The sequence below is a fragment of the Pongo pygmaeus genome, chromosome 8, assembly GCF_028885625.2.
Source record: "Pongo pygmaeus isolate AG05252 chromosome 8, NHGRI_mPonPyg2-v2.0_pri, whole genome shotgun sequence".
In the NCBI taxonomy this organism is placed as follows: Eukaryota; Metazoa; Chordata; class Mammalia; order Primates; family Hominidae; genus Pongo; species Pongo pygmaeus.
The window spans coordinates 92,964,131-93,108,309 of NC_072381.2; the positions used below are offsets into that span (position 1 = coordinate 92,964,131).

Genomic DNA, 144,179 nt, shown 5'->3' on the forward strand with positions numbered 1-144,179 from the left:
TTTACCTTTACTCTGTGGGCTGCGAAGAGGTTGTAACAATGTCAGCCATAGAAGTCAAGTTTTCAATGCAGACTAAATTCCATGACAGTGAACACTATATGCCATAGTAGTCACTGCTCTGTCCATAGAGCTTAGAACAGTACTGCCACTTAATAGGCTCCCAAATATTTGTTGATTGAATCATTAAATAAATGGCGATAAGATCCCCTAACCTCAAGAGGAGGGACAAAAAAGATTCTTTAAATGGAATGTGGAGTCTTAATAGGGAAAAGAAGTAAAGAAAAAGCAGATAAGCTCTAAGTCTGCCTTTTTTCATGGTCCAGGGCTATTTGTCCCATGTATTTTCTCTTTGAAAAAGGTGCTGTTTTTTGTGATGCCTCAGAGGCCAGAAGGATGTTTTGAAGGGGAAAATTGTAGGAGTTAGGCAGAGCAGGGTTTTGGTTCCTTCTCAATGTCCCTCTACCTAGACAAATTCGGGCTATTCTGCAGAGGCTGCAGTGAGCCGTGATCACGTCACTGCACTCCAGCCTGAGGAACAGAGGGAGACTCCATCTCAAAAAAAAAAAAAAAAAAATTCGGGCTATTCTGTGAAGCACCTGGTAGGTGTCCCAATATTTTCTGGTATATGGGAATTACCTTTTTCTATTATTGGAAGGTCTAAAAAGCAAACTATGTGTTCCATATGGCTAGAGTTAGTATTACGGGGACCAAGTAGAATAATTGGTAGCTAGTGTTAGCTTGGAGACTAACATAGTCAAAGCTGTCTTGTCATGTTAGGTCTTTTTTATTTGTATTGCTCCACGGTCCAAGACAAAATTTCTGAATGCCACTTGGACACAGTGAGTACCTGGTCTGCTCTGTGGTTCTCAGGAGCAACCAACTCAACCCTTATTTCTCTGAGAATGATGATTTCATATAGCACATCTCTCTACCAAGATGTGAAAGATGACACCATGGCATCTGAAATAGCTTCAGGAGAGATTTGGGACATGGGAAGCTTGTATACAATAATGGAAAATTCTCTTTTAGAATATAGTTACTTGTATGACCCACAGTAGTGCCTTTTGGAGAATGTCTTAAAATTATCTTTATTGAAAGAACAATAATGTTTGCTATCAGGATAAATGAAATAAGGGGAAAATCTCAGACCCTTGGAACAATGGGTTTACATTCAATCCAATGATTATTATGTTTTTATATTCTGTATTATTTAGAAAACAGTAGTTAAACAGACAGAAATATAGAAGATTGTTTAAAAATTAAAGCTATTGAGTTAGATCCCTTTTTGAAAGGTCAGTGTATGGGAGATGAGAAAGGCACTATAGAGATCAGAGTGTTTACACAAAAGACATCTTAGCAGAGGACCTACAAAGAGCACATCAAGTATTTATATCATCCACATCAAGTTGCTGGTCATTTCGCTTATCAAAGAAAATAAGAAAGAAATTTTCTTTCGACATTATTTTGGTGTAGTAACAATAGAGTTTTGGAATCAGCTGTTAGAAATGATAATTAAAGCTGGTTTATCATGCTCACTAATCAATCTACATAGTCACCCTGAAGCTTTATATAATTCTCCCTTTGTTACAAGCTTCTACTTCTCCCTATGGTATTCTGGTTCTGAATCCAGACAGGTAAAGAACTAAGTACAGCCGGGCGCGGTGGCTCACGCCTGTAATCCCAGCACTTTGGGAGGCCATGGCGGGCGGATCACAAGGTCAGGAGATCGAGACCATCCTGACCAACATGGTGAAACCCTGTCTCTACTAAACTACAAAAAAATTAGCCCAGCATGGTGGTGTGCGCCTGTAGTCCCAGCTGCTCGGGAGGCTGAGGCAGGGGAATTGATTGAACCCGGGAGGCAGAGGTTGCAGTGAACCGAGATCATGCCACTGCACTCCAGCCTGTGAGACTCCATCTCAAAAAAAAAAAAAAAAAAAAAAAGAACTGAAGTGCTTGGAGACCAGTGTGTTGTAATATCTGTACAGCCAAGCAGGTATTTTCAATTGAACTTTAAAAAAGTACTATTTTTGAAACTTTCTTTAATTTAGATAGGGCCAGCAATTTGGGTAGAAAGGTAAAGAAAAACAAAAAGTTGGAAAAGGATGCATCAGTTTTTCTTTCAGAAACAACTTAACACTAGGAACAGAAGGAGGATTTTATTCAGCAACTTCTAATAACCACCTGATGTTGCTGTCGGGCTGGCCAAATATCTGCCAACATTGATGATCCTTTCATTCACCACTAGAGAGAAGTAGAGGGACCTGGTGTTTAGAGAAGCAGTAAAACCCATTTCCCATTTTCTTTCTTCAGCCACATGGAAGTACTTGGAGGCTGGTCTCATATTCTAGCACTTTAGTGCTGGTGATGCAGATTATCTCTGCTCCAGAGTAACTCTGTGCCATGGATTCCATGAGGATTCTGTCGCACCAGGGACAGGAATGCACCCTTGTTTCATTTGCTTCCATGAAAGCAGATTTCAGAGATTCTCAGATGCTGAGACTAATTGTCACTTAGGGTAGGCTCCAGGGGAGGGGCAGAGTAGGGCAGTGCTAATAACAGGGACTCTGGAGACAAGATCAGCAACATAAGAAACAAATGTGAGACATTTTACCCCTCCCTACTCTACTCCCCTTTTAAAAGTTCATCTTCATTTCCCCTTTTTCTACCACGCAGTAATTGACAATTAAACACAGCTCTGGTTTTTACCATGCAATCTAGTAGAACACCTAGACATCAGGAACTCCTTATCTTTGGTTATTTATAAAATAATGAAATCTGTAGTTCACCCTAGGCTGTGTGGACAGTATCTGCATCTCTGGAAATCAAATGGAGGCCTTTCTCTTATTCTTTTCCGGTTGCTTTCCATTTCCTTTTCCACTGTGATCCTTGCCTTTCCCAAGCTGACCAGAACTATGCACAAAACCAGCCTTCAATAAATATCAACACTGAAGCTTCAGCAGGTTGTTAACTCCTGCAGAGCTATCTTAAATGCTGTATATAAGTGCAAAGTTTTATGGAGCCTCGGAGATCTCTAAGAACACTGTAAATATCCCAGGTTTAATTAGTAGTCCCGGAGTTAGGTAATGGCCTGTGGCTTTCTGCGCTAGGTCTCTTGGGGTTTCTAGTCTTCAGAGGTTGCCTGCAACTATGATGTGCACATATACAGTACTCTTTCTCAAATACAGCATAAATCCTCTTTAGACTTTGCTAGGCACTTACAATTATTGAACACACATGCAGATTGATTCTCATTCTCTCAAAGTTTGAAAAAGAACTCAGTGCTTCAACCTAGGTCTCGTTAGATATTTTTTGACTCAAATTGTCGTCTGGAGTTCTACTTCCTAAGGGAAATGAAAAAACAATAAATTCCCAGACTGGTGTTGATGCTCATTCTCTTTAAGCGGGTCGACTACTTGCTTTGTAGATCCTTGACGTGTGGGGTGCGGGGCAGGAGTGCGATCCAACTCTCAGCATTTCTGAATCAGCTCTCTCACGGTGACAGGTCAGCCCAATCGGCGCTGTAAGCAGACTTGACAGGTTTGTTCTGGGCTGACGGCCATTGACTAGGTTCTCAGACCAGATAAGTCACTTGGCTGAGTCTACAGTAGGTGGGGCGCGCTCACCAGCTCAGGGGTAGTGACTGGACGTTTGTTGCAACATCGGAGAATGCACGCTCTGGGCTGCTGCAGGAGATACCCGCAAGCACAGAACCAAAAGGGCGGCAGGGCATCAGCGAGGGAGAGGCCCGAGACCCCTAGCGCCCAGCTCCTTTTCCCACTTTTGGGAAGGCGCAGAATAGGTCGATGTAGAGCAAGGAGTGAGTCTCAGGTCTCGGTCCTTTGGCTTGCTCTTAGGGTAGCAGGCGAGGAGTGGTACCAGCTTGGGGACTCTCTCCCCGCGTTCTGTAAGAATCGGCGGCAGCCAGCAGGCGGGGAGGCGGGGGCACGTGTTCGGATGTGGGTGCTTGTGTAACCAGCTCCCCAAGCGCCAGCCCCGACAGCGCTCCTTCGGGAGGCTGGTCCGAGCCCCTGTTTCCGCCACGGCGCGGGAAGGGTTGGGGTTCCGCTGCCTGCACCAGGCAAGAGCACCCCGAGCAAAGGAAGAAGACTTGCCTCCGGAGCTATCACTGGGGAGTGAGAATTTGGAAAGTTCCCCAACTAGGGACACACGTGACCTCCTTCGGGAAGTAGTTCCGACTGTGGCCCGTGTATCCTTCCACCTCCTTTTGAACCCTCCTAGGTCTCCTCGCCCCGCCCACTCGCTGGGCTGCAGCTTCCTACCGTTCCGTACTTTCCACTCAACCCGGTAACCCCAAACGTGCACGGTCCGGCCGGGGCGCGGAGCCTGGCCCCGGGCGATCCATCCTGCCGGGTTTTCACGGCGGCCAAGGGGGGGCGGGGCTAGGTGGTCTCTTAGAACCGAGCTTGACTCCGACGCCGCGAACCGACTTGGAGCTCGAGGGAGAAAGATGCTCGACTCTCTTCGGGGCACCGGAGCGGGCGCAGGAGAGGGCTGCGGGGTGCGTCCCACTCACAGGGATCCTCTTTCAGTTCATTTAGATAGGTGCCCTTTGGGCCCTTGAAATTCAACGGCTATGTGTTCACGTTCAGTACGCTCGGCTGTGAGCTTTCATTTTTAGGGCAAACGAGCCGAGTTACCGGGGAAGCGAAAGGTGGGGCGCTGCAAGGGAGCCGGATGAGGTGATACACGCTGGCGACACAATAGCAGGTTGCTCTTTGTGCTAAAACTGACACTATGAGGACACACATTTGGGGGATGGGGGAATCTCTAGGCAAAGGCTGCTACAGTCAAATCTCTGTGAACGATGGTGATCCGACAGCGGTGCAAAAGGAAAGAGTGAATGCAGTCCACGCCGCGGAAATCTAGGGATAGAGGCAAGGTGGGAGGGTATTCCCCTTGCAGGGACCGTTCCTGCATTTCCCTCTACACTGACCAGCGTGGTCACCTGATCCTTTTCACCTGCGCACAGGTAACCTCAGACTCGAGTCAGTGACACTGCTCAACGCACCCATCTCAGCTTTCATCATCAGTCCTCCACCCCCGCCCCGCAACAGCCTACCCTGCCTCCGGCTGGGTTTCTGGGCAGAGGCCGAGGCTTAGCTCGTTATCCTCGTCTCGCTTTGCTGCAAAAGCAGCCGCGGCAAGTGCAGCTGCAGGCGGGCGGCTGGGAACCGGCCCGAGCAAGCCCCAGGCAGCTACACTGGGCATGCTCAGTAGAGCCTGCGGCTTGGGGGCTCTGCGCTCGCACCCAGAGCTACCGCTCTGCCCCCTCCTACCTCCCCCTGCCCTGCCCTCCCCTCGCCCGGCGCGGTCCCGTCCGCCTCTCGCTCGCCTGCCGCCTCCCCTCGGTCTCCCGAGGCTCCCGGGCTCCCAGCGCGGCGGCGGAGGGGGCGGGCAGGCCGGCGGACGGTGATGTGGCGGGACTCTTTATGCGCTGCGGCAGGATACGCGCTCGGGCGCTGGGACGCGGCTGCGCTCAGTTCTCTCCTCTCGGAAGCTGCAGCCATGATGGAAGTTTGAGAGTTGAGCCGCTGTGAGGCGAGGCCGGGCTCAGGCGAGGGAGATGAGAGACGGCGGCGGCCGCGGCCCGGAGCCCCTCTCAGCGCCTGTGAGCAGCCGCGGGGGCAGCGCCCTCGGGGAGCCGGCCGGCCTGCGGTGGCGGCAGCGGCGGCGTTTCTCGCCTCCTCTTCGTCTTTTCTAACCGTGCAGCCTCTTCCTCGGCTTCTCCTGAAAGGGAAGGTGGAAGCCGTGGGCTCGGGCGGGAGCCGGCTGAGGCGCGGCGGCGGCGGCACCTCCCGCTCCTGGAGCGGGGGGGAGAAGCGGCGGCAGCGGCGGCGGCGGCGGCGGCGGCCGCGGCGGCTGCAGCTCCAGGGAGGGGGTCTGAGTCGCCTGTCACCATTTCCAGGGCTGGGAACGCCGGAGAGTTGGTCTCTCCCCTTCTACTGCCTCCAACACGGCGGCGGCGGCGGCGGCACATCCAGGGACCCGGGCCGGTTTTAAACCTCCCGTCCGCCGCCGCCGCACCCCCCGTAGCCCGGGCTCCGGAGGCCGCCGGAGGAGGCAGCCGTTCGGAGGATTATTCGTCTTCTCCCCATTCCGCTGCCGCCGCTGCCAGGCCTCTGGCTGCTGAGGAGAAGCAGGCCCAGTCGCTGCAACCATCCAGCAGCCGCCGCAGCAGCCATTACCCGGCTGCGGTCCAGAGCCAAGCGGCGGCAGAGCGAGGGGCATCAGCTACCGCGAAGTCCAGAGCCATTTCCATCCTGCAGAAGAAGCCCCGCCACCAGCAGCTTCTGCCATCTCTCTCCTCCTTTTTCTTCAGCCACAGGCTCCCAGACATGACAGCCATCATCAAAGAGATCGTTAGCAGAAACAAAAGGAGATATCAAGAGGATGGATTCGACTTAGACTTGACCTGTATCCATTTCTACGGCTGCTCCTCTTTACCTTTCTGTCACTCTCTTAGAACGTGGGAGTAGACGGATGCGAAAATGTCCGTAGTTTGCGTGACTATAACATTTAACCCTGGTCAGGTTGCTAGATCATATATTTTGTGTTTTCTTTCTGTGTATTCGACCTAGGGTGTGTTTGGCTAGACGGAACTCTTGCCTCGTTGCAAGTGTCAAGCCACCGATTGCTTTCTTAGGCTCTCTATATGGTCTCTTCCTGAGGGCTATTGTCCGTTAATACAGAATACAGTACACTGTTAGTGGATTAGCGAGCTCGGTAATCCGGTCTCCTAAATGAACAAAAAAGTAGACGCTTTTTGAGGTTGAGCATATTTCGATTAAATCTTGGCTTAGGCCCTAGATCAAGGGTTTAGATCAGAATAAAATGAAAATTAGTGTTGCACGTACGCATATTGCATCAGAATCTTGCAGTGATTGTTTTAGTTTCCTGAGTTGCATTGATAGATTTTTTTAAAATATGACTTATTTGCATAACTTTAGAAGCAGAATCATTTTCAGTATATATGGTGCACATTGAGGGCAAAAAGTAGTTTTGTTAATGTTTAAACTTAAGTTACTTACAACTTTGAACTGTATTTAGAAGTTTTGTAGTTTGAAATCAGTAGTGCCATAATATACCTTATAAGGCGTTCTTACTAGATCTTTGTTATATTTACCTTTTTCTCTCCCTATGGGGTGATGTAGGATAGTGCTTGAAATTTGCACTTCAGTAGCGTTTAATGTTCAGTGCTCTTGTCATAAACATAGAATGGATATTGAGTAGTTTTTGATCCCAGATGATAATGTGTAGGTTCAAGGGTATTGTGTGTAGCAAGTGAAGATTGCAGAGAGAAAACTTCAGTTCATGCTTGAAATTTAAGTATTGTTCTGATGCCAGAATTGCTGCTCACCGTTTTTAGGTTTCAGGTCCTCTGATACCTTTTGGTATCGCTAATTTTACTGGTTTGTGTAGAATGTCAGGTGTATTTTACCAGCTAATGTCTAGAAATGCTGGCAAGAGGGGTTTACTCCAGCTTTAGATTGTGGGTATGTTAGCTTTTCTCATACAGTGTATTAAATTTACTGAGTCAGCTTGCTGAATAAGACAGAAGCCCAAGAAATTTAACAGTGTGTAGCTTTAGTTGTCTAAAAGTTAGGCCTTCGAGCTTCAAAAGTTAGTGGTCATCGAAAAGCATTAATCTTTGCAGTTTAAGGTACAACACACTGGTTTTGATTAGGGATGGGGATGGGGCCCTCTTTTTGCAGAATGGAAAGTATTGACAGGAATTGAGAGCTATTGGTAGGCCAGTGTATAAGGTATGTGAAAACAGAATTAAGTTATTGGTATGAAGTGACTGAAGCATTTAGGCTCTATCAAGGCCTAAAATTTGGTAATATGAGTTTGGTAATGTGAATTGTGGCAGTGGACAGTATTTAGTTAAAATTATGTAATTGCATAAGTACTAGCACAGTATTTTTAATAAAAATTATATCTTAGCAAATGTCAGTTGCATTTTGTCTAAAGGTAGAGTGACACTACAGTGTCTATATGTCCTGCTAAAAATTGTGGGGAATATTTTTTTTTAAGACAACGTTTATATCAGGAGAGTTTTTATTCCCTTGGATTATGTTAGCTGCATATAAATGTGCACAGTTAATTTTGCCCAAGTTTTTGTTTTGAAATGAATATAAAACTTACTGAAGAAGTAGCTTCCCAAAATTTAGTTTTCTGTTAAGTCAAAAATATTATTTTAAGAGTATTTGCAAATTTTGAAGTTGCCATTAATTGAAAATGTTACTAAGGCTAAACTGGACCCGCTTGCCCAAAAGTAATTATGGAAAAATTCTTTTGTGACTTCCAAAGCAGTCTACTATTAGCATGAATTACTGACAGTCATCCAAATATATAGGAACAAAAAATTAAATGTTTATGTAACTTTGGAAAAGAAGCCTCTGAAGAAAATAATTGAATGCTGTCTGGGAGACAGATTTCTTTCCACACTTAAAGTACATACACACTACTTTTACTTTTCCCACTTGATTTAAAATTATCAGGGTTATTAAGACCTTAAAATTATTTTACCAGGTTTTTACATGTGAGCTGTGGCATGACTGGCATTTTCTTTGATTTCAGCGTATGTGGGTCTCTACACATGAAATTTATGTGACTTAAAACTTTCTCTAAAACTGTACTTTTAGTTGTGATATGCATAGAAAGCAGTATCAAATATTGCGTCAAATGACTAATAACACTTAATTTCTAGAGTTGTGGTTTTATTGAGCCAAAAGTTGATATGAAAAAAAGTCAGTAAGGGAAGTCTGTGAAGTGCTTGCTTTTTTGATAATTGCACTCCCAATAATTTTGATATTCCAGCGTACTTGGTTTGCTTGTTTTCACGTTAGTGTTTTCTGTTTATTGGGGTGGGAAGGCATTAAAATGGTCATTGAAGACTTTGTCTTTGGCATGTTGTAGTATTTATTTCAGCAACTAACCTGTGAAAAGTTAAATTCCTTTATGAAAGTAGTGATTGGAGTATTTTTTTCTGATAAAGAAAGATTAATAATGAAGGCATTTCTCCGAGGAAAATTGAGGACAATAATTCAGTTTTAAAATATTATCGCAAAATTAAATTATTCTAAAAATTTGTTAGTAGGGTTATATGCTTAATATTAGTCTGAAATATAGTGCTGAATTTGAGACTAGAAAAATTTAGTGTATTTAGGGTATGTGGAAACCTTAGGCTTCTGTTGTATTTTTAATGTTTGGTAGATTTGCCTCTTTTCAAATAAATCTTCACAGGGAATACTTTTAACTTGCAGAGAGTACAGTGACTATTGAAGTTACCTAAATTACCTCAAGGTAAGTGATTACTGAAATTAATCATGAGGGTTTTGAAAAATATTCTATTCACAGTATTTATTTTACATTGTTTTGTGTCTGCTAAGTTATATTTCCTGAAAAACATGACTGGACCACCTAATAGCTATATGATAACTTACAAACTTCATTTTTCATAGTGCTTATTCAAGTGTAAAGCACAACTGAAAGGAGTAATGTACAGTTTATATGAGGAAAAAGGAATTTTATTGCTGCCAGTGTAAAAGTTTGCACAGCAGTATAGTCATCAATGCAGATTTACATTGCTTATAATATACTAAGTAAATACTAAATGATTAAAGATAATAAAATATGGTGAGGTATAACCACCTTCATTTTAAACTTAGTTTTAGAAGATAGTAAAGAAAGGTTCCTTTATTGCCTTTTTAGAATTTTATTTTTAATAACATGGGAAAGGCAACTAGTGATATTTTAATTTTTGTATGGAACAGTGTATCTGCTTTCTCATAGCCACATAAAATACATAAACTTCTTAGTGTTATGAAATGGCTTACTTTTTGGAAGTGAAGAAGTCTTCAATTCTTATTTTCTAATGTTATTTTGAAATTTGCCTCCATTTGCTGTTTGTTCATTTGGTGATAGCGCAACACTTAAAAAAATATTTTAAGCCACTTCTGAAGTAATCACTTCAGTGACTTTTAATGGAGGAGTATTTGTTATGGGAAATTCACTTCACAAAGTTTTAACATTAATTCACTTGAAGTAAACGTGCTATTTTTAAATTTTCATCTCAATCTTTTTAGTAAGACGAAAGCTTAGGAAATCATTTTTATTATTGATATTGTGGGTGACTTCAGAGTTTGTAAAGAGAATTGTAGAAGTGTTGCATGCGTATGACAATTTTCTGCTTAATTGAAATGTGAGGCCTCTGCCATACTACAAGGATTTAGCTTCCAGAAAAGGTAATATTAACATAGCTTAAGAAATGTATTTTTTTTCTGTAGAAACCATTGGGTTAAACAAACAGTTCTGAAGTTTTATTACATAGAACCCATTAGTTCTTACTCTTGTTACCTTTTTCTTCATTTTTTTTGTTAAACTTGATTTTCACAGTCAGCATTGAAGAATTCATCTTGTGGCCCGAATTCATTAAGAAAAGATGTTAGGATTTGTTCTGAAGATAGTGACTTAGGAAATTTGTGAGACTGGGGTCAGTCAATTCTGTTTTACAATTGCTTTCTATCTGGTAGCTTTGAAATTAATGCAGTTGCTTATCAGAGAGAATAATGTTGAGGTTTGACTAACCTTAAATTGGTAAGGCTTTGCTGAGCAAACTGATAACTGTAAGTCTTTTACAGGGTGTATTACTGCCACATATACGTTCTTCCATAGGTGGTTAAAAGTATATTGGTCTGTGGTGATTCTCTTTGTACATATTGAATATATGCATTCACTAATGTAAAATACTTTAATTTGCCAAGAAAGGTGAAATTAGTATATTGTACTTGACTATTCACCTTTCCCCTAGTTTTTCGAATTTTTTTCATTGGTTGCAGAGGAAGTATTAGCAATTTCATTCTTTTAAAATAATTTGCACTGGAATAAATAAGTATTGGCAAATATTAATATAAGAAGAGTAACATAATTTAAGGGTGAATTAATTTTATTTGGGAAGTTTTAGTTCTGTATAGTTAAGGCAGATTCTTCATTTGCAACAGTTGACATTGGGACATGTGTGAACATCTTCAAGGTATTAGGACATCTTCAAGGCATTACTTTTTGGCAGTGTTGAGAATTTTTTTTTTTTTTTTTTGAGATGGAATCTCGCTCTATTGCCCAGGCTGGTGTGCAGTGGCGGGATCTCGGCTCACTGGAACCTCTGCCTCCCAGGTTCAGGCGATTCTCCTGCCTGAACCTCCCAAGCAGCTGGGATTACACGTGCATGCCACCACGCCCAGCTAGTTTTTGTACTTTTAGTAGAGATGGGGTTTCACCACCTTGGCCAGGCTGGTCTCAAACTCCAGACCTCAAGTGATCCGCCTGCCTCGGCCTCCCAAAATGCTGGGATTACAGGCGTGAGCCACTGTGCCCGGCCAGTGTTGAAAATATTGAGAGATGGATATTGTAGCTGTACCTGCCATCAAAAGAATTTTCTTGACCTCCACATAGTGTGAAAAAGAAGACTGTTTACGCATTATATTTTAAGTAATTATACACATAATTATTATCAGTACTCATCACTTCAAATATGAACAGTGAATCTAACCAGTGTTTGATTTCTCTGTGTGTATGTATATGTGTATACAAAGTTAGCAAACCTTTTATCTTAATATTTATTAAAAAATGAATTTTCATTTCTTTAAAGAAAAGACTACCTTAGAGGATATTGTTCTATAATTTTTAAATATGGTCAGATCTATTTTAAATTACGTTAACATTTTGAGTATTACGTTTATCTGTACTTTTAAGCGTATATACATTGTTTCATTTTAGATTTTAGGGAGGCAGTGTGGGCTCTGGAGCCAGACTGCTTGTTTTGTAATCCTGGATCTTCCATTTAGTAGCTAGATGACTTTGAGTAGGTTATTTAGATTTTCTCAATCTATTTTATCTGTAAAATGGGGATGATAATGGAACCTACCGCATATGTTTATCTTGAATAGTAAGTGAGATAATAATAAGTAATTCATTTAGCATAGTACCTGCCACATTGTAAATACTTAAATGGTAGCTACTGCTCTGAAAAACTGTAATTTCAGGTTATGTATGTAGGGAAATTATTTGTGTTTTCATTTATGGTATATGATTGTAACTGAATTTCCTCAGTTTGGGCCATGTTAGGATTTTAATTGTTTCAAGTTATAAGTGCTTTTAAAAATAAGGGTATTCCTTTAGGAAGTCTGGGTATGACATGTCTGTGATTTTGCTGTTTCATCACAAATGGGAAATAAATCTCTGCTAACTCAAACTGTTGAGCAAAGTAAAATTAATTATGCCAATCAAAAACTATTTGCTTTAAAATATAAAAGGCAAAAACTTCCTATTAGCATAATGAAGTAGAATTTTTAAACTTTGTTATAATCTTAAATTTTCTTTAGTGTTGAAGATAGGTCAACTTAACTATCATACATTTTTATTCACATAAAGTAAACTCTGCCTCAAATGTAATAAACTTAATATGAGCTATGTAAACTTTGGTCAATAGAAGTATATTTTTTAGCATTTCCTTTTGAAAATTTCAGCTTTTTGAGGGAGACTTGCAACTGAATGTCAAGTTACATTTATTACAATAAAATTTACACTTAATATAATCTGTAATGCATTAACATAATATGGGAACTTTTAAAGTATTCAATCTCTGTGTTATTGTGTCCTATTTCCACATTTGGCCAGGATTCTCAATATGATTTAGGCCCAAGATGTGGGAAGAAAGAACTAAAGAACTAAAGGATTTTTTTCTTCATGTTTTTTTATTGAATATGGGGAAAGATGGAATAAGCTTATCTGTCCAGTAAAGGCCATTATGTATACATAGGGATTATTATTATTTTTCCCCCCTTGGGCTGTACTGATATCCCAGATGTACCACAGCACTCTTAGTAGTGAAGCACTTGACTTCCAGTGAGTGGATTTTTTTTGTGTGTGTGTTTTATATTGCAGAGCGAATACACTCTGTCTGATACTATGTGACTGTCTGATTATGTGATTTTTATGCATTTTGTGTGTTTTGTAAACTAGCTGTATTTTTGGTCCATGTCTAGGTTGTAGAATTGAATTGTGCATTTTGGCATCTGAGCACAGCTGAGTTTTCTAAATCAATCTCTCTCCTTGCACCTAGTTTTTGCTTTGGATCACTACCTAAAACTTACTGTTGATTTAGTATTAGAGCACTTAAGCATAGCTTTGACTTTTATTTCCTTTGATTTTTGTAGATTTTCAGGCTGAAGTACAATAAGCTTCTCTGTTCTTTACTAGTAATTGCAAAGATTGTATTCTGTGAATTTTATTTGTTTAATACTTTTGATTTTTTGAAGAGGATGTAATTATTTAAGGTATTACGAAATCTATTGTGATTTGAATTAGATACTCTTTTGAGATGGAGTTTTGCTCTTGTTGCCCAGGCTGGAGTGCAATGGTGCGATCTCGGCTCACCGCAGCCTCTGCCTTCTGGGTTCAAGCGATTGTCTTGCTGCAGCCTCCCAACTAGCTGGAATTACAGGGATGTGCCACCACGCCTGGCTAATTTTATATTTTTTTTCAGTAGAGATGGGGTTTCTCCATGTTGGTCAGGCTGGCCTCGAACTCTTGACCTCGTGTAATCTGCCTGTCTCAGCCTGCTAAAGTGCTGGGATTACAGGCATGAGCCACCGCGCCCAGCCTCAGATACTCTTTTAATTAGATGCATTTAAAAATTTAACCCACCATTGCTGGCATGAATAGATATATTTTTAGAGTGATTAATAAATATCATATACATGTTTAAAGTTACAAACTTTTTGCTTATTTCAAAATGCAGGAGTCTTTTCCATTTAAAATTCCCTCTCTTTGTGAGACTTCTTTTTGAGTATTCTGGTTACTCTAAACTGATTGGAGATGAAATTAGATAGAATTGAGAACTGTACTTTTAAAATGAAATTTTGGGGATGTCATTAAGCTTGATTTTTTAGGTTTTTTTTTTTTAGTGTGTATTATAAATTATTTTACATTGATTGTCAGCGATAAAATGGAATGCCTGGGATTTTTTAAAATTTATTTTATTCATTTTTATAAGGTAAAAACAGTGTTTTGCTAGGCTTAATTTGACCATGTTGTAAAATTTATTGTATACCTTGAAAGAATCATTTATGAAAGATACTGAATTAGCTAATATATACTCTGTCTTATGTAGTTTTTGAATAACAATACACTTTTTAAATCATTAGCTCACTTGATTTTGCAAAGAAGAACAGGTAACCTAAGAGGCAGACGGAACAGGCATTACTTTTCTTTTTCTTTCTTTCTTATTTATTTATTTATTTATTTATTTATTTATTTATTTATTTATTGCAGCTTAGGAATTGTAGCTCCAGTGGAATCAGTAGCTTGTTAATGGCTAGCGAAAGATTGAGTCTGAAGAAGGATGCAGGACTTTTTTGGCACTTGGTGCAGTATTTTTCCCATTATGTTACATGAGTGGTTCTTAAACTTCAGTGTGTTAGAACAACCTGAAGGGCTTATTAAGCTATGGATTGCTTACTCCACCCTCAGAGTTTCTGATTCAGTAGATCTGGATTGGGACCTGAGAATTTTTATTTCTTAGAAGTTTTCAAGTGATACTGATGCTGGTGGTCTGGGGATCACACTTTGAGGACCACCAATGAACATTATCTCCCACCAAGCAAACCCTTAACATGTTATGCTCCTTTAGGTTATTAGAATTTATACATGCATTATTTCATTTGACCTGTAAACTCTTAAGTAGCTTTGCATGGAAAATGTTATCCTGATTTTATAGACGAGATAGTGAGTTTAGAAAGGCAGTATGGTGGAATGGAGCATAGATTTGGAGTTGGCTGGACCTAAAGTCCAGATTAAATCTCTGCTCAAGGCTGGGCGTGGTGGCTCATGCCTGTAATCCCAGTGCTTTGGGAGGCCAACGTTGGCATATTGCTTGAGTCCGGAAGTTCGAGACCAGTCTGGGCAACATAGGGAGACCCTGTCTCTACAAAAAAAAAATACAAAAATTAGTTGGGTGTTGTAGTGCGCACTGGTAGTCCCAGCTACTGAGGAGGCTGAGATGGGATCACCTGAGACTGGGACTTTGAGGCTGCATTGAGCTGTGATTGGGACACTGTACTCCAGCCTGGGTGACAGAGTGAGACCCTCTCTCAAAAATAAATAAGTAAATACATCCCTGCTCAGCCACTTATCAGTTATGTAGATACACTGCCTAACCTTAGTGAACCCCGTTTCGACAACTCCAAAATGGGAGTAAAAATCCTAAACTTGTACAGTGGTTTTTTAGGTTTGTTAAAAGTATAGGTGAGGTTTTTTTCAGAGTATTGATTGCCATCTGAGAGTGATCCCCTTTTACCTCCTCTAGGACTTTTAGCATTTTCTGGAGACATTTTGGTGGTCACAGCTGGGGTGGTAGAGTGTGCTATTGGCTAGGGGCTTGAAGCCAGTGATGCTGCTTAACATCCTGTATGGCATAAGACCCCTCCCCCTCAGCAAAGAATTATCTAGCCCAAAATGCTGTGTAAAATGTCTGGTATATAGTAAGTATAATATTTGATGAAAATCAGTACCTTTGCCTCCAGGTGTGATATTTAAGAAGGTCAACTTACTAAATCAGTGATGGAGTTAGTCCTAACATCTGGGTTTTCTGACTGCTGCTAGGCCAGTATTCTTTATATTATAATAAGAACTTTGTCCACAGAAGATATCCCTAATAACAAAAAAGGTTTATTTGAAGAGGGCTCATGTGTTCTTTGGCTGATTGTGAAAGTGTTGCTTTGAACTTCTGTTAGAAAAGGTTGAAGATGTTTTCCGTAAGCGTTTTTAATACTGTACGTAGTATTCAGAAGGATGTTTAATTTTTTTTTTAATTTTGCTAGTAGTTTTTAAAGTAATCCTTTTTCCTTTAATTATGTAGTTGTTGAACTGTTGGGAGTCACTTTTGTCTTACTATTTTGTTATTTAATGTATTCTTTGACCTTATGCTTTTTTATTCTAAAGCTGCTTTTATTATAGTCAGTTATGATGAAGTTAAATGTACAATGTAAAATTGCAAATTTCCAACGAGCTATACAAACTTAAATATTTCTAGGTAAAGAAAATAGGGCTGACTCTAAGGTTCTCTGATCCATGTGTTGCATTCTTTTGTAGGCCCTAAATTTGCTATGCCAGCCTGTTGAATTAAAGTGCTTTATTTATCTAAATTAGAAACTTGTATTAAAGTGAAGTTTTAGAAAAAAAGAAACAAAAACGGAATGGAGTTTTAAGTTAGCCCAGAGATGGGAAGATGCCAAGGGAGTAGCTTTAGTGGATTCTGAATTTTTTGGTTTTGTTTTGTTTTTAGGGCAGGCAAATATAATTACGAAAGTGTTCTAGGAATAGATTTCTGTGATTTTTTTTCTGTTTGCATGATTTTACAATTTGCTTTGCCTCTCACTTTTGAATGCAGAATAAAATGTCAAGGCCTTATTTTTTTTTTTTTAATTCTTAAGAAATTTAAGATTTGACTGTTAATTCTTTTTGAAATACAGGGGATATTTTGAGATACCAATTATTTAAGACAAATAGGACTCATTGTTACAATTCAGTTGAATAAGGCTTATGATGTTTATTTCAGTATATGAATGAAAACTCTATGTGCTTATTGTACTTAAGAAAATTTCTTTTATTAAAAACATGACTACAGAGAATTTTAAAAATCACCCATTGTCCTACTTCTCTAAAACTTAATGTTTCCATATTAGCTTCCAGTTTTGTTCATATGCATATACTTTAAAACCTAGTTCATGGTGAAATTAAGAGGGTGTTCTTTTTAAAAAACAATTTCCATTGCACTTTGTCGTTGCCTTAATTAAATGGTGAAATCATCAGAAATATTTATTTTCCTATACTTGTACATTTATTAAGCTTGTTTCCATTTTTTTTATTTTCTGATTTTTTAAGTGGATTTAGGATAACCTAAACATTAGAGAAGATTTTCGTGGTTTTGATTCATGAAATCATAATGTTATACAAACCTAACTGAAGTGTTAGAGCCTTGAAGCTTTTTCCCCCTGAATTACATATAGTAACTCTGCTTGTATTTTAATACTGAAAGCATATTTTACTTATTTAAGTGAGACAAAGTAAAATTTAGCTGAATACTTTAGATCTATCAATTTCCTTTTCCTGTTGTAAGAACATTACAGTGTGTTGAAATTAAAGTGGATATAGAAGGTAATTAGAATAAACTGCCACATCATTTTTATAGTAAAGTGGTAATAACACTATTGCTTTCTGTTTTTTTAATCAGAAGTAGTATGGGCCTGTAATGATGTTACTGTTCCCCGAAGCATATTTTGAATGATACGGTTTATATTTGCACAGTTGCCCAGGTAATCAGTGTGATATTAATTGATCAATTTGCTATTTATTTGCATTTTTAATCAGTACTAGTATTTGTGCTTAAAAATTTTGCATATGTTTTATCAGATTTAATTTTTAAGTGTCAGATACTAAAACAAATAATCTTAACTTTATTAAATTATAATTTTTTATCAGTGAGGTGGTATTCATTTATTCATATAGTTAGAACAAAAAATATTTAAAATATTGAGGTAGAAACAAATTAGTCTCTTTTTAATTAAAAGCCAGATTACTTGTTAGAGTAACATTTTCCCAAATGAGGTAAAATTGTTTCCACTGTTAAGGAAATTTTGATCTAGGTGTGGTATATACCTTCTTGTGGGGTGCTAATGAAAACAGGGATGGCAAAAATATTTTGTTTGTGAGTGTATGCATTTATGCTTTTTGACAACCTAAGAAACACTCTTACATCTGAATATCTTTCATGGACTAGCTGTAGGAAATCTATATAAAATAACTTAGTATACTGAAAGTGTGACACAGTTTTACATATCTAGATTGTGGTTGTGATTATATATAATACTATAAAATATGCTAACATGCTGGTTATTAATACTATTTGGATTTTTTTTAATACTGAAAAGGTCACACAGATTGTGATTATTGTGTAGTGTCCAAGAACTAAGGCCTACCATCTGTTACTCAAATGTATGAAAAAGTTAAGATAATTTAGTGATATAAGTGGTTTTGACACCACTGTTTTTGGAATAATCTAATTATGATTTTTATAAAGACTAATATCAAATTTTAAACGTTTGCAAAAATGAAACCTAATAGTTATACTGTTATTTATATTTTTCTATTAAAATACAGATACTGGCTGAGAACTAAAGATTGTGTAATAAACGCCTGGCCTTCAGTCATTTGGTTTTTTTTCCTCGATTGTTTGGATAGTTAACTGGACATCATGTTTTAACTTGAGAAATTAAGTTATACAAGATTTTGATATTTTAAACTAGTTTTCCTAACTGGTTGAGATATATAAGAATTCAGTATTACAGGACTCAATCAGGGAACTGATTTAATAAGAATTTCTTAAAAATTTGTTTAAATATTTTTCAAGTTCTTTGCTTCATCTTCTACAACTTAATTCTTGTCTGTGTGCAAATGAGCTTCCCCATTTAAAATTTTCCTGTTGCATTTTAGGCCACCATAGAAGTTGTTTCTTTAATTTTCACCCACAAGAATTTGGTCTTACCAAATTGTGTAAGTCTTTAAAATTGTGTATTTGGCTTAATATTATAGAATCTGATTGATTTTAATCTACTTTGTTTCATTTACTATGTTGACATTTTCTTGAGAAGTTTGTTATGCCAAATGATTAACATAATAATATTTTAAGTTTAGATATGATTCTGAATTTACATTTTCAAATGCAACTTTGTGTCTGTGGCCTATTTTTTTGTTTGTTTTTTTTTTACAAGAAACATCTTGCCAATTTTTAGATTAATCTGTGAGGAAAGTAGATTGGTTTACTTGACTCAGTTTGTAGACTTTGGTGAGAACTGAATTGTAGGCTATGAAAAAAATACCTTTTGGGCCTTTCTGAATAGACATATATACATAAATTATATCTCTTACATTAAGTGAGGCACATATGTAGGTGAGATTTTTACCTGAATATTAAAAGTTTGAAAGTCATTACCTATTCTGTTTACTTAATAGTATTTAAAGGGTGTGAGAAGTGTTATGTGTTTCTGTCCCTTGTTTTTATTCCTATCCCTCCCATCTAACTATTGGTACTTTTATCTTCCCAGGTATTAAACTTGTATGTTTTAAAAGCTTATTTACTGGTTGAAACGGTTAACTTAGTTTTTTCTTTGAAGTTTCAGCCTAAATATTTTCTTTTTTTATATGTCCTTTAAATATGAAAATTCTACACCTAATCATAATTAGTAATTATACTTTTTCCCCTATTACAATAACTGGTTTCATAATAAAATGGTATCCCTTCAATAACAAGCATTTATAGTAGTTTATTAAAACTAAGGGTGTCATCTATTCAAACCAAGCAATGCAGACTTACTCTTGGCTCTGTTAATATATTTTACAATTGCGTATTATTAAAATTTAAAATACGATTTTGACTAGTATTTTAGTGTATGTTATTCTAGATATTTTGATAATGCACTACTTAAGAATGAATTGTCAAGTATGATTATAAAGTTGATATAATAGTTAAAATAACCTTCAGTGGGAATAGGAATCATTTAATATTGTTAGATATTTATATTATTAGAACAATGTTCTATGATTCTTACTAATATAGTAATGAATGACAGACAATATGTTGGCTTTCGTATTTAAAAATTCACATGCATTTCTAGTTTATGTTTTTCTTCAGACTAAAATTCTGCAGCACTTAGGCAAAGCTATTTTTACCAGTTGGAAAAAAAGTAAGTCATTTCCAACCAATTTCCTGGCTTGCAGTATAGAATAAAGAGACTTGATTTTATTACATTAAAGCCAAATATAAAATGATGCAATCTAGCACACACTTGTTTGGAACTTTTCTCTTTTAAATATTCAAATTAAGAGGACGTCGAAAGGTAAATTTTGATTGTTACTAGCAACTATAAAAGTTTTGCAGTTGGCTTATTGGAAAAAGAAAACCTCCTTGCCGGAGACACATTTGTATTAGAACTTTGTTTTCTGAGTACCTTACCTATAGTAGGTTTCAAATATTGGTGAATTAGTTCATGGTTAGGTCTGCATAATTACTGCATATGGAAAGTCTGGAATCTTATTTTTTCAAAATGCAGCTAATGTTGAGAGAATATGCACTAAATGTTACTAGATCTTTGTTTTTCAAGATACTGATATCCCTTAACATCTTCTGCACTTTACCTGTTTGAATATCTTTTTTGCTGTAAAAATTAGTGGCCTTATGTCTTTCTGCATAATTATAGAGTAGCCAAAACCTGTTTTAGGGTAATCACCTCTGGCAAAATAAACGATAAAGGCATAGCTTTTGTAAGCAGAATGATATTACAGAAGTAACTTATAAATCTAAGAGTATTAAAGACACTCTTAGGAACTTTATGGTAATGTTGGGTCAGCATTACAGTTTTAACTTTTTACAGTTTTTCATATGCTTTTTTTGTGATTTTGCTGTAGAAAATTAACAGTTGGCATTTGGCTTAGTTCAAGTATATAATGCTGTTGACAAGCATGTCTGACACATGTCATTGAACTAATATTTTTGAAAGCTGATATGTAAGTTATATCTGTATTTTGTTTCATTCGTCATTAGTGATCAGTCTTAGATGTTTTTAGCGAGAGCAAAACTGTAGAGGAATGTGTGTCTGTGTGTATTTTAACAGCAGGAGAGTTCTGAAACAGGAAACCAGTCTTATCATATTCGTCCAGAGACCTAGGAAGAAGGTAATTGTTTGGTATACTCGTTAAAACCAGTTAGTTGGGGAGCTTAAATTTTTAGAGGATCACAGATGTAGGCTTGAGCAGTTGTAGATAGATTATTTCTTTTTTTTTTCTTTTTCTTTTCTTTTCTTTTTTTTTGAGATAGAGTCTCGCTCTGTCACCCAGGCTGGAGTGCGGTAGCGCGATCTCAGCTTACTGCAACCTGTGCCTCCCAGGTTCAGGCGTTTCTCCTGTCTCAGCCTCCCGAGTAGCTGGGATTACAGGCGCATGCTGCCATGCCTGGCTAATTTTTTGTATTTTAATAGAGATGGGGTTTCACCGTGTTCCCCAGGCTGGTCTCGAACTCCTGAGCTCAGGCAATCCACCCACCTCGGCCTCCCAAAGTGCTGGGATTACAGGCGTGAGCCACCGTGTCTGGTGATAGATTATTTCATAATTAACACCTGCTGTGAAGAAAAAATGATTAAAATAGTTGAGAAGTCTAGTACACTCTCAGCTAATACACTAAATTATACTTTGGATTTTAGAGTATTGCTGACATTATCAGTGACTTGATACCTTCCTGAGGTTCTAATTTGCTTAACTTTAAATAATTGGGGTTCAGAGCACCTTGATTGTTCCCTTAAAAATTAAATTTTGTAAAACTGTGTGTAATTTTCCTGTATCTGGTTTGGATAGCTTTAAAAATGGTTCTTAAGTTTAATGAGTTCAATTGGGAAAAAAAGTTAGTTCTGTTTTAGATGTGTGTCACTGGAAATTATCTTTCCCTGTTTGTTATATGCACATTATTACAAAGTTGTAATCAATGTTTTCATACTGTTCTCTGGTCTGTTTTTTTCACAAATACACTTTTTATTTGTCACCAGGTACTTATTTTTAAAGCTATAGAGGTAATATTTTTCATCAGGTGAGGGTAACTACCATGGTTTGTTTGCTATACTGTGTTAGGGTTATTTTCATTTTTTTCTTTTATAAACAGTATAGTTGTGAATATGTTTATATAGTTTACTTTTGGTTTATTAGAATATATTGCTAGAGTGGGATTACTGGATTAAAGAGTGTACAGTATTTTAGTTTTTTTTTTTTTTTACAAGTTGCAGATTTGTTTCCAAATGAACGAGTTTGTAGTATTGCTAACAAGGAGAAGAATTACTAGCAAGTCTTGATGTTACTTTTGAAGAGTGTGATGATTCCATTTAGGAAGATATCTGAACTTCTATTTCATAGCAAAAGTATGTGCAAATTTCTTACTCATGACAAATTCATACAATATAAAAACATGAAAGTTGTGAGGTCAGGTTGTTTGGAGAAGTAGAAAACTTCAATAGAGTTTATAGATAGGCAGTCTTCCTTTCTGGTTTGGCACTGACAGCAGATTAACTAGAAAGTGTTAGAAGGAACCTAAAATTTATGCTAAAGTCAATTTAAGTTAATTAATATACCAGAATTCCTTCTTTTACAATTTATTTGTAAAAATACCATATTGAGTTGCCTTGTAATGAGACATTTAAACTAAATTTAAATAACAGAATTCATGCACCATCTAATAACAACCCCTTATTTACGTTATAGAGTCCTTTGCAGTTTTATATATATTTTCATGTATCCCATTTAGTCCTTGAAACAATTAGTGAAGAAGTTACAGCAAGTGGTATTATCATTATTTTACAGAAGAACAAAACAGAAATATATGTGGCCCAGAGATTGAGTGATTTACCTGAGGTTATAGGCTTTAGATTGCATAGCTGGAAGTAGAACCTTGTTCTTCTATATTAAATGACAATATTCATTAAGTACTTAGCACAGGATTTGGTACCTAGTAAATATTTAAATGTTCCTGTGTTATTCCTGACTATTCCTTCTTTATTCTTAAAACCCCATTTTTTGAGCACTCTTAATATTTATAGTTCAAGCTTTGTACCTATGTACCTTTTTCTCTTTAGAAAATAAGATTTTAGGCTGCATTAATTTGATCTGTACAGGAATGATTATATGTTTTATATATTGGGACAAATTGCTCTTTTTTTATATACCTTAAATTCTAGGGTACATGTGCACAACATACAGGTTTGTTACGTATGTATACATATGCCATGTCCCCTCCCCCGACCCCACGACAGGCCCCGGTGTGTGATGTTCCCCACCCTGTGTCCAAGTGTTGTCCCTGTTCAGTTCCCACCTATGAGTGAGAATATGCAGTGTTTGGTTTTCTGTCCTTGGCGATAGTTTGCTCAGAATGATGGTTTCTAGCTTCATCCGTGTCCCTACAAAGGACATGAAGCTCATCCTTTTTTATGGCTGCATAGTATTCCATGGTGTATATGTGCCACATTTTCTTAATCCAGTCTATCATTGATGGACATTTGGGTTGGTTCCAAGTCTTTGCTATTGTGAATAGTGCCGCAGTAAACATACGTGTGCATGTGTCTTTATAGCAGCATGATTTTTAATCCTTTGGGTATATACCCAGTAATGGGATGGCTGGGTCAAACTACAAACTATTTGTAGTTCTAGATCCTTGAGGAATCGCCACACTGTCTTCCACAATGGTTGAACTAGTTTACAGTCCCACCAACAGTGTAAAAGCTGTTCTCCACATCCTCTCCAGCACCTGTTGTTTCCTGACTTTTTAATGATTGCCATTCTAACTGGTGTGAGATGGTATTTCATTGTGGTTTTGATTTGCATTTCTGTGATGGCCAGTGATAATGAGCATTTTTTCATGTGTCTGTTGGCTGCATAAATGTCTTCTTTTGAGTAGTGTCTGTTCATATCCTTTGCCCACTTTTTGATGGGGTTGTTTGATTTTTTCTTGTAAATTTGTTTAAGTTCTTTGTAGATTCTGGATATTAGCCCTTTGTCAGATGGGTAGATTGTAAAAATTTTCTCCCATTCTGTAGGTTGCCTGTGCACTCCCATGGTAGTTTCTTTTGCTGTGCAGAAGCTCTTTAGGACAAATTGTTCTTAAATAATGAACAGTTGGCACTTTTTCAACTGGAAAATTCAAGGAACTGCTCTTTCTGCTTTGTGCTCAATATGAATCTTCAATTTAGAAATGAGAGTCCATCATTAACAATTCAACATAGCTTATTAATAGGAAAAAAAAACCTAGTAAGAAATGTAAAATCTTTGATTAAATGAGAAAGTCATAGAAGTTTATGAGATTTGTATTTAAAGCATGATTTCATTAGAAAAGTTGATAATATGGATTTAACTGTGACATAATTGGAAAATACTTGTTTAAACTTAAAATTTTGAAAAGAAATGTAAATGTGATGTAACTTATGAATCAGTGGCTGAGTTTCTTTTTTGCTCACAAGAACCCTAACTGTGTGTTACTTGAAAGCACTGATGGAAATCAGGGAAAAAGCTCCAGAAGTTCCTAGGAAATAAAATTAAATGATAAAGTCCTGGTATCTGCTAACTTGCCTTCCATTCCTGTTATCTTCTCTTCTTAGTCTGACTTCATTAATTCTTTCACTCTGGCTACTGGTTTAGCTCAGTGTTTTATGAGCCAGGCAGCTTCAGACTTTGGTTTTGATGCTCTTTGTTCATTACCTCTAAAGCTGTATTATCACTTTCTATTTTATCATTAACGTTTCATGTATATGTTATAGTTTCATATTGTTACTGCAACTTTTACTTAGCTATAATTTAAAAAATATCTGATCTGTGGAAATAATTATTCTATGGCAGAAAAGTAGTTATTGCATTTTACTTTGTAAGTTGTTTAAGGATAAGCATACCTATATATTAAGCACTACAAAGAAACTTTTTACAATGGCTTTACTTTTAGCAAACCATCATCATAGTTAAAATAAGATTTAGTGTACATGTCAGGAACACAGTCTTATGAAATAAGATTTAGGGAGCTATTTTTAGTTACTATATCCTACTTGAAAATTGTAGTTAAATTTCTAGCATATACCCTATTAATTTAGATGCAAGTACAGGTTTGAGATAAGGCAGATACATTATTTGGATGTCAACTCAGAAGTTGTTCAAGAAAAGATATTTTGTTTTTTAGATGTAACTTGGAACATATTTCTAGTGTTTCAAGTCATGATTGGATGCCTAGAACAGGCAATAAAAATTTACTTAGCTGGTAAAATAGCCACATTATTTCAAATATAGTTTAGTTATATTATGGATTAAATTGATTTTTGTGGACAGACTTTAGAACTTAATTACTATTAATTACATTTTTTTCTTTGGGACGGTATTTGTTCTTTGGTGAGAAAGGATTCTTGTAACACCTAAATCAAGACTGTCCAAACATGGCATATGCAGTTTACCAGTCAAAACAAACTAATCACTTAAGATCTGTGTATTTTGTTTATTTGAATTATGCCTCAATTAAAACAAATTTAGCATGTTTACACAAAGGTGGGGGGAAACTGTCTAATATATCTGAGATCTGTTGGAGCTGTGGTGACCATCCAACTTAGGCAAGATAGCTAGTACCATGTATGCATTTCTTTTACCTTTCTTATTGTATATACAGTAATCACTGATATTATGAGAAAAAGAACTTTTTAATAATTCAGGAGATATTTTATCGCTAGTATATATTGAGTGCTTATTATGTGCTTTATATACATTGGACTTATTTAATCCTCAACACAACAACCCTATGTAGTTCGTACTAGAATTATTCCCATTTAAAGGTGGGGAAAGTGATGTTTAGAGAGGCTAAGTAACTTGCCCATGGCCAAAGTATTAGAACTGGGATTTGAACACAGGTAGCCTGATTCCTAAGTAAATGACCACTAACATTAAAAAGACAAACATAGAGGTGTTTGTTGCAATGTTAGTCATAATACCTAAAAATTGTGAACTACTTAAATGTCCAATAGTAGTAAAATGGTTCATTAACCATGGTACACCCATCAATATAATGTTATATTGTCATTTAAAATTGTATTCCCAAGTTTCGTATCAGGAAAATATAATAAATTTTTGAAAAATGTAATGGGCTATATTGTATTTATAATACAGTAATCACTATGTAACCAACATTTTTATTTCCATCAAAAATTAGTTATAAAGAAATAGAAATCTAAGAAAGTTTAATAGATATTACCATTGAACACTAGATTTGTATTAGTATCTTTTATATTTATCTCTCTCATTTCCTATATTGGCCATGTTTACTTTTAAAATAGTAAAAGTCATAAGCTCTATTTTAAAAATAAATGTTAGTTTATTAACCCAGGAATAATAGCTAACTATAAATTCATATTTGATAAAATAAAAAGATGACATTCATCATAAGGGATACATACCTATGCTAGCATATGGCATTTTTAAAATCACAAGAGTAATTTGTAATTATCATAGAAATATTAGAAAATACAAATAAGCAAACATACACACTGAAAATTTAGTGTTCCCAAATCTAAAACTCAGAGATACTGTTTTTTTCTTTTGGGATTGTATTTTAGATATGTTCTTAAGTTATAATAAAATAAATACTTAAAAGGCAAATTGATACATTAAGGATTTCAAAGAGTAAAACTTTTTGTTAAGCTCTGATGTTCTTTAGAAAGATTACATTATTCCACAAGTCACTGTCGTTGAAAGAAAAGTAGTTACAGTGGGGTCTTATGGGATAAGGCATTACCATTTGTTCAGTTGAGAGACAGCTGTCACTATGTTTTAAGCATTGTTCATATATTAGCTCATTTAATCCTCATAGCAACCTTATATGAGGTACCTTTATTAGCCCCATTCTACTTAGGAAGCAGGCACAGAAAGAGTATGTATTTTGCCTAAGGTTGCAGAATAAGTGAAGCTGGGGTTCAAGTTCCAGCAAGTTGGTTCTAGAGTGTGTGTTATTAACCATTATGCCATACTGCCTGCAAGTAAATCTCTAGATGTCAGACATACTCATCTTCCTCTGGTTACCTGGTTGTTATAAATCTTTATGCTTAATACTTATGTCATTATATGTAAATTTCATATTAAACACTCCACTTATTCAGAAGAATATCAGGTAAGTGTAGGTTAAGGCTGTTTTCTATCAGAAATCATTTTTTATATATATATATATATATTCCTCAGTTCTTATGTTGTTTTAGTTTTTCTAAAATGTCAAATTTTATAATATATGGAGAAGTATAAATGTATATTAGAAAGATTTTGTTTATTTGTGTAATTTGTGGCATAAGAAATATTTGCCTCAAGATTTGGTGCTTGTTTAGGTAGTTGCTGGTGTTACTTTTGGAAATGTCAGTAAATTTTCATACTGTCTTGGAATTTTTTCAATTTTAACATTTTATTAGTAAATGTAATTACAGGTTAGTAAATCACTTTTATTTGAACCTGTTTCCTTTGAAAGTTTTATATTTTTATTTGGAAATAGAAAAACCTTAATCTCCTCTTGTTGGGCAGTGTGGTGTAAAAAGCTTGGGCTTTGGAGCTTCGTATATAATCTGGGTTCAAATTATAACTTACTAGTCACTAACCTGGGCAAATTACCCAGTGTTTTTGACTCTCAATTTCTTTGTCTATGAAATGTAATACTATTTAGGATTGTTAGGATTAAATGAGAATATATTTGGCATACTGTGTGGTACATGATACTTAACAGGTACTAGTTGTCTATATCTTTCTAACTTATGATGGATGCCGATGTCTTGGGTAAAATCTCAAACTTTATGAGTAAGGAAGGTGAGAATCTGAAGAAAATGAAACCTTAAAAAGATTGAATTCCTAGACTCCATTTAAAGGAATAAATAGGTCATGAACAAGACTTGCTGCTCTGCAAAGTCTTCCATGTTGATCCTGGTCTTTGACTCCTTATCTGTCTGATTAAATTGAATTCGCTGCCATGGCATCCTTAAAGCTGGACCTTACCTTGTCAGTCCTGCCTTCTCCATGTTGCTTTGTGTGTAAGCTTCACTGGACTGTTTGCTTTTTGCTGAATATTTTATGTATTTCCATATGTCTATTTTAGCCTTTGCTTGGAATGTTCTAACTGCTCTTGTTTCTTCCTCTGTTTACTGGTTTCTGACTTAACTCTTAAGGATTATCTAATATATTACCTACTTGGTGAAGCTTTATCTGTGTCCCCACAGAATTAATCCTTCCCTCTTTAACTCTTAAGCTATCTTATTTTTTATCTAATCGGGCCTTTGGCACAATTATAGGTCTGTGTGTCTGTCTTCCCTAATAGAATAGGAAAGCCTTGAGGACAGTAGTCTTTGCTTACTTAGCCTTATATTCTCAGTGCCCGTTGTACAAAACGTTCAATATATGTTTGAATGATTATGTGAATGAAGGAGGGGGCCAGCTGAGTTTACTTTAATGATTATGTAACACCCATTTATGTATAGTTATAGACTTGTCTGAAATGAGTTAAATCCTTTGCAACCTTTGCTGCTATGCTTTGAATGTCTCTTATAAAACTCATGTTGAAATTTAATTGCCACTGTGATGGTATTAAGAGATGGAACTTTTAAGAGGTGATTAGGTAATGGTGTCTCTATCCTTATGAATGGATTAATGCTGTTTGCATGGTAGTGGATGAGTTATCTTGGGAGTTTGGCCTCCTCTGTCTCACATGCTTCCTTACCTTCTGCCATGTGGTAACTCAACACAAAGATCCTTGCCAGATGCTGAGGCCATGCTCTTGGACTTCCCAATCTCCAGAACCGTGAGCCAAATACATTTCTGTTCATTGTAAACTACCTGTTTTGTGGTATTCTAGTAAAGCAACATAAAATTTACTAAGAAAACTGGTACCAAGAGTGTGATTGTTGCCATAACAAATACCTGAAAATGTGCAAATGGCTTGGGTTCTGGCTAGAGAAGGATGGAAGAGTTTGGATAAACAGGCTAGAAAAAGCCTGTATTGCTGCGAATAGAGCATTAAGGACAATTCTGATTAGGATTCAGAAGAAGAGAGCTGTAGGGAAAATCTGGAACTTCTTAGAGATTATTTAAGTTGTCATCAGTTGGTAGAACTATAAGTGGTAAAGGTCATTCTGATGATATCTCAGAAATGAAGAACAAGGTACTGGACACTGGAGTAAAGGTCATCCTTGTTAAATAGTTGCAAAGACCTTGGCGAAATTGTATTCATATCCTAAGACTTTATGGAATGCAGAATTTAAGAGTGATGAACTAGGATATGCTGCAGAAGAAATAACTAAGCAGCAGAGCATTTAGGCTACTGGATGGCTACTTTTAACCACTTAAACTAAGCTGGGGGAAGGGAATGACTTGAAGACAGAATTTATAATTAAAAGAGAGGCAGAATGGAAATACTTGGAAAATTTGCAGCCTGGCCACAGTAAAGAATGCAAAAGGTATGTTTAGGAGAGCAAACCAAGGGTGTGGTCCAGGAACCATTTGCTAAAGAGATTAATATTCCTAGAAGAGACCCAGGGGCTATTTATCAAGACAGTGGAAAAAGACCCCAAAGGCATTTTGGAGATCTTTGAGGCTGCCTGCCCCATCACAGGCCCAGAGCTGTAGGAGGGCAGAATGGTTTGTGGCTCAGGTGGTCCTTCACAAGCTTGCTGCCCAGGGCTACCTCAGCTCCCCATATTTCAACCCAGTGGGCCTTGGCTGTCCTAGGTCTGGTTCAAAGGGGCCCAGGTGTGGCTTAGGCTACTGCTGAGTACTCAAATGGTAAACCTTGGCAGCGTCTATATGGTGCTAATTACACAGAATGAAAAAGCTATGGGAGACATGGCTACCACCACCAGGATTTCAAAGGATGATGGGGATAGTCTGGGAGAGACTTGCCACAGGCTTGGAGCCTCTGAATAGTGGAAATGTGGGTTGGAGTCACTACAGAGAGTCCCTATTAGGGTACTGCATAATGGAGCCATGGCAGCAGGCCCACCACCAAAGCTTCAGAACTGTAGAGCTACAAGTATGCAGTGCCAGCCTGGGAGAACTTTAGGCTTGAGACTCTAACCTGTGAAAGCTGCATGGGCTCAGTCCAGCAAAGCCATGGAGGTACGGCTTCCCAGCGTCTGTTGGGATGAAACGAATGTATTTTGTAGGTGAGAAGGACATGAGTTTTGAGGCCCAGGGGCAGAATGCTATGGTTTGGATGTTTCCTTCAAAACTCATGTTGAAACTTCATTGCCATGTGGCATTATTAAGAGGTGGAACCTTTCAGAAGTGATTACATTATAAGGGCTTTGCCTTCATTAATGGATTAATGCCATTATTGCAGGTGTGGGTTAGTTAGCTTGGAGTTTGGCCCCCTTTTTCTCTATCATGTGCTCATGCCCTCTCTTGCCATGTGATGCCTTCTACCATGTTATGATGCATCCAGAAGACTCACCACATGCAGCCCCTTGATCTTAGACTTCCCAGCTTCTAGAACTGTGAGTGAAATAAACTTCTTTTCTTTATAAATTACCCCGTCTGTGGTATTGTATAGCAGCAGAAAATAGACATCAGCCTGAAGTTCTCCCAGGCTGGCATTAAATACTAATTATTAATTAGTATTTATAGTGCAAGGATAAATTGAAGTTTAGCCCTGGTTAGAATGACCACATTTCAAGGGAGGGGCTTTGTACTTCTGTGCATATCTGTAAGGATAAAAATCTTAATACTATTCTCACTGAAATTAATGGTTTAGGTTAGGTAAGGTTGTTAGTGCTAATAATTATTTCTTTTAATAAAATATTCTTAGTTGCATTGTTCAAAAAACATAGATGATTTAAATTTATATTTTTTGACCAAAATATATTTATAATTTAGAGTAGGAATTCCAGAGTATTGGTAGCTGTAACCACTTTGGGTTCCCTGCCATTGCTTCTGGTGCCTCATTTTTTCTGACGTCTTCCATTTTCTTACATTTGTCTTCTAAGGTGGAGTTAACATTACTCAGTTAAGATTATTTCACTTTAGGCCTCTGCTGTCTTCTGCTTTTTTTTTTTTTTTTAAATGAATGGATATAATATCCCAGTACATTTTAATAATTGAACAACAGCTACATTTTTAAGTGAGGCTGCTTGCTTCTTATTTTTAAAATTTATTTTTCTTAGTTTTTTAAAAAAATGTCAGATTGGCTAAGAGTTGGGGCAGCTTTCTTATGTGAGAATAGTAGATGACAGCAAATATTTGTGATGTTAAAATGATAATCCTAATAGTTTTCTTTTAGAATCTTTATAATAAAAACCCTTTGAGGCTGAGGGTGAATTTGTATGTTCCTAAAGAGACAAAAAATGTTTTTGGGGCATAGTAATTTAAATCTTAGATGCTTTTATTAGTATAATTTTTGGTAGAAATTTGACATTAAAAAATGCATACAGAGCTTTTTCTAAGTCATACAGGGCAAGACAGCATTTTGTCATGGCAATTAGTAAATAGATAATTATAAAACATCTAATTTTAAACATTTGTTACAGAAACGATACAGGTACATTGTGGCAAAAATACAAAACAAGCAAATATGAGAAAAAATATACATGCCACCACCTACATATTACTTTTAGTACTTTATAATCTTTTGTCTATATATGTCTATATGGATATATATGTATTCTTTTTATCCAAATGGTATTACATTGTACATTCTGTTTTGAAACCTGCCTTTTTTAGTCATTTACATCTACTTTTCCATTTCAGTAACTTTTCATCTTATATAATGCCCAGATCACATTAAAGTGTTTCCAATTAGCTCAAAAATGTCCTTTACGGCTGGTTTGGCTAAAACAGTATCCAGGCCAGCATTGCACCTATGAAATTGGCTATTAGGAACCTTATATCTTTAAAAATCAAGGGCAGCAACCCATCCTCCCACTTCCCCCACCTCCCACCCCCCCCCCACCTTTTTTTTTTTCTTAAAGATACTGGCTTGTTGAAGAGAGAATGGGTCATGTCTTACAGACTTTCTGAATTTGTCCAGTTTACTGTCTCATAGTGTCATTTAGCTTGTTTTATCCTATGTATTTCCTACAAATTAAAATTTGTATCTGAATCCTTGGTGGATTTGAGTTGAAGATCCTTAACTATCATAGATGATGCTGTGTCCTTTATATTGCATGTCAGAAGTTACATGATCTTTACTTGATTCATGATGAGGAGATGGCCACTGAAATTGGACAATGACAGTCTTTTCAGCCCATTGTTCAATTATATTCATCTCTTTACATTAGAAAGTATTTTGGGTAGTAGTATTTTGGTGCTGTAAGAAAGTTCATTTTCTCATCAACCACTCACCTATTGGTTTAACACCATTTGTTGATCTTTGAATATATCAGTAATTTCATTAGGGTTTGCAAAATAAGGCTTTAAATTCTATTCTTTTACATTATTAATTGATGTTTTTTGGTAAGATAGAACTTGTGAAATGGGACTATTTGGTTGTCTTTAAATACAGTCTCTATAGGAAAGACAAAATAAATACTTAAATCTCACTCTTTACCATTTTTCAAAGTGAAGAACTATTCCATTAACCACCTCAAAAGATGATAAATAAGCAGGGTATTTTTAGTTGTTTTAACTTTTTTTTTTTTTTTTGAGGTGGGGTCTTACTCTGTTGCCCAGGCTGGCATGCTGTGGTGCAATCATGGTACACCGAAGCCTCAATCTCCCTGGGCTCAGGTGATCCTCCCGCCTCAGCCTGGGACTAAAGGTGTACACCACCATGGCCAGCCAATTTTTTTGTATTTTTTGTAGAGATGGGGTTTTGCCGTATTGCCCAGCCTGGTCTCAAACTCCTGGGCTGAAGGAATCCACCCACCTCAGCCTCCCAAAGTGCTAGGATTACAGACGTGACCAACAATATCCGGCCTTTTTTCTTTTGAGTGTCTTTATAGACTCAAGAACTTTATTTAATTCAGGGTGTTACTACCATTTAAATGTTTTCTTTGATGCTCAGATTATCACAGCTAGTCATTTGGACCTTTATACCACCTCCTATGTCCATTTGATATGGGCCATTAATCTCTATAAGCCTTCCTTCTTCTCTTGGAATGAAAAGGTATCCCAGGCTTACCTGTACCTTCCCTACTCTAAACCTGGCATTAAGTCTTTTTCCAAGGAGTTTGGTACCTTTTAGTTTATTATGATATTAGAGATGAAAATCTGTGTTCTAGGAATGTTTATTACTGCTAGAGTGATGTTTCTTTTAGGCCATTTCAGAGAAAAGACCTAGAAAACAGATTTTTACAAACATGAATTCGTACTGATATTTTTAGTTTTTTACATGGTTTCTTGATTTTACAATATTTTATCTCTTTTTGCTTATACTTAGAATTATGAACCTTAAAGTCATTAGCATAACTTCTTTGCTTATTTCTACAACATAAAGAAAATAGTCCTGGTGCGGTGGCTCACGCTGTAATCCCAGCACTTTGGAGGTTGAGGCAGGTGGATTGCTTGAGCTCAGGAGTTCAAGACCAACCTGGGCAACATGATGAAACCTTGTCTTTACAAAAAATTAGCTGGGCATGGTGGCATGTGCCTGTATTCCCAGCTACTCAGGAGGCTGAAGTGAGAGGATCACCTGAGCCCAGGAGGTCAAGGCTCTAGTGAGCCATGATCATGCCACCACACTCTAGCCTGGGTGACAAAGTGAGACCCTGTTTCGGGGCGGCGGGGGGGGGAAGATAAAATAGTTTGAGGAGGCTGGATGTAGTGGCTCATGCATGTAATCCTGGCACTTTGGGAGGTCAAGGTGGGAGGATGGCTTGAGCCCAGGAGTTTGAGACCAGCCTGTGCCACGTCATGAGACCTGGTCTCTATTTAAAAAAAAAAAAAAGAAAATAGTTTGAGGATATTAATAATGATATTACTAGAATCAGTAAAACTACCAAAAGAAGTTTAAAGTTTCTTCCTAGTATTTTTTTGTTCTTAGAATACTTCCTACCAAGAAGTGCAGTAAAAGTGCAGTGTCCAAATAGCCCTTGTAACAAAACCTTTCTCTTTCTCCTGGGTGCCAGTTTGACATTTAATCAGTTTTGTTTCTAGCAGTGTTCAGTTTATGAGATTATAAGTCTTTTTTTTCTTTATATTATTCTAAGATCAAAAATATATAAAGATATACACAGGAGTCCTGCTGCTACCTGTTCTTGCTGTGCTTTTCCCCTTTTCTTCCCTTTCTCTGTGAAGCAACCATTTTTATTACTTTCTCGTTTATCACTCATGCATGCGTATGTGTATTGAGGATGTTGACATTCAAGCAAATATATGTATTAACATTCTTTTTGTCATCCCTATACGAAAGATATACCCAGCATACTCTATTGGGTGGGTTTTTTTCCTTAAAATATTCAGGAGATCTCTCCAGTTAGCACATAGTTATCTTATAGATAGAACATATACATATAACCATTTCTTAAACTATATTATTAAAATAATAGCTTTCAGTAACTTGATAATTATTTTTGGATTGAAAATACTACTGAAATCAACTCAATCATATGAAAGCTGCAGAAAGAAAAAGACCTAGAAAAGGGCATTGGATTAGGTCAACTTTGAATTTTATTTGGAAGATAAATGAGTCCAGAAGTGAGTGGGCAGAGATTATTGGAGTTGGTCTTGAAAGGAGGCGTTAGGCAGATTGTCTGGGCTGGCGTGAAAGGTCTGTCAGAAAATCATGAGATTAGGTTGATGTACCTCAAAAAATGAGAGCTGGTATGATGAGTGGGTAAGAATCATAAAAGTGTAGAGTGTTGATGATTTTTATAGTTTATAAATGGTTCTTGAGTGTAGAGGTTTGTTTTTATGCTAGCTATAGTCTGTAACATAATTGACTATAATGGGCATGCTAAGTATCCATGACAGTTGACCCTTGAACAACACAGAGGGTAGGGGCGCCTACCCCTGTGCAGTTGAAAATTCACATGTAACTTTTGACTCCCCCAAAACTTAACTATTAATATTTAGCCTATAGTTGACTAGAAGTCTTACTGATAACATAATGTTCATTAATACATATTTTATATATGTGTTAGATAGCATATTTGTATAATAAAGTAAGCTGCAGAAAAAATATTAAAATCATAAAGAGAAAATATACTTACTATTCATTAAGTGGAAGTGGATCCTCATAAAGGTCTTCATCCTTATTGCCTTCACTTTGAGTAGGCCAAGGAGTAGGAGAGAGAGGAAAGGTCAGACTTGCTGTCTCATGGGTGGCAGAGGTAGAAGAAGGTCCACATACAAGTGGTCCCACACAGCTCAAACCGGTTTTGTTCATTGGCCAACTGTAGTTTGATTGAAAGTAAGAATAATAAATGAAGTTTCTACCTCAGTTCAGTATTACCAAGTCATAGATAGCAAGGGCTGGAAGAAACCTTAGTAGTAATCTCTTTGAGTCTAATTATCATGTAGAATAGGAAATTGCGGTCTAGAAAGGTTAAGTGACTTGTCCAAATTACACAACTAGTTAGAGACATAGCCAGCTCTTAAATCTGACTTCCAGATTTTCACTGTGTCTTCTTTTTTCTACAACGTGTTGCCTTTTTTAGCCATGAAAAATTAGAAGTTGAACTCTTGTCTTTTCAGGCAGGTGCCAATTTTGGGGTTTTGTTTTGATTTTTGGTTTTTGACATAAAGTGCTTTAGTTCTGTGATTTATAAACCACGAGTTTCTGTTTTTCTCATATACCTGAATACTGTCAATATGGAAGTTACCTTTTATCTTTACCAGTATTACACATAAATGGTTATACATAAATATACTGACCACCTTTTATTACTCCAGCTATAGTGGGGAAAGCTTTCTTTTCATAACTAGCTAATGTTTTAAAATGTATGCTTTTAGTTTGATTGCTGCATATTTCAGATATTTCTTTCCTTAACTAAAGTACTCAGATATTTATCCAAACATTATTGCTATGGGATTTCCTGCAGAAAGACTTGAAGGCGTATACAGGAACAATATTGATGATGTAGTAAGGTAAGAATGCTTTGATTTTCTATTTCAAATATTGATGTTTATATTCATGTTGTATTTTCATTTGGAAAAGATTTCCAAACCACAGAAAAAGATACTTTGTGATGTAAACTTTATTATTGTAGTGCTCTATGATCATTTTTTGGCTCACCGTACCTAATGGACTTCAGGGGTATACAGTTCATTTGATAAGAACTGACCTTATACATAATCAGGTACTTATCTGGTATCATTTCCTGGACTCCATAAAATGCCTGTCACCAGGTTTAATGCCTGGATTCCATTACAGTGTGATTTTTGTCTTATTTCATAATTGGAGATTAGGCTTAAAATCCTAGAGTGGATTTATTCAGTTAAATTTATTCACACTAAGATGTAGATAACTAATACTGTATATTTTTATGTAGACCAAATTTTAAGGTACCACTGTGCATATGTATACCAAGTACCTGAAGAAGTATTTGGTTGGTACAAGAGATACAGAAAGGAATCGCTGGGTGTACCAAGGCTAATCAGTTTTATAATTTTGCATAATTTTCTAACTGCGATTATCATTTAGTTTAGAACAGTTTATTTCTCAAGGCCCATGTAAATATTATTTTTAAAATATACAGTCTTAAGAATTCGTGGCATATTTTATGAAAGGACTTTGGAATTCATGTCTGATGTGCAAATAGTCTTAACATATTTTCTAATTTCAGAGCAAAAATATATATGTATGAATAAATTAACTGTAAATTGTCAGTAGGAACCTTAAGAATTCGTGGTGTATTTTATGAAAGGAATTCACATCTGATGTGCAAATAGTCTTAACATATTTTCTAATTTCAGAGCAAAAATATGTGTATTAATAAATCAACTGTAAATTGTCAGTAAGAACCTTAATGGCTTTAAAAGTTAAAATTTCAGGCCAAGCATTGTGGTGTGCTCCTGTAGTCCCAGCTACCTGGGAGGCTGAGGTGGGAGGATCACTTGGCTTGAACCCCCAGGTAGAGGGTAGAGGCCAGTCTGGGTAACACAGCGAGAACTCATCTCTAAAAAAAAAACGTGAAAGTTCTGGATTATTTCCTTTACACTCTTTTATTAGTATCTTTCCTGGAGACTTTCAATTTAAATACTTGGTGGTTATGACAATTAGATGTTAAAATGGATGGGAAAGTACTTTGTAACTTATAAAGCATTATGCAGATGTAGACTCCTTTTATAATAGTTGTGTAAGTATATAAGACAACCTACATTCTTTATGAGCTAGCCATAAGTTTTAGCAACTTGCTTTGAACCACAGTAGATTTACAATTTTTTGTAGTATTGTGTTCATTTAGAATTTTGTAATATTTATATTCAAAATCAAATTTTTGTACCTACAAAAACTACAAAAATCCCCCTAGTTTTTATAGTTTCTATTAAAATTATAGCTGGTACATAGGGATGCCAGAAGGACTGTTTAAGAAGCTGAAAATAGAGAAATGAATTTATCTTCTCATAGTTAGGCAGGGCATAGTAGAAGGATGCTTAACATTGCAAGCTGATGGGAACAGCAAGTTGATATAGCTTGTGATAACACTTCTAAAGAAAAAGCAATGAGCCATAGAAAAAAGAAAAAGATACATTTTGAATTAAGGAAGATGGTGAATCTGGGAAATGAGCAGTACAGTCACCAGACATGTATCCTCTTCTATGGTACAGAAGTGTTTATCGGTCCTCTTTATGGCCTGCATGATATATCCCACATGATGACCTACTTCACATTATTTTAATTCTGTATTCAACTAAGCACTAATTCGACCCAGCCAGATTAGTACTCATACCAAAAAAGAGTGAATACTTTGAATAGAGGGCAGGTTTTCTGATTATGGTGAGAATATCTTTGTGGTAAATTAATCTGGTGTGCTAGTTTCTACGTTGGTCTCTTCTCAGTGTCATTAGTCACTGAGGCTGATTGATCATCTTTTAGGTTACTGATAAAGTTCCTGTACAGCTGATTATCAGACCTTAGATTGCAATAACTTCACCAAGAAAATACTTCACTGGGAAGCATTTTGGTCCTTCCATTTGATTCATAACTCTTACCTTTATGCCTCTGCATGAAAAGATTCACACATGCAGCTTGTAATTAGTAATCAAGGCTGAGGTTTAGTCTATTTAGCTTCACGATCTATCTAGTTTGTTTTTTCTAGCCATATGATTTCTTCAAATATGCTATTTCTAAAAGTTTTATGTATCTGGATTAATGTTTAGCCAGTGGTTCTTTTAGCCAATGGATCTTGTCACCTCTTATGATACTATTAATAGCATGTCAACATGAAGAATTGTCTGCTGAATATAATAGCTATGCTGTCCTTGTTTCCTTTTGTCTCATTCTTTTTTGATTGGGGGATAATTGGCCAATAAAGCTTTGATAGCCTCTATTGCCCAGGCCCCTCCTCTTCTTTTATGAGAGAAAGGATGAACAGTTACCAGAAATAAAGGTATTGTTTTTTTCTATCAACTAAAATGGAAATAAATAATTCCTAAGTAATTTGCCTGTTAGGATTAAAGTCTCCAAGAGAATGGCTGTGCCTAGGACCTAAGTGATTAATTTCCTTGATTGGTTCACATTATATTGAGGATATTAGTAATCAGTAGTGATTCCTTTTTTGGTTCAAAGGTAATAGTGTCACAGTGAAAAATGTTTTTAAAATTTTTGTATACTTAATTTTTCTGTTAACGAAAGTATTTTCAGTTGGATTTTTGTTTGCCCTCTCTATTAGAATGCCCAAAGAATATTTAAAATTTTCCTTTTCTCTTATACTGCATATTTTTCCTGTGATTTTTCCCCAAACGGAAAATACTCTACAGAGATTAGACTTTGTTATTGTTGTACGACATCATTGCTTTGACTAAAATAAACTCAGATTGCAAATGCCTTCAGGCTTACATTGCTCAGCATTTTCTTTTTTTTTTTTTTTTTTGAGATGGAGTCTCACTCTTGTCGCCCAGGCTGGAGTGCAGTGGTGCCATCTCAGCTCGCTGCAACCTCTGCCCCCTGGGTTCAAGCGATTCTCCTGCCTCAGCCCGCGGAGCAGCTGGGATTATAGGTGCCTGCCCCCACGCCCAGCTAATTTTTGTATTTTTAGTAGAGATAGGGTTTTACCATGTCGGCCAGTCTGGTCTCGAACTCCTGGCCTCGGGTGACACACCTGTCTCGGCCTCTGGAATGACAGGCGTGAGCCACCACAGCTGGCTAAATTGATCAGTATTATTTAACTTGGAGGGATATGATTTGTTATGGAAATGTGAAATTTTATACTTGAGGTACTCAGAGTCCTTTTGAGACAAATATTTAACTTCTCCTTTTGAGGTTACCTCCTACGATTGGGAATTAATGTAAAAAATAAGCCAAGAGCAAGTGAGGGAAAAGTGAACCAAGCTGTAATTTTTTTACTCTTTTTTATTGTTGTCGTTATTGTTGCTGTTTTTTACTATCTTGATTGCAACAGTTTTGCTTATATATATAGCATTTGGAATTGACAGTAAGAAAGCCACATCTCATAGAAGCTAACTATTCCCAAATTGTTTTTTTCTTCTTTTCCTCTTACTACTACTGTTTTCTTCCTTTCTTGCTGCTAAGCTCTTGTCCTGACATGCTGGTAGTATGAAAGTGTTTTATTCAGATAATTGATTATTCTGTAATATGTATGTTAATCTTTTTTTATTATACTTTAAGTAATAGGGTACGTGTGCACAACTTACAGATTCGTTACGTGTGTATACATGTGCTGTGTTGGTTTGCTGCACCCATTAACTCGTCATTTACATTAGGTATTTCTCCTAATGTTATCCCTCTCCCAAACCCCCACCCCAGGACAGGCCCCGGTGTGTGATGTTCCCCGCCCTGTGTCCAGGTGTTCTCATTGTTCAGTTGCCACCTGTGAGTGAGAACGTGTGGTGTTTGGTTTTCTGTCCTTGTGATAGTTTGCTCAGAATGATGGTTTCCAGCTTCATCTATGTCCCTACAAAGGACATGAAGCTCATCCTTTTTTATGGCTGCATAGTACTCCATGGTGTATATGTGCCACATTTTCTTAATCCAGTCTATCATTGATGGACATTTGGGTTGGTTCCAAGTCTTTGCTATTGTGAGCAGTACCTCAATAAACATACGTCTCCATGTGTTTTTATAGTAGCATGATTTATAATCCTTTGGGTATATACCCAGTAATGGGATGGCTGGGTCAAATGGTATTTCTAGTTCTAGATCCTTGAGGAATCGCCACACTGTCTTCCACAATGGTTGAACTAGTTTACCGTCCCACCAACAGTGTAAAAGCTGTTCTCCACATCCTCTCCAGCGTCTGTTGTTTCCTGACTTTTTAATGATTGCCATTCCAACTGGTGTGAGATGGTATCTCATTGTGGTTTTGATTTGCATTTCTCTGATGACCAGCAATGATGAGCATTTTTTCCTGTGTCTGTTGGCTGCATAGATGTCTTCTTTTGAAAAGTGTCTGTTCATATCCTTTGCCCACTTTTTGATGGGGTTGCTTTATTTTTTCTTGTGAATTTGTTTAAGGTCTTTGTAGATTCTGGATATTAGCCCTTTGTCAGATGGGTAGATTGCAAAAATTTTCTTCCATTCTATAGGTTGCCTGTCCACTCTGATGGTAGTTTCTTTTGCTGTGCAGAAGCTCTTTAGTTTAATTGGATCCCATTTGTCTATTTTGGCTTTTGTTGCCATTAGTTTTGGTGTTTTAGTCATGAAGTCCTTGCCCATGCCTATGTCCTGAATGGTATTGCCTAGGTTTTCTTCTAGGGTTTTTATGGTTTTAGGTCTAACATTTAAGTCTTTAATCCATCTTGAAATAATTTTTGTATAAGGCGTAAGGAAAGGATCCAGTTTCAGCTTTCTACATATGGCTAGCCAGTTTTCCCAGCAGCATTTATTAAATAGGGAATCCTTTCCCCATTTATTGTTTTTGTCAGGTTTGTCAAAGATCAGATGGTTGTAGATGTGTTGTGTTATTTCTGAGGGCTCTGTTCTGTTCCATTGGTCTATATCTCTGTTTTGGTACCAGTACCATGCTGTTTTGGTTACTGTAGCCTTGTAGTACAGGTTGAAGTCAGGTAGTGTGATGCCTCCAGCTTTTTTCTTTTTGCTTAGGATTATCTTGGCAGTGCGGGCTCTTTTTTGGTTCCATATGAATTTTAAAGTAGTTTTTTCCAATTCTGTGAAGAAATTTATGGGTAGCTTGATGGGGATGGCGTTGTAACTAAAAATTACCTTGGGCAGTGTGGCCGTTTTCACGATATTGGTTCTTCCTATCCATGAGCATGGAATGTTCTTCCATTTGTTTGTGTCCTCTTTTATTTCGTTCAGCAGTGGTTTGTAGTTCTTGAAGAGGTCCTTCACATCCCTTGTAAGTTGGATTCCTAGGTATTTTATTCTCTTTGTAGCAGTTGTAATTGGGAGTTCACTCATGATTTGGCTCTCTGTCTGTTATTGGTGTATAAGAATGCTTGTGATTTTTGCACATTGATTTTGTATCCTGAGACTTTGCTGAAGTTGCTTATCAGCTGAAGGAGATTTTGGGCTGAGACAATGGGGTTTTCTAAATATACAATCATGTCATCTGCAAACAGGGACAATTTGACTTCCTCTTTTCCTAATTGAATACCCTTTATTTCCTTCTCTTGCCTGATTGCCCTGGCCAGAACTTCCAACACTGTTGAATAGGAGTGGTGAGAGAGGGCATCCCTCTCTTGTGCCAGTTTTCAAAGGGAATGCTTCCAGTTTTTCCCATTCAGTATGATACTGGCTGTGGGTTTGTCATAAATAGCTCTTATTATTTTGAGATACGTTCCATCAATACCTAATTTATTGAGCGTTTTTAGCATGAAGGGCTGTTGAATTTTGTCAAAGGCCTTTTCTGCATCTATTGAGATAATCATGTGGTTTTTGTCTTTGGTTCTGTTTATGTGATGGATTATGTTTATTGATTTGCGTATGTTGAACCAGCCTTGCATCCCAGGGATGAAGCCAACGTGATCTTGGTGGATAAGCTTTTTGATGTGGTGCTGGATTCGGTTTGCCAATATTTTATTGAGGATTTTTGCATCGATGTTCATCAGGGGTATTGGTCTAAAATTCTCTTTTTCTGTTGTGTCTCTGCCAGCCTTTGGTATTGGGATGATGCTGGCGTCCTAAAATAAGTTAGGGAGGATTCCCTCTTTTTCTATGAATTGGAATAGTTTCAGAAGGAATGGTACCAGCTTGTCTTTTTACCTCTGGTAGAATTAGGCTGTGAATCTGTCTGGTCCTGGACTTTTTTTGGTTGGTAGGCTATTATTGCCTCAATTTCACAGCCTGTTACTGGTCTGTTCAGGGATTCAACTTCTTCCTGGTTTAGTCTTGGGAGGGTGTATATGTCCAGGAATTTATCCATTTCTTCTAGATTTTCTAGTTTATTTGCGTAGAGGTGTTTATAGTATTCTCTGATGGTAGTTTGTATTTCTGTGGGATCAGTGGTGATATCCCCTTTATCATTTTTTATTGCGTCTATTTGATTCTTCTCTCTTTTCTTCTTTATTAGTCTTGCTAGCAGTCTATCAATTTTTTTTTTTTTAATTTTTGTTTTTAAAAAAAAACAGCTCCTGGGTTCATTGATTTTTTTGAAAGGTTTTTTGTGTCCTATCTCCTTGAATTCTGCTCTGATCTTAGTTATTTCTTGCCTTCTGCTAGCTTTTGAATTTGTTTGCTCCTTGCATCTCTAGTTCTTTTAACTGTGATATTAGGATGTTGATTTTAGATCTTTCCTGCTTTCTCTTGTGGGCATTTAGTGCTATAAATTTCCCTGTACACACTGCTTTAAATGTGTCCCAGAGATTTTAGTACGTTGTGTCTTTGTTCTCATTGGTTTCAAAGAACATCTTTATTTCTGCCTTCATTTTGTTATTTACCCAGTAGTCATTCAGGAGCAGGTTGATCAGTTTCCATGTATTTGTGCAGTTTTGAATGAGTTTCTTAATCCTGAGTTCTAATTTGATTGCACTGTGGTTGGATAGACAGTTTGTTGTGATTTCTGTTCTTTTACATTTGCTGGAGAGTGCTTTACTTCCAACTATGTGGTCAATTTTGGAATAAGTGTGATGCGGTGCTGATAAGAATGTATATTCTGTTGATTTGGGATGGAGGGTTCTGTAGATGTCTATTAGGTCTGCTTGGTGCAGAGCTGAGTTCAAGTCCTGGATATCCTTGTTAACCTTCTGTCTCGTTGATCTGTCTCATATTGACAGTGGGGTGTTAAAATCTCCCGATATTAACTGTGTGGGAGTCTAAGTCTGTTTGTAGGTCTCTGAGGACTTGCTTTATGAATCTGGGTGCTCCTGTATTGGGTGCATATATATTTAGGATAGTTAGCTCTTCCTGTTGAATTGATCCATTTACCATTATGTAATGCCCTTCTTTGTCTCTTTTGATCTTTGTTGGTTTACAGTTTGTTTTATCAGAGACTAGGATTGCAACCCCTGCTTTTTCTTGCTTTCCATTTGCTTGGTAGATCTTCCTCCATTCCTTTATTTTGAGCCTATGTGTGTCTCTGCACATGAGATGCATCTCCTGAATACAGCACACTGATGGGTCTTGACTGTTTATCCAATTTGCCAGTCTTTGTCTTTTAATTGGGGCATTTACGCCATTTACATTTAAGGTTAATATTGTTATGTGTGAATTTGATCCTGTCATTGTGATGTTAGCTGGTTATTTTGCCCATTAGTTGATGTAGTTTCTTCCTAGCATTGATGGTCTTTACAATTTGGCATGTTTTTGCAGTGGCTGGTACCAGTTGTTCCTTCCCATGTTTAGTGCTTCCTTCAGGAGCTGTTGTAGGGCAGGCCTGGTTGTGACAAAATCTCTCAGCATTTGCTTGTCTTTAAAGGTTTTTATTTCTCCTTCACTTATGAAGCTTAGTTTGGCTGGATATGAAATTCTTTTCGTTAAGAATGTTGAATATTGGCCCCCACTCTCTTCTGGCTTGTAGAGTTTCTGCCGAGAGATCCGCTGTTTAGTCTGATGGGCTTCCCTTTGAGGGTAACCCAACCTTTCTCTCTGGCTGCCCTTTACATTTTTTCCTTCATTTCCACCTTGGTGAATCTAACAATTTTGTGTCTTGGGGTTGCTCTTCTCTAGGAGTATCTTTGTGGTGGTCTCTCTATTTCCTGAATTTGAATGTTGGCCTGCCTTGCTATGTTGGGGAAGTTCTCCTGGATAATATCCTGAAGAGTGTTTTCCAGCTTGGTTCCATTCTCCCCATCACTGTCAAGTACACCAATCAAACGTAGATTTGGTCTTTTCACATAGTCCCATATTTCTTGGAGGCTTTGTTTGTTTCTTTTTGCTGTTTTTTCTCTAAACTTCTCTTCTTGCTTCATTTCATTCATTTGATCTTCAATCACTGATACCCTTTCTTCCAGTTGATCGAATCGGCTGCTGAAGCTTGTGCAGGCGTCATGTAGTTCTCGAGCCACGATTTTCAGCTCCATCAGGTCATTTACGGTCTTCTGTACACTGTTTATTCTAGTTAGCCATTTGTCTAATCTTTTTTCAAGGTTTGTAGCTTCCTTGCGATGGGTTTGAACATCCTCGCTTAGCTCGGAGAAGTTTGTTATTACTGACCTTCTGAAGCTTACTTCTGTCAACTTGTCAAAGTCGTTCTCCATCCAGCTTTGTTCCATTGCTGGTGAGGAGCTGTTATCCTTTGGAGGCGAAGAGGCGCTCTGGTTTTTAGAATTTTCAGCTTTTCTGCTCTGTTTTCTCCCCATCTTTGTGGTTTTATCTACCTTTGGTCTTTGATTATGGTGACCTACAGATGGGGTTTTGGTGCAGATGTCCTTTTTGTTAATGTTGATGCTATTCCTTTCTGTTTGTTAGTGTTCCTTCTAACAGTCAGGTCCCTCAGCTGTAGGTCTGTTGGAGTTTGCTGGAGGTCCACTCCAGACCCTGTTTGCCTGGGTATCACCAGCGGAGGCTGCAGAACAGCAAATATTGCTGCCTGATCCTTCCTCTGGAAGCTTCGTCTCAGGGGGCACCCAGCTGTATGAGGTGTCAGTCAGCCCCTACTGGGAGGTGTCTCCCAGTTAGGCTACAAGTGGGTCAGAGACCCACTTGAGGAGGCTGTCTGTCCGTTCTCAGAGCTCAAACACTGTGCTGGTAGAACTACTGCTCTCTTCAGAGCTGTCAGAGAGGGATGTTTAAGTCTGAGGAAGTTTCTGCTGCCTTTTGTTCAGCTATGCCCTGCTCCCAGAGCTGGAGTCTACAGAGGCAGGCAGGCCTCCTTGAGCTGCGGTGGGCTCCACCCAGTTCGAGCTTCCCAACCACTTTGTTTACCTACTCAAGCCTCAGCAATGGTGGACGCCCCTCCCCCAGCCAGGCTGCTGCCTCGCAGTTCAATTTGGAACTGCTGGCGCTAGCAGTGAGCAAGGCTCTGTGGGCGTAGGACCCGCTGAGCCAGGCGCGGGATATAATCTCCTGTTGTGCCATTTGCTAAGACCGTTGGAAAAGCGCAGTATTTGGGTGGCAGTGTCCCAATTTTCCCGGTATAGTGTGTCACGGCTTCCCTTGGCTAGGAAAGGGAAATCCCCCGACCCATTGCGCTTCCTGGGTGAGGCGATGCCCCGCCCTGCTTCGGCTCACCCTCCGTGGGCTGCACCCACTTTCCAACCAGTCCAAGTGAGATGAACCAGGTACCTCAGTTGGAAATGCAGAAATCACCAGTCTTCTGCGTGGATCACGCTGGGAGCTGCAGACAGGAGCTGTTCCTATTTGACCATCTTGGAACGCCACCTTTTTTTTTTTTTTTTTTTTTTTTTTTGGAGGCAGTTTCTTGCTCTGTCACCCAGACTGGGGTGCAGTGGCATGATCACGGTTCACTGCAGCCTCTGCCTTCTGGGCTCAAGTGATCCTCCAACCTCAGCCTCCCAAGTAGCTGGGACCACAGGCAAATGCATCACCAGACCTGGCTAATTTTTGTGTTTTTTGTAGAGATAGGGTTTCGCCGTGTTTCCCAGGGTGGTCTCAAACTCCTGAGCTCAAGTGATCCGCCTGCCTCAGCCTCCCAAAGTGCTGGGATTACAGGCATGAGCCACTGCACCTGGCCAATATGTATGTTAATCTCATCCCTCAAGCTAATACTGAAGTTTTCTAATTTATATTATTTGGTATAAATCTAGGCAGTCTTTAACAAAATTGGTGCTTCATGTGTTTAAGAGGCATAACTTAAGAATTGTTCTGTTTCTAATAAATCAGGAGAATGGAGGTTTAATAGAGGTGAACTGTCCTTCTCACTGCAGAACCTTTAATATGCCACTATGCATTGTAAATCTTCCAAGAGTGAGATTCTAGTATGATGCTTTTCTTTTCCTTTTCTGTTCCTTTCCCTTTCCCTCTACCTCCTTTTTCTTTTCTTTGTTGGTGGCATGAGTCCTATATTATAAGGAAATGCTTTTAGAGTAACTGTACTCTAACATATATATATATATATTTCATATATATAAATATATATACACATATATACATATATAAATATAAATATATACGTATATTCTGATATATAGTGATTTGTGAAAAAGATTTATTTATTGTCTTGTTTACTGTGAGCTTTTTTCCCCCATGTATAAGCAGCTGTGTAATAGATTCAAGAGCACCCCCCCCCCTTTTTTTTTGAGACAGAGTCTTGCTCGGTCACTCAGGCTGGAGTACGGTGGTGCTGTGAACATGGTTCACGGCAACCTCGACTTCTGGGCTCCAGCGATCCTCCCACCTCATCCTCTCAAGTAGCTGGGACCACAGGCGTGTGTCACCGTACATGGCTAATTTTTGTATTTTTAGTAGAGACAGAGTTTCGCCGTGTTTTCCAGGCTGGTCTCAAACTCCTGAACTCAAGCAGTCCACCTGTCTCAGCCTCCCAAAGTGCTGGGATTACAGGCATGAGCCTCCACTCCCAGTCTCAAATATTCTTTTGAAATATTTGAAATACGTTGATCTCTCCGTCTATCAACCTTAGTTGTATGTTGATTTTCAATAAACAGGAAGTATTTGTTGCCCTAACATCAGTATTGGCTATTCAGTTTAAAAAAGGAGTTAAAGAGATATTATTTATAGGCAGGCTTCAAAAGAGGAAAGAATGATCAGTTTCATTCTCCCTTTCTAGCATTTTCTGACTCCTTCTCTCATATTACCTCCTTTTTCCCAGATTTTTTCTTTAATGAGGTGAAATTCACGTAACAGCTAACCATTTTAAAGTGTACATTCTGTGGCCTTTATTACCTTCAGAATGTTACCTCTACCTTTATCAAGTTTCAAAACATTTTATCATCCCAAAAGAAAGCCTTGTTCTTATTGGGTGCCTCTTGCTTTTTTTTTTTTTTTTTCTTTTCTTGAGACGGGGTCTTGGTTTGTTTCCCAGGTTGTAGTGCAATGGGGCGATCTCATCTCATTGCAGCCTCTGCCTCCTAGGTTCAAGCAATTCTCCTGCCTCAGCCTCCCGTAGCTGGGACTACAGGCACGTGCCACATGCCCGGCTAATTTTTGTATTTTTAGTAGAGATGGAGTTTCACCATGTTGGCCAGGCTAGCCTTGAACTCCTGACTTTAGGTAATCCGCCTGCCTTGGCCTCCCAGAGTGCTGGGATTACAGGCGTGAGCCACAGTGCCGGCCACCTCCTACTTCTTTTGTTAGTCTTAATTCCTTAGTGGATTTGACAGTGTTTATATTATCTATACCAATGCATTTTTTTGTATGTTAATAATAGGTAACATTTATTGAGCATTTATTTACATACTTACTTGCATGTGTAACTGTTGTATAACCAGTTTATATATATAATCTTACTAAATCTCTACAGTAAGTCTATCCCCATTTCATAGATGGTTTAAAAGAAGTTAACTTCCCCAAGCATTACTTTTAGTAAGTAGTGAGACAGAAGGTTGAGTTCTGGTCTGTCAGATTCCGAAGTTGTTTCCTTAGGAACCATATTATCTTGTATACAACTCTTGGGCTGATCTTGTTAATATTCTTTATTTGACCTAACACTGTTGATTCATACCATGTTTAAAATTGAAATACATTACCTATATTTAAAAATTTAGACCTCACAAAAAAGCTATATTTCTAGCTGCTTTTGAAATTTCGAAGGATCTTCCAACACTTGGCTCACATTCCTGCGTGACAAAAATCAGCTGGAGTTGTGTAATGTCCGACCTGTCTCTGTCAATGAACAGATTATTCATTGCCATTTCTCATCTATTTTTGAGATTGTAACTTTGATTCTGTATAATTCATAGAATTAGTAGTTAGACCCATATATGTTAGTTATTACATTATTCGTATATATACAGACTGCTTTAGACAATATTGTAGAGTGTTGTATGTTAATTTTATCAGTTAAAATGTGCTATAGGATCATTGTAGAGATCTTGTCTCTAATTAACAGGATTCATAAAGAGAAAACAAAGGAGAGAAACATCCAGATTGAAAAGACCTACATAGTGCCAAGCACAATAAAAGAAATCCTATACTAGGCAAATTATTATGAAATTTGTTTTAGGACACCAGAAATAAAGAGAATATCTAAAAACTTTTTAGAATCACTTAGGAGGGATTAGGAATATGAATAGCATCTAACTTGTTGGCAGTAGAATTAAAGGTAGAAGGTGGTAAAACATCACCTTGAAAGTTCTGCATTCAGCCTAGAATTCTGTATCCAGTTAAACCATCAATCAAGTGTGAAAGTAGGGGGAAAAACTCAAGGACCAAAAAAATGTGCTCATGAAGAACTTTTTTTTTGGACATCACCAGAAGATGTGGTTCAACAAAACAAGGGGATAAACCAAGAAAGGAAATAAAAGAGCTTCAGTAAACAGAGAATCCCACTCAGAAGCAACAAAGAAGAAAGTCCCAGGATGACAGGTGTGACACAAGCTGAAAAGTTACCAGTTTTGCTTGGAGCAGGAGATTAGAACTTCCGGGAAAATAATCAAACTGATAGATGGATGTTGAAATATTTGGTGAAAAATGTAATGGATTCTTGCAAAACTGAACAAATTAGAAAAAGGAAACAATTATTAGCATTGGTTGAGTTAACCCGAAATTGTGATGTTGCTATTTTAGGGGAATTAAGATAAGTGAAACATGTATGGAATACTGCTAGTTTTGTAAGTCTCCTTTACAATGGCAAGAAATCTGTAGTTAATAAATCTGTAAGAAGCAGTATTAAGAATAATATTTTAAAATACCTAATTAAATAGGAGGAAAAAGAATCAGAGTAGTTGAGGGTGATTGCATCTGGGGAGAAGCAGGAATAAAGGTGTGAAGATAAATAGGGCCAGAGATGAGTAATTTTGTTACTGTGATAATATATTTTCTATATATGTGTGTGTGTGCGTGCATATATATATATATATATAAAAAACATACAGTTCAGTCGCATTAACATTTAGCATTCAGTACATTTACATTGTTGTGCAGTTGTTACCACTGTCCATCTCTAGAACTTTTTCATTATCCCACACTGACATACCAAACCCATTACATAATAACTCCTCATTGCTCCTCCTGTTAGTACCAACCATTGTTCTACTTTCATCTCTATGTATTTGACTATTCTAGGTGCCTCATATAAGCGGAATCATGCAATATCTTTTTGTAACTGGCTTATTTCACTAACTGTCTTCCAGGTTCATCCATGTTGTAGCACATGTTAGCATTTCCTTCCTTTTAAAAGGCTGAATAATATTCCATTGTATATATATACCACATTTTGTTTATCCATTTATTCATCAGTGGACACTTTCGGCTGTTGTGAATAATGCTGCTATGAATATGGGTATATAAATACCTGTTTGAGTATCTGCTTTCATTTCTTTTGGATATGTACCCGAAAGTGAGATTGCTGGATTGAATGGTAATTCTATATTTAAATTTTTGAGAAACCACCATACTGTTTGATATAGTGGCTGCCCAGTTTTACGTTACCACCAGCAATACACTAGGGTTCCGAATTTGCCACATCCTCACCATCATGTTGTCTTGTTTATGTTTTTTTTAAATAATAGCCGTCCTAATGGGTGTGAAGTCTCATTGTGGTTTTAATTTGCTTTTCCCTAATGATCAGCGATATTGAACATTTGCACGTGCTTATTTGGTCATTTGTATATCAGCTTTGGAGCAATGATGTCTCTTCAAGCCTTTTGCCCATTTATGAATTGAGTAGTTTGGGATTTTTAAATTGTGTTTTAGAAGTTCTTTGTATACTCTGGCTGGGTACGGTGGCTCGTGCCTTTGGGAGGCCGAGGCAGGTGGATCACTAGGTTAGGAGTTCGAGACCAGACTGGCTGGTATAGTGAAACCTCATCTCTACTAAAAATACAAAAATTAGCTGGCGTGGTCGGGCGTGATGGCGCACGCCTGTAGTCCCAGCTGTTGGGAAGGCTGAGGCAGGAGACTCGCTTGAACCTGGAAGGTGGGGGAGTTGCAATGAGCTGAGATTGTGCCACTGCACTCAGCCTGGGTGACAGAGCGAGACTCTGTCTCAAAAAAAAGAAAAAGTTCTTTGTATACTCTGAATATTAATCCCTTATTGGATATGTGATTTGCAAATATTTTCTCCCATAAAGAATGGGTTGCTTTTTCACTCTGTTGATTGTTTCCTTTGCTGTGCAGGAGCTATTTAGCTTGAAGAAATCCAACTTGTCTGTTTTCTTTTGTTGCCTGTACCTTTGGTGTCACATTCAAGAAATAATTGCCAAATTCATACCATGAAACTTTCCCCCATGTTTTCTCCTGGAGGTTTTTATAGTTTTAGCTCTCACATTTAGGTGTTTGATCCATTTTGAGTTAAGTTTTGTATATAATGTTACGTGAGAGTCCAGCTTCACACTTTTGGATGTGAATATCTAGTTTTCTCAGCATTATTTGTTGAAAAGAGTGTCTTTTTCCCCATTGAATAGTCTTGGCACTCTTGTTGAAAATTATTTGACAGTAGATGCAAGGGTTTATTTTTGGGCTCTCTCGACTATTCTGTTGGACTATATGTTTGTTTTTTTATGCCAGGACCACACTAATTTTAGTACTGTAGCTTTATAGTAAAATTTGAAACCAGGAAGTATATGTCTTGTTTATTTATTTATTTATTTATTTATTTATTTATTGAAATATCGTCTGGCTCTGTTGCCCAGGCTGGAGTGCAGTGGCACAATCTTAGCTCACTGCAACCTCCACATCTGAGGTTCAAGCCATCCTCCCACCTCAGCCTCCTGAGTAGCTGGGATTGTAGGCACGTACCACCATGCTCAGCTAATTTTTGTATTTCTTGTAGAGACAAGGTTTTGCCATAGGCAGGTCTTGAACTCCTGAGCCCAAGCAATCTGCCCTCCTCAGTGTCCCAAAGTGTTGCGATTACAGGTATGAGCCACCGTGCGTGGCCCCAACTTCTGATATTTCAAGATGGTTTTGGCCCTTCAGGGCCCTTTATGAGTTTTAGGATGGATTTTTTTTTTAACTTTTAAGTTGAGGGGTACATGTGCAGGTTTATTACATAGGTAAATTTGTGTCAGGGTGTTCTGTTGTATAGATTATTTCATCACCCAGGTATTAAGCCTAGTACCCATTAGTTATTTTTCCTGAGCTCGCCTCCTCCCACCTGGATTTTTTTTTTATTTCTACCAAAAACATTGTTGGGGTTTTGGTAGGGATTGTATTAATCTGTAGATTGCATTGAATAGTATTGACATCTTAACAATATTAAGTCTTTAAACCCATGAACACCAGATGTCTTTCCATTTATTTACGTATTCTTTCATTTCTTTCAGCAGTGTTTTGTAATTTTCAGTGTACAAGTATTTTACCTCCTTGGTTAAGTTAATTCCTAAGTATTTTATTCATTTTGATGATCTTATAAATCTGTTTTCTTAATTTCCTTTCCTAATTGTTCATTCTTAGGGTATAGAAACACAACTGATTCTTCGCACGTTAAATTTGTGCCCTGCTTCGCGGATTTGTTTATTCTTCTTTTGTGTTTGAAATCCTTGAGGTTTTCTACATATAAGATTATATCATCCGCAAATGAGATAATTTTACTTGTTCCTTTCCAATTTGAGATGATTTTTATTCTTTTTCTTAATGCTCTCTCGTACATTCAATACTATGTTGAATGGAAGTGGTGAAAGCAGGCATCCTGTCTTGTTTCTGACCTTACAGGAAAAGCTTTCAATTTTTTGCGATTGACTGTCATGTTAGCTATGGGATTTTTTTTTTTCCCCAGACGGAGTCTCGCTGTGTCGCCCAGGCTGGAGTGCAGTGGTGCGATCTCGGTTCACTGCACCCTCCTCCTCCCCCCCAGGTTCAAGTGATTCTCCTGCTTCTGCCTCCCAAGTAGCTGGAATTACAGGTGTCCGCCACTATGCCCAGCTAATTTTTGTATTTTTAGTAGAAACGGGGTTTCACCATGTTGGCCAAGCTGGTCTCGACCTCTTGACCTCAAGTGATTCATCTGCCTCGGCCTCCCATAGTGCTGGGATTTAGTGAGCCACGGTGCCTGGCCACTGTGGGATTTTTATATATGGCCTTCATTATGTTGTGGTAATTTCTTTTTATTCTTAGTTTATTGAGTGTCTTTATCATAAAATCTTGTTGAATTTTTTCAAATATTTTTTCTGTGCTGGTTGAGATGACCATGTGATTTGTTTTCTTCTATTAACATGATGTATTGTTTTTCATATATTGAGCCATTTTTGCATCCCAGGAATAAATTTTACTTGGTCTTCGTGTATAATCCATTTAATAAGCTGTGGAATTCAGTTTGTTGGCTCTGTGTTGAGGACTTTATATCAACGTTCCTAAAGGCTACTGGTCTATAGTTTTGTAGTTTCTTTGACTTTGCTATCAGGGCAATGCTGGTCTCATTGAATGTGTTAGGAAGTGTTTCCTCATCCATTTTTGGAAAAACTTTGGGAAAAAATGGTGTTCTTTAAATGTTTGATAGAATTCACAGATGAAAAAAATCACATCTAGGGCTTTTGTCTGGAATTTTTTTATTGTTATTATTGATTCAATCTTGTTACTAGTTATAGGTCTATTCAGATTTTCTTTTTTGTGTGTGATTCAGTATTAGTACATTTTGTGCTTCTCGGTATTTCTCCATTTAATCTAGATTATCTAATTTGTTGGCATACAATTGTTCATAGTACTGTCTTCTCTTTTTTTTAAACTTCTGTACAATCGATACTAATGTCCCTACTTTTATTTCAAATTTTAGTAATTTGAATCTTCTTTATCTTAATACAGGTAAAGCTGGGTCAATTGTTAAAATTTTTTCAAAGAACCAGTTTTTGGTTTCATTGATTTTTCTCTGTTATTTTTCTATTATTTATATCCTCTATAAGCTTTGTTATTTCCTTCATCCTGCTAGCTTTGGATTTATTAATTTGTTCTTTTTCTAGTTCCTTAAGATTTGAAGTTAGATTATTGATTTGAGATCTTTTTCAATGTAAATGTGTACAGCTACAAATTTCCCTCTTAGGACTGCTTTTGCTGTTCTGTAATTTTTGGCATGTTGTGTTTTTTTGTTTTCATTTATTTCTAAGTATTTTCTGAGTTCCCTTGTGATTTCTTCTGCGTTTAACAGTGTATTTTTTGATTTCCACAGTTGGTGAATTTTCTACTTTTTCTTCAGTTATTGATTGTATTGATTTTCACTGACATACTGTTGTGATAGGAGAAGACACTTTATTTGGTTCCCCCCCCCCCCTTTTTTTTTTTTTTTTAAAAGACAGCGTCTTGCTCTGTCACCCAGGCTGGAGTGCAGTGGTGCGATCTTGGCTCACTGCAACATCCACCTCCTGGGTTCGAGCGATTCTCCTGGTCTCAGCCTCCCCAGTAGCTGGGATTACAGGCACACACCAGCACGCCCAGCTAATTTTTGTATTTTTAGTAGAGACAGGGTTTCGCCATGTTGGCCAGGCTGATCTCGAACTCCTGACTTCAAGTGATCCACCTGCCTTGGCCCCACGAAGTGCTAGGATTATAGGTGTTAGCCACCTTGTCTGGCCTAGATCCTCTATTTTCTTACCTATATTCTGACTGGGTGTTTTTGTCCATTATTGAGAGTAGGGTATTGAAGTGTCCAGCTGTTATTTCAGAACTGTTTACCTTCAATTCTGTCAATTTTTTGCTTCATGTAATTGGGTGGTCTCTTATTAGGCATGTAAATGTTTTTGATTATTATATCTTCTTGCTATATTGACACTTATTGATGTGTAATATCTTTTTTGTCTCAACCTTTTTTTGATTTAGTTTGTCTAATGTTAATGTAGCTACCTGCACTCTCATTTGGTTATTGCTTGTAGAGAATGTCTTTTTACATCCCGTATTTGTGTCTTTCGATCTGAAATGAGTCTCTTGTATACAGCATATACAATCTCTTGTAGATTGTTTTTTTCTTATACATTGTGTCAAACTCTGCCTTTTGATTGAAGAGTTTTATCATTTACAATTAAAGTAATTATTGATAAGGATTTAACTGCTGCCATTTTGCTATTTATTTTCTATATGCCTTACAGCTTTTTTGTCCCTCATTTCCTGCCTTACTGGCACTTGTGTTTAGTTGATATTTTGTGGTGAAGTGTTTTAATTTCCTTGTTATTTCCTTTTGTTTATGTTCTGCTATTTTCTGTGTGTGTGTGTGGTTGCCATTGGGGGTCACATTTAATGCCCTAAAGTTGTAACACTGCAATTTCAATTTATACCAATTTACTTTCAATAGCATACAAAAATTCAGCTCATAAGATTCAGTCCCTGCTCCCTTCCAGTTATTGATGTCGTAAAATTACATTTTTATGTATTGTGTGTCTAAAAGCGTAAACTAATAATTGTTTTTTAATGCAGTAGTGTCTTAATTATGTGGAAAACAAAAAGTGGAGTTCTAAACCAATGTTACAATAATGCTAGCTTTGGTAATTGCTCATGTGTTTATCATTTCTCAGGATCTTTATTTCTTAATACAGCTTCAAGTTACTGTCTAGTCTCCTTTTATTTCAGCCTGAAAGACTCACTTCAGCATTTCTTGCAGGACAGGTCTGGTGATAATGAACTCTCTCGGCTTTTGTTAATCTGGTAATGTCTTAATTTCTTCATTTTTAAGGACATTTTTGCTGGATATAGTATTCTCAGTTGACAGGTATTTGTGTTTGTTTGTTTCTTTTCAGGATTTTATATATATCATCCCACTGCCTTCTGTCCTTCAAGAGTTCTGATGAGAAATCTGCTGATATTGAGGATCCCTTTGAATGTAACAAGTTGCTTCTCTCATTCCATGTTCAGGATTCTCTTTGTTCATAGTTTGATTATAATCTGTCTCAGTTTTTCCTACTTGGATCTCTGAGTTTTTCCTACTTGGAGTTAATTGAGCTTCTTGAATATTTATATTCATGTCTCATCAAATTTGGGAAGTTTTTGATTAATATTTCTTCACATAATCTTTCTTCCCCTTTTCTCTCTTTTAATGCTGGGATTCCCAGAGTGTGTGTGTGTTGGTCCACTTGATGACGGTGTTCCACAGGTCTCTTAGGCTCTCGTCTTCAATTTTCCTTCAGTTTTTTTTTTTTTCTGTTCCTCAGACACGTGGTATTTTCAGTTGTTCTGCCTTCCAAGTTTACTGATTCTTCTGCCTGCCCAAATTGGCTTTTGAATTCCTCTAGTAAATTTTTATTTCAGTTTTTGTACTTTTCAGCTCCAGCATTTATTTTTTGATTTTTTTATGTTTTCTCTTTATTGATATTTCAATTTTGTTTTTTGACATTATCCATATCTTCCTTTAGCTTTTTGAGCTCGTTTCAACATTTGTTCTAAAGTCTATGTCTAGTAAGTGTCTGCCATCTGATCTTCTCAGGGACAGTTTCTGTTATTTTTTTCCTTTTGGCCTATACTTAATGTTTTGTTTGGGGTGGTTTTTTTTTTTGTATGCCTTGTGATTTTTGTTGTTGTTATCAAAAACTGGAATTTGAGTCTTAAAGAGTGGTAACTTTGGAAATTAGATTTTTCTCTTTTCTCTAAGATTTGCTATTTTGTTTGTTTTTTTTATTTGTTGTAGAGTATTTCTGTGCTGGGTGTAATCTTAAGATCTTCTCGGCCTGTGTTTTTCCCTGGGCATGTGTAGTGACTTTCTAAATTGCCCTATGTATGCAGTTCTTTTGCAGTAGTATCCTCCTTAAATGTTTGGCTCCTAAAAGGCAAAATAAATAAATAAATAAAAATAAAAAATAAAAAATAAAGGAGTGAAATAGCTCTGGATCTTTAAATCCCCGGAGAAATTTTTTCAGCCAATGGCAGTTTAACAATGATAGTCTGCCTCTGTGTCACATTTTGATCAGAAGCAGCAATTAGCAATCAGAACACAGATTCCTGATATTTGGAGGGCAAGGTCTTTATTGCCAACCTTGACTCTTACAAACTGTGTGCAGGGTGCTCTGGGAACATGTGCATGGTTGCCTGCTGTGAGAGTGGGTGATGGGTAGCCGCAACAGAACAAAGAGCTGAAATTGACTCAAACTAACTGTGATTTACCATTCAAGTCTTTCCTTAGAAACTGAAAACCTGAATAGACTCCAGAGTTCCAGAATCACAGATTCTGCTTACAATCGTCTAGGTGGGGAGATGGGTTCCTGGTACTTCTTATTCTGCCATCTTTCTTTGACTAATTTTTTTTTTGTTCTTGAGATGGAGTCTTACTCTGTTGCCCGTCCAGACTGGAGTACAGTGGCATGACCTCGGCTCACTGCAACCTCTGCCTCCCGGGTTCAGGCAATTCTCCTGCCTCAGCTTCCCAAGTAGCTGGAATTACAGGCATGCACCACCATGCCTGGCTAATTTTTTGTATTTTTAGTAGAGACAGGGTTTCACCATGTTGGCCAGGCTAGTCTCAAACTCCTGACCTCAGGTGATCCACCCGCCTCAGCCTCCCAAAGTGCTAGGATTACAGGTGTGAGCCACTGTACTCAGCTCTTGGACTAATTTTTTATTCCAAACTTTTTTTATTTTATCATTTGAAAGGTGTATCTTTATTATTTTGTCAAAAATAATTTTAAAATGTATTCTTGAAGCTTATTTAGATCTGTTTCATAGGAACTGTGAAGAAAGTAAAGAATTTTAAAAATGAAGACAGATTTTCTCACCCTGCTTATGGGTGCATCCCATGCTAGCCTTTTGCAAGTGTCGGGAAGTGTAACCTGCAGGAGGCATCAGGGCTTTGGGCCTGCATGGTCTGAGTGCTACCCTGTGAGTTTCGGAAGGTGCAGCAACCTGTATACCTGAAAGCCATCTCTGCTGGGGCAGGTACCTAGTGTCCCCGCCTACCTAGGTCATAGTCAGGCCCAGGGCAAGCCTGCTATGCTGTTCCTTCCCTAATCCCTCAGGGGTGGGATAGAGAGCACAGTGGCCTCCCAGGGAGGTAGAAGCTGCTCCAGACTAACAATCAGACCTGCCAGTTCTTAATCGCCAAGACCGCCAGTCTTCACAAGGACATACCGATGTCTGTGCTGTCAATGCCCCACTACTACACTCCCTTAAGTAGCCCCACATTCTTGTGCTTGTTTCTTTTTTCTGCTCTCTTTCCTTGCCCAGGTAAGAGGTCTGCCCATAAGGGATATTTTGCAGCATGTGAAGCTTTTTAAAAAGTTAGGCTTATTGAAGTATAATTTACACACAAAGTACAAAAAAAAAAAAAAAAGACTATGTTCTCAAATCTGTGAGTCATTAATGGGTTTAGATGTTTATATATTGAAATTATTTGAAGTAAGGTATGTTTATATTAGAAAGATTTGTAGTCTAGATTATCCAAGTTTTGGGAGTATTACCTCTCTGCTTTTGTTTATCTACTTTTTTAGTCTCTACTTTCCAAGTATCTATAGGCAAATTTTCCCATTTCCCTTTGGAAAGTGCTGTTTTCTTGCTTTTTTTTCCGCCTTTCCATTGTGTCAGACTTATAAGGCAATCAGCCAACTGTGGGCATGAAATCCTTGGGAGGAAAGAGAAGGAAGTGGGAGGGGCAGCCATGGTGAATGTTTCCCTAAGTAATATTCAATTTCTTTGAGAGAACATAACCTCATCCCAATTTTAAACTGTTGTAATACTTTCTTTTAAATAGATTGTTTATTCTCCTGCAAGTCTCACAGTTGCTTACAGTGGTAGATAAGAAATCATAAAGTTCAAATATTAAAGGGAGCTCACAAAAGAGCATGGTTTCACCAACCCTCATTCAAAACAAAATTATGGGAAAATGCTGTAAAAGAAACCAGAATTCTTGGTTGCAAATGATAGAAAGTGACTCTGATTTACCTAATCAGAAAGGAATTTTTAAAAAAGTATTAGGTAGGTCATAGTTTGAGAACAAGACTTGGAAGACAGGTGGAAGCTAAAGGAAGCAAGGCATGGCCACAAGGTTTCAACAGGAGCAATCTGCTTAGGACTTTGCTGCTTGGACACTTGGTGTAATAGGTGCTGCCACTATGCCTCGAAACTGGTGACTCTGCTCATTAACTCACCTCCTCTGGTGATCTCTAGGAATAATCTCTGACTCTCCTGTACCTTGTCCTCACTAGGATTCGGTATCCACAGCAAAAAGATCTATTAATAGTTGGTATCAGGCCTGTACATGTGTTAAGAGAAAGATGAGGAAAGAAGTATCTGCTTCTAATCTCTTGAAATTATCTCCAAATTGGAATGGTATTTTGGTTGCCTAACAGCCTGAAGATGACAAATATCCCCTACAAATTTCTCCTATTATACCCTCTTCCTAACTATATCTATAATTTAAAGTTTCACATATTCTTTTGAAAATTGTTTTCATTGTTTACCCACTTTTTAAGAAAAGCAAGTGGGAACATACTACCACTGTTCTGCCCCTTTCAAAAATTTTATATCTGAGGAATCTTCCATATTATTGTGGACATCTACCTACCTGATTCTTTTATTAACTACCTTTTATTTCATTTTATGATCATGCTATCATTAATAGGCCCCTATGATGAATATATAAGTTGTTTCCAGTTCTTTTTGTCATTGAGAACAGTTCACATATGTATCTTGTTGTCTTTTCCAAGTATATCTTTAAGGCAAATTCTTAGCAATGGAGTTGCTAGATCCATTGCGTCTATGGTTTAAACTTGTGCCTTCAAAAATGGTATTTTATACACTCACTGTTTAAGAGTGCTTCTTCCTTCTATCCCCGCTAACTTTGGCAAACTGAATAGTTTCAAACTTTAACTTTTTATAGCTTGTTGGCAAAAAATTGTATCTTGTTATTTGACTGTGTTTTTTTAATTGTGAGGTTTCGCAACTTTTTGATGTATTGGTCTTATGTACTTTTTGGTGTGTGTGTATGTATATACTGACCCTATTTTCAACTTATTTTTCTTTTAGTTTGTTTGTATTTTCCTTAATGATTTTCAGGAAACCAATTTTATTCTTTCTTCAGACAGTTGTCTAATGTTCTACCTCTCTTGCCGTTTGAATTTTGTGACTACAAAATTTAGATGAAACAATAATAGCATAAAGAACTTGGTGGGTTATCTTTTGTTTTGCATTATTGATTGTTTATTAAAAAATATTCTTTAAAAGTCACCTTGCTTAAATTAGCAAGTAGAAAATGCTTTTAGTAAAGAGAACTGTCATGTACCCACTACTCCTTACTTAATGAATCATCTTCTCTTGGATAGAGAAGATAAAAGTGAAAAGGGTATTTAAGAGTTCCTGCCTTTTTCCTTGTCTTTAGCATTATATAGCTGTTTAATGTGTGGGAGTCTGATTTCTTTTTTCTTTTTTGAGACAAAGTCTCACTCTGTTGCCCAGGCTGGAGTGCAGTGGCACAGTCTTGGCTCACTGCAACCTCTGCCTCCCAGGTTCAAGCAATTCTCCTGCCTTAGCCTCCTGAGTAGCTGGGACTACAGGCATGTGCCACCATGCCTGGCTAATTTTTGTATTTTTAGTAGATATGGGACTTCACCATGTTGGCCAGGCTGGTCTCCTGACCTCTAGTGATCTGCCTGCTTTGGCCTCCCAAAGTGTTGGGATTACAGGCGTGAGCCACTGCACCTGGCCTAATTTTTTTTATTGTTCTTTTTGGTGTGAACATTCTCCCCTCCTCCAAGCTTTTTGTTTTTACTATTTTCATGTTCCTTTATATATGCTGCTGTTTTGTTTCTTCTGTAATTATCTCTCATCCCCTTTTTTGGCTATTATAATATATATATATGTACCTTTTAAATCTGAGCTTTGAAGGTAAATTCACTGCAGCTGTGTTGGTTGATTTTAGATAATTTCTGTATTTCCTCCTTTGTCTTTTTTAAACTGGAGTCATTTGTAGTTGTTTATACAGAATTTTAGTTTTTAAAACCACAGGTCTTTCATTATAGGTTGAGTTATGAATTCATAGCCTGTTATTTAAATGAAGCTTTTGAAATCTGTTTTACTGATCTGTATCATATCTAACTACACCAGTATTTCCTTCCTTGTCTGACGTGGACTCTAAAATTATGTGAACACTTTCTCCCTGTTTCCTGGCATTTTCACTCAAACTTGTTCCTCATTCTTAGTTAGAAATATATCCAGAATTGTAGTTTCTTTCTAATCTAATGACAGAAGCAAATTAATCAAGCATAGCAAGAATTTATTGGAAAACTGCGTGTAGTTGAAAATATGTTCAGTATATATTTTGACAGCTGTGAAGTCTCTAATTTTTACTGTACCTTTTCTCTGTTCCAATTTTATGCTCTATTCTAAGGATGTACCCATTTCTACTTCCCGACTAGGGAGCATGTGTATTGTATCCCAGTAGATTTTTTTTCATAGATAGATATCTTTTAGATATCTGTTATCCAGTGTAGGTAGCCACTAGCCACATGTAGCTATTTATGTTTAAATGTAAATAAAATAAAATGTATTTGCTCAGTTGTTTTTGCTAGCTACATTTCTTGTGCTCAGTAGCTACATGTGGCTTGTGATTACTGTATTAAGACAGCACAGATACAGGACATTTTCATTATTGCAAAAAGTTCCGTTAGTGCTGTTCTATACAGTGTCATTCTGCCTCTCATTCTAAAAAGTTCTAATTCCTGAAGATGATGTACTCCTGTTGCTATCCTCTAGTTTAATCAAAATAAATTTGAGTCTTTTTAAAGGTAGGTTGCATTTTACATACTGATATTTCTAAATCAGAGGCTATTTATATTACTTTTTTATATTACTTTTAAAAATTAGCTTTATTGGAGTATAATTTATATGCAATAAAATCTACACATTTTAAATGTACAGTTCATTGACTTTTGAGAAATACACACACACACACCCACACACACCTTCTTGTAAACACCACAACAACCAAGATTTAGAACACTCGCTTTATAAAAAGTTTCACTCATGCCCATTTGTAGTCAGTCCCCAAACCTGGTTTCAGGCAATCTCTGATCTGCTTTCTGTATGCTTTGCCTATACTAGGATTACATATAAATACAGTCATATAGTATGTATTCCTTTTTGTGTCTGGCTTCTTTCTTTTAGTATAATATTTTTGAAATTTATCCCTGTTGTTGCTAGTATCAATAATTTGTTCTTTTTTATTGCTGAGTAATATTACATTGTATGGATATGACATTTCTTTATTAGTGTGGTGGGCATTTGAGTTGTTTTCAGTTTGGGTCTGTTATGACCAAAGCTGCTGTAAGCATTCATGTGCAAGACTTTTGTGGACATATATTTTTGTTTCTGTTTATTCAATACCTTTGAGTAGAATTGTTGGGTCACATAATGTAGATCAGTTGAACAGAGTAGATTCCAGAAAAGCTCACATACACATTTCTTGACAAAGGTGCTGAGATTATTCATGGGAAAAGGATAATCTTTTAAACAAATAATACTGGGACAATAGAGAAAACAAAGTGAACCTTGACTTTTACGTCTCATCATACACAAAAATTAATTTGAAATGGATTGTTGACCTAAATGTAAAAGTAAAATTTAAAAATATAAAACTTCTAGATGAAAACATAGGAGAAAATCTCTGTGACTTTTGGTTTAAAGATTTCTTAGACAGTACGGATAAAATTAACTGTATAAGAAAAAAATGGACAAATTTGACTTTATCAACATTAAAAATTTCTGCTCATTGAAAGACTCAAGAAAATGAAAAGGCAAGCAGTTTTGGAGAAAATATTTGCAATACATGTATCTGAAAAAGGACTTGAATGTATAATATATACATAAAGATGCTCTTACAACTTCATAATGAGAAAATAACCCCATAAAGAGAAGGGCAGGCCGGGTGCAGTGGCTCATGCCTATAATGCCAGCACTTTTGGAGGCTGAGGCGGGTGAATTGCTTGAGCCCAGGAGTTTGAGACCAGCCTGGGCAACATGGTGAAACCCAGTCTCTACAAAATAAAACAATACAAGAAATTAGCTGGGCATGGTGGCATGTACCTGTAGTCCTAGCTGTTTGGGAGGCTGAGGTGGGAGGATAGCTTGAGCCTGGGAGGCGGAGGCTGCAGTGAGCTGTGATCGCACCACTGCACGCTTGCCTGAGCAACACATGAGATCCTGTCTCAAAACAAACAAACAAAAAAAGTAAACAGAAATTTTACAAAAGAAGATATATAGATGGCCAGTAGACATATGAAAAGATGTTTAAAATCAGTTATCAGGGAAATGAAAATTTAAACGTAATGAAATATCTCATATTTACTGGAATGGCTAAAAAAGGGCTTACAGGAATTGGCAAAGACATAGATTAACTGGAACCCTTATGCATGTTGGTTAAAGCACAAAATGATACAATTTCTTGGGAGAAATATTTGGCAGTTTTTAATATTATTTTTGATAGCCTTCTGAATTGCTTAGTGAGTTATAGGTCAGTTCTGTAACTGTTTCTTTCTTTTCTTCTTTCCTTTCTTTCCTTCCTTCCCTTCCTTCCCTTCCTTGCCTTCCTTGCTTGCCTTGCCTTCCTTTCTTCCTTTCTTCCCTTTTTCTTTCCTTTTTTTTTTGAAGGAGTCTCGTTTGGTCACCCAGACTGGAGTACAGTGGCACGATCTCGGCTCACTGCAACCTCCACCTCCGGGGTTCAAGCAATTCTCCCTGCCTCAGCTTCCCCAATAGCTGGGATTACAGGCACATTCCACCATACTTGGCTAGCTTTTGTAATTTTGGTAGAGGCAGGGTTTCACTATGTTGGCCAGGCTAGTCTCGAATGCCTGACCTCAAGTGATCTGCCCGCCTTCGCCTCCAGAGTAGTGGGATTACAGACGTGAGCCACTGCACCTGGCCTGCCACTGTTTATTTCTTTTCCCTCCAGTTTTATACCTATTTAGAGAGATTAGATTTTCTTGAGTACTAGGAATCACTATTTTTGAGCAGAATTATTCAAAGCTGTTATTATTTTTTCTTTAACTCGAGGCAGTGTAGGAGAAAGCAGTACTGTGCAGGTAAAAGTTACAAACAAGAACATTTTAAACAAGATAGTTACTTTCCATGTATTGGATATGTAACAGAATTAATTCTAATAACCATCCTGAAGATGGTCAGGAGGCAGTAGTTAAGAATTGAAATGTTTGGAGCTTGCCTGTGTTAATGGGATTAAGGCAAGGATGATTTATGTGTAAATTTATGTATTAGTAACAGCAGTAACAGCTGTAGTTACACTAGGGTTCTAAGAGCAAATGTTGATTAAACATGAATGCAGCAGGAGTGATAAGGTTTGGCTCTGTGTCCCCACCCAAATCTCATGTGGAGTTGTGATCCTCAGTGTTGGAGGAGGGGCTTGGTAGGAGGTGATTGGATCATGGGGGTGGTTTGTAATGGTTTTAGCACTATCATCCTAGAGCTGTCTCACGAAAGAGTTCTCCTGAGATCTGCTTGTTTATAAGTGTGTAGCACCTCCCCCCTTTGCTCTCTCTCTTCCTCCTACTGCTGCCGCGGAGACATGCTTGCTTTCCCTTGGCCTTCCACCATGATTGTAAGTTTCCTGAGGCCTCTGATTAAACCTTTCTTCTTCTAAATTACCCAGTCTCAGGTAGTTCTTTATAGCAGTGTGAGAATGGACTAATACAAGGGGAAATATATATGGTTACCAAATAGCGAATTAGCCATGGAAAAAAGTAGCAAATAAATAATTATTTTGCTTTTTCAGGTGCTAATTTTTCTTTTCGTTTATTTTAGGATTGGTGGGAGCTGTCCAATGTCTTTAGGCTGTTTTCCAAATGAGATACCAAAAGCTAGTTCTCCATTGGGTTTCTCAGGCTGCTAGAAACATTCATTATGGTTGTCATTACTTCGAGTTCTGTTGCTGCTATGCCCACAGTAGTATTTGTTACATAACAGGTGCTTGATAAATATTTGCTAAATGAATTTTTGGAAAATACAATCTGCCACACCTTTCTTCTGCAGTCTACAATCTTCTCTTAAGATCATCCAATAGATTTTTTTTCTTAGATATTGTACTTTTGAGGCCTCAAATTGCTGTCTTTTATATCTTCTTTGCCTGTAGAGACTTTCCATCTTTCACTCATTCTAATCATTTTTTTTTTTTTTACATCTTTGTACATATTTATAGTAACTGTTTTAAAGTCACTGTCTGTTAATTCAAACATCTGGTTCATCTTGGAGTCTGATTCTATTGCCTGCTCTTTTTTCTTTGTAATAGGTCATATTTTTCTGCTTTGCCTGTCTAGTAAATTTTAATCGTATGTTGAAATGTAGGGAGTTTGGGTTGTTACTTCCTTTAAGGGGGCTGAGTTTCATTTTGTCAGGCATTTAAATTGACAGTTGATTTAGTATTGTCAGGTTTGGTTCTCTTTGTTAAGGCAGGCGTTTTTCAGATTTGTCTTTTGTCCTAGGGCATGGTTTTTACTTCAAGGTTGCCCTTTCCAATGTCTCAGCTAAGTATCTGGGGTGTTCCATGAGGTCTCTTCCACTCTGCCTAGGCCAGAACTCCAACTTCTCCCAGTATTATATTTCGTTACCTCTGGTGTCATCTCCGTTATGCTTTAAGATCCTGCGCATAGACAGCCCAGCCCACAGCCAAGGACCTGAGATGAAATCCATACAAAATTCTTAGTCCCTCGCTCCACAAACTCCAACAGCCTTGGCAGTCTAATCTCTTCCTGTTTGCCTCAGTGAAATCTGTGTTCCACTTGAGTTCCATTTCCTTCTGTATCAGAGAAGAGCCACCATGCTGAAAGCAAGGGGCACTATGTTTCTTTGTTCTTAAGGATGGTAGCCTATCTGCAACAACTGTAGTGTGATATAAAAATATATAATTTATGTTGGTGACAGTTACAAATACTGCTTGCACTACTTTGTAACATAATTTTTCAGATTCAAGTTCATATACTCTTTTTTTCCACCTCACCACACACATATTTTCAGACTTCCTCCTCATCCTTCTTGCCAGTAGTTGTATTACAACTCCTGCCAGTAGTTACATTATAATTTTGGTTATATCAATATTGAGTTTTTATGGGATTATAACTAGATAAATGCCATTCATAGTTAAGTGATAGAGTATATTGTGACTTTTTTCCTGCATGTTTTGTTTTTTCTGGACTTCACAGTTGTCTCTCTTTTTTTAAAAAAATTAGTTTTCAATGTTCTTAGCTTTAATTCATAAACTTACCCCTAATTGTATAAGTCTCTCAACATGTTTAAGCACATTTGGCATTATATCAATTTTGTCTTTTCCAGGTGCCTTCTAATCTGTCCCAGTCTGGACTAATTGTTCTTCCTGGCTTGCTGTATGGCTGTCTACTCAAGATGTCCCTTCACCATCATTCTAGGGATTCTCTTTTCCTCTCTTGTGGGTTAGATTCTTCAGTTCTTGGAGACTGTCATCTTCTTTCATGGTTTTCCACTCTTGTTTTGGCGGAGCACATCTTTAGTAACTTCCTGACAAAGTGTGTGGTTTGAGATTTTGCCGATTTTAAAATGCCTTTATTATATAGTCATACTTGATTTATAGTCTGTCTTAGTATAGAATTCTAGGCTGAGAAGAGTTTTCCCTCAAAATCAGAAGGTTTTGCCCAATTGTTTTTTTAGCTGCTAGTATTGCTGTTAAAAAGGATAATGTCATTTTGATTCTAGATTCTTTTATGAAACCTGTTTCTTCTCTGGCAGCTTTTAGGATCTTCTGTTTCTTTGGTATTCAGAAATTTCATAAGATATGTATGCTTCTATTTCGGTCTTATTTTCATCTGTTTTGCCAGGTACTCATGCAACCTTCCAGTTTGAAAACTCACATCCTTCACTTTTGAGTATTTTTCTTGAGTTATGTCTTTGGTTTCTTCTCAGTGTTCTCTATTTCTGGAACTCCTAATATATATTGAACATCCTGAACTCTTATTTTTTGTTTAGTCTTCTGATTTTCATTTGTCTTTTTATTCTATATATTCTGTTAATTTCTCGGCTTCATGGTCTTCTAGCCCTTCTTTTGCCTATCTTATGGGGTTGAGGATTAAACAGTTTATATACCTGAGGTGCTTAGGATATGTCTGTCATATAGTAAGTGCTTGTGTTAGCTGTAATTGTTGTTTACTTTCATAACTGTCTTGAGGGAAAGGTCTTTGGTCTTGATTCTTTGACTTCTTGGCTGTACATGACCTTGGACGAGTTCTATAATCTCTTTGAGACCTACCTCCCTCTTCTGTATAATGTTAATAAGCTCTATCTCTCAGATGTTTGTGAGGGTCGAATGGAGTATACGTGTGAAAATGCTTAATACCTTTGTACAGAATTAATAGTTAATATGTGGGTCTTTCAAATATCAAAAGTTTTTAGTTTGGTGGGAAAATGATGTCTGAATTTTCAGGGTTATTTTTAAGAGTACTTGATTATGACTGTCTTGTAAATTTGTATGAGCTAGGTATACTTGCACTAAATGCTCATGCTTTTTAAAGAAGTTATGTCTTAATATTCAGTCTCATTATGTTAGGTTGAAGATAGAAGATTATGAAAATATTCTCTGAAAAGCTCTGGTTTTACTTCAGATTGTATAAATCTGTGTAATGTAATAATTATTTAAGAATGACATGATTACTACTCTAAACCCATAAAAGGGATATTTGTTGGATTATTTATTCTCACTTAAATGGTATTTGAGATTAGGAAAAAGAAAATCTGTCTTTTGGTTTTTCTTGATAGTATTAATGTAATTTCAAATGTTAGCTCATTTTTGTTAATGGTGGCTTTTTGTTTGTTTGTTTTGTTTTAAGGTTTTTGGATTCAAAGCATAAAAACCATTACAAGATATACAATCTGTAAGTATGTTTTCTTATTTGTATGCTTGCAAATATCTTCTAAAACAACTATTACGTGAAAGTTATTTGCTTGTTAGAGTGAGGTAGAGTTAAAGATACATGTTAACAGAATTGTATTCCTAAACCGATTAATTCAAGAGGTCCGAGAGCATTGTTAGATCATTTAGAAAAGTGTAGTGATGAGGTAAAACAATGTTGGCACAGATTCATGTTACTTGATCTGCTTTAAATGACTTGGCATCTAGCCCATATTTGAGCCCATAACCCTGTGGTAATTTGAAGCGTAATTCACAGCAGAGCTTCTGTTAAAGCACTAATAGCATCTTCCATGGAGGTATACTTGAGAGTGAATATAATTTTGTTTATCCTGTGTCTCTAGAGCTATTGACTGAAAAAGCTGTTAGGGCATTCTCTAACTGTACATAACATAAGTTATTTAAAATTGCTGAATTAGATGGCTTGTCTTGTCTAGGACAGAGTTTTAAGGACTGCCCACCTGATTGACAGAGCTAGTTGACCTTATCTTTAACTTTTTGTTTTTCTTTTGACTTTGGGAGTAGAGATGTGAAAAGGTAAAAAGGAAGGAAGGAAGAGAAAACTGAACTCTTTTTGCCCATGAAGACTGTTTTTCCTTCTCAAAATATTGACTATTTTCTGATTTGTAAAAATCAGCACATAAAACGTGTTATTTTTTTACTTGACTTTTATCTTTCCCATGTGATATCTATAAATTATAGATAGGAAAAATTTATCTGTAATTTAGTGATCTTTCTAGTGTGATAAAACGTCAGAAGTACTGAGAGTGGAGTGGACATTGATATTGTTACTCAGTATATTTTCACTGATTTTTCTCAGATTCACGAAGGAACAAACGTTTGTTAAGTCCTTATCACTTATTAGATATCACAAAACATGTTGGGGGGAGTGTACAGAGGTGAATAAGATGTAGCTCTCATTCTCAAGTTGCTTACATTCTAATGTAAAAGGTAGACAAAGCATTACAGAAGAAGTAACTCTTGTATAGAAGGTTGCAATGAAGAGAACATTGGAAATACTAATTGTACCTCATAAAGAAGGTTTCATAAAGGAAGGCAAGTTTGAGCTGGGGTGAAAAGGACCAGTAAGGGTTGACTTTCAAGCCAAGGAGAGGAGGGGAAGTGATATTACAGGCCAAAGGAATGGCATTGTAAGAAGCTTGTTGGCATAAAAGTGTTTAGAATATGGCAGCGAATTCATTATCATCAGATTGTGGTGTCTGTATGTTGGGGGTGGGAGAGAATTGTGGTGGCAATAGGCAACAAGATAAAAGAAAGTAAAAGGTGTTATGGAAACTTAATGGGTCCAGCTTACAAATGATCTATGCATTTAGGGGTCTTTCTCTTTTCCTGATAAACCTCTCCTACAAAGAGCCTTGTTGCAGATACCATAGTGTTTCTTTGGAGGAAAATAAAAGCTACAGAGCTTTGTATTTTTTGCACAACTGGATTCAGAATATAAGTAATAAAAAAGGACAAGAACTTTCAAAAGCTAGAAGCCATTAAACTGAGTCACTTCAGGGTTAGACTATCAGAATTGGGGATTTAGAGAGTCTCAGAATGGAAATCGAAGGAGACCAAAGACAAATTCTGCCTTTTTCAAAATTTTATTCTAGTTTAACATATTCAAAGAAAGGGAAGGAAATTCTTTTCATTCCTGTGTGTAGTGACTTCCTGCTTCAAGAACTTAGGACTTCAGCTGTACTATCAGTATTGGAGGTCACTTAACATTATTATGGTTAAAGTTGGCATTGGAGAGAGCCTAGGAACCTGACTGCCTGTTTGTTTTTATATTTCCAAACATTGGATTCCCAAGTTAATGAAGTCTCTTTATTAGTTGAGGGTAGCTCTTAATGCATATATTTTAACGCCCCTTCCCCACATGGAATCATAGGGTTTCAGAACTGGAGAGTACCTGAAAGAGATCATTTAGTCCAACCTTCTCATTTTACAGATGGGGAATCTGAGGCCTAGAGAAGTTAAGTGAGTTGAACAAGGTCACACAGGTACATATGGTAGCAGACCATCCACTGTTTATGCCAATATTCCCTTTATGTTTTGCTTTTTTGCTTGTTCGTTTTAACCTCTCCAAATTTTACTGACTTCGGAAGTTTCTAGAACTACTAAGTTATAGCATGTTCTGAGTTCTAATGTCACTTTCCAATCTTCTTTACCTTTTTTCTACCTCTGTTTATATTTCTGGTTCTGGGTAAGTGAGTCTGGAAAGCAGCAGGTGTTCTATTTTATTTCTTTTATTTTTAGGATAGTATTACATGTGATATATATGTCTTTGCAAACATACATAATTTGAAGATCTTAAAATATTTGCACTAGGCATACCCACATTTAATAGTATGTTAAACCTTTTATAGCAATTATGATATACATGGATGAAGAAGAGTTCTTAATATGGACTTTCTGATTAATTATATCTGTTTATATCTGTATTTTCTTCAGGCATTCATAACATTAAGCAAATTCAGGTGTACTGTTACTTAATTGAATTAATCAGTTTGTTTTGTACAAGTATATTTTATTTTTGTTCCTTGCTGTATAATCTGGTAGGAATGGGGAGGGGGAGATAGTGAATAAAGAGATGTATACTTCTTGCCTTTGAGGAATTTAAGTGTTCACTGTATACTAATTTTTTAAAGGTATTTACTATATTTCAGTGCATATTTTATTTGACATACTTTATCGTTTTGTGGTAAACCTTTAGCTTTACTAATTTTCATCTATTAAGTTTTCTTTTGTAAGATGGTGATAGCTTCATCGAAGAGAGTAAAGCCAGAGACCTGTCTACCTAGCTGATTCTATGGCAAGTCTCACTTCTCTGGAAGCTTTTCCTGTTAATCTTATTCCTTTCTTCAGTTTCTGCCTCTTGTTTCATAAAAACTCATCTTTAAATGCTTATTCATTTCTCTTGTCTCATATAAACCAATATGAGGTACTGGTATCTTTTGAGTTTTAGTTATAAGGAAGCATAAATGGTTAAATTTAAATGGCTAAACACCATTTGCCATTTGTGTATCTTTAATTTTAGTTTGTTGAGAGACTTATCACTACCAAACCACAAAGAATTTAAAAGAAACTGTGGGTAGGTGGTAGGTGGAAGGAGGGCATTTATCAGAGATTTTAATTTAAGAAGAAAGTCTTCATCCTTATCCTACCAACCCCCACTCCCTGAGCATATTTATCATTACCAGTCCCAGCATATTTGCTCCCATATTTCCTATGCTTACCTGTGAAGATTTTCATAACTTTTTCCTTGCTTTTTACTGTCCCTGTTGGTTCTGTGATTTATGACAGATACTGCTCTTGTAGGAATGCTGGCTTTGACTGAAATTTGTGACTGCTTTTGTATTTAAAACTTTGTTTTTTTATTATAAGTAGAATTATGGAACAGTAGTAGAAAAAGTTTGACTTTTGTAATCAGATACTGAGCTTGAGTTCTGGCTCTTTCATTTGTATACTGTTATTTGGGGCAAGTTTTTTAATGCTCTTAAATCTTAGCTTTCTCATATATAAAATGGAGATAATATTAACAGTTATCACGTGGTTGTGAGGATGAAACAAAAAAAAGTGGAAACTCTTTGTAAGGTGTGTTCATCTAGTTGACACTTAGTAGTCATTACTTCCAGTTTCCATCCATATAGTCCTCTTAACAGTAATATTTGAGAGCCATTTTAATTAAAGCAGTCTTAAGGAGTGTTCGTCAAACCACATGTTCTGGGATCCTGAGAAAGTAGGGGAAGTTTAGAGAACTGAAGCTGCACAAAACTAACGTTTATTTTCTATTGTGTTGTCATGAGACCAGCTTCTTAGATTCTGTTTCCTAGTCCTACATCTCTGATTCCTTCTAAAATACTCCATTATGAATTCTTCACTATTGACAATTTCTCCTCTTTTATCTGTTCCAAAGAAAGTGTGAAATGTGACTGTCTTCTTTGTCAGTCCTCTTCTTCCTGTTTTTCATGTCAATGGGTATGAAATTATTAGCAAGGATGCATATATGTGCATATGTCATTACTAAATGCATTTTCTTTCTAGAAAAACTCAATATACTAAATTATACTAAAAAGGAAAAGCTTGTTTTGTTTTGAGTGGTAATATGAAAGTTGTTTTATTTTAGGTCTGACCAGTTAGAAACCAATGGCTTGCAGTTTATTTATAATTAGTTAAACCTTCATGTGAATTTGGTTTTGAATTACCTTTAAAGTAGAGAAACTATATAGATGTTTTTCAGGGTTTCTAAATGTACAATACAGGTTCACAATCACTTATTTGAAACTCTTAGGGCCAGATATGTTTCCATTTTCAGAAATTTTAGTTTTCAAAAGGTAACACAGATAAATACACTTTTACATAAACACCCCAGTGGGGTGTGGGTCAGTACCTGAAATGAAATGTTTTACTCTTCACTCTAAGTGTATTAAATATTATGTACAATCTTATTACTTCAGATCAAGATTTGCTGTAGTTGAGTTTGCCATAAAACTTAAGAGAAAATTTTAAATGTTTTGAACTTTTGGGATATTGAAATTGCAGGTTAAGGAGCTATGGACCTTTATTTGTTTTAAAATGCTAAGAGTTTATTTTAAATAATTTTTTAAAAATTTGTTTTGCATAGTAGTTGGAGTTACCAGGGTACTGCTAACCACACTGATATGTAAGATCTCTTTCTGAGCCTTTTATTATTTGTAAACATGGCCTGTTTATTAGAAAGCCAGTACATACTGACAAACATATCACTGCTATTAAGACAAATATTAGCATACTCTAGTAATGACAAGTCAGCATTTTACTATTCTGTATTGATTTTACTTACTCTTTCATTACTCTCATACTGTAATTAAAACTTGCAGTCTGAGAGACTGTTGAAAAAGGTGATCATTGGCTTTTCAACAGGGAGTAAAGTCTGGTTTAAAAAAAAATTATTAAGCATTTGTCCAAGTAGATTAACATCATTCAGTTTTTCTTTACTGTCCTTATGCTTTTATTATTTTTAACATATATCTTTTTGAAGAATAGTTTGAGAATTATGTATGCTTAACTATGAGATACAGATACTATTGAAACTAGTCAGTTGTTTATAGGTACTTGTAAAATTAAAAAAAATTCCAGTAGCATGCAGATTTTTCATAGAGGAAAGCATGGAAGCACCTGAATTTACAGTACTCTGTATTAGTGGCATCACAAGTTTTTAAGCAAATGTATTAGCTCTAATTGCATACACTTAATCTTTTAAGCTTTGGTTTTATTATTATAATATGGGGGTGATAACAGTATCTACTTAATAGAATTCTTGTTATTACATGAAATAATTAATGTTAAACACAGCATAATATGTGTCACATTATAAAGATTCAGGCAATGTTTGTTAGTATTAGTACTTTTTTTTCTTCCTAAGTGCAAAAGATAACTTTATATCACTTTTAAACTTTTCTTTTAGTTGTGCTGAAAGACATTATGACACCGCCAAATTTAATTGCAGAGGTAGGTACGAATGTACTGTGCTATGTTGTATAACTTAAACACAATAGACTGTATCTTACTGTCATAACAATAATGACTCATCTAGATTATTGAGTGAGATACATATTTATCTTAAGAATTATCTTAAAAAATTTCAGAAAATTTAATTTTACTGTTGTGTTTTAGGAAAAACGTATTGCATAAAGCTATTAATATTGTCAGGAAAAGTGCAGAGTAGACTAAGAATTAGGAAAATTCCTAGACTAAAAATAGTATAAGGAGAGGGTTTACCTACTGTTTGAGGCAGTTGGTCTAATAGTAAGCGATTATAGGGAGAAAGCAGAACTACTTAACTCTTCTGTGTTGAGGAATGACATGAAAGGTAGGAAAGGATATAACAAATGTTGATAAGAGGAGCCTGATGGATGAGAGGAGGGAACTGCTTTAAATGAGTTCTACTTCAGACATAAGTTAATTCTCAGAGCCCACAAAAACTTTCACTTTCATTTGTGAAATACAACTCAGTTCTCACGGCTTAACACTTTAAACCATGAGAGAACTGAAGAGTTGAGAAGCTTGGCAGATGCTTCTGTGATAGTCAAAAAGAAAGTGGGTGCCATGAGCTACTATTGATGTATTTGCCATTGATCCCTCCTGAAAATCTAGAATGGACTTTCAGACAAATGGTTTGAAAATTCTAAATCACTAATGATTGAGATTTAGTATAGATTCACTAAGAACGGTTTTTTTGTTTTGTTTTGTTTTTGGTGGATTTAGGCTGTTGCTTACTAGGCAAAGCAGGCTTTAGTTGAGGTTTATCTTGCTTTAAACAGACATTTAACAGATTTTCCTGGAGCTTTTTGTGTACCACTGGGAAGATGAAGTTAGGCAGATGACTAAGTGAAAGCTGTCCTGCTGACTCCCTATAGTGATAGTCATTGTCTACCAGAAGAGCTCTCCTGTTACACCAAAGGATAATTGATTATATCCTGTACCGTATTATGATACACTTGATTGGAGGTAGAAGACATACTTCTCACATGTTTAGATGACACAGGATAGTACGTTGAATATCAGCCAGGGTTTTTAAGGATCTTAATAGAGTGGAACTAAGGTAGAAACTATTAAGAACAATTAATAGTGGTATATCTATAGTCCTGTTTCTAAACAAGTTTTTTTAAAAACCTCAACTCTGACTATAGTGAACAGAGAAGTCTTGGACTCTTACAATTCATGTGAGAAGACCTGAAACTTTGATAACAATTATATACATTTTGTAAGTAATTTCTTTGGTGTATGCCTTCACATATCTCTGGTATGTGACCTATGCTACAGTCCATTGAGCGTAGATTCCCAGAATGTATTCTCCTGCAGAAAATGGAGGAAAATAATACTTGGCTTCCCTAATGATTACATGTGTATACAACACTAACATTTGCAAGACCACCTTTAAATAACACACTTAGCATTTTTATTTTATGAAATGTAATATATAGTTCTTTCCATAGTTTATCCTATTAGTAATCTGTTCTGTCTTTGGAATATGTTTTGTGATGATGAAATAAATACTATAAATAGTATTATTCCTTTTGCATTGACAGTCCTGACGAAATGTCCATGTGACATTTCATTTTGGGTTTAGCTCTACCTCTAATATGTGACCTATGCTACCAGTCCGTATAGTGTAAATTCCCAGAATATATCCTCCTGAATAAAATGGGGGAAAATAATACCTGGCTTCCTTAATGATTATATTTAAGACTTATCAAGAGACTATTTTCTATTTAACAATTAGAAAGTTAAGCAATACATTATTTTTCTTTGGAATCCAGTGTTTCTTTTAAATACCTGTTAAGTTTGTATGCAACATTTCTAAAGTTACCTACTTGTTAATGAAAAATTCAGGAGTTTTTTTTTCTTATTCTGAGGTTATCTTTTTACCACAGTTGCACAATATCCTTTTGAAGACCATAACCCACCACAGCTAGAACTTATCAAACCCTTTTGTGAAGATCTTGACCAATGGCTAAGTGAAGATGACAATCATGTTGCAGCAATTCACTGTAAAGCTGGAAAGGGACGAACTGGTGTAATGATTTGTGCATATTTATTACATCGGGGCAAATTTTTAAAGGCACAAGAGGCCCTAGATTTCTATGGGGAAGTAAGGACCAGAGACAAAAAGGTAAGTTATTTTTTGATGTTTTTCCTTTCCTCTTCCTGGATCTGAGAATTTATTGGAAAACAGATTTTGGGTTTCTTTTTTTCCTTCAGTTTTATTGAGGTGGAATTGACAAGTAAAAATTATAAATACAATGTATAATATGATGTTTTGATGTATGTATATATACATTGTGAAATGATTACTACAGTCAAACTACTTAACATATTCATCACCTCGCATAATTATTCTTCTCCCCCCAGGGTGAAAGCATTTAAGATCCACAAGCTACAGTTTTCAATTATACAATGTTATTATTAACTATAGTCACTATGCTGTCCAGTAGAGCTTCAGATCTTGTTCATCTTGTGTTCCTTCCTCCCCACCCTCAGTCCCTGGAAAACAGGTTTTAAAGATAGTTGCTAATCCTTATTTCTTCTAAATTTTTAAATCAGTTGCTGCCTCAATTTCTATATGAGAAATGACTGATTCATTTCATTTTTCTGTTCACGCTACTATTTTCATATCATACTAGCACATGTTACTCATTAACTGTATTGCAGATTTGGTCTCACAAAATTTTTCTAAAATAACATTTTTAAAAAGCATACTAATCAAAAATAAGCTTTATATTTCTGAAGCTTGTTTGAGCATAGAATGCCTTTGGATAAAATATTACCTAGTAAAGTGTGAACTTTTATAATACATAAAAATTATTCTTTTATAAGAATATTCATAAATGTAGTTAGATTAATAGAAGATTCTCAATTCTTTGATCAGAAAACTAAGGACTATATTGAAAAATCAGTGACAAATTTAATTCTTATAGTACATCTGAAAGAAAAAAGAAAACTCTTGGGAGAACTTTTACAGTGATTTAATTTTGCTGTTGATGTATTTCTTTGGGTGGTAAGTATGGCAAAACATGTTAAAATTTAATACAAAGAGATTTTGTACATTTTTCCATCTCTAAGAAGGACAAAGCCTAAGCCCCTCCAGATAGATAGAAAAACTCATTTAGAGAGTTCTCCTTCATGTTAAGCTAATTTCTTCTTAATTCAGCTGTAAAACAGAAATAGAATGATCGTATTAATCATTTAAAGCTGTGTAGTTGCATCGATTCCTTGTTCTTTTACCCCTCTCTTATATCTTGTTTCCTACTCTTTGTGACTTCTTTTGCATTATATATAAGGATGCCGAAATACTGTTTATTGTTGATAGTTTACAGAATTGAATCTTACATTAGTGCATAATTTTGGTGAATGTTGAAGATTATGGTAGATTGCCTTACATTTCTGCATATTGTTTGCACCTTGAAATGATAGCACTGGCATGAATTATAGAGCTGAGGATCTAAAGATTTTTACTTTGATTTATCCCATTATCATCTGCAGGGAAACAATTGCTTTTACTGATTAAAAATACAGGCTGGGCACAGTGGCTCACGCCTGTAGTCCCAGCACTTTGGGAGGCCGAGGCGGGCGGATCACAAGGTCAAGAGATCGAGACCATCCTGGCCAACCAACATGGTGAAACCTTATCTCTACTAAAAATACAAAAATTAGCTGGGTGTGGTGGCACGCACCTGTAATCCCAGCTACTCAGGATGCTGAGGCAGGAGAATCGCTTGAACCCGGGAGGTGGAGGTTGCAGCGAGCCGAGACTGTGCCACTGCACTCCAGCCTGGTGATAGAGGGAGACTCCATCTCAAAAAAAAAAAAAAAAAAAAAAAATTAAAATGCAGTAGCAAAAGCGATGGTAGAAATTTAAAACAGAGTTGATGAGCAGCAGATATTTTGCCTCAATTTCTATATGAGAAATGACTGATTCATTTCATTTTTCTGTTCACGCTACCATTTTCATATCATACTAGCACATGTTACCCATTGTGGAAAAAAAGGTAAAAAAATTTTGAAAAATTTTGTAATGTGGAGGCTCAGAACACTAGATTTAAGCCAGGGGGTCTTAAATTGTGTTACATTCCTTTTAAAGTCTGATGGAAGGTATAAATGTTCTCCCCCCAAAAAATGTGCATAGTGTACATAAAATTTTGCACAGTTTTTATTACATTGAAATATATTCTTTTAGACAGAATGTAAAAGAACCTTCATGAAAACTATGTCACTTTTTTTTATGCAAAAACCAGTGGCTACTACATGAGAGCAATGAATAAATCTAAGCGGTACAAATTAACCAAAGTTAAGCTTTAGTTCTGTTCAATACTAAATTTTAATGAAAAGACTGCCATTTAACTTTTAAAATAACAAGTTGAAACTATGCTCTTTGACTTTGACTTTGCAACTTTTATATAATCTTTGATATCCAATCAGTGTTGACTTTGGTAAAAAGTGCTGAAAATGCTATTTTACAAAAGAAAAAATAGTAAATGGAATCTGTAGATTCTATTGCCTGATGAAAGTAGACGTGTCAAGAAATAAGAATTCTCCAAGACTCTTCAGATAAATTCATGCTGCATCATTTTCTTTGCCTTCAAGTTACTGAGATCATTTTTGGCAAGATCTGTATCACTAATGCTGTGTTAGGAAGGAAAAGATTATGACTCCACATTTTACTTTCAAGGTTGAAGAGTTAAACTCTTTAAAAAGAGTGTATGTTATCCTGTAAACAGCAGTATCAGGCTGTAGAATTTGTCTTCTGAAAGCAGTGAACTTATATATGGCAAAGAACTTCATAGTGCTCCCATTTCTTGACAAAAACTCTCGAGAAGCTCTTGATTGAAAGTCTTGGCTTTCATGAATCTGGCAACTTTCACAATAGTAGATTTTTCATGACAAATCTTCTTACACAGAGAATTATTCAAGGGTTGGCACTTGAAACAGTAGAATACTTTCACAACAAGAGATAAGATTTCTTTCAGGATTGATGACAGTCTTGCACCCTAGTGCATACTGATGAAGAGAGCAGTGGGTGACCATGACATGGAGAGCTTCTGTCTTTACCAGTGCCCCAATATCAGATGTGTTGTCTGGCAGTAAGCTGTACTGTCTGCCTACAGAATACTGAGGTTTCTTCAGGAGAAGTTTTTTGGTAAAGAAACTTTACCATTTTGAAAGTGTTAATGTTTTCTGAAGCTTCCAAAAAGGATTCCAAAATGGGAATGTTTCCTTGATTGTGTCACCATGCTTGCATTTGATGAAAACTTGTAGCCGGCTATACTGAGAAATCATATCTGAGGAAAGGTGATACTTCCAATCTTTTTGTAACCTACTTTATTATTATTTTTTTAATGTCAGGGTTTTTTTTGGAATGGATAAAAGTATTTGATAGAGGTATTGCAACAGTCTTATTCTTCTTCATGCTACAAGTATGTTTGACTCTTTCTAAGATACTTGCCTTCACTGTTCAACTGTGTGACATTTTTGTTTGTTTAGCATTACAATCAATATCCTAGTAGGATGATTTAATCAATGATTTTTAATTGGAACAAATAGTTTTTGTAATGGTCTAGGCTTTTCCAACTTAACTGTGCTCTCACATGTGGTCTCTTTTTCTCCCTCTTTCCTCCTTCTTATACACTCCCACCCACACACATATGCATACATACCCTGTCTGATGTATCTGCTTCTTCAGAATAGTTGGCTGTGCTCTGCTGATGGTGAGAACTTGCCATTTAAGAAGGACTTGGGATAGTCCATGTCATCATGTTCAGGGATAAAAGTAAAATCTAAGGATATTTAAACTTCATTGTATTTTATTTTCTGTTTCCAGTCCAAATTAAATCCAAGAGAAGGTTCCATAATCAAAAAGTAAGGACATATTTTAAATTTGCCAGTGGGAAGATATTCTAGTCATTACAGTCTGGTAATACTATCAATTCTGTTTCTCTTCAGAGGTGAGGAGAGACTATTTGATGAAATCTTAAGTCCTGTAGGGTGTTGTGAAATAGGGCCAGAATGAAAGATAGCAAGAATAGTGTTATGAAAATAAAATGCAAACTTTATAGTATCGTGGTAAAATGTAATAGTATTTACTTCATCAGTAGAACTGCTCTAGTCGCCGTATATTCTCCATCCTTGCATGGGTTGGAATATCCCCCAAGTGAAAAGCGATTGATGGGCTAATAGTAAATAGAAAATGGAGATCTGTACATACAGTGTTAAGAATGTAGATATTAAAATTGTTATATTTAGCTGTTACATAATATTAAGACTCAGAGTTAAGTAATTTCGCTGAAGTTGATCGCTTTTTGTATCTTGGAGTCAAAATAAATAACTGAAATCTACTATACTTGGCTCATGCTTAATTAATATACTTAGACCATATTTCGGATGAATTATTCACAGGATCTAAAGGAGTATCCTCGTGTGTTCTTACCTTCTTTATCCCTGTGTTTATTTTAAAAGGCAAAAAAAAAAATGTAGGAGCAGATGCTGTTGACCATATTTTACTGAACAGTAGCATTTGTGTTTAGGTTGAAACAGCATTAGAAAACTAGATATGGATTAAAGTCAATGGCAGGTTTTTTTTTTTTTTCTTCCAGGAATGTTTCTTATAGATGATCAAACAGGCACAGGAAGGGGAAGTGTTGTGATTAATATTATCCAGTTAATATTAGCATTCAGAGGAAAATTTGAGTCCTCTGATACACCGTTAAATTTCTTTGTATACTATCAAGTCCACAAAACCTGGAACTGCAGAATAATTTTGAGACTGTTCAAAATAATTAATCTCTGTATAGGGTCAGGCTTTCCTGCAAGGTTATGAAATGCTGATAAAATTGGTCTTATTTTGAAAGGCTCCTCAGCTTATACCCTTCCTTACAAATACTTCCTTACAAATGCTAAAGCATTTAATGACTCCTGACTTAAAGAGAATTTGGACAGATTGAGGTTGTTGGTCTTGGAAATATAATACTGCAGGCTCATGTAAAATACTTGAAATGTAATTGTTTTAAAACTTTCAAAGATACCACTTGTTTGCCTGTTGGTTAGAATACTAGTGAAATAATTTTTAATCTTTTATGAATAACTAATTTCATCATAAGAAAACTTAGCTAAGCATGGTAAAGCTGTTGTTATACAACTGTGGAATTCTTCCTGAGGAGTAACTGTCTTATAATAAATGTAATTGATTATCTAAAGTAGTTTTATTCTTGGAATATCTCATAATAGGTTTATTCTCTTCTTGTCAGTATTCACTTGTAGATTGAGCCTGTGGATTTGCATTTTTGTAATTGTGAATCACCATTATAGGAGATACATACATTTTATCTACTTTTCAGTTTGTATGGGGTTAACTTTATTAGAATTATCTTTAATGCTATTTTGCTTATATCCTTAAATTTTAATTATAGACAAACATTAAGAAGCTGGAGAAAATTATGTTCTAGTGACATTTATATAGAAGAAGAATCTTTTTTTCCCTCTTTCTTTTTTGAAGGGAGATGAGGCAGTCATATTTTGGTAAAGAATTTGTAGACTTTGCAGAGGTCTCTTCAAAATAATCTGGCTCAGAGTCTTGACATATCCTCAGCAGACATGGTGCAAATTAGATGGCAGAGTGGTGGGTACAAGTTGACCATAAAATAAAGCATTAGGTTAGTAATGCCTAAATAATACTTTGGGTTTTGAGTGTTGCAGAGAAGTCAGACAACTGATACTTACTATAAAGAAAAATGTTCTGAGAGTGAGGTAACCGCTTGAGGGAAGGAAGGCTCCTTCTGTCTTATTCACTAATTTACAAGAAGACATCCTTAGGAGTCATTCATTTGTATATTTGACACTTTTGCTTTATGAACATGTGAAGATTATTCAAAAGTAAGCTGTTGGTGGTTGTTTTCTTCCAAGAAAGCATGCCGCAGGGCAACTTCTAGGGTTGGTTCTCATCTAGGCCTGTACCCCACACTATCTGCATCTGCACTTAAGTTTCAATATTAGATAACTCACATGTTTGAACTATGAAGAAAGAGTTAAAACATCTTGAGAATGCTAGTATGTATTTTTGAAAGGACTCCCAAAATTTGAGTTTAAAGAGGTAAACTCCTTTTACATGACAAAGTTACTTAGAATCACTACTGCTGTTTCCCTCTCCCTTGCCTTCTCCCTGTCCCATGCATACCCCCAACTGTGTTCCAGAATGATGGCACATAAAGTAAACATTCATATTTATTTCCCTTTTTTTTTTTTTTGAGACAGAGTCTCACTCGATGGCCCAGGCTGGAGTGCAGTGGCAACATCTCAGCTCACTGCAACCTCTACCTCCCGAGTTCAAGTGATTCTCCTGCCTCAGCCTCCTGAGTAGCTGGGATTACAGGCGCCCGCCACCACGCCTGGCTAATTTTTGTATTTTTAGTAGAGATGGGGTTTTGCTATGTTGGCCAGGCTGGTCTTGAACTCTTGACCTCAAGTGATCCGCCCACCTCGGCCTCCCAAAGTCCTGAGATTACAGGCATGAGTCACTGTGCCTGGCCCCTTATTTTTTCTTTCGTTAACTTTTAGGAAAAAAGTTTGAGCTGCTTTTAATTTTCTTTTTGTTTTTAAATAAATTATTAGAGATAAAGTTTCTCTATATTAGGAACTCTGTGTACATGAGTTCATTGAGCTTATTCTTAATAAAGACAAGTCTTCTAGAAATAATAGTTGTAACTTTAAGTGTCAAGGAAAATTTTTGGTTTCTCTGGGGAATGAATTTTCATGACCTAATCTTAAATCAGGTTATTTTTTCTAGCCTGTTTACTAAATTTCTACATGTTATAACCTAATGAAATTTTCTTACTTCCTCTTTATTTAAAACAAACTATAATTACTGTCATTTTAAAAATCTTCCAATGTAGCATTCTTATTTTTCTTAACATATGAATTTTCATGGGCCAAACCGTGTTGCTATGATACACATTATTTAAGGCTGTTATATAATTCAGTAAAATTGTAGAACTTTCATACCTTGAAGGATCTTAACAATTATTTAATTCAAACCCATTCTAACATAGATGGTAAAACAGATTTGCAGGGTTGGGCACGGTGGCTCATACCTGTATTCCCAGCACTTTGGGAGACTCAAGCGAGAAGATTGCTTGAGCCCAGGAGTTCAGGACCAGCTTGGGCAACATAGTGAGAAGCTGTCTCTACAAAAAAATATTTAAAAAATAGCCGGGCATGGTGTCACGTGCCTGTAATTCCAGCTACTTGGGAGGCTGAGGTGGAGGATTGCCACAGCCTGGGAGGTTGAGGCTGTAGTGAGTCATGATCACACCACAGCACTCTAGCCTAGAGCTTCCCTGTGTGGCAGGCTCTATACTTCAGATAGGCAACAGATCGAGACCTTGTTTCACAAAACAAACAGATCTGCAAAGATCAACCTGTCCTAAGTCATATAATCTCTTTGTGTAATAACTAAAAACCCCATCTTCTAACCTCAAACCTGGTATTTTTTTCTACGAAACTATGTTCTGCAGTCCAAATTATTTTTCTTTATTATTTTGAATCCTAAAGTAGAAATAGAAACTTAGAAAAATAAAAAGCAACTCCTTTATAACATATGAGGACTTTTTCAGTTTTAAATAAGAAAAACCCAACTCAAAGTAGCTTAAATAAAAGGAGACATTTTTTGACTTACATAACCTAAAAACTCTGGCCTGGATCTAGGTGCTCAACAGATCTCAAGAGTATCTCTCATATTCTCTCTCCCTCCCTTACCCTCCTCCTCTTTTCTCTCTTCTGTATATATGTTATTTTCAAACAGGCCTTCACAAGTAGTGGCAAGATATAGTTCCTAATAGCTTCAGGTTTGTATTCTACCTACTTTAGCAACTGTGATGAGAAGAGAGCTACAATTTGAGCAGAAATTTGTAGGGTGAGTTCTGATTTCCCTGGATTGAGGCACATGCCTATTCCTGAACCAAATATTCTGGCCAGGGAATGGAATTCTCTGGGGCATGTATCTAAAGCTGAAGTATAGAGCCTGCCACACAGGGATAATAATAGTTTTCCAAAGAAAAATCAAGGAGGGGAAAGAATGTTGGAAAGAGAAAAAAAATCAGTTGTCTGCTTCACATTTATTCTCAATAATTAGTTTCATAGAAGTGAAATACTGTAACACCCTAAACTTTAGAGATTCTTCATAGACAGGAAAAATAAGAACTCAATGAAGTTGTGACTTCATTCAAATCACATAGTTTGTATACATGCTATTGGTAAAACCCAGGACAGCTGAATACAAGTTTTACCCTTATATTCACATTGAGGTCCAGACTGGTTTTGAATGAGATAATTATTTGCAGTTGGACTGTTTTCTGATCCTTAAAATAGAGACAATAATATCTATCTTATAAAGTTGTGGTAGTGTTAAAGATACATAAAATGTTGGCAAGTACCTTAATATACGATAACTACTGCTTTATGTTGTCATCGTAATAATAGCCATATTTCTTCCTTTGTTGAATTGCTTTCCTGTAGTAATCTTATTGTGATCATCCTGAAACATAGATTTCTGAGCTTCAAGCAAACACTATTATGTTGAAAAATCTACATTATTTCTAAGTTTAGCAGTGCCAGTGGAAAGTTTATTGAAATAGAAAATTACTTTTTTAACTGAGGAGTGTAGATTGTGAATTCGTGATTCATCTTCTTAGGAGATGATCGGAGTATTGATAAATATTGATGCATAGAATATGAACAAAACATTACATATCTTGTGCTATGATATTAAAGTAGTATTCTGTTCTGGTAGTAGTATGGCAGTATTTTAGGTCTGAAAGATGTATATAATCTGTACTTTTAAGTCTGTTTTTTAAGAGATTAATCACAAGAGATTTACATAAAACAACTAAGGTTAAAAATAAATGGTGGATTAGAGATACATCAGGCAAATTTCAATTTCAAAAGCAGATGACAGAATCTCAGTATCAGAGTAGCATTTAAGGCAAAAAGCATTAAACTGGATCAAAAATGTCATTTTACATTAACACAGGGTACACTCCAGGTAAAGACTTAGCAGTTATGAACGAATGTGCTAAACATAACATCAAAATGTATTAAGCAAAAGCTAAAAGAAATGAAGACTAATTGGTAGCAAAGCAATGAGAGGAATCTTTAATGTACTTCAAAAGGCACGAAGTAAGAAGGTACAGTCATGTACCACATAATGATGTTTGAGTCAACACCTGACCTGGTATATGACAATGGTCCTATAAAATTATAATGGAGCTAAAAAGTTTCTATCACCTAGTGATGTTGAAGCCGTTGCAATGCAATGTATCACTCACATGTTTGTGGTAATGCTGGTGTAAGCAAACTTTACTGTCAGTTGTATAAAAGTATAGCACAGTTATGTTCGGCACATAATACTTTATAATGATAAACGAATATGTTACTAGTTTACATGTTTACAGTACTATTATTTTAGCATGTGCTTTTGCTTATTAAAAAATGTTAACTATAAAATAATCTTAGGCAGATCCTACAGGAGGTATTCCAGATAAAGGCATTATTGTCATAGGAGATGGCAGCTCCATGGGTGTTATTGCCCCTTAAGACCTTCCAGTGGGACAAGATGTATAGGTGGAAGACAGTGATATTGATGATCCTGACCTTGTAGAGGCCAAGGCTAAAGTATGTGTGTATTTATTAGTTTTTAACAAGAGTTTAAAAAGTAAAAAAATAAAAATAAATTTAAAAATAGAAAAAATCTTACAGAATAAGGATACAAAGAAAAAATGTTTTTGTGTACCTGTGTAATATGTTTTTGTTTTAAGGTAAATGTTACAAAAGAGTCAGAGTTAAATTTTTTTATGTTTATAAAGTGAAAAAGTTATAAAATGCTAAGGTTAATTTACTGAAGAAAGAAAAAATTTTTAAACAGATTTAGAGTAGCATGTTTATAAAATCTACAGTAGTTTACAGTAATATCCTAGGCCTTCATGTTAACTCACCACTCACCCACTGACTAACCCAGAGCAGCTTCCAATCCTGCAAGCTCCATTCGTGGTAAGTGCCCTATACAGGTGTACTATTTTTATATCCTTTATACCATTTTTACTGAACCTTTTCTGTCTTTTAGATATACAAATACCATTGTGTTACAGTTGCCTATGATATTGAATACAGTAACTTACTGTACAAGTTTGTAGCATAGGAGCTGTATCATATAGCCTGGGTGTGTAGTGAACTATACCATCTAGGCTTGTGTAAGTATATTGTATGATACAGTGATGAAATCACCCAGATGCAGTTTCTCTTAAGCAACACATAACTGTATATATATATAGGTGGCTTGAATAATAAAATAATGAAATGTATTTCTTTTTTTTTGTCATTGACAAAACAATTACCAGTCTTACTAATTAGACCAACTGTGAAACAAAATCTCACTCAAAAATAAAAATACGTAAGTCCCATTCCTTGATTACAATTCATTAGAACTGGAGATTTTTTAAAATATTTAAATTTATATGGAAATATAAAATCATGTTTTAAATAATTTTCGATTCAATGAGGAAATGTAAATTTACATTAGAAATAAAGATTAATAACAAGTAGAGATTTATAAAGGCAAAAATGTTAATGAATTAGGAAACAGTAAAGCATTTGAACTAATAAATCTAAATACTGATTGCATGAAAATGCCAATAAAATCAATACATATTTTTAAAAGCCAGTCAAGGATAAAAGAAAAGAGGGAAACTAAAAGTGAGACATTAAGTACGAGAAAGTAGATAAAACTAAAGTGTGGAGGTGATGTTAAAAATTATATTGAGGTCTGTGCTAATCATTTTGGAAATTTCAATGAGAAGTGGGCAATTTTCAGTGAGTATGTCATTGTAAATGCTTTGAGGAGAGACAAAATCTGAATAGACCCTGCAATAATGAAAATGTCTAGGAGCCCTCAAGAAATACCTGGTTTAAATTGCATTTCAGGTGGCTGCTTATCAAACCTTGAAGTATCAAGTAATTATGTTATCTAAATTGGACCAGGTGTTAGAAAATATGTAAGACTTCACAGGTGGCTGCTTATGTAAGCCCTTATACCTTAATCTGATAAAGGTAGCATATATTTAAAAAGAGAGAAAACCAGAAGGTACAATTTAGGGAAAATTAAATACTTCTATTTGGCCAAAGTAAGAGTACATTCAAGGGAATTGTGAGAGGTAAGAGTGGAAAAAGAGGTTGGAGCTGTATTTTTATGCTGTGATTAAATTATAGTGTGTGATAAATTGCTCTTATTTGGGTAGATTACCATTTAACATTTTGATTTAATTGGTAATTGGATTAATCTTAACTTTTAAAAAATTAATCTGAGAGTGGTATAAGGGATAGATTACAGAATGGATAAAGGGTGATAAATCAGTTGGCTGTGGCAAAATTGCAGGAAGAAACTGAAATAGGCCACAGAAAACTGAAACTGACATTTTGAGTAGTATTTTGGAATCAAGATCTGGATTTTGGCAACTGAATATATGCGTAGGAATCAAAGATGAGTATACTAAATGAACTTAATCTATGATTTGTCTCTCATTTGATTGTGTACCATTAGTGTGTATGCACGTATGTATGTGCCAGGTAGTTAATATGCTGACTGTGTCTCTTAGCTCCACTCGGCTGCCTGGGCCTTTGCCATAGTGCTGGAGTTCCCTCACTTCTCTTTTCTGTAACCCTATTATATTACTGCTGTCTCTCAGCTGTGTTTCCTTCCTCAAGCAGAAAGAAGATGGGAGGATCATATAGTAGTTGACTAGAAGCTGTGGAGTTTGAGTGCTGGGATTATATCTACTTCCATTACTTATGAAGATTATATCTAGTTCCATTACTTCACCTCATCTATAAAGTGGTTTACCAATAGCACCTACCTTACATGGTTTTATGAGTATTAAATTATGTATTTCTAAAGACATTTAGAGCAATACAAAGAATATAGTATGGGCTCAATAAGCAGTGGTGGTGTTAGTTATTAGAAGGCCATCGAGTGCTGGAGAAAATAGTGAATATCATTGATGGAAATAAAGGAGGTTTTCCACGTTAAAAAGCTTCGGTTTTTGGAAATGTGTGTTTTAAGTATTTCTGAGATTACCAGGTAGCAGTTCCAGCCAGATGTTGGAATTCTGCACTGGCAGTTGGGAATAAAGTCATGTTAAAGGAGATAAGTTTTGGAGTTACTGTGTAAAATTGGTAAAGCACTGGAATGGATTGGATTGACAGAAGGGAAACTCTTTTGAGATAGGCCTATATTTAGGGACAAGAGAAGAGACAACCAATAAGGGTTGAAAGAAACCTTAAGAGAGTAAGTCCTATGACAGAAGCAGGAAAGTTTCAGAATGATTGCAGAAAGATCAGCCAGGCTCTTCCTGTTCTCCATCGTGGTGCAGGATCAAGGTGAAAAGGATAACCCCGTGCAGAATTTTGCATCTGCAGGCTCTGCTTCAATATCTGTTTAGGAGAAAGTGGAGACAGACTGACCTGAGTAACCAAGGCGTTGGAGCAGCTTATAGGTCAGAACCACGTGTTTTCCAAAGCTAGATATACTGTTAGTCCCTTTGGCAACAGAAGAAATGAAAAGACTGTTTGCTGCACAGTTCGAGGGGCCAAGGCAGACGAAATCCTGGAGAATGATCTATAGGTGCAGGAGCGTGAGTTAAGAAAAAATAACTTCTCAGATACTGGAAACTTTGGTTTTGGGACCCAGGAACACATTGATCTGGGTATCAGATATGACCCAAGCATTGATGTCTACAGCCTGGACTTCTATGTGGTGCTGGAAAAGCCAGGTTTCATCATTGCAGGTAAGAAGCGCAGGACAGGCTTCAATGGTGCCAAATAGAATCAGCAAAGAGGAGGCCATGCGCTGGTTCCAGCAGAAGTATGATGGGATCATCCTTCCTGGCAAATAAATTCTCATTTCTACCCAAAAGGGCAATAAAAAGTTTTCAGTGAAATGTTTAAAAAAAAAAAAAAAAAAAGATCAGCCAGCAGCCAGGATGGGATTGTGAAAACAACAGGAAATTAGTTGTTGAGAAAGCATTAATGACCATTAAGAAATCAGCCTTGGCTGGGCATGGTGGCTCATCCCTGTAATCCTAACACTTTGGGAGGCCAAGGCAGATTTCTTGAGTCTGGGAGTAGAGACCAGCCTGGGGAACATGGCAAAACCCTCGTTTCTACTTAATTAATAAATAATAAATAAACAAGCAAGCAAGCAGGGCTTGGTGTTAGGCACCTGTACTCCTAGCTACTCGGGAGGCTGAGGGGGTTGAACCTGGGAGGCAGAGGTTGCAGTGAGCCAAGATTGCACTACTGTGCTCCAGCCTGGGTGACAGAGTGAGACCATGGCACCCCCCTCCCCTCCAAAAAGAAATCAGCCTCATAATCAATTTCTCTGGATTAAGGAGTAAGAGCGTGTCAAGATTTGCTATTTATAGAGAGGGAGGCTGATAGTTTGAGAGAGATACAGAATCTAGGGATAGTGTGGGTTTTTGGTCTTTCAGTTGTTTGCCAGCCTTGGATAAAGAATAAAGATTACTTGAGCATATTATTTAGAGACAAGTGGAGAGAATAAAGGCACATGCCAGATAGGAGATAATTAATAAAGCACTTGCCCAAAATAGAACCTTGTTGAACACGAAGAGACATCAAGCATAAAAGAGATTTTAAGATGGGAGAAGGGAATTTTGAGTGTTCATATTGGATGACCTCAGGGTTCCCAGTAAAGCAGGAGCTGAATTCATCAAAGGTGATGTGTTGGTCAGGATAAAAAGAAAGGTTGGGAGAACAAAGTGCTAAAATCGTTGTGGTCAAGAGTTTAAAAAGTGTATACCAGAAGAGTTACTGAGTGATATGGGTTTGAAATAGGCAAAGCTGTAGGAAAGGGGGTTGGAAGGAATATTAGGAGGAACACTAAATATACTTCTGAGGTCTACCTCCTGGTCTGTGAACATAAAGAAGTTGAAAGAGTGATGGCTGAAGTTCTTTAGTTTAGCTAAAGTTTTTTAGCTAAAGCTAGAATTGAAAGTTGTATTTGAGGAAAAAAGGTTAAGGATACAGTTGACCGTTTGATAATGTAGCCCACTGTTGACCAGAAGCCCAACCCATAACATAAACAGGCAATAACACATATTTTGTATATGTATTATATAGTATATTCTTAACAATAAAGTAAACTAGAGAAAAGAACATGTATCAAGAAAATCATAAGGAAGAGAAAATACATTTACAATATTGTAGTGTATTTATTGGCACCATACATTTATGTTGCTGTTTACAAGATGAGGCATCTGTCTGAAATGGCCAGCAGCTACAGCTGTACCTATCTACTGTACATATCAAGCAAGTCACTTTATTCTTATAATGTCTATGACTTCTCTCTACTTCTTGAAAGCACTTCCATCATTACTATTGGCACTTCATATGGGTCTCATGGTGTTAAGGTTTACGGCATTGCACTAAGCACAGTGAAAACTACACAAGAGGGCCGGGCACGGTGGCTCACGCCTGTAATCCCAGCACTTTGGGAGGCCAAGGCGGGCGGATCATGAGGTCAGGAGATTGAGACCATCCTGGCTAACATGGTGAAACCCCGTCTCTATTAAAAATAAAAAAATTAGCCAGGCATGGTGGCATGTGCCTTGTAATCCCAGCTAATCGGGAGGCTGAGGCAGGAGAATCGCTTGATCCCAGAAGGCGGAGGTTGCAGTGAGCCGAGATCGTGCTACTGTGCTCCAGCCTGGATGATAGAACGAGACTCTGTCTCAAAAAAAAAAAAAAAAAAAAAAGAGAAAAACACACAAGAGCCGTGAGAGAGATAGCTTTTGATTGCAATACACAATTTACTGGAGAGATGAGCTGATCATACAGAGATGATTAGTGTCACACGGTGTTTTAAATAGATTCTTGCAACCCTTGAGTTCACTGCAGTAGCAACAGAAGTTAGCTATGAGATTTTAACAGTAGTATAGTATGTACTACAGTTAATATTATGTAGCTATGATTTAATGCTGCATCTTTGCATTTGTTTACATTTATCTTGACTACAAGTGGTATTATGTCTGGTCTTAAGGTTTGTGTGCATATGTTTTGATGAATTTTAACTTTTTATAATAGGTTTGTGTATATTTTATGGCAGTAAATGATAAAACAGACTAATAATCTACGTATATTTTATGTAGTCATGACATAAACCTAACTTTTTCTTAACTTTTTGATATTTCTAGTCTATGTTTCTGCAGGTTTTTTCAAATTGTTGAAATCTCTGAAAAATTTTATTGAAAAAAAATCCATATATATAAGTGGACCCACACATTTCAAACCTGTGTTCAAGGGTCAGCTGTGTAAATAATTTTCCTCACAATTAAAGTGGAAAAGGAGAGTTACTACTAGTAGAAAGTAGAACTGTACCCTTGGGGGGGTGTGTGTGTGTGTGTAGTTACAGATCAATTTAACTTAAAAGTTCTTGGTTAGAGAATAAAAGTGGCCTTTATTAGCCTTAATTTACATGAAAAATGAAAAATTTTAGGCCAGGCACAGTGGCTTAGGTCTGTAATCCCTAAACTTTGGGAGACCAAGGTGAGTGGATCACTTGAGGTCAGGAGTTCAAGACAGCCTGGCCAACATGCTGAAACCCCTTCCCTACTGAAAATACAAAAGTTAGCCAGGCTCAGTGGCCATTCCTACAGTCCTAGCTACTCGGGAGGCTGAGGCAGGAGAATTGCTTGAACCCGGGAGGCAAGGTTGCGGTGAGCTGAGATCCCACCACTGCACTCCAGACTGGGTGACAGAGCAAGACTCCATCTCAAAAAGAAAAATTTGAAAACACAGAGTATTTTTTAATCTGCAAGAGCTTTACAGCCTTTTATTCATATGTATAAGCTTTTAAAGATGAGTAAAATTTTAATTTCGTGTGGACTTTCCACTCATTGGAAATCCTATATTGCAGGTGTTAATTCAATTTTAGTGAGTGTGCATCATGGCTCAGAGAGATAGGACTAGAATGAGGAGGTCACATTGGAGACTCTGAAACAGATACATGTGAGCCTCCCAACTTTTTAATATTTGTTAATCTAGAAATGTTGGAATTTGGGTGCTGACAAGGCAGCAGGTAGATAAGAATTGCAAAGTTAAGAAAATAGACTGTGTAATATTGATGGTAAACTAATTGATTAAATTTTAAAATGTACATTTCCATGTTTTTCTTTGAATTGTCAGTAATTTTGTTTCAACTGGTATTCATACATAGATTATTCACCCAATGTTGACAACTAGTAGATTTATATATTTTTTATGTTGCCTGTCCTTTTTTGGGTAAGGATTAACAGAATGTATAATCACCTACATTATAGGTACACTACTAATCACTTGCTACTTGAAAAAACCTAAAGCTTTGAAATCTTATTATTGCACACAAACTTATGCCAAAAATGGAGATAAAGAGAAAAATGTCATCCACTAAACCCCAACAAATAATGTTGACAATGTGGTCTCCTCGTAGACTTGCATTGACTTAATTTTTGTTAATCTTATTGCATATTTTGACTAGATAATAAATGCATATGGTTAAAAAATTCACATGGTTAAAAAAAGTACCCCTCCCACTCATCTTCCATGTGATATTTCCTTTCTGCTTAGCAATTCTGTATTTATCTTGCTAAACATGAATGACAGTTGTTTGCTGCAATTACATTAAATGTGATGTAATAAATCATTGTAAGTTTACATTTTTTAACTTTAATAATTTTTAATGTTTTAATGAAGAGTATGAAGAGTAGTAGTACTGCTCTTCAAAGTACTACTACTTTACCTTCCTTTTACTGTTTTGTTAAGAAAATTATATAGAAATAAAATTCCAGCTATTCCAAAACTGTACCTTCAATACAAGTACGGAATTGCTAAAACTGTGTACCATTTTGTAGTTTTAGCATGCTTTTGTGTAACTGCATCTGGTGTTTGATCCTCATGAGAACCCTGTTAAGAAGGAAGGGTACATATTATTGTCCTCATTTTCCTTCGAAAACACATCACAGTTTGTATTTTGACTATCAGCATTCAAATACAAGTCTTTTATTTATAAAATTGTGGTCTTTATACTGTGGCCAAAATCTTAAATCACTTGTCATGATTTGAAATGGTTTATACCTATTTTCTTTTTTTGACATTTATACACACACACACACACACACGTTTGTAAATTGTCTATAATAAAATCATGCTCATCTTTGAAAAAATATTAGGAGTACTACAGTGGATACCTACATACTTGCTATTCAGCATACCTGGTTTTTTGTTTGTTTGTTTGTTTTTTGAGACAGTCTGTCTCTGTGGTCCAGGTTGGAGTGCAGTGGCGCCATCTCAGCTCATTGCAACCTCCGTCTCCCAGGCTCGAGTGATTGTCCTGCCTCAGCCTCCCAAGTAACTGGGACTGCAGGTACACACCACCACGCCCAGCTAATATTTTGTATTTTTGGTAGAGACAAGGTTTCACCATGTTGGCCAGGCTGGTCTCCAACTCCTGACCTCAAGTGATCAGCCCACCTCGGCCTCCCAGAGTGCTGGGATTACAGGTTGTGAGCCACTGCACCTGGCCCGTTTTTAAATTCACATAAATATGTTTTATATTTTTCATTAGGGAGAAGACGGTTGTGTCCAGAATTTTTAAGACACTGGGGAGATTTAGATGCCAGTAGTAACTTAAAGAGAAATAATTGCAAATTCTTTTTCCTCTTGAGTATACTTTCATTTAAAGTACAGTTTTCTGTAAGTTACTTTTACCGTTAAACTTCTTAATGTTGCTTATTGTTTGTCTTACATTTTTAGGTTGGATTTTTCTGAAGTCACATGTCTAATAAAAAAACCCTTAAATACCTCATTTATTCATCTTCGTTAGTGAATGCATTATTGTACATGTTAGATTTTTCTCTTTAGATAACTCAGCTTCCCCTATTAAGTGCCACATGTATTACATAATTTTATTTATGTTTTATTGTTTAATAAACTCTTGAGAACTAGATATATTTTAATCATTTGTAATACTTACATTTTCTAAAACACTTCATTTTTCCCTGGTTTCTTCAACAAAGAGATGCATATAGTACAAGGATAGCTTTACCTGTGTTAGGAGATTGTTGCACACATTTACATCAACTGCATAGTCCTGTTTTTGTTGGGCTCTAATGCCAGCATCACTTTTTGCTACTGCTGTTTCTGCCTTAAAGGCAATATGCCTCTATCTAGTTTGCTGATTCTGATACTCTTTCCCCTGGAAAGTAGGTAATCAAGTTTGTGAGGAGCTGTGTGTTTAAGGAGTCCATAAATCCTTGTGGGGAGCCCTAGGTGTAAAGAGCATAGCTGTAGGGCAGAGGCCTTTGACACTTATTTTGGATATGCAGTGGCCTTTGCCTATGGGGTTCATGGGTCAGAGCGCTGTTGTGACCTTTGAATAAATGGGGTGTTACGATAATTGTTTTAAGGGAGGAGAGTTATTCTGATATCCTTTGTATTGATATTGCTCTTATTTATTATTGAGCTGGATTTAAGTATTAAATCATTTAAGGTCAAATTTCTAATGTATATATGTTCTTAAATGGCTACGACCCAGTTACCATAGCAATTTAGTGAAATAACTATAATGGAACATTTTTTTTGAATTTGGCTTCTCTTTTTTTTCTGTCCACCAGGGAGTAACTATTCCCAGTCAGAGGCGCTATGTGTATTATTATAGCTACCTGTTAAAGAATCATCTGGATTATAGACCAGTGGCACTGTTGTTTCACAAGATGATGTTTGAAACTATTCCAATGTTCAGTGGCGGAACTTGCAGTAAGTGCTTGAAATTCTCATCCTTCCATGTATTGGAACAGTTTTCTTACCATATCTAGAAGTTTATATAAAAATTTAGAAAGAAATTTACCACATTTGAAATTTATGCAGGAGACTATATTTCTGAAGCATTTGAACAAATTAATTAGCTTTGTTGTTCAACTCATTGGGCTAAAGAAGCCAAAAGCAATGGGTTTTAATGTAGTCGAAGCCAAATTATATTTATGAAAGAAATATTCTGTGTTATAACCACCAAATACAGCCCAACTCTGACTAGATGATGGAAGAACCTGTCCCATCAGAGGTCCAGCATGAGGTCCAGCAGAGGTCCACCAGAGGAGTTCAGCAATTTGCTGGTCTTAGGGCAGGGATCAATTCCGTAATATCTTAGGAAGACTAGGTATTGACAGTAATGGTGACAAAGCAATGAAAAGGAAAGGAAGAAGTGATAAGACATGGCAGCAAGCTGAAGTATGATGAGTAAAGAATAGGAATCAAAAGTATGTGGAGTGTTAGAGAAAACCTGGATTTAGATCCAGATTCCAGTCCTAGATCTGTCAATAATCTATTGTATAACCCTGAGCATATCATCTACCTCTCTTTGAGTTTGCTTATCAATAAAATGAAGAGACTTTGAAATCTGAAACTTCCTGGATAAGTACTAAATACAGATTATGTCACTGATGTCTGCCTCTATTTATTTCTCCCTTTTACCTGAATCTCTATAAGTCTACCTCAGTCATCCTGATCCTATTCTACTTCTCCGATGTTGTTTGTCAGATAGGTGCGATCATCCTCATCAGATCTTTTCTGTATTCTTAGAGACAGATAACTTTATCAAAGACCACAGATTTATTAGTATAGCATGTTAAAGTCTTCTAAAGAGTCTCATTGATGCTCTTTTCATCTCAGTACAATTTTTAAAACTGCTGAATGCAAGGTACTGAGCTGTTGGAAGTGACTGACAAATGAATGTAACAGATACATAGAGAAGGAAAAAGGAAGAAAAAACTCATGCTCTTCCTATAGTATTGATATCAGTGTAAGAGGCAAGAGAAAGGTATAGAGTATCATGGAGATATTAAGGGAAAGAAAACATTCACTTTAGTAATCTTTCCTCATTTTCTAGTTTCCTCTTATGTACTATGATTTAACACTGTAGTAAAGTTTTAATAAAATATGAGCTATATGTAATCAAGTGGGAGGTTGTGGGGCTAGGCACGAGGCTCACACCTGTAACCCCAGCACTTTGGGAGGCTGAGGCAGGCGGATCGCTCAATCTCAGGAGTTCGAGACCAGCCTGGACAACAAGGTGAAACCCCATCTCTACTAAAAACACAAAAATTAGCTGGGCATGGTGGCGCACACCTGTAGTCCGCTTCTCGGGAGGCTGAGGCAGGAGAATCGCTTGAACCCAGGAGGCAGAGGTTGCAGTCAGCCGAGATCATGCCACTGCACTCCAGCCTGGGCATCGGAGCAAGACTTTGTCTTAGAAATAAATAAATAAATCTAAAATAAAAGAAATGGGAAGTTGTGTATATAAATTATAAATGCTACATTCAGAAAAGTTTTGAAGGTTGTCAAACAGTTTCTTAAAGGAAGTTCACCAGCTCTTTATTGAACATTAAAGAAAACATACAGTTTAGATTGGCATTAAAACTGAAAGAAGTGGCCAGACGCAGTGGTTCACGCCTATAATCCCAGCACTTTGGGAGGTCAAGGTGGATAGATCACCTGAGGTCAGGAGTTTGAGATCAGGCTGGCCGACATGGTGAAACCCTGTCTCTACTAAAATACAAAAATTAGCCAGGCACGGCGATGCGTGCCTGTAGTCCCAGCTACTTGGGAGGCTGAGGCAGGAGAATCGCTTGAAGCCGAAGGTGGAGATTGCAGTGAGCCGAGTTTGCGTCATTGCACTCCAGCCAGGGCGGTAAGAGTGAGACTCCGTCTTAAAAAAATAAATTAATTAATTAATTAAAAACTACTGAAAGAAATATTACAGGCAATGGGAAATAGCTTGAGTTGAAGTGCAGCAGAAGGAAAAAGCTGGACAAGAATGTAGTGACAGAGAATAGGTATGGAACGTGTGACTGACTGTTAGGGGATCCTGAATGGGGATAACAGACTTGATTTCATAAATACTGAGATGTCATGATAATACTTGAGGATTCAACCATGTTTTAAGGATAGTTGTATGCAAAGTTATAATCGCAAGATGAAAAAATAGTGGAAAAGAAACCAGTAATAAAACTTGCCTTAATGCAGGTATGCTAAGACAATCAAATGGGATTTCATTAATTTTTTATTTGCCATTTATAGCCAAAGATTTTGTAAAAGTTTTGAGCCCAGTCAGGTGAAATAGTCTCAGAAAGAAAGCAAAGTGAATCTGAGACTTGGAGACATTAATGTTGATATTTTGGTTTTAAACGTGTTTTAAATCCGGTAAAAGTGAGCTTCTCACATGACAATATTCAGTGGGTACTTGGGAGTATGGGTTCGAATCTAGGTAGGAGATATATCGATATTTTGGGCATCATCAGGAAAGGGAGAGTAGTTAAGCCTTTCATGTAAATAATGGTGTGGAGTTTGGGCATGGGAAGGCTTGGAGGAAAGGAAGAAAAGGAGAGGGTGAGGACTGAGATAAGAATGGCAACTTGGGTTTAGGAAGAAGAAGAGGAATCAATGAAGAAAACAGATAGTGCTGAAAAATACAGCATCTTCTGTAGGGATTGGCAGCTTTTTCTTACTTGATTTTTGTTTTAATATTTCTAAGTGATGGAAAAAGCTACTATATTCTAGACATTTAACAGGGTTAAAAATGTTACTAAAAGATGATCAATGTGGTTTTCATTCAAGACTATAACAATATGTATATATCCAAGGAAATTTAATTCTGACTTAAAAAATTGTTTTGCTTGTATAGATTTAGGGACACAAGTGTAATTTTGTTACATGCGTAGATTGTATAGTTTCAAGTCAGGGCTTTTAGGTTGTCCATCATCTGAATAATATACATTGTACCCATTAAGTAATTTATCATCTCCTCACCCTTTCAAGTCTCCACTATCTATCATTCCATTCTCTACATTCTGATTTTCATTTACTAGGTGTATTAGTCTGTTTTTGCATTGCTTTAAAGAAATACCTGACACTGAGTATTAAACAGGTTTAACCTGTTTTCTTTATAAATTCTTCTTTAATTGGCTCATGGTTCTGCACGCTGTACAGAAAGCATAGCAGCATCTGCTTCTGGGGGGGCCTCAGGAAGCCTCCAATCATGGCTGAAGGCAAAAGGGGAGCATGGTGAGAATGGGAGCAAGAAAGAGAAGGAGCGGCGGGGAGAAGGTGCCACCCACTTTTAAATGCCATCTCACTTATCACCAAGAGGATGGCCCAAGCCATTCATGTGGGATCTGCCCCCATGATTCAAGCATCTTCCACCAGGCCCTACCTCTAGCACTGGGGATTACAATTCAACCTGAGATTTGGGAGGGAAAGATATCCAAACTATATTACTAGGTCTGGATCTTGTTATTTATTTTTTGGAACATAGTCATATCCGAGGATATATATTGTAGAAGTCCACAGAACCATACTAATATTGGACTTCTGCTTAGTTAGGTCTTATCTATCTGAAACATGATATCCGTATTGTAGAGAAGATTATTTTCTTTAGTGATTGGGGAAATCTTTACTACTTATACTTTTTTTATATAATACTAAAATATTTGAAGATGTACATTTTAGATGTAGTTTAATTGAAACCTGGAAATACTATTAATTTGCTTTTTAAAGTCCTAAAATCAGGATTATCAGATTCTGAATTAATGGAGCTTAAATTAAAAAGATTACAAGGAAGTTTTGCAATTTTATTCTGGTTAATTTTATCACAGCTTTGGAATCCTACTTTATTTGCTTCTTGAAGTTAGATTTCCCAGTGAAATTTCAGTATCACATAAAGTCTTGTGAAATGGCTCATTGCACTTTGAACTTTGAGTCAAGGAAGTGAAATTTATTGATAGATTGTTGGTGTAATATTTCTCCTGTTTGTCATAGCTTTTTCAAATAATAAGTGTCTTAGAAGACCATGTTGGAATAACCCGCATGCTTTTATCAAACATATTATGTGATTGCTGATATTGCTTTAGATATTACATAGAAATAGTAGTAGGTGTTTACTAAACTGGAAATTTCATTTAACTTGGTTTAGCTTTTGCCTTGTTCTCAGTCACATTGATAAAAATGTAAGACTTTTGTTTATCTTTTAGAATAGTGACACCTTTTGGTGCTGAGAATTTTTTGTTTTATATATATATGTAATATAAATATAAAATATATTTAAATATATATAATATTTCTCATACACTTTATGTAAGCTTGTGTTCCTGTTTCTCTATTATCTTGGCATGTTTTCTTCAAATGGCACTTCTTAACCTCCTAAGGTTAATAAATGTCTTTGTAATGGACTTTTGTTTTCTAATTCCTCAGCGTATGACAAGTGAATTATACTTTGTCAAATTATTTAGGTAACTTTAAGTTTTTGAAGTCCTGGGATCATAACATTCATCAGTCTTTAATTTCTGTCATTAAGGTCATTAGCTATAAATGAATTTATAAGTAGATTTAAAAAATAAAACATACAGTCCTTCCCTTAACACACTTTCCCACCATTTGGTTGAATTGCTAGTGTAAAAGCATGATGAATTTTGAGAAGTTATATTTTACCAGTTACTTTATTTTTTACCAGTTATTTAAAACAGACATGAGCCAAAGCCAGAATACTTGTTAATGAAAATGAGGTGTTATGGAGGAAAGGAAGGTTGTGCTGCAGTTTTTACTTGAAGTCTGTTACATTTCTTTACAGAAATTTCAAATCTCTTGTTTCTGTTTCTTATGATGATGGCATTATATACCTTTAAAATGTGAGCTATAGGAAAATGAACGATGGTTAATTTTTTTTATAAATATTTAGACTTGTGTTTTTGAAATTTTTTATAACATTGTTATAGGTTTTATCCTCTTTCTCTTGTGAACATGTAATGATTTGTATTTTGTGATCTTTGCCACATGCTAGAGACTTAAGAATACTATAGTAAATATCTGTCTTCTTTACATTTAAAAATTTTTCCTGACTACTGCCTGTTGATATTTGTCTTAAAAGTCACTTTTGATGTAATTCACAAATGTACCAGATAATTATTTCACCATTTTTCATGCTTAAAGTTTTTATTTGTATTAGGATTTTTAGTATGATTTTAATGTTAAAGTTTTGAAGTTACTCTGCTGCTAGAAGTCTAATCTTGGGACTTACTATTCATGAAATAGGAATTGACTTTTATACAAGTAATAGGACCTTATTTTGAAGGCTCAAACTGGAGAAAATCTTACATTGTTTATATTTTTATTTCATTTATTTCAATTGATTTGCCTTACATCAAGATTGCAGATGCAGAATCCATATTTTGTGTATATTGTTGATATTAATCATTAAAATCGTTTTTGACAGTTTGACAGTTAAAGGCATTGCCTGTGCAATAATACTAGTATGTATTTAACCATGCAGATCCTCAGTTTGTGGTCTGCCAGCTAAAGGTGAAGATATATTCCTCCAATTCAGGACCCACACGACGGGAAGACAAGTTCATGTACTTTGAGTTCCCTCAGCCGTTACCTGTGTGTGGTGACATCAAAGTAGAGTTCTTCCACAAACAGAACAAGATGCTAAAAAAGGTTTGCACTTTACTATCATTGAGAGAAATATCCAAAATAAGGACAGATTAAAAGCTATATTTTATTTTATGACATGTAAGGAACTATAATTTGTTTCTATTAGATCTGCAGGTGTTTTGCTTATTCTGGCATTGGTGAGACATTATAAGGGTAAATAATCCTGTTTGAAGGAAAAGGACTTATGGCATTGTAGCATGAGAGGGATTTTTCTTAACAAGGATGGTTAACTGAGAAGAAATTAGCATGGGACCAATATTTTAAAAATTTTGGTCTATAGGTAGAAATGAGATCTGTTCTGTGGTCTTATGTAGTGACACAAACCACTTTTTCTCCATTTTGGCTTATGTTTCTTTTTCTTTCCTTTTTTTTTTTTTTTTTTTTTTCTTTTTTCCCTTTTTGAGACAGGGTCTTGTTCTATTGCCCAGGCTGAGTAGCTAAGACTACAAGCATGTGCCACCACACCCAGCTAATTGTTTTAATTTTTATTTTTCTAGGAACAGGGTCTCACTGTGTTGCCCAGGCTGGTCTCAAACTCCTGGGCACAAGCAGTTCTCACGCTTCGGCATCCCAAAGTGTTGGAATTATAGGTGTGAGCCATCATGCCTGGCCTTACGTTTCTTAAGACTTGATTATTTTCTATTTAGCTTCTGTGGATTTACTGATTAGTTTTTTAACTAGGAGAGAAATCAGTATGAAGAGGAAGTAATAAAGAATGGAAACATGGTATTTAAATTTGCAGGTTTAGAAAGTTAATGAAGTTTGAATTTGATTGATCTGTATTTAGAGAAGGCAATAACTTATTTTAAAACCAACTATCGGCCCTGTGCGGTGGCTCACGCCTGTAATTCCAGCACTTTGGGAGGCTGAGGCGGGCAGATCACCTGAGGTCAGGAGTTCGAGACCAGCCTGGCCAACATGGTCAAACCCCATCTCTACTAAAAATACAAAAAAATTAGCCAGGTGTGGTGGCAGGCGCCTGTTTTCCCAGCTACTCAGGAGGCTTGAGGCAGGATAATTGCTTGAACCCGAGAGGCGGAGGTTGCAGTGAGCCAAGAATGCACCATTGCACTCCAGCCTGGGCAACAAGAGTGAAACTCCGTCTCAAAAAAAAAAAAGAAAAAAAAAAAACCAACTGTCTTCATTTAAAATATTAAATGTGAATATTTAAAGTGAGACTAAGGTGCAACATTTTTAGATAGTAATGAAGAAAAGGACTAACTTTGTAGTGTTGCTGGCTTGTTAAACATACTAGATAGCATATTGCCAATCTTTAAACATTCTCAATGATAGGATTTATTTAGTTTTTCTGATTTTTAGCTTTTCTTTTGAAAGAAAATAAGAGGAAGTTTCATTTACTGTAAAATTTTAAATGCTGCTTTGACGTATCAGTAGAGAGATAATTTTCCTTTATCCAGAATCCAAGTAGCTGGGAAAAAAAAATCAAAATATGCTGAACTTTTTTTTTTAACCAGAAACCCATTTCCTATCATCTGTACAAATAAAAGTTAAATATATCTCAATAACTTAGAAAAATTATTTTTTGATAACCCAGGAAGTATTAGCAACTGTTTTAAAATTAAGATAACTAGTAAGTTTTATTTTGCTTTCAAAAATAGGCATCTACATCATCATCTCTGCATACCTTTAGGAATTTACTAATTCTTATTTCCCTTCATCTGTACTTTAACACATGCAAAATTGAAGGTTAGATTAAATATTTATGATTTATTTGTTTATCCTTGACTACATACATTTCCATTTTATTGATTTTCGCTGCCTTATTTAAGAATATGCTGTGATTAAAACAGACAAAAAGTTTTAGTATAATCCATATATATATATAGAATTCACCTTTTTGTTATTTAAATATTGTTGGATTATTTTCTTCTAATTCTAAGTAAAATACAATTACTGGCTAAAATAATTGAAATAAGCAAAAAAAAATTGTAAAGACTTGTATAGAAGATTACTTTGCCAGATACTGTTAAAAGATGCAATGACGTTTAAGACGTAACATCCTTAAGGATCTTATTTTCTGGGGGATAAAAAACTTTAAGATAAATTGGAATAAAAGATTTAAATGGCATTTTAAGGTACCAGATAAGATGTCACAAGGCTGTACATCATTAATTGCCAAATGATTTATACAGGTCAGATTTCTTTGTTGGTTAATAGAGGTTTAAAGTGATGAACTTCTGTTGTGGTTTTTTATTAAGAAGGTATTATCTTATTAGTAGGAAGTGTTTTTTTTTTTAAAAACAAGCATTTTATAACATCAAAAGAAATCAGTAGTACTCTTTCCTACCCCCTCATATTTATTCTGAAAGTATTCAAGCATTATATTGTCATGTAAGAAACTGGAGCTTCTCATGTTTGTATTGCTGTAGAAGTAAACGTGTATTTGCCATGTGTCATCAGGGAAGTTGCACTCACCTTCCAAGAACTTTCGTTAAAGTAAATCTTGGAATAGGTAGCTCATTTGAAATGTAGAAAAAATTAAATCCATATCTGAATTTTGTTTATATGTATGTACACATAAACTAAAAACATATTTAAAGCTAATATTAGACGAGAAAAGAGGTTTTTTTACTTAAAATTTTAAGGCAAAAGTAGTTTATCTTAGATCTTGTGAGATTGTATTTTTGATTTAAAATTTGAGTGAGGAAAAATCGTGAATGAAAATGCAACAGATAACTCAGATTGCCTTATAATAGTCTTTGTGTTTACCTTTATTCAGAATATCAAATGATAGTTTATTTTGTTGACTTTTTGGCAAATGTTTAACATAGATGACAGATTTTCTTTTTTAAAAAAATAAAACATCATTAATTAAAATAAAGATGTCATTTCATTTCTTTTTCTTTTTTTTTTTTTTAGGACAAAATGTTTCACTTTTGGGTAAATACATTCTTCATACCAGGACCAGAGGAAACCTCAGAAAAAGTAGAAAATGGAAGTCTATGTGATCAAGAAATTGATAGCATTTGCAGTATAGAGCGTGCAGATAATGACAAGGAATATCTAGTACTTACTTTAACAAAAAATGATCTTGACAAAGCAAATAAAGACAAAGCCAACCGATACTTTTCTCCAAATTTTAAGGTCAGTTAAATTAAACATTTTGTGGGGGTTGGTGACTTGTATGTGTGTGATGTGTGTTTAATTCTAGGAGTACAGCTGATGAAGAACTTGCTTGACAAGTTTTTAACTTATGTATTATTTCGAAGCAGTGTTTATGTAGCAGTAACATGAAAGTTTAATAAAATACCCAATGTACACAATCGTCAAAAAAGCTGCATTTTTCCTTTTCCCAATTCTTTGTTGTTTGCCGAAATCTGGGGCAAAGGTGCGGGAGGGGGCTAAATGACTGGGATATGAAGTAGGAATGGGAGAGGAAAGAAATGGATGGGAACTCAGTCATTTGGGAATGATTCATATGGAATGTTTTTACTGCTTTCACTCCTGTCTCCCTTCCAATTTATTCTCAACCCCTCAGAGTGATCTTAAAAATAGACTTGATTGTGTCACTTCTGTTTACACTTTATAAAGACCTTGTGTTTTTTTTTTTTTACCATGACCTACAAGGACCAGCATAATTTAGCACAGGCCTACCTCCTACATCAGCACTAGTCACCTTCTCTCCTTGCTTCTTGAGATTCAGTCATACTGGTCTTTCTTCAGTTCTTCAGAATGCTAAGCTTCTGCCTCTAGTCTTTCCAGTTATTTTCCTTCTCCCTGTACCTTTTCATCTCAGCCTTTTCTCCCGACCTTCACATAGCTATCTTCGTATTTCCAGACTTAGCTTCAATCTCATATTCTCTGAAGGCCTCTGATTGTCGTCCCCTGTTATTCTTTTTTTAAAAATCCTATTTCCTTATATTGTATCTTAGAATTATTTGGTTTGTTTCATTTTTGTCTATATGTGATATATGTATTTATACGTAGGTATATATATCTACTTATAGACGAGAATTCTTCAGATTAAAAAAATCTGATTTGTAAACATTCCCAAATGTTTGTTTGCCATTTTTTTCTTCCCCCTTCCTATTTCTTATTCTACCTGATTTTCCCCTGTTCATTCACCACACTCTTTTCTTCCTCTTTTTTACTCTCTCTTTATTTTTCGTTCAATTTTTTTTAACATGTAACAAATCTAACTGTAGCTTCTGAGTATTAAGAATATTGCTAGTAATACTTCACCTGTAATCCCAGCATTTTGGGAGGCTAAGGCAGGTGGATCACTTGAGGCCCAGGAGTTTAAGACCAGCTGGCCAATATGGCAAAACCCTATCTGCACTAAAAATACAAAAATTAGCTGGGCATGGTGTCGCACACCTGTAATCCCAGCTACTTGGGAGGCTGAGGCACAAGAATTGCCTGAGCCTGTGAGGTGGAGGTTGCAGTGAGCCGAGATCACACCAGTGTACGTGCACTTCAGCCTGGGTGACAGAGCAAGACTCTGTCTAAAAAAAAAAAAAAAATATATATATATATATATATACACACACACACACACACTCTATTACTACCAATATACATACATATATGTATGCATGTATGTATATTGGTAGTAATAGTAATACTTGGGCCCCTGCATGTTTTAAGTGAAAATAGATCTAATATTAAATGTCTTTAGCCCTTAAATTTTTTTTAAGTGTTCAGAAGTTTCCCTTTAAAAATTTTTTTAATATATAATAATTGTACATATTTATGGGATACAGAGTGATATTTTCATGTATGCAGTGTGTGATGATCAAATCAGGATAATTAGCATATGGATCACCTCAAACATTTGTCATTTCTTTGTGTTGGGAACATTCAAAATTCTATCTTCTAGCTATTTGAAAATATACAGTAAATTATTGTTGACTAGTTATAGTTCTATAGAACACTATAATTTATTCCTCTTGTCTGTAATTTTTTATCTTTTAACCAACATCTCCCTATCCTCCCCTCCCACCCCCTTTCCCGGCCTCTAATAACCACACTCCTATGAGCTCAACTTTTTTAACTTCCATATATGAGTGAGAACATATGGTATTTATCTTTCTGTACCTGACTTACTTTACTTAACATCATGTCCTCCAGGCTAGACATTCTCTTTAGAATCCACAGGTTTCCTTTCTTTTCTCTAAATCTGCATTTTGCTCAGCCATTAACTTTTAAAATGTCTTTTTCCCTCTAGTTTTATTGTTTTCTATTTTAATATTGCAAGATGTTTTATATTTGTGCTTACAAATAAAAACTCCATTATTAGTAAACAAATACAATGTCATATAGTAGTAAGTGCTATAAAAAATAGACAGGATAGAGAGTAATCTTGGTTTGTATGTTTTTTGTTTTTTAGCTAAGATGATTAGAGAAGGCCCAACCAAGCAGATAACATTTAAGCAGAGGCCTAAATCATATAAGTGAGTTATACAAATATCTGGGAAAAGACGGAAGAGTAGAGATGCAAAAGCCCTTAGACAAGAGAATGAATGAGCTTGGTATATCTGAAGAGTGGATAAGTCATTTTGACTGAAACAAAGTGGACAAGAAAACCAGTCCAAGTGTAAAGATACTAGTGTGTGTTCAGCATAGGAAGGATGTAATGTGAATTTTGTGTTTAATATTCCCTGTGTTCATGCTTTCAAAATATAGATGAGTGAGGAAAGTAGGGAGAAGGGGTAATAATGGAAGCTGAGAGATCAGTTAAGAGGCACTTGAATAGTTTAGTAACGATGAGAGAAGATGTTTGCTTCTTGTTGCCCCTCACTGCTTAGAATAGTGGCAGTGAAGGGTAACAAGAACTTGTCAGATTATCTTGAAGAGTTTACTGATGCAGTGGATGTTGGTTGTAAGAGAAGAAGAATTGATAATGACTCTTGGATAATAGGGGAGGGAGAGGCTGTCAATATAATATAATGAAGAAGGGATTTGAAGTCATTTCTGATTTAAATCTCACATCCATTACCTACTTTTAATAGATATGTAGCCTTTAACAAGTTCCCTAACCTTTCTGGGCCTTAGCTACCTCCCCTTGGAAATGGAAATACCTAACATGTAAGGTTGTTTTGACAGTTGTTTTCACTAGGCATGTAAAGGCACTTGACTCTCTGTTATAGACCACTGTATTATGTTAATGTCCCTCTCCTTCCTCCCTTTAGGTAAAGTTTTTAGGGCTAATAAATCCCAAATATCAATGTTGATCAGTAGTTTGTGTTTGTGTAGTGTTGTTTATATCAAAAACTACATTGAAGCCGGGCACAGTGGTTCACGCCTAAAATCCCAACACTTTGGGAGGCCAAGGTGGGCAGATCACCTGAACTAAGGAGTTTGAGACCAGCCTGGGCAACATGGTGAAATCCCATCTCTACAAAAAATATAAAAGCTAGCTGGGTGTGGTGGCATGCACCTGTAGTCGTAGCTACTTGGGAGGCTGAGATTGATCCTGGGAGTTTGAGCCTGCAGTGAGCTGTGAAGATGCCACTGCACTCTAGTCTGGGTGACAGAGCAAGACCCTGTCTCAAAACAAAAACAAAAACAAAAACAAAAACAAAAAAACACACACACAAAGAAATACATTGATTTTTCGCATAGGTAGTAAGAGAAACATTCTTTTTGAACTCAGCTGTTTGTGAATTGAATTTTATAATTCAAATGCTATATTATGTAAACTATTGATGACTTTCAATCTGCATTTATTTTGCGTAATTATTTAGTTAATATTTGCTGCTTGTATTCCTTAAAAAATAAAATTGAGGTTGGGCGTGGTGGCTCACACCTGTAATCCCAGCATTTTGGGAGGCTGAGGCAGGCAGTTTGCCTGAGCTCAGGAGTTTGAGATCAGCCTGGGCAACATGATGAAACCCCATTTCTACTAAAATACAAAAAATTAGCTGGGCATGGTGGTGTATACCTGTAGCCCTAGCTGTTCGGGAGGCTAAGACACGAGAGTTGCTTGAACCCGGGAGGCAGAGGTTGCAGTGAGCCAAGATCATGCCACTGCACTCCAGCTTGGCAACAGAGCAAGACTCTGTCTCCAGAAATAAAAATAAATAAATTGTATTAACATCCTGATAGTTTGTCTGTTCAGTACCTAGCAAGAAAGAAAATGTTGAACATCTTAATAAGAAGAGGGTCATTTAAAAGGCCTCTTAAAGATCATGTTTGTTACAGTGCTTAAAAATTAATATGTTCATCTGCAAAATGGAATAAAAAAATTAATCTGTTAAAAATGTATTTCACTAAATAGTTTAAGATGAGTCATATTTATGGGTTTTCATTTTAAATTTTCTTTCTCTAGGTGAAGCTGTACTTCACAAAAACAGTAGAGGAGCCGTCAAATCCAGAGGCTAGCAGTTCAACTTCTGTAACACCAGATGTTAGTGACAATGAACCTGATCATTATAGATATTCTGACACCACTGACTCTGATCCAGAGAATGAACCTTTTGATGAAGATCAGCATACACAGATTACAAAAGTCTGAATTTTTTTTTATCAAGAGGGATAAAACACCATGAAAACAAACTTGAATAAACTGAAAATGGACCTTTTTTTTTTTAATGGCAATAGGACATTGTGTCAGATTACCAGTTATAGGAACAATTCTCTTTTCCTGACCAATCTTGTTTTACCCTATACATCCACAGGGTTTTGACACTTGTTGTCCAGTTGAAAAAAGGTTGTGTAGCTGTGTCATGTATATACCTTTTTGTGTCAAAAGGACATTTGAAATTCAATTAGGATTAATAAAGATGGCACTTTCCCGTTTTATTCCAGTTTTTTAAAAAGTGGAGACAGACTGATGTGTATACGTAGGAATTTTTTCCTTTTGTGTTCTGTCACCAACTGAAGTGGCTAAAGAGCTTTGTGATATACTGGTTCACATCCTACCCCTTTGCACTTGTGGCAACAGATAAGTTTGCAGTTGGCTAAGAGAGGTTTCCGAAGAGTTTTGCTACATTCTAATGCATGTATTCGGGTTAGGGGAATGGAGGGAATGCTCAGAAAGGAAATAATTTTATGCTGGACTCTGGACCATATACCATCTCCAGCTATTTACACACACCTTTCTTTAGCATGCTACAGTTATTAATCTGGACATTCGAGGAATTGGCCGCTGTCACTGCTTGTTGTTTGCGCATTTTTTTTTTAAAGCATATTGGTGCTAGAAAAGGCAGCTAAAGGAAGTGAATCTGTATTGGGGTACAGGAATGAACCTTCTGCAACATCTTAAGATCCACAAATGAAGGGATATAAAAATAATGTCATAGGTAAGAAACACAGCAACAATGACTTAACCATATAAATGTGGAGGCTATCAACAAAGAATGGGCTTGAAACATTATAAAAATTGACAATGATTTATTAAATATGTTTTCTCAATTGTAATGACTTCTCCATCTCCTGTGTAATCAAGGCCAGTGCTAAAAGTCAGATGCTATTAGTACCTACATAGTCAACAACTTACACTTATTTTACTAGTTTTCAATCATATACCTGCTGTGGATGCTTCATGTGCTGCCTGCAAGCTTCTTTTTTCTCATTAAATATAAAATATTTTGTAATGCTGCACAGAAATTTTCAATTTGAGATTCTACAGTAAACGTTTTTTTTCTTTGAAGATTTATGATGCACTTATTCAATAGCTGTCAGCCGTTCCACCCTTTTGACCTTACACCTTCTATTACAATGAGTTTTGCAGTTTTGCACATTTTTAAAATGTCATTAACTGTTAGGGAATTTTACTTGAATACTGAATACATATAATGTTTATATTAAAAAGGACATTTGTATTAAAAAGGAAATTAGAGTTGCAGTAAACTTTCAATGCTGCACACACAAAAAAAGACATTTGATTTTTCAGTAGAAATTGTCCTACATGTGTTTTATTGATTTGCTATTGAAAGAATAGGGTTTTTTTTTGTTTGTTTTTTTTGTTTTTTTTTTTAATGTGCAGTGTTGAATCATTTCTTCATAGTGCTCCCCCGAGTTGGGACTAGGACTTCAATTTCACTTCTTAAAAAAAAAATCATATATTTGATATGCCCAGACTGCATACGATTTTAAGCGGAGTACAACTACTATTGTAAAGCTAATGTGAAGATACTATTAAAAAGGATTTTTTTTTCCAGAAATTTGGTGTCTTCAAATTATACCTTCACCTTGACATTTGAATATCCAGCCATTATATTTCTTAATGGTATAAAATTCCATTTTCAATAACTTATTGGTGCTGAAATTGTTCACTAGCTGTGGTCTGACCTAGTTAATTTACAAATACAGATTGAATAGGACCTACTAGAGCAGCATTTATAGAGTTTGATGGCAAATAGATTAGGCAGAACTTCATCTAAAATATTCTTAGTAAATAATGTTGACATGTTTTCCATACCTTGTCCGTTTCATTCAACAATTTTTAAATTTTTAACAAAGCTCTTAGGATTTACACATTTATATTTAAACATTGATATATAGAGTATTGATTGATTGCTCATAAGTTAAATTGGTAAAGTTAGAGACAACTGTTCCTAACACCTCACCATTGAAATTTATATGCCACCTTGTCTTTCATAAAAGCTGAAAATTGTTACCTAAAATGAAAATCAACTTCGTGTTTTGAAGATAGTTATAAATATTGTTCTTTGTTACAATTTCGGGCACCGCATATTAAAACGTAACTTTTATTGTTCCAATATGTAACATGGAGGGCCAGGTCATAAATAATGACATTATAATGGGCTTTTGCACTGTTATTATTTTTCCTTTGGAATGTGAAGGTCTGAATGAGGGTTTTGATTTTGAATGTTTCAGTGTTTTTGAGAAGCCTTGCTTACATTTTATGGTGTAGTCATTGGAAATGGAAAAATGGCATTATATATATTATATATATAAATATATATTATACATACTCTCCTTTATTTCAGTTACCATCCCCATAGAATTTGACAAGAATTGCTATGACTGAAAGGTTTTCGAGTCCTAATTAAAACTTTATTTATGGCAGTATTCATAAGTAGCCTGAAATGCATTCTGTAGGTAATCTCTGAGTTTCTGGAATGTTTTCTTAGACTTTTTGGATGTGCAGCAGCTTACATGTCTGAAGTTACTTGAAGGCGTCACTTTTAAGAAAGCTTACAGTTGGGCCCTGTACCATCCCAAGTCCTTTGTAGCTCCTCTTGAACATGTTTGCCATACTTTTAAAAGGGTAGTTGAATAAATAGCGTCACCATTCTTTGCTGTGGCACAGGTTATAAACTTAAGTGGAGTTTACCGGCAGCATCAAATGTTTCAGCTTTAAAAAATAAAAGTAGGGTACAAGTTTAATGTTTAGTTCTAGAAATTTTGTGCAATATGTTCATAACGATGGCTGTGGTTGCCACAAAGTGCCTCGTTTACCTTTAAATACTGTTAATGTGTCATGCATGCAGATGGAAGGGGTGGAACTGTGCACTAAAGTGGGGGCTTTAACTGTAGTGTTCGGCAGAGTTGCCTTCTACCTGCCAGTTCAAAAGTTCAACCTGTTTTCATATAGAATATATATACTAAAAAATTTCAGTCTGTTAAACAGCCTTACTCTGATTCAGCCTCTTCAGATACTCTTGTGCTGTGCAGCAGTGGCTCTGTGTGTAAATGCTATGCACTGAGGATACACAAAAATACCAATATGATGTGTACAAGATAATGCCTCATCCCAATCAGATGTCCATTTGTTATTGTGTTTGTTAACAACCCTTTATCTCTTAGTGTTATAAACTCCACTTAAAACTGATTAAAGTCTCATTCTTGTCATTGTGTGGGTGTTTTATTAAATGAGAGTTTATAATTCAAATTGCTTAAGTCCATTGAAGTTTTAATTAATGGGCAGCCAAATGTGAATAAAAAGTTTTCAGTTTTTTTTTTTTTTTCCTGCTGTCCTTCAAAGCCTATTGTTTTTTTGTTTTTTTAAAAAGCATGGCCTGGGAGTAGAGTATCTGTCTACTCATGTTTAATTAAGAAAACACTTATTTTTAGGGCTTTAGTCATCACTTCATAAATTGTATAAGCACATTAAATAGCGTTCTAGTCCTGAAAAAGTTCAAGATTCTTGGAAAATTGTGCATATTTTTATTGTGACAGATGTTTGAAGATAATTCCCCAGAATGGATTTGATACTTTAGATTTCAATTTTGTGGCTTTTCTCTATTATTCTGTACTCTGCCATCAGCATATGGAAAGCTTCATTTACACATCATGACTTGTGCCATATAAAAATTGATATTTCGGAATAGTCTAAAGGACTTTTTGTACTTGAATTTAATCATGCTGTTTCTAATATTCTTAAAAGCTTGAAGACTAAAGCATATCCTTTTGACAAAGCATAGTAAGGTAATAAAGTGTAGTTTATACAAGTGTTTAAAAAATAAAGTAGACAATGTTACAGTGGGACTTATTTCAAGTTTACATTTTCTTCATGTAATTTTTTTAAAAGTAAATGAAAAAATGTGCAATAATGTAAAATATGAAGTGTATGTGTACACACATTTTATTTTTCAGTATCTTGGGTATACGTATGGTTGAAAACTATACTGGAGTCTAAAAGTATTCTAATTTATAAGAAGATATTTTGGTGATGTTTGAAAAATAGAAATGTGCTAGTTTTGTTTTTATATCATGTCCTTAGTACGTTGTAATATGAGCTGGCTTGGTTCAGTAAATGCCATCACCATTTCCATTGAGAATTTAAAACTCACCAGTGTTTAATATGCAGGCTTCCAAAGGCTTATGAAAAAAATCAAGACCCTTAAATATAATTTGCTGCTAACATGAAACTCTTTGGTTCTTTTATTTTTGCCAGATAATTAGACACACATCTAAAGCTTAGTCTTAAATGGCTTAAGTGTAGCTATTGATTAGTGCTGTTGCTAGTTCAGAAAGAAATGTTTGTGAATGGAAACAAGAATATTCAGTCCAAACTGTTGTAAGGACAGTACCTGAAAACCAGGAAACAGGATAATGGAAAAAGTTTTTTAAAGATGAAATGTTGGAGCCAACTTTCTTATAGAATTAATTGTATGTGGCTATAGAAAGCCTAATGATTGTTGCTTATTTTTGAGAGCAAAGTATTCTTTTATGACCATAATCTTGCTATTTTTCCATCTTCCAAAAGATCTTCCTTCTGATATGTATATCGGAATGTGTGTAGCCAGTCAGATAAATTCATATTGGTTGGTAGCTTTAAAAAGTTTGTAATGTGAAGACAGGAAAGGACAAAATAGTTTGCTTTGGTGGTAGTGCTCTGGTTGTTAAGCTAGGTATTTTGAGACTACTTCCCCATCACAACAACAATAAAATACTCACTCCTAATCCTATCACCTGGAGACATAGCCATCATTAATATGTTAGTGACTATACAATCATGTTTTCTTCTGTATATCCGTGTATATTCTTTAAAAATGAAATTTATACTGTACCTGATCTCAAAGCTTTTTAGCTTAGTATATCTGTCATGAATTTGTAGGATGTTCCATTGCATCAGAAAATGGACAGTGATTTGATTACTTTCTAATGCCACAGATGCAGATTACATGTAGTTATTGAGAATCCTTTCGAATTCAGTGGCTTAATCATGAATGTCTAAATATTGTTGACATTAGGATGATACATGTAAATTAAAGTTACATTTGTTTAGCATAGACAAGCTTAACATTGTAGATGTTTCTCTTCAAAAATCATCTCAAACATTTGCATTTGGAATTGTGTCAAATAGAATGTGTGAAACACTGTATTAGTAAACTTCATCACCTTTCTACTTCCTTATAGTTTGAACTTTTCAGTGTTTATAGTTCCCAAACAGTTGCTCAATTTAGAGCAAATTAATTTAACATCTGCCAAAAAAAGGCTGCTGTTGGCTTATCAGTTGTCTTTAAATTCAAATGCTCATGTGACTTTTATCACATCAAAAAATATTTCATTAATGGTTCACCTTTAGCTCTGAAAATTACCGTGTTTAGTAATTATAGTGGGCTTATAAAAACATGCAACTCTTTTTGATAGTTATTTGAGAATTTTCGTGAAAGATATTTAGCTGAGGGCAGTATATAACTTATAAACCAATATATTGATATTTTAAAAACATTTTTACATATAAGTAAACTGCCATCTTTGAGCAAAACTACATTCAAAAATAAAGCTGCATATTTTTAAATCAAGTGTTTAACAAGAATTTATATTTTTTATTTTTTAAAATTAAAAATAATTTATATTTCCTCTGTTGCATGTGGATTCTCATCTGTCCTTATAATGGTTAGAGATTTTATTTGTGTGGAATGAAGCGAGGCTTGTAGTCATGGTTCTAGTGTTTCAGTTTGCCAAGCCTGTTTACTGCAGTGAAATTCATCAAATGTTTCAGTGTGGTTTTCTGTAGCCTATCATTTATTGGCTATTTTTTTATGTACACCTTTAGGATTTTCTGCCTACTCTATCCAGTTGTCCAAATGATATCCTACATTTTACAGATGCCCTTTCAGTTTCTATTTTCTTTTTCCATTAAATTGCCTTCATGTCCTAATGTGCAGTTTGTAAGTGTGTGTGTGTGTGTGTGTGAATTTGATTTTCAAGAGTGCTAGACTTCCAATTTGAGAGATTAAATAATTTAATTCAGGCAAACATTTTTCATTGGAATTTCACAGTTCATTGTAATGAAAATGTTAATCCTGGATGACCTTTGACATAAAGTAATGAATCTTGGATATTAATGAATTTGTTAGTAGCATCTTGATGTGTGTTTTAATGAGTTATTTTCAAAGTTGTGCATTAAACCAAAGTTGGCATACTGGAAGTGTTTATATCAAGTTCCATTTGGCTACTGATGGACAAAAAATAGAAATGCCTTCCTATGGAGAGTATTTTTCCTTTAAAAAATTAAAAAGGTTAATTATTTTGACTATTCGGTTTTAAACTTTTTATTCAACAAATATCAAGTCCCTGCTGTATATATGGGTTTGGAATACATTAGTGATCAAAACACACACTCTATCCCTGCCCTTGAAGAGTTTACACTCCAGTAGAGGAAACAGAATTTACATTAACAATTATAAATTGTGTGTGATACATGCTGTGGAAAGTGAGGTCCATGTGATAATGGTTATCAAACATTATGCTCCCCAAAATTTCCATCCCCTTGCAGTTGAATGAGGCCTATGTAACTAGTTTATTCTAATGTAATACAGAAAGTAGTGTGACACTCCACTTTCTGTAAAGGCAATGAAAAAAATTTACCATCCAGTTTCTCTCTTCCCCTGCTGCTGTGATTAAGAATTTTGCATGTTCTAGATGGTGCAGCTCTGCCAGCCTGGGTCTTGAGTGATACTGGAGCAGAACTCCCTCAAATTCTTCCTTCCGCCATGCTAAACTTGTTAGATATTAGCATGAATAAGAAATAAACCATTTAGACTGATACTTTGGGACAATTTTTTTTATCACAGTGTAAGTTATATCCTGACTAAAACAGTGCTTTGGAAAGATCAGGGAAGGGTTTCTTGAGCTACAAGAGGGAGTTGAGAATGAAGCAAAATGAAATATGGCATCTTTAAATGACATGATGTAATAAACTCTAAATTGCAAGTTATTCAATAGTTACTGAGCTCCAGATATGTGTCAGACACTGTTCTAGATGCTTGGGATACAAGTAGGTGAACAGCAGGACCTTGCCTTCATGGAGCTTACATTCTAGCAAGGGAAAATAGTCAACACACTATATGTAAGGTAATGGGTGCTACAGCAGAAACGAAAGTTAGGTAAGGGAGCTCAGGATTGCTGGGTGGAGAGATTTCAGTGTTGAATGGGGTAGTCCAGAACAGGCCTCACTGGGAAGGTAAGATTTGAAGACTGCTGACTAACAGTGGCATTAGGATTTTCCTTCATTCTTTCAACCAGCGAGATACACTCAGAACCCTCTATACAATTTTATTCTCACTTTATACAACTCTGTACATTAGTTCTGAGTTTTTAAGATTATTATTGCCATATCTAGGGAGAATTTTTAGGAATACCACCCAAAATAGTTGCAATGTTCTAAAACCATTTTGCTTTCTAAATTGGTTTGGCAAACTCTATACAAACAGTCTGTTCCTTTTCATTCTCCAAGTTGAGTTTTTAAATTTAAATTTAAATTTTTCTTATACTCTTTGTGCATTTTGACAATACCACTTTTCAGAAGACATTAAAGTTCTGTTATGGCCTTAAAACATTTCTGTAAAGCTGAAAGGAAATATCATTTATGATTTATTGATGGGAAACAGTTACAAATTTTGAGTTACCTGAAAAACAGAAGGGATGAGATTTATGGCCTAGTGTTGTGTTTTCATTCTTAACCCATAAGCAAAAATCTCTGGAAAAGTACCAATATCTAGTAAAAGAAATATTTTTTCACAAAAAATATTTTCTATTTTCCCCTCACCTCTTATCTCACCTCAAAGTTCAAGAAGCTTAACTTTGTGATCAAAGGAAAATAGTATAATTGAATATTTGATACTACAGAAATTTGCAACTATATAAGGGCATTATTAACGTTTTGCTAGTGATCAGTTTCCTATCAGGGCAGCCACATAAAATTAGGCATGACACTTTAAAAGGAAATGTTGAGTCTTAACTTTTCCTCCTTTAATGCTTAATTTTAAAATAGATTTAAGCAACTTTAAAGACATTTTCCTGAGCAACTGCATTTTGTATTCATTCTGAATTTAATGAGACTTTTTTTCTTTAACATTTTACTTTGCTTTAGAAAGGATTTAAGGCAGCTGAATGTGTTTCCCAGTGTGAGAAAAATTGTCATGTAAATTTAGAAAAAGGTATATGTCCCTTGATTTTGGCTTAAGAGTTAGAATTTACTTAGAATGTTTGCTGACCCAACCTCATTGGAATTTGAAAGTACATTCCAATAGTATTGTGAGCTGCTCCTTTAAACATTGATAAGTAGGCTTCAAACTTAATTTTCAAGGAAATAAGCCATGCTTTTACTGTAGGGTTTATTAATCTGAAATACCTGAGAGTGAAAATAGTTACATGCTAATAAAATAAACAGTTAAATGTGACCTGTAAATATTGTGAAATTTAGCAAAAATATAACCTGTAAAAATAATCTCTAGTAAGCTAATATTCTTTCAGTAATAAAACTTAGCTGAAGTAGCCCAATTAACTGACATTAGAATAGATCGTGATATGTAGGAGAACTATTAGTGAATTATAGTCATGTTTATACTTCTCTTTTCAGTTATAATCATGTCTTTGAAATGAGATCTCATTTTCCAGTCCTTATTACCTATAAGGAAGAGAAATGTATGTAAATTTCACAAATGTATACGAAAATTACCAAACTTCTTAAGTGTTATTCGGTATTTCTGCGGAGATATCATTAACAGGAAAGCCCAACATTTTACATGGTTATCTTTAACAATGGAAGTACAGTGGTTGTTTAATTAATTAGCTAATACTTCATTTACTGTGTATAGTCATCATAATTCATGTGAATAATACATAGGTCTTTTAGGATTATTAGTACTGTATATTAAATAAATGCTTGAAAGGGAAAATACCTTTTAGTGTTTGGTAAAAGAGTAGGCATAAGGTAAATTTTCCCTTCTGTTAGACTCAGCAGAACTATTCAATGTGTTTAGCTGTCCTTGGTGAAGACTGAGCCATTGTTGCTGTAAAAATCCAATAGGGTTAAAACAAAAATATCACTTTGAACATGATTTACTTGGCTAGGAGACACTTGAAAGCTTTAAGCAACTCAAATCTTTCTCTAGAAAATTAAACACAATTCTACCTCAGAAAACTTGAAGACATTGACAATTCATAGGAATTCTGTGATAAGTCAGCTCACCTACCTAAAGACCAAAGTGAAGGAGCACAGCAAGAAAGGAAGCTGAAGTAAGGAGAGAAAAGAAAGCAGAAGGAAAAGCATGGTAAGAGCCCAAATTAACTCTGACTACTGGGGGCTGCTACAGGGGATGGGAAGAGAATAGCATTGTTCTGAGCCCACAGTGTGTGCCATGCTGCAGTAGTCAGTTCACAGGCTTGACCCATCCTTCAATGATTTTATCTCATTTTATGCACAAAGACTGAAAGGGAACTTAAATCATCCAGGTGTCTCTCACAACTAGTAAATAGAGAAGTGGATTTGAACCCACAGCAGTCTTATTTCTACCATATTATGCATACTACCTCTTAAACAGAATCAAGTTTACAAAGCAAACAAGTCTGACCAGGTTTGGTGTCTCACACCTGTAATCACAGCACTTTGGGAGGCTGAGACAGTAGGATTGCTTGAGCCCAGGAGTTCGAGACTAGCCTGAGGAACATAGCAAGACCTTGTTTCTACAAAAAAGTTAAAAAATTATCCAGGCATGGTGGTGCATGCATATAGTCCCAGCTACTTGGGAGACCGAGCTGGGAGGATTGTTTGAGCCCGGGAGGTTGAGGCTACAATGAGCCATGATCTGTGCCTTGCACTCCAGCCTGGGCAACGGGGTGAGACCTCATCTCTTGAAAACAAGTCTAAAACAACTCACAGGTAATGGAGTCATGACAAATTTTTTTTGTTGTTGTTTACTGACACAAGAAAAGCTAACACAAGGCATAAATCCTGCAAAATGAACAGCAAAGAAGATAAATATTTAACAATTGTTCAAGCTACAAATGAGAAAATTATGTATCTTGCAACATTCTTGACAGGTAAGATGATAAGATGTTGGTATATATTTTTATATCAAAACCCAGAATTACAGTTCTTTGATTTGCTAGTTTGGTATAAAATCCATTAAATAAACTTGTGCTTTATTTTTGCTTGAACTAGAATGCCCAGACTGTTTAAAATGATTGGTTCTCAGTTAAATAGGCCAACCGGCCACCTAACAAGTATTTGTTGCATGCCTGCTGTGTCAAGTTGGCATACAATAGTGGAGAAGTGAGAAAAGGCCATAGATTTTACATTTTAGAGTGGAGAAACAGATTTTATACAGAGAGATGAGCAAGTGTGATGGCTTGATGTAGGAACAAAATTGGTCACTTAGGGAAGCATAAGAAGAGAAAGGCTAGAGCAGAGTAAGTGATGGGAGACTGATGTAAGATAAATTTTGAAGAAGTAGGCAGGAGAACTTCTGGTTTCAGCCAAGATGGAATAAAACCACTAAATTCTGTCCCCTACTGATGACAACCATCAATAAACTTTTTCTACACTGTTTTATTCAAACTCATTAGTTTATCTTATTCTTTGAATAGATCTTTTACCCCAGCCTGATTTTGTGACATCATCGATGAGTCATTTGGAAAATACACGTTCACTGAGTTTTGTAGATTTTCCAATGTTGACACATTTCATTATGCAATGCAGAAAAAAAAATCACATTAAAAAAAATATCAACACTTTTTTAGAGCTGACCAGAATAGTCTTTAAATATTTGGAAGAAGGCAGATTATGAAAGAGAGTCAAAACTTGGAAAAGCAACCTATATTAGGGATGTTTCTTTTCTTCTATCGTCTTAACAGCTTCGCCCCAAGGATGGGCCCCACTTGTGGAGCTGCACAGCCACGGTGACTTGAGCAGCTCACACTGAGAGAAATCAAGCTTTTTGGCCAGACGAACCAGAAAAAGAGTCTCCTGTGGGCCAGTGGCCATGGAGTATGAGGGTCAGGGAAATCCTCAAGACGAGAGAGCTGGAAAAGGGAATCCTCTAATTCTGAGTTTGAACTTCTACAAGTCCTGGGCTCACTCCTGAGCTTGCATGCACAGAACAGACCAAAGAAGCATAGCAAAGTCTTTGAAAATGAAACAGATTGGAATTATCACTCATAAATGATGAGACAAAACTTGCAGCCTGAGCCTAATCGAGTGGATTGCCTGAATCAATTGAACAATCAATCATCAATCAAACATTTTCAGAAAATTTTAACAAGACCCAGAGTCTATGCAACACAGTATCCAACATTACTTAACTAGGAAGAACCGGAAAAATGTGACAAATTCCCAGGGAAAAAGTCAGTCAAGAGATGGTAACCACAAAATAACCCAGATGTTGGAATTATCAGATGTAAAAACAACTATTGTAATTATGTTTCATGAGATAAACACACTTGGAACGAATGGAAAGGCAGAAGTTCTCAGCAAGGACACAAATTATAAAAGGAACCACATGGAAATTTTACAACTGAAAGGTACAATATTGGAAATAACACACTAGATGGGCAATAGAAGAATGGAAATGACAGAAGAGTCAGCAAACTTGAAGATAACTTTATAAATATCCAATTCTAATCATGGCTTTAGAGTCTTAAAGGTGGATGAAGCTTCAAAAAGTGAAATATATCTGATTGTAATAAGCCTCAGGGAGCCTGAATAAAATACTAATCCAAGTGTATTTATGTGGCTCCCACAGATACATTTGAAGAAGTTCCTGTTGTTTGTCAATTACATTAAGTAAAGGAATTAGCATTATCACAGGTCCAAACATGGTGATTATGAGAATTTGCTGTTACTGTGTTACACAGGCTTAATACGTCAAAACAGCCCAAGGTGATATATGCATTGACAAAGTTTCTGCTTGGGTCCATTAAGTGTATACCTGCAGTAAACAGCAATTTAAAACTTAGCAAAGTCATCACTAGATCACTGACAAACTCATCCTTAGAGACAGTACATGGTAATTGCTTCGCTCACCTGCTCATATTAACACTTTGATTCAGCCTAACTCTTTCGATTCAGCCTTTGCAACAACACTTTTTCCAAATGTGATGTTATTACAGAGATGTCATACAAAAATTGACCTATCATGTAGGCACAATGCATGCTTTTCAATATTACAGCAGAAAAAAAAATGTGATGTTTAATGCTGCTAGTGCCTAGGAATCTGGTATGAGAAAACATTAAGATGAGTTTGGAGGAAAACTTAGCTGGTATTATATTTGGAGAAATGACTTCCTGATTCAGAAAGAGAATTTCAAGACTTTAGAATGCCTCCCATTGTTATATTAGAACCATATTACTCGTAAAAGGTAGTATAAATTTTTGTAATGGTGATAATTCTGGGTTTAATAGTTTAACAAGTGTTGCCATTTAATTCCCATAACATACGAAGTACAATTATATCCATCTTATACACAAGGAGCTATGGTACAGAAAGGTTCAATAACTTGTTGAATATAGCAGATCTAGTAAACGGCAAAGTCAGGATTTAAATCTAGGTCAATTTGATTGCCAAGCCTGGGTCATTTACTACTGTGTTATATATGTTACTTCCTATAAAAACTTAATAAGAAGGTCTTTCATTTTCAAACCGAAATGGACAGAACACTGGTGTAAGCAGTGTTCTGAAGCTTTTGGTCTCAGGATTCCTTTACACTCTTAAAACTTACTGAGGATCTCAAAGGGCTTTTGTTATTGATATTTACTACATAAGAAATGAAAACTGAGACATCATCTGATAATTTAAAAAAACAAGCTAATCACATGATAATATAAATAACATTGTAGTGAAAATAACCATATATTCTAAAACAAAAATGTTAGTGATGAGGTGGTGTTTTGTTTTCTACATTTTTCTGAAATTTTTTTTTTTTTTTTTTTTTTGAGACTGAGTCTCGCTCTGTCGCCAGGCTGGAGCAGTGGTGCAATCTCGGTTCACTGCAACCTCTGCCTCCCGGGTTCAAGTGATTCTCCTGCCTCAGCCTCCCGAGTAGCTGGAATTGCAGGCTTGTGCCACCATGTCCAGCTAATTTTTGTAGTTTTTAGTAGAGACGAGGTTTCACCATGTTGATCAGGCTGGTCTCAAACTCCTGACAGGTGATCCACCCACCTCGGCCTCCCGAAGTGCTGAGATTACAGGCGTGAGCCACCACCCCCAGCAGACATACTTCATATACAATGCAAAAAAAGTCACATTTTAAAAATATCACCACCGAGCTCACCAGGATAGTCTTTACATATTCGGAAGCTGTCAAGTTCATGGTAGCAGGTATAAGATTTTAAAAATACTAATCTTTGCTTAAAAGCTTGAATTTTATCACTTATAACCCACAGGGGTCATGGGCCACACTTTGAGGATCACTGGTATTAGAGGTTTGGTTGGAGAGACGCAAGTAAGAGAACATTTCCCTAACAGGTCCAAACACATTCCTTTTCAGAGTGCTGAAGGAATTTGAAAATGAGGTCTCAGAATTACCAGCAGTAATTCCTGATAAATTAAGAAAAATGGAGAGAGTTCAGAGACAAAGACATGAGAAAAGATTGCCGTAACTCTCCAGAAGGATGGATTCTGGGTAATGAAGGCCAGTATGTTTAACACTGATTCCCAGAAAAAGACTTTAATGTATTCAGTAGCAGGTAGTTTAAGAACATTAGAAGATAATTCAGTGATTACCAGATGTCAATGAGGGCTATGTAGGTCATTTCAAAGCCCTCTCAAATTTCATTTTTTCTTTATGATCACCTGCCACAATGCTTTACATGATTTACATACGAAAATGTTTGCATAACTGTATAAAACAGTTGAATAATAATTGTATAGCATATTGCTTATATCAACTGCACAAATCTCATTTGAATAAAAACCATTTATAAAGTACTTGCAGTATGCAAAATGTGTTAGGCAAAGGGCAGGTCTGAGAGGCACACACGAGGAAAACTAAAACAGAACAGAAGCCTAGTGGTATTTTCAAGTGTTATAAAATATGTGAAGTCTGCCTTGTGAGAGAAGGTAGCATTGGCTTGTGGAAAGAGCATAGCACAGGAAATTAGAACATCTGGTTGCTCTTCCTGGCTTTACCATCAACTTAATGAATGACCTGGAGTAAGTTACTTCACTTCGAGACCTATGCTCTATATCTGCAATATTGAAAATGCTGGATAAGATAATCTCTAAAGCTCCAGAAAAAGATGGAGTTGTACTCTTTCACTCCAAGGAACATATACCGGAACTTATGGGTAGAACCTTGGAGAGACCAAGTTTGCCTCACAATGAGTAATATTCTAGTTCTGCGCTGTCGTATAGTGACTCCAGTCACTAAGCTACATGTCTCTATGGAGCACTTGAAATGTGACTGGTTCAAAGTGAGATTTGCTATAAGTATAAATTACACATCAGATTTTGAAAACTTAGTATAAAAAGTAGAAGGCAAAATATCTTGTCAATTTTTTACATCGATTACATATTGATAATATTTTTGATATAGTGAGTTAAATTATATACATATAATTTTTGTTTTTGAGATGGGGTTTCACTCTGTTGCCCAGGCTGGGGTGTGATGGTGTGATCTTGGCTCACTATAACCTCCACCACCCAGGCTCAAGCCATCCTCCCACCTCAGCCTCTCAGGTAGCTGGGACCACAGTTGTGCACCACCACACATGGCTAATTTTTTGCATTTTTGGTAGAGATAGAGTTTCACCATGTTGCCCAGGCTGGTCTCGAACTGCTGAGCTCAAGTGATCCACCTTCCTTAGCCTCCCAGAGTGCTGGGATTACAGGCATGAGCCACCTCCCGGTCTAAATTAATATATTTTAAAAACATTTCACCTGATTTCTTTTACTTTTTAAGATATATATGGCTAATGGAACATTTAAAATTACATATATGGCTCATATTATATTTCTACTGGACAGGGTAATTCTAGTTAATAGAGTTTCCAACAAAATAATAATACCTTGAAGAGGAACCTAATTTCACTTTTCATTTTGCATTTTGAGGTACACAAGCAGAGACCGGGTCATAGTTCTGACAAGAGGACCTCACAGAAGACTCCATTTGGTGTGCATTTGATCTAAATTTGTGTTCTCAATCTGTGCTCAGATGAATGCTTGGGCTCCAGCAGCACCCAGATTTGTCATAGGGTAAGGAGGAGGAGGACAAAGAGGTCTTTCTGTCTTCCCTTCCTCTTTCAAATAGAGAGCTGATCAGTATGTATTATTGAATAAGTGAATAAGTGTACAAAATATATGCATGTATTTCAGGTAAAATGGATGAAGTTTAGGGTTCAGGCCTTGGACCAGGTCTGGCCGCCGGTTTAATTCTTGGTGCCACTGTTTACTAGCTCTATGACCTTACTTACCCCCTCTGTGCCTCAGTTTCTTCATCTGTAAATGTGGGGTTTGCATGTACAGTTTTGAATACAGTGTAGTATATTTCCCTAGAAACATGGCTTGCTCCTAAACATTTGGCAATGCTATTGCATAAAGTAATCTTGCAAGACAAAACTACACACAACAACAAAAAACTCTTATCTTGCCTGTAAATAGGTTGTTAAACATGTTCTCACTTCCTTGCCTTCTGTCACCACCTGTACAGCATGTTTTTGAAGGAATTCCACAGTGCTTGTGATTAAAGCAAATTTGTACACTGCCTGGACACCCTTAGCAACTTGATCTTATTGTAGGAGAACATTTTGTGGAGAATTGGAGACTTCATATTCAATAAGGACCTGTTAGGGGCAAAGTGATACAAGGTGCCTTCTCTTTACTTTTGCCTTTCTCATCCAAACATGACACTGAACATCTGGCAGCATGAAAAGGGGACATGCTTATCCCATACACCTGCTAGCTGACTGCCATGATTCTAAAACTTAGGTCCAAATGGTGAGTAGTGTTTGCTTTTGTAATCTAACACTAGTTGACGTCCTACTGTACTCCTCTCTGGCCAGTTCTCTTCCATTCCACAGACTTTCTTATTTATTTATTTATTTATTTATTTTTGAGACAGAGTCTCATTCCATAGCCCAAGCTGGAGTGCAGTGGTGTGATCTCGACTCACTGCAAGCGTTGCCTCTGGGCCTCAAGTGATTCTCCTGCCTCAGCCTCCCAAACACCTGGGACTCGAAGTGTGTGCCACCACACCCAGTTAATTTTTTTTAATTTTTAGTAGAGACGGGGTTTCACCATGTTGCCCTGGGTGGTCTTGAACTCCTAAGCTCAGGCGATCCATCTGCCTCACCCTCCCAAAGTGTTGGAATTACAGGCGTGAGCCACTGCGCCCGGACTCCACAGACTTTCTTTGCCCTGCTTGGTCCAACACTCGCACCTCTTTTATTCTCTCAGAAACTTCCATTGCCTTCTACTGAATAGAGAAAATTAAGGCTTTCATGCTGCCTGGACTGCTTCAACATCATGTCCTTCTTTTCTCTATTATCAGCCAACTCTCTACCTTCCTCGACCTGCCTCCCTCTCATTTTAGAAGAAAGAAATATTTCCCTTCTTGTTTTTTTGTTTTGTTTTGTTTTGTTTTCCCAAGAGGGACTTTCGCTCCTGTTGCCCAGCCTGGAGTGCAATGGCACGAGTTTGGCTCACTGCAACCTCTGCTTCCCGGGCTCAGGTGATTCTCCTGCCTCAAGCCTCCTGAGTAGTTGGGATTACAGGCATGCACCACCATGTCCGGCTAATTTTTGCATTTTTAGTAGAGACAGGGTTTCACCATGTTGGTCAGGCTGCTGTTGAACTCCTGACCTCAGGTGATCCATCCACCCCAGCCTCCCAAAGTGCTGGGATTACAGGCGTGAGCCACCGTGCCTGGCCTCCCTTCTTGTTTAAAGCTAACTTTTCTACCGTGCTCTTTCTTTCCCAGGACACAGATTGTGTTTTATTGGATTATCTCTTTCTCTCCTTATTTTCAACATTTGACTCTCTTTTGGATCATTTCTTGGAGTTGAAAAATATTCTTAAATCTCTCCATTTTTATCAATAAACAGAGAAAAAAGAAAGCTTTCTCTATCTTGTATTCTATTTAGTTATCACTCTCCTCTCTCTCTTAAAACTCAAGTTCAAAAAGGAAAATCTACCCTTGTCTCTACTTCCTCACATCTCATTCACTAATTTTTCTATTTGTAATATCTACTATTTTAATTTAGTTACAAATGCACATATGTGAAATAATATATGTAAAATAATATATTTAATATCAATTTGGATATATTCTATACCCCCCTGACCCAATCATTTCCACTGACCTTTTCCTTCCCTCCACCCCAATCACCAGCTCCCATTGTAATAGGCTTGATTCTGCCATTTCCAATTAGCAAAGATCTTGCAAACCTGTGTTTTCCAGCATCCACCTCTCTATCACCTCCCGCATTTTCACTCACTTATTTTTATACTACTTCTACTTCAGCATATGTAAACCTCCTAAGTCTTAAAGTTCACTGAACCTAACTCTTTTTCATTATTCATTTCCCCTCTTCTATCCTTACATATGTTCATACCCATTTCCTGGTTCATCATTATAATCACTCTCTTACAGCACATTATTAATTTCTTTGACACTCTCTTTCTCACTCATTTGCCTGGCAAATCTGAAATTGTCTATGTGCTACTGCATGCCTACACCTAAGCAGGGTGAAACACAACTGTGCTTTTTGGTCTCACTGGATGTTAATCCCCAAATATCAAAAATAGACATCACCGCCACACAGTAGTCTTACTTTTTCCTGATACTTTTCCTGGTACATTTACTTTCGCATTCTCTAAGATAACAATTTTATGACTTCTCACTCTTCAAACTTCCAAAACTGTGATCAGTGGCTCAAACTTACATTTTATACACATCACCATGGAAATTATCACATGGAAACACTCACATCTTCTTACTACAGAATCTACTAACCTATCAGAATCAGTAGCATGCTCTGTGCCTTTCTTCTTGTTACAGTCAATGAGTAATTTTACTCATTTCAAAGACCAATCTCTTCATATTGAATTCTATCTCTTCTAGTGGTTTAAAACCTTTTTAATGCAATCATTTTCTCTAATTAGCAATTCTTTTCTTTATACTTGCTCATTCTTATTACCATACAAGCTCAAGTACTTCTACCACATAAACTCCCAAATCCTTAATACACCATACAAAACCTTCCATCATCTGGCTTCTCTTTTCTTTCCATTTTCATCTCCCTGTATCCTACTTTCCAGTTCCCATACTATTTGTCAAATGATTCTTCTGCTACGTGTGTCTAGGCCTTTGGTTACATTCAGTGCCCAAAAAGCATGAAAATATGACCATAATCAGGAGGAAAAAAACAACCAATAATCCATTCACGATAATGCACAGAAAACTAGGAATAGAGAGGAACTTCCTCAACTTGATAAAGAACATCTACACAAAACCTGCTACTAACATCATACTTGATGGTGAGAAACCAGATGCTTTTCTGCTAAGATCAGAAACAAGGCAAGGATGAACTTTCACCAATGCTTTTTAAATATCATCTGGAAGTTCTCGCTAATGAAATAAGAAAAAAGGAAATAAAAGATGTGTAGACTGGGAAGGAAAACATGAAACTGTTTTTGTTTGTAGATGACGTGATTGTATATGTAGAAAATCTGAAAGAATCATTAACAACAATGATAACCTTCTGGAACTAATAAGTGATTTTAAGAAGGTTGCAGGACGCAAGGTTAACATACAAAGTCAATTGCTTTCCTATATACCACCAATAAAGAAGTGGAATTTGAAATTAAAAACACAATACCATTTACATTAGCACCCCTGCAAAATAAAATACTCAAATATAAATCTAACAAAATATGAACAAGATCTATGTGAAGAAAACTATAAAACTTTTATGAAATAAATCAAAGAACTACAAAAATGAAGAGATATTCCATGATCATGGATAAAAAGTCTCAATATTGTCAAGATGCTAGTTATCCTCAACTTGATATACAGATTCAATGCAATCAAAATCAAAATCTCAGCAAGTTAATTTGTGGATATTGACAAAATGATTCTAAAGTTTATATGAAGAGGCAAAAAATCCAGACTAACAAACACAATGTTAAAGGAAGAGAACAAAGTTGGAGGACTGATACTACCTAACTTCGAGATTTACTGTAAATGTACAGTAATCAAGACAGTGTGGTATTGGTAAGAGAACAGACAAATAGACCAATGGAACAGAATAGAGAGCCCAGAAATCGACCCACATAAATATAATCAACTAATTTTTGACAAAGGAGCAAAGACAATGCAATGGAGAAAGAACAATCTGTTCAATAAATGGTGCTGGAACAACTGGAGGTCCACATACAAAAAAAAATAAATCTAGACATAGGCCTTATATCCTCACAAAAATTAACTCGAAATGAATCATAGACTTAAATGTAAAATGCAAAGCTATAAAACTCCTAAGATAAAACACAGAAAAAAAACTAGGCTGGGTGAGGTGGCTCACACCTGTAATCCCAACACTTTGGGAGGCTGAGGTGGGCAGATCACTTGAGGTCTGGAGTTCAAGACCAGCCTGGCCAACATGGTGAAACCCTGTCTCTACCAAAAATACAAAAATTAGTTGGGCATGGTGGCATGCACCTGTAGTCCCAGCTACTCAGGAGGCTGAAGCAGGAGAATCGCTTGAACCCGGGAGGGGGAGGTTGCAGTGAGCTGAGATAGCACCACCACAGTCCAGCCTGGGTGACAGAGTGAGATTCTGTCTTAAAAAAAAAAAAAAATCTAGGTGACCTTGGGTATGGCGATGACTTTTTAGATACAACACCAAAGGTATACTCCATGAAAGAAATAATAAGCTGGAATTTATTACGTTAAAAACTTCCGTTATGTTTTTATGTCTTCACATAAACACATAAACAGTCAAAAGAATGAAAAACAGTCAATGAAAAAACAAAGCCACAGAGTGGAGTAAAATATTTGTAAAAGACATACCTGATAAAGGACTATTTTCAAAATATATAAAGAACTACTAAGTTTCAACAATTAAAAAAGAACAACCCAATTAAAAATGGGCAAAATATCTAAACAGACACTTCATCAAAGAAGATATACAAATGACAAATAGGCATATGAAAGGATACTCAACAGCATATGTTATTGGTAAACTGCAAATTAAAACAAGATACCACTATAACCTATTAAAATGGCAAAAATAAATATCCAATGCTGGTGAGCATGTGGGGCAAAAGGAATTCTCATTCCTTGCTCTTGGGAATGCAAAATGGTACACCTACATTGAAAGACAGTTTGGAAGTTTCTTATAAAACTAAACACACTCTTACCATAACCATATAATCCAGAAATTGTGCTCCTTGGTATTTACCAAAATCAGTTGCAAACTTATGTCCGCACAAAACATACACATGACCCAAATGAGTTGCAAACCTATGTCAACACAAAAGACCACTCATGAGTCTTTATAGCAGGTTTATTCATAATTGTGAAAACTTGGAAGCAACCAGGATGTCCTTCAGTGGGTGAATGGATAAATAAACTGGGATGCATCTAGAAAATAGAGTATTATTCAGTGCTAACAAGGAATAAGCTATCAACTCAGGAAAAGACATGGAAGAACATTAGATGCATATGACTAAGTGAAAGAAGCCAATCCAAAAAGACTACATACTGTATTACTCCAACTATATGACATTTTGAAAAAGGCAAAACTATGGAGATAGCTTAAAGATCAGTGGTTGCCAGGGACTGGGGCGAGGAAGGGATGAATCGGTAGGGCACAGAGGATTTTCAGGGCAGTAAAATTATTCTGTATAATATTATAATGGTAGATACATCATTATACATTTGTCCAAACCCACAGCATATATAACACCAAGAGTGAATCCTGACATAAACTAAAGACTTTGGGTCATAAGGATGTGTCAGTGTTAGTTTGTTGAGTGTAACACATTTATGACTGTGGTATAGGCTATTGATAGTAGTGGAGACTATGTGTTTGTGGGAGCAGGGCTATATTAAAGCTTTCCGTTCAATTTTGCCATGAATCCAAAAACTACTCTAAAAAATGAAGTCAATTATTGAAAAAAAATAAACCAATAAAAAGAGACAGAAATAACAGAGATAATATTTTAAAGAATATTACATAGTTATTATAAATCTTATATATTAAAGGATGTAAAATAAAACATCAAAATAATGAAGAGAAAAATGGAACAGATAAAAATAAAAATAGAAGTTACAGAACTAAAAAATAAAATATCTGAAATAAAAGTACTGAATGAGGTTGAGGTTAAGAGCAATGTAGACACTGCAAATGAAAGATTAGGAAACTCAAGGGCATGGAAACAGGTGTTATCTAAAATACAGCAGAGTGGGAAAAGACTGAAAATAAAAATGACTAGAGCTTCAGTGAGTTGTGGGACAAAATTATATAATCTAATCTACAGGATTGTTTTCACAAAAGGAGAAGAGTAGGGAGAACTGAAATAAATATTCAAGGAAGTAATAGCCATAAAACTTTCAAATGTGATGAAAATTATAAGCCCATAGATTCAAGAATAAACATAAAGAAAACCACATCAAGGTATATCACAATCAAATTGTTGAGAATCAGTGATGAAGAGAAAAACCTTAAAAACAAGGTGGGTGGGGTGGGGGAAAGGCACCATCTTCATCTGTTTTATGATGTTTTAGCTGAATACCTGAGATGGGTTATAATTTATAAAGAACAGAAATTTATTTCCTACAATTCTAGAGGCTTCCCAGCCTCTAGACTTCTTGGACTTCCCAAGAAAAAGGTGGTGGCAGGTTTGGTGTCTGGTGAGGGCCTGGTCTCTGCTTCCAAGATGTTTTCTTGAATGCTGCATCCTATAGAGGGGAAGAACTCTGTTTCTCACATAGCAGAGTTGCTTAAGAGAGAGAACCCAGCCGGGCATGGTGGCTCACGCCTGTAATCCCAACACTTTGGGAGGCCGAGGCAGGTGGATCACCTGAGGTCAGGAGTTTGAGACCAGCCTGACCAATATGGTGAAACTCCGTCTCTACTAAAAAAAATACAAAAGTTAGCCAGGCATAGAGGTGTGTGCCTGTCGTCCCAGCTACTCGGGAGGGTGAGACAGGAGAATCACTTGAACCAGCAAGGTGGAGGTTGCAGTGAACTGAGATTGCACCACTGCACTCCAGCCTCGGTGACAGAGCGAGACTCTGTCTCAAAAAAAAAAAAAAAAAAAAAAAGAGACAGAGAACCCATTTCCAGAACCCCTTTTATTAAGGCATTAAACCCACTCATGAGATCTCTTAAAGGCCCCTCTCATCAATACCATTACACTGGCAATTAAATTTCAACACGAATTTTGAAGGGGACAAACACTCAAAGCATAGCAGATATCTTACAGAGAAACAAAGATAAGAAGAAGAGCAGGTTTCTTGTTGTAAACTGTGTAGGCTACATGACAGTGGCATGATATCATTTTAGAGCTAAAGGAAAAAAGGTCAACCTAGCAATCTAAATCCAGGGAAAATATCTGTCAAAAATGAGGGGAAATGAAGACTGTTTCAGAATAAAGGAAACTAAAAAATCAATTGCCAGAAAACTTGAAGAAGGAAAATGATATCATATTTGGATCTACACAAAGAAGTAAAGAACACCAGACATAGTAAGATTGTAAGTAAATATAAAATAAAATTTCTCTTATTTTTTAGCCATCTTAAACGTAATTATATTAGTCAAGATTTTCCAGAGAAACAGACCCAGCTGCATGTGGATCGATGGAGAGATAGATAAAAATTTGTTTTAAGGAATTGACTCACAAAATCGTGGAAATTTGGTAAGTCCAAAATCTGCAGGGTAGGCTGGAAGACTAGAGGCTCAAGAAAGAGTGAAAATTTTAGTCCAAAGGTAGAAGCTGTAATCCCAGGAGAGCCAGTGGTATAGTTCTAGTCCAAGTTTGAAGGCCTAAAAACAAGGAGGGCTGATGACATAAGTTCTAGTTCAAGGGCAGGAGATCATTGTCCCAGCTTAAAAACAGTCAGGCAGAGAGTGAATTCTCCCTTACCACTAACCCTCCTTCCTTGATTCTATTCAAGACTCCAGTGAATTGGATGAGGTGCATCCGCATTGAGGAGGTCAATCTGTTTTACTCATTCTACCTATTCAAATGTTACTCTCTTCCAGAAACACCCCCAAAGACCATGCAGAATAATGTTTAATTAAACATCTGGACCCCCCCGATGGCCCAGTCAAGTTGACACACAACATTATTACAGGCAGTTTGCTGGCAGAATTCCTTCTTGCTCAAGAGAAGTCAGTCTTTGTTCTATTAAGGTCTTCATCTGATTGGATGAGGCACATCCACATTATGGTAGGTAATCTGATTACTCAAAGTCCACTGACTTAAATGTTTATCTTATCCATAAAACACCTTCAGAGAAACACATCTAGAACAATGTTTGACCAAATATCTGGGCACTGTGGTCCAATCAAGTTGACATGTAAAATTAGCCATCACAATAATTGACTATTTAAAATAATAACAAAGTACCATAAAATTTATAACATATGTAAAATTGAAATTTGTAATTTAAAATTGGTAAATATGAAGCATGACAAGCAATAGAAGGAAACAGAAGTATACTGTGGTAAGGTTTTTACACTATACTTGAGGTGGTATAAAATTATTTGTAGGTAGACTATGATTTGTTAAAGATGTATATTATAAATCCCAGGGCAACTACATCAAAACTAAAACAAAAAGGTGTAGCTGAACGCCGGGCATGGTAACTCATGCCTATAATCCCAGCACTTTTGGAGGCCAAGGTGGGAAGATCAGTTGAGCCCAGGAGCTTGAGACCAGCCTGGGCAACATAGCGGGACCCTGTCTCAACAAAAAATGCAAAAATTAGCCAGGCATGGTGGTATGCACCTGTAGTCCCAGCTATTCAGGAGGCTGAGGTGGGAGGATCACCTGAGCCCCAGGAGGTTGAGGCTGCAGTGAGCTGAGATTGCATCACTGCACTCCAGCCTGGGTGATAGAGTGAGACCTCATCTCAAAAGAAAAAAAAATGTGTAGCCATTAGTGAAGATAAATGCTATCATAAAAAACAAATACTCAATCCAAAAGAAAGCAAGGATGGGGGAAAGGGAACAAAGAACAGATGGAACAAATAGGAAATAGCAATAAGATAGATTTAAATTTAACCATATCAATAATGCATTATGTGTAAATGGTCTTAATACTCCAATTTAAAGGCAGAGATTGTTAGATTGGATAAAGAGAAAAACTATACTCAACTATGTGCTATAATGCAACTAATATTTCATATAAAGACACAGGTTAAAAATTAAAACAATGGGAAAATATATACTATGCAGCTACTTATCAAAAGAAATCTGGAGTGGCTTTATTAATATCAGACAAGATAAACTTAAGAACAAGGAACATTACAAGAATTAAAGAAGGGCATTTTCTAATGATAAAGGGGTCAAGTCAACAAGAAGTCACAGCTATTTTAATTGTGGATGCAGCTGATAACAGGGCTTTAAATATATTAAACAAAAGCTAAAGACCTGAAAGTACACATAGAAAACACTACAGTTATAGTTGGAGATTGTATTTGTAAATATGAAGTTAACTAAAATTAGGCAAAATTAATTTAATTTTCGTTTATTTCGAATGTGTATTTCATTCATGGTTTAAAATCAGAAGGATATCTAGTGAAAGTCTTAATTACACTGTCACACATTTCTTAGCCAGTTCTCATTGAAAACAACTACTCTTACCATTTTTAAAATATTGCCTTAAGATATTTTACGTATATGTAAAAAAATTTTATTCTTTTTCTTTGCTTTCTTTTTTTGACAGTCTCACTCTGTTGCCCAGGCTGGAGTGCAGTGGCACGACCTCGACTCACTGCATCATCCTTCGCCTCATAGGTTCAAGTGATTCTTGTGTGTCGGCCTCCTGAGTAGCTGGGATTACAGGCACGTGCAACCACACCCGGCTAATTTTTGTATTTTCAGTAGAGATGGGGTTTCACCATGTTGGCCAGGCTGGTCTTGAACTCCTGACCTCAAGTGATCTGCCCGCCTCGGCCTCCCAAAGTTCTGGGATTACAGGTGTAAGCCACTGCACCTGGCCCTCTTTTTTTGCTTTTTTAAAATTCAAATGGTAGCACACTATTCACATTTCAGAACTCCATTTTATTTTACCACTTACTAATGTTTTGATTCCATTACTGGCACATAAAACTCTAAGTAAGCTTTAGGGCTTGTCACTTTCTGCATAGCTCTGTGAATTCTTCTTTTGTATGCAATTGTGCATGCTATGGTTTGAAATTTTTAAACAGGTTTCAGTGCCCCAGGGAGAGTGTATTCATTTTTTTTTTTTTAATTGGGATGTAATTCACACACTGTAACATTCACCTTTTTAAAGTGTACACTCGTGGTTTTTTGCTATACCCAGAAAGTGGTGCAATCACCACCACTTTCTTTTCCAAAACGTTTTCATCACTGTATCCATTAGCAATCATTCTCCATTTCCCTTTCCCCTATACTCTGAAACCGGTAATCTACTTTATGTCTCTACAGATTTGTTTTCTCTGGGCATTTCATACAAATGGAGTCATACGATAATAGCGTTTTGTGTCTAGCTTCTTACTATAATATTTTCAAGTTTCATCTATGTTGAATAACTTCATTCCTTTTTGTGGCTAAATATTTAATTTTGTGACTATATCATATTTTGTTTGTATTAAAATTTTAAACATCCTTCTTAACAATATACATCCTTGTATAATTCAATCAAAACAGGACCAGGTAGCACTATCTAGTATACATTACAATAGAAGCCCCTTTAGGTTGTGAATTGGAAAAGGCCTATTTTCAATATATTACAATTTGATACTTTTTATAGGGATATTTAGACATGAGTTAAGCACATTTAGGAGAATCAAGAAACCTTGCCACAGGCTTCTGGGAAAGATGGCAGTTTACATATAAGTTTCTGAAGCTTTTCTCAGAACTGGAAATGGCCAAGAGACATTCAAAAAAACAAAATGCTCCCAACTAATTTGTTTTGAAACCAGGGAATGTTGCCAACCAAATTCCACAAAATTCAAAGAATTTCTATTAGTTATGGTGCAATGAGCCCGGACTGAAGAGACAGAGAAAGGAAATCCTGGAAACCTAACTGGAACCCCTTAATTTAGAGAGAGGCTGAGGCAGAGTGGGAGATGTGGCTGTAAGAGCACAGCTTATACTGGGCCGGGTGCGGTGGCTCTCACCTCTAATCCCAGCACTTTGGGAGGCCAAGGCGGGCAGATCACAAGGTCAAGAGATCGAGACCATCCTGGCCAACCAACATGGTGAAACCCCGTCTCTACTAAAAATACAAACATTAGCTAGGTGTAGTGGCGCACGCCTGTAGTCCCAGCTACTCAGGAGGCTGAGGCTGGAGAATTGCTTGAACCCAGGAGGCGGAGGTTGCAGTGAGCCGAGATCGCACCACTGTACTCCAGCCTGGGCGACAGAGCGAGATTCCATCTCAAAACAAAACAAAAAAGCAAAACAAAAAAGAGTACAGCTTATAGTAACAAAAAGCAAATTGAGTATTTTCTTTGATTCATCTTCTCAGTAACATAGGGCTTCGCGTCAAGGAAAAGAAGGACTTTCCCAAACAGAACTATCAGTGCTCACTTTCCCACCAAGAGAAAGGGAGTCTGTGTCAAATGGTGGGTGTACCAAGAGCTACTATCAAACCAAAGAGCAATGGACATGGGAATCTACCTTCCTATGAGAGAGGGTGAAATATAGAAGTCAAATAATAAAGATTATTTCCTCTTCCTCACCTGATCCCAGGCAGGCCTGGGCTCAGCTCTCACCAATGTTCTTTAGATTTCTTTTAGAACAGTTATGAGAAGACCATACATCATCAGCCCTCCAATTGGATCTAAGACGCAATTTTTAAGTGGCGCCTAGGATTAATAAGGAGGCTCAGGAGAATACATACACACTATTTAGGGTAAATATTTCCAGTCCTGTGTTTACCTCCATATTTCTAAATAATATGTCAATACTCTCTTTGCTTTTTAACTTTAGAGATTATATGGGCTTCTCATTTTGGTAGTTGCTGCTTAGCACACATATCTCCCAACTGCCAACTCTTATCCCTTTTTAATCCTCTGGAATAGTTAGTTATATCACTGTTTCTGCTTAAATCACTATTAAACATTTTTATTAATGGACTAAATTAATACTGCTCTCAGCTTGGCCAAGCAGTGTACTAATTGTTTCTTTTTCTTATTCAACTTTCTGCTTTTCCTGTACACAGTAATTGCCTGATTTATTTTCATTTGTTCATTTCCTTGTACCTTGCAGCCTTTGCTAATTTTTCTTCCTTCTTTAAGTATGATGTCCGACATGGTCAAATCTGGCAGGAATCTATCCATTTCATTTATTTTTCTGAAGACCATCCTGTGATCTTCACTGATTACCCTCTAGGCCTGCTATCTAGCTGTCATTCGGGGACTTTCCTTTGCTTTTCTCCTGTGTTAGGTTCCCTATTTCCTGCCTACTGTATCTTCTTTCTTAGTTTAATCCCTATTTTCAGTGATGCTTATAATTCTGGAGCTTCCTGAGAAAAGGTGCAGAGGAAGTTAATTTTGGGGGCGACTTTGCATGCCTGAAAATATGTTGTTGTTGTTGTTTTTTCTCATTCCTGTAATCCCAGCACTTTGGGAGGCCAAGGTGGGCAGATCACCTGAGGTCAGGAGTTCAAGACCAGCTTGGCCAACATGGCAAAACCCCATCTCTACTAAAAATACAAAAATTAGCTGGTGCTAATTACAGGCGAGCACCTGTAATCCCAGTTACTAGGAAGGCTGAGGCATGAGAATCACTTGATCCTGGGAGGTGAGGTTGCAGTGAGCCGAGATCACACCACTGCACTCTAGCCTGGGTGAAAGAGACTCTGTCTAAAAATAAAAGGTTTTTTTTCTATTCTTATACCTATTTAAGAGTTTTAGTTAGGTACTGACTTGCAAGTGGCAGCTCATTTACTCATTTACTCTCAGAATTTGGAATACTTGTTCAATTTATCTTCTCTAAGTATATTTAGAAAATACTTAAATCTCAAATATTAGGTACCAGACACTGTTCTGCGTGCTTATAAATACGAACCTACCTTATCCTCATAACAACACTATCATTGCTCACAGAATATAGAGTCAGGATTCAAAACCAGCAGCCAGGTTTCCAACCTTTCCACTATGCTGCCACCTCTGATTTAGCTGTTGTAAAGCCAAATACCATCTGGATTTCTGTCATTTCTATGGGACCTCTTTTTCTGTCTGGAAGCTTTTAGGATCTTCTTTTCATTTTTGATGTTCTAAAATTTTATGATAATGTGTCCTAGGGATCTTTTAATATTCATTGTGTGTAATTATGGATCCTTTTAATTTATAGTTTTATGTCCTTTAATTCTGGGAATTAAGTGTGTGTATATAAAATAATTTCCCTCCCATTATTTTCTCTGTTCTTCTTCTTCCTTTCTGGAACTCATCTTCCGGATTGATCCTGTGTTTTTCATCAGAGCTGCTGGCATTCATTAGCACTCAGATGTGCCTACTAACATAGGCTTCATCAGAGGCCGGACTGATAATTTGATTGCAAAAAGTTTTCTCTTCTTTTTCTAAATTCTGGGAGGAAGTTTTCTGTATTATTATTAACAAGTCCTTAATTTCAAAGAAAAGTGAGGGATTTTCTTGATTTGTATCTTCCAATTGCTCTGTTGAGTTTTAAAAAGTCATTGCAGTTGTATTTTTATTTCCAAGATCTCTTTCTTGTTCTCTGAATTTTTCTGTCTTTTTTTTTTCTTTTTCTTTTTCTTTTTTTTTTTTTTTTTGAGACAGAGTCTCTCTCTGTTGCTAGGATGGAGTGCAGTGGTGCGATCTCGGCTCACTGCAACCTCTGCCTCCCGGGTTCAAGCGATTCTCCTGCTTCAGCCTTCCGAGTAGCTGGGACTACAGGTGCGCATCACCATGCCCAGCTAATTTTTGTATTTTTTAGTGGAGATGGAGTTTCACCATATTGGCCAGGATGGTCTCAATCTCTTGACCTTGTGATCCATCTGCCTCGCCTCCCAAAGTGCTAGGATTACAGGCGTGAGCCTCTGTGCCTGGCTGAATTTTTCTTTTATGTGGCTTCCTGTTGCTGATTTATACACACAATATATTCTTATCATTCTGAGAGGAGTAATTACAGTGTTTTAAATTTCAAGATTTCTTCAGCTTTTGCACTTTTTTTCCTCTTCAAGTTCCTTTTTTCAGTTTGTTTTAATCTCTATTTTTATATTACTGTAAATGTCTGGAAATACTTGGTTGTCCATTCATATTGTGGAGCAAGAGATCCAAAATCCCAAGGCTCCGTTTTCCATTTTTCTCCCTTTTTTATAGTACTGGATAACTCCATTTTCTGTGTCTTTTCAGAGTTAGGCGGAGTCAATCAACTTTCTTCTCATCAGTATCTTTCTGCAAGTACTTGTTAAATTTTCTACTGTTCCTATAGGTAGTTACTATCCTTCCACCTCTTTCCATCTTCATATTTTTGTTGGCTACAAATGTCTCTAGCATTCATTAAAGGTGGAATTTGTGTTTCTGTTCTCATTCTCTTTGTTGTTTGAAGGAGATTTCTGAGAGAAGTGTGTAGAAGTATCTTCATTTTGCCATTTTAAATGAAAGTTGACCACTGTTCTTGAAACACCTTTCTTTCTTGGCTTCTGTGACTTCACAGTCTTTGGGTCCTCTTCTCACCTCTTTCTTCTCTACTACATGTCTAAACTTTGGAGTCCCTTAGGTTGTGGTGTTTGGCTACCTACTCATCTCCCTCTATACTTCTACCCAAGGTGCTCCAATCCATTCTTGTTAAATACCTCTGTATCCTGATGACTTCTCAAGTTTCTATGTCCATCTACTATTTCTCCACAGAGTCTCCATGTTATCTATTTTTCACACGCATCTCAAGCTTAACATGTCCAAAACTGAATTCTTGATTTTCAGCTCTAACCCTGTTCTTCCCCTAGTCTTTCACATCTCAGTAAACTGCAGCACTGTCCACCTGGTTGTTCAAGCCAAAGGCCTAATATTTTTTTCTCCTTATTTAACAACCTTCTCTCCACCACATTTAATCCAATCCATTTAATCTAAGATTCTCCTTCCAAAATATAACTTTAATCATTCTCTCTTAATCCAAACTGCTATAATTTCTTGCTGGGATTACTGACAAACCTTCCTAATTGGCCCTTGTTTCTCCTTTTTTCTTTCAACCCCATTCTTCAGATAGCAGTCCTAATAAACTTGAAGCATCGATCAGACCATGTCAGTCCTTTCCCCTAAAGATCCTAATAACTTCTCATGGCATTTCCAAGAATGTCCAAGCTTGTACAACACTGGGAATGACCTGGTTTTTTCCAACCTCTTTATCTCCTGCAGAGTGATTAGGGTGGAGAGGAACTGGAGTGTTTCTGACCTCAGAGCTTTGCATGTGCTGGTATTTTTACCTTGTTCATTGTATTTTTTTTGAGACAGAGTCTTGCTCTGTCCTCCAGGCTAGAGTGCACTGATGTGGTCTTGGCTCACTGCAACTTCTGCCTCCCGGGTTCAAGCAATTCCCATGCCTCAGCCTCCCGAGTAGCTGAAATTACAGGTGTGCACCACCATGTCCAGCTAATTTTTTGTATTTTTAGTAGAGATGGGTTTCATCATGTGGGCTAGGCTGGTCTCGAACTCCTGACCTCAGGTGATCTGCACCCCCCAGCCTCCCAAAGTGCTGGGATTACAGGCGTGAGCCACTGCACCTGGCCTAAATTTTATCTTAAATGGTACTTCTCAAGAGGTCTAGGGAATCACCCAAACAAAAGAGGTTCCCCAAGGTATTCTTTCTGATAGGACTCCCTTTTTCTTAAATGACTTTCCCCAGTTCACATTGGATATTTCTTTGCTTACTTGTTTAAAGATTTTTCACACTAGAAGATGAAACTGCAGGCTAGTGCTAAGATTTTTTTCTTCACATTTATCTCAATAAATATATCTTGAAAATTATTTTATTTATCTATTTAAGATGGGATCTTGCTCTGTCACCCAGGCTGGGGTTCAGTGGCGTGATCACAGCTCACTGCGGCCTCCAACTCCTGTGTTCAAGCAATCTTCTCACCTTAGCCTCCTGAGTAGCTGGGACCATAGGCGCACGCCACCACACTAGGCTAATATTTTATTTTTAGAAGTGGTCTCAACTATATTGCCCAGGCTGGTCTCGAACTCCCGTACTCAAGGGATCCTCCTGCCTCAGCCTCCCAAATTGCTGAGATTACAGGCATGTGCCGCTGCACCCTGTCTTATTTTTTAAATTAAATGAATGATTTCTAAAGTAAACAGCAATGAAACAAAACAAAACAAAAAATGGGATATAAAAAATATTCTGCCACATAAAAGTAGAAGATTACCATAGCATTCCCCAAACCAAAGGCTGAACATACTCCAGAAAAGACAGTTCAGTTTTAGGGAGCATTTGCTTAGCAATTTCAGGATACTTAAACAAATTATGATTTCTTCGAATAAGAGATAGAAGATGTTATGATAAGACAACAGAATGAGAATAAAAAAGAAATGTAAGACTAAAATGTAAGGGAACAAGTAAGACCAGAACAGACATTATAATGGCATATGAAGCAATGAAAAGTGGAATTACCACTGCGGAGAATCAAGCCAGTTAAATGAGATGAGTATAAGAAGCTTTGTAAGAACATAGAGGAAATAGGCAAGAAGACTAGAGAATTAGAAGGAATATAATAGATACAGGAGACAAATAATAATGGTGTAACATGTGGATAATTGGTGATCCCAAAAGGGAGAGAACAAATAAAACAAAGATGCTTCTGAAAAAAAGAATGATCCAGATATGCCTGTGGCTAATGTATAATTAATGACAAAATGAACAACACCTAGAATTGTCTTGGTGACTTTCTTGCCTTTAAAGTTTTATGGAATTATTCATTCAAAATTTAAATATAAGTAAATAAAACCTCCTGAAGTGAGAAATCATGGTATGGAAGGGCTAGTGACAGTAATGAGCCTTGAAACTATTCAATTTAGAACAGGGTACATAAAACTGTGATAAACATTGTATATTAGGCCACTCTTGTGTTGCCATAAAGAAATACCTGAGACTGGGTAGTTTATAAGAAAAGAGGTTTAATTGGCTCATGGTTCTGTGGGCTATCCAGGAAGCATGCTGCAGGTATCTGCTCTGCTTCTGGGGAAGCCTCAGGAAGCTAACAATTATGGCAGATGGTGAAGCAGGAGCAGGCACATCACATGGCACAAGCAAGAGCAGGAGAGAGAGAGTTGTGTGGGGGAGGTGCCACAACTTTTCAGTGACCAAATCTCATGAGAACTTACTATCATGAAGACAGTACCAAGCCATAAGGGATCTGTCCCCATGATCCAAATACCTTCCACTAGGCCCCACCTCCAACACTGGGGATTACAATTCAACATGAGATTTGGGTGGGGACAAATATCCAAACTATATCACATGGTTACATAAAAGATTGCAAAAATCACATTATTAAAAACTGTAGGTCAATATCCCTGATGAACTTCAATGCAAAAATCTTCAATAAAGTACTGGCAGACTGAATCCAGCAGCTCATCAAAAGGCTTATCCACTACAATCCAGTTGGCTTCCTACCCAGATGCAAGGCTGGTTCAATATATAAAAATCAATAAACGTAATTCATCACATAAACAGCACTAAAGACAAAAACCACATGATTACCTCAATAGACACAGAAAAAGCCTTCAATAAAATTCAACATCCCTTCATGTTAAAAACTTTCAGTAAACTAGGTATTGATGGAACATACCTACAAATAAGAAGAGCCATTTATGACAGACCTACAGCCAATATCATACGGAATGGGAAAAAGCTGGAAGCATTCCTCTTGAAAACCGGCACAAGACAGGATATCCTCTCTCACCACTCCTATTCAACATAGTATTGGAAGTTCTGGCCAGGGCAATCAGACAGGAGAAAGAAATAAAGCGTATCCAAATAGGAAGAGAGAAAATCAAACTGTCTCTGTTTGCAGATGACATAATCTTATATCTAGAAAACCCCATCGTCTTAGCCCCAAATCTTCTTAAGCTGATAATCAACATCAGCAAAGTCTCAGCATGCAAAATCAATGTGCAAAAATCACAGGCATTCCTATACGCCAACAATAGACAAGCAGAGAGCCAAATCATGAATGCACTTCCGTTCTTATTAGCTACAAAGAGAATAGAATACCTAGGAATACAGCTAAAAAGGGAAGTAAAGGACCTCTTCAAGGAGAACTCAGACCACTGCTCAAGGAAATCAGAGTGGACACGAACAAATGGAAAAACATTCCATGCTCATAGGTAGGCAGAATCAATATCATGAAAATGGCCATACTGCCCAAAGCAACTTGTAGATTGAATGCTATTCCCATTAAATTACCACTGACATTCTTCACAGAATTAGAAATAACTACTTTAAAATTTATATGGAACCAAAAAAGAGTGCATATAGCGAAGACAATCCTAAGCAAAAAGAACAAAGCTGGAGGCATCATGCTACCTACTTCAAACTACACTACAAGGCTACAGTAACTGAAACAGCATGGTACTGGTGCCAAAACAGACATATAGACCAATGGAACAGAATGCAGAACTCAGAAATAAGACTGCACATCTACAACTATCTGATCTTCAACAAACCTGACAAAATAAGCAATGGGGAAAGGATTCCCTACTTAATCAATGGTGCTGGGAGAACTGTCTAGTCATATGCAGAAAATTGAAACTGGACCCCTTCCTTACATATTATACAAAAATTAACTCAAGATGGATTAAAGACTTAAATGTAAAATCCAAAACTATAAAAACCCTAGAAGAAAATCTAGGCAATACCATTCAGCACATAAGCATGGGCTAAGATTTCATGGTGAAAATGTCAAAAGCAATTGCAATGAAAATGAAAATTGACAATCGGGATCTCACTAAACTGAAGCACTTCTGCACAGAAAAAGAAACCATCATCAGAGTGAACAGACAACCTACAGAATGGGAGAAAATGTGTGCAATCTATCCATCTGACAAAGGTCCAATAACCATAATCTACAAGGAACTTAAACAAATTCACAAAAAAAAGCAAACAACCCCATTAAAACGTGGGCAAAGGACATGAACAGACGCTTCTCAAAAGAAGACAATTATGTGGCCAACAAACATATTAAAAAAAGCTCAGCATCACTGATCATTAGATAAATGTAAATCAAAACCATGATGAGATACCATCTCATACCAGTCAGAATAGAGATTATCAGAAAGTCAAGAAACAACAGATGCTGGTGAGGCTGTGGAGAAATAGGAACACTTTTGTGCTGTTCATGGGAATGTAAATTAGCTCAACCATTGTGGAAGACAATGTGGTGATTCCTCCAAGACCTAGAACCAGAAATACCATTTGACACAGCAATCCCATTACTGGGTATATACTCAAAGGAATATAAATTATTCTGTTATAAAGATAAATGCACACATATGTTCATTGCAGCACTATTCACAATAGCAAAGACATGAAATCAACCCAAATGTCCATCAATGATAGACTGGATAAAGAAAATGTAGTACATGTACACCATGGAATACTATGCAGCCATAAAAGGGAATGAGATCATGTCCTTTGCAGGGACATGGATGGAACTAGAAGCCATTATCCTCAGCAAATTAACACAGGAACAGACACCCAAACAGCACGTTCTCATTTATAAGTGGGAGCTGAACAATGAGAACACATGGACACAGGGAGGGGAACAACACATGATGGGGCCTGTTGGCGGGGAGTGGGAAAGGGAGAGCATCAGGAAAAACAGCTAATGCATGCTGGGCTTAATACCTAGCTGATGGGTTGATAGGTGCAGCAAACCACCACGGCTCATGTTTACCTGTGTAACAAACCTGCACATCCTGCACATGGATCCCAGAACTTTAAAACAAAAACAAACAAACGAACAAAAAAACCCATCACATTATTGAAAAAGAAGGTTCACCGTGCAAACAATGATAATATTCTAAACATATACAATGTTAACATTTACAATAATTTGCTGAGACAAAGTCCCAAACCTTACCTCCCCCAACTGGCTAGATGGCAGGTAGAAGGGGAGGCCATAGGAGGAAGTATTTTTCATATGAAATGTCAATAGATACTCTTCAATTATAATATAGATTGAGAATATTGAAGGGAAGCATGGATTTAAGTAATTTTTTAAAAAGATAACTACTGGCAGAACTAAAACATTTCAAAACAAATAAAAGTTAGAAAATAGTAATAAACATTTAAAAACACACAACAACATGATAGAAATAGGACCAAGTGTATATTACTTAAAAAAAATAAAAATGAAGTAAAATCACCTATTAAAGAAAGAAAGTACCACATTGGGTCAAAAACAAAATCTAATAAGGTAATACCTAGAAGACACATCTACAAGGAGTAACAAAGAAAGTGTAACCACTATTTATTGATGCAGTAGATCAATGAATCAAATTGTTGCATGCCTACCATGCGCCAGGCACCGCTCCAGATGCTGGGTTAAAAATGTAAGAATTAGCAAAACATGACATACAAATACAAACAAAAATAAAGCAGGAGTCCCAATTTTGACATAGGAGTATTTTATGTTCTTATAAAAATCAACAAATAGGACAAAAGGATTACTGTTTTATTGCTGACATATAGAAACCTCAATAAATACCTAAATGTAGTGAAATTATATACAATAAACAACAACATAATGATAAAATACATAATGCAAAATCTGTTTGCGATGTGTGAAGAAAAAAATCTGTAGTGGGAGAATATTAGCATATTCCTGTGAGTCATTAACTAACCAAAGAGACAAAAGTATGCATTATAGTAGAGAAATTGAATAATGTAATTAATGAGTTTTATTTGAATATATTACAAATTTTATTTTTTGCCAAAAAACCTTTCTCCTTTTTTTTTTTTTGAGATGGAGTTTTGCTCTTGTTGCCCAGGCTGGAGTGCAATGGCGCGATCTCAGCTCACTGCAATCTCTGCCTCCTGGGTTCAAGCGATTATCCTGCTTCAGCCTCTCAAGTAGCTGGGATTACAGGCATCTGCCACCATGCTTGGCTAATTTTTGTACTTTTAGTAGAGACGGGGTTTCACCATGTTGGACAGGCTGGTCTCGAACTCCTGACCTCAGGTGATCCACCTGCCTCGGCCTCCCAAAGTTCTGGGATTATAGGCATGAGCCACCATGCCCGGCCCAAAACCCTCCTTTTTAGTGTCCACAGGACACTAAATGACAAATTCTTAATAAAAAATGATTCATGTATTTAATTTTATTTTAAAAAATCCATATCTTTAAACAAATCTATTCACATAGATATCTATTCACATAGATAAAAATAAAGCAAGATGGAGATTGCAGAATTAATAGTACTTTTACTGGGTGCCGGTATTTCTAGTTATCAATATTTTCCTTTTATTTATATGCATTTTCTAACATTTCTGCAATGAAGATGTATATAATTACACATCTTAAAATTATATTTTAATTATAATTTAATTACAATTTTAAAAAGATAAAGGAGACAGCTGGCAAATCTATGCTAAATGAAGTATTAGAAGAGAGACGGACTGTCACAAGAGAAAGGTGATTAGTAGGAAGGAGGAAGTGTGCACAGAGGGAAGAAACCTTTAGCGTGTTTTGGGAAGCTTTATTAAACTACAAGAACTGAGAGAAATCCAAGAAAAATGTATTGTTAGTTCATATATGGAAAAGGAAGCCAAAGTGGTATATAACTAGAATGGAACATCTCATCACAGGCAGAGCACGTTCCCGGAGCATACCGCAAAGTAAAGAACAGAAAGAGAAATAGATCTCAAAGGACTGAGATATTAAAATTAATGCTAACCCTGGAAGGATTATGTTACTATGCTGTTGATTTTGGAAAGTGAGGGAAATTTCAAGCCTTTTGAAATTATAAAAGACACAGTGGTATATTAACAAGAACCCTGTGGAATTGACATACTTGAGTCAGAATTCAAGGTTTGCCACTTAACCAGCTTGTAACCTCATTACTTAAAGGTCTCTTGACCTCTGTTTTCTTATCTATAAAATAGAAAGATATGCTTTCTTTGAATGACTATACCATTGAATCATCCAAAAAGCATAAATACACATACATGTATGTACATATATATGAATATATGTATATATA

General features: G+C 36.4%; 2 protein-coding genes, 1 non-coding gene and 1 pseudogene across 4 annotated transcripts; 2 read left to right on the forward strand and 2 right to left on the reverse strand.

Moving 5' to 3' along the window:
* Positions 1 to 1,062: 1,062 nt before the first annotated feature.
* Positions 1,063 to 5,276, reverse strand: KLLN (killin, p53 regulated DNA replication inhibitor). Its single transcript, XM_063670577.1, is given in 2 exon segments — positions 1,063 to 4,342; positions 4,344 to 5,276. Coding segments are annotated over 2 exon segments (633 nt in total). The 5' UTR covers positions 4,367 to 5,276; the 3' UTR covers positions 1,063 to 3,732.
* Positions 5,277 to 5,352: 76 nt separating this feature from the next.
* PTEN (phosphatase and tensin homolog) lies at positions 5,353 to 112,695 on the forward strand. 2 transcript variants are annotated; one of them, XM_054435653.2, is made up of 9 exons: positions 5,353 to 6,438; positions 35,601 to 35,685; positions 66,958 to 67,002; positions 72,490 to 72,533; positions 74,459 to 74,697; positions 93,287 to 93,428; positions 98,992 to 99,158; positions 102,036 to 102,260; positions 106,447 to 112,695. In XM_054435653.2, exons 1-9 carry the CDS (start codon positions 6,360 to 6,362, stop codon positions 106,630 to 106,632), a joined length of 1,212 nt encoding a protein of 403 aa, XP_054291628.1. In that variant the 5' UTR covers positions 5,353 to 6,359; the 3' UTR covers positions 106,633 to 112,695. The 2 variants fall into 2 exon arrangements, with proteins under 2 accessions (XP_054291628.1, XP_054291629.1); XM_054435654.2 differs by lacking the exons at positions 5,353 to 6,438; positions 35,601 to 35,685; positions 66,958 to 67,002 and adding an exon at positions 69,025 to 69,043.
* LOC129006209 (large ribosomal subunit protein uL5-like) lies at positions 74,705 to 87,559 on the forward strand (annotated as a pseudogene).
* A 22,728-nt stretch (positions 112,696 to 135,423) lies between the features above and the next one.
* On the reverse strand, positions 135,424 to 135,501 carry LOC129007001 (small nucleolar RNA SNORD74). Its single transcript, XR_008492183.1, has one exon. It is a non-coding gene; the product is annotated as a small nucleolar RNA SNORD74 (small nucleolar RNA).
* Between the last annotated feature and the right edge of the window lie 8,678 nt (positions 135,502 to 144,179).

Excerpts from the sequence above, each read along its gene's own strand:
- PTEN (XM_054435653.2), top strand. The coding sequence starts at position 6,360 with ATGACAGCCATCATCAAAGAGATCGTTAGCAGAAACAAAAGGAGATAT. Across the intron at positions 35,686-66,957 it reads AATATTGATGATGTAGTAAG|GTTTTTGGATTCAAAGCATA; the intron begins GTAAGAATGCTT and ends TTTTGTTTTAAG. Across the intron at positions 67,003-72,489 it reads CATTACAAGATATACAATCT|TTGTGCTGAAAGACATTATG; the intron begins GTAAGTATGTTT and ends CTTTTCTTTTAG.